This window comes from Populus trichocarpa, chromosome 7 (assembly GCF_000002775.5).
Source record: "Populus trichocarpa isolate Nisqually-1 chromosome 7, P.trichocarpa_v4.1, whole genome shotgun sequence".
Classification (NCBI taxonomy): domain Eukaryota; kingdom Viridiplantae; phylum Streptophyta; class Magnoliopsida; order Malpighiales; family Salicaceae; genus Populus; species Populus trichocarpa.
Genome location: NC_037291.2, coordinates 2782841 through 2890016, shown reverse-complemented (window position 1 = coordinate 2890016; position 107176 = coordinate 2782841). Strand labels below are relative to the sequence as shown.

The 107176-nt window shown below is 32.6% G+C and overlaps 12 protein-coding genes, 1 long non-coding RNA gene and 1 pseudogene across 19 annotated transcripts; 5 read left to right on the top strand and 9 right to left on the bottom strand.

Moving 5' to 3' along the window:
• Positions 1 to 206: 206 nt before the first annotated feature.
• LOC7477981 (methyl jasmonate esterase 1) lies at positions 207 to 3047 on the bottom strand. Its single transcript, XM_002310723.4, has 3 exons — positions 2391 to 3047; positions 785 to 916; positions 207 to 693 (listed from the first exon to the last, which is right to left on the bottom strand). Exons 1-3 carry the CDS (start codon positions 2982 to 2984, stop codon positions 418 to 420), a joined length of 1002 nt encoding a protein of 333 aa, XP_002310759.4. The 5' UTR covers positions 2985 to 3047; the 3' UTR covers positions 207 to 417.
• Positions 3048 to 6010: 2963 nt separating this feature from the next.
• Positions 6011 to 8267, bottom strand: LOC7477982 (methyl jasmonate esterase 1). Of its 2 annotated transcripts, XM_006380670.3 has the most exons (3): positions 7721 to 8267; positions 6620 to 6751; positions 6011 to 6476 (listed from the first exon to the last, which is right to left on the bottom strand). In XM_006380670.3, the coding sequence occupies exons 1-3, from the start codon at positions 8081 to 8083 to the stop codon at positions 6192 to 6194; spliced, it is 780 nt and encodes a 259-aa protein (XP_006380732.1). In that variant the 5' UTR covers positions 8084 to 8267; the 3' UTR covers positions 6011 to 6191. The 2 variants fall into 2 exon arrangements, with proteins under 2 accessions (XP_006380732.1, XP_024460930.1); XM_024605162.2 differs by lacking the exon at positions 6620 to 6751 and having other exon boundaries at positions 7721 to 8217.
• Positions 8268 to 12492: 4225 nt separating this feature from the next.
• Positions 12493 to 17021, bottom strand: LOC7477983 (nuclear pore complex protein NUP58). 4 transcript variants are annotated; one of them, XM_052454645.1, is made up of 6 exons: positions 16501 to 17021; positions 15767 to 15881; positions 14662 to 15150; positions 13630 to 14152; positions 13385 to 13425; positions 12493 to 13110 (listed from the first exon to the last, which is right to left on the bottom strand). In XM_052454645.1, the coding sequence occupies exons 1-6, from the start codon at positions 16842 to 16844 to the stop codon at positions 13072 to 13074; spliced, it is 1551 nt and encodes a 516-aa protein (XP_052310605.1). In that variant the 5' UTR covers positions 16845 to 17021; the 3' UTR covers positions 12493 to 13071. The 4 variants fall into 4 exon arrangements, with proteins under 4 accessions (XP_052310605.1, XP_024461499.1, XP_052310606.1 ...); XM_024605731.2 differs by having other exon boundaries at positions 13648 to 14152; positions 16501 to 17020; XM_052454646.1 differs by having other exon boundaries at positions 14662 to 15138; positions 16501 to 17020.
• Positions 17022 to 25574: 8553 nt separating this feature from the next.
• LOC7497732 (phenylcoumaran benzylic ether reductase POP1-like) lies at positions 25575 to 27723 on the top strand (annotated as a pseudogene).
• Positions 27724 to 34537: 6814 nt separating this feature from the next.
• LOC7483143 (dof zinc finger protein DOF3.4) lies at positions 34538 to 35828 on the bottom strand. The gene has a single exon (XM_002310726.4). The coding sequence runs from the start codon at positions 35426 to 35428 to the stop codon at positions 34682 to 34684; it is 747 nt and encodes a 248-aa protein (XP_002310762.1). The 5' UTR covers positions 35429 to 35828; the 3' UTR covers positions 34538 to 34681.
• Positions 35829 to 42867: 7039 nt separating this feature from the next.
• Positions 42868 to 44175, bottom strand: LOC112328205 (uncharacterized). 2 transcript variants are annotated; one of them, XR_002982888.2, is made up of 3 exons: positions 43363 to 43999; positions 43126 to 43225; positions 42868 to 43035 (listed from the first exon to the last, which is right to left on the bottom strand). It is a non-coding gene; the product is annotated as an uncharacterized LOC112328205 (long non-coding RNA). The 2 variants fall into 2 exon arrangements; XR_002982887.2 differs by having other exon boundaries at positions 42868 to 43225; positions 43363 to 44175.
• A 2305-nt stretch (positions 44176 to 46480) lies between these two features.
• On the bottom strand, positions 46481 to 48640 carry LOC7477985 (GDSL esterase/lipase At2g23540). The gene is made up of 5 exons (XM_002310727.4): positions 48305 to 48640; positions 48066 to 48196; positions 47707 to 47955; positions 47368 to 47623; positions 46481 to 46876 (listed from the first exon to the last, which is right to left on the bottom strand). Exons 1-5 carry the CDS (start codon positions 48558 to 48560, stop codon positions 46653 to 46655), a joined length of 1116 nt encoding a protein of 371 aa, XP_002310763.2. The 5' UTR covers positions 48561 to 48640; the 3' UTR covers positions 46481 to 46652.
• Positions 48641 to 52597: 3957 nt separating this feature from the next.
• LOC7483144 (uncharacterized) lies at positions 52598 to 57921 on the top strand. Its single transcript, XM_002310134.4, has 5 exons — positions 52598 to 53195; positions 53753 to 53989; positions 55830 to 55913; positions 56352 to 56481; positions 56572 to 57921. Exons 1-5 carry the CDS (start codon positions 52894 to 52896, stop codon positions 57604 to 57606), a joined length of 1788 nt encoding a protein of 595 aa, XP_002310170.2. The 5' UTR covers positions 52598 to 52893; the 3' UTR covers positions 57607 to 57921.
• A 12385-nt stretch (positions 57922 to 70306) lies between these two features.
• LOC7484108 (uncharacterized) lies at positions 70307 to 74121 on the top strand. Its single transcript, XM_024604895.2, has one exon. It carries the CDS (start codon positions 70932 to 70934, stop codon positions 73746 to 73748), a length of 2817 nt encoding a protein of 938 aa, XP_024460663.1. The 5' UTR covers positions 70307 to 70931; the 3' UTR covers positions 73749 to 74121.
• A 1137-nt stretch (positions 74122 to 75258) lies between these two features.
• Positions 75259 to 81345, bottom strand: LOC7473115 (uncharacterized). 2 transcript variants are annotated; one of them, XM_024604896.2, is made up of 11 exons: positions 80905 to 81345; positions 80554 to 80732; positions 80238 to 80460; positions 79978 to 80119; positions 79699 to 79899; positions 79279 to 79410; positions 79069 to 79197; positions 78176 to 78594; positions 77810 to 78026; positions 77290 to 77480; positions 75259 to 75920 (listed from the first exon to the last, which is right to left on the bottom strand). In XM_024604896.2, exons 1-11 carry the CDS (start codon positions 81276 to 81278, stop codon positions 75743 to 75745), a joined length of 2385 nt encoding a protein of 794 aa, XP_024460664.1. In that variant the 5' UTR covers positions 81279 to 81345; the 3' UTR covers positions 75259 to 75742. The 2 variants fall into 2 exon arrangements, with proteins under 2 accessions (XP_024460664.1, XP_024460665.1); XM_024604897.2 differs by having other exon boundaries at positions 80554 to 80752; positions 80905 to 81046.
• Positions 81346 to 90111: 8766 nt separating this feature from the next.
• Positions 90112 to 91567, bottom strand: LOC7477987 (exopolygalacturonase). Its single transcript, XM_002310729.1, has 4 exons — positions 91445 to 91567; positions 91053 to 91364; positions 90437 to 90952; positions 90112 to 90336 (listed from the first exon to the last, which is right to left on the bottom strand). Exons 1-4 carry the CDS (start codon positions 91565 to 91567, stop codon positions 90112 to 90114), a joined length of 1176 nt encoding a protein of 391 aa, XP_002310765.1.
• Positions 91568 to 94818: 3251 nt separating this feature from the next.
• Positions 94819 to 97966, top strand: LOC7477988 (B3 domain-containing protein At4g01580). Its single transcript, XM_024605671.1, has 4 exons — positions 94819 to 94923; positions 95076 to 95502; positions 95638 to 95702; positions 97913 to 97966. Exons 1-4 carry the CDS (start codon positions 94819 to 94821, stop codon positions 97964 to 97966), a joined length of 651 nt encoding a protein of 216 aa, XP_024461439.1.
• A 6-nt stretch (positions 97967 to 97972) lies between these two features.
• On the bottom strand, positions 97973 to 99969 carry LOC7473116 (60S ribosomal protein L10a-2). Its single transcript, XM_002310730.4, has 6 exons — positions 99813 to 99969; positions 99665 to 99709; positions 99013 to 99232; positions 98546 to 98711; positions 98261 to 98466; positions 97973 to 98169 (listed from the first exon to the last, which is right to left on the bottom strand). Exons 2-6 carry the CDS (start codon positions 99667 to 99669, stop codon positions 98116 to 98118), a joined length of 651 nt encoding a protein of 216 aa, XP_002310766.1. The 5' UTR covers positions 99670 to 99709; positions 99813 to 99969; the 3' UTR covers positions 97973 to 98115.
• Positions 99970 to 102713: 2744 nt separating this feature from the next.
• On the top strand, positions 102714 to 105457 carry LOC18101201 (putative B3 domain-containing protein At5g66980). Its single transcript, XM_024605264.2, has 4 exons — positions 102714 to 102890; positions 102983 to 103409; positions 103484 to 103626; positions 104952 to 105457. The coding sequence occupies exons 1-4, from the start codon at positions 102810 to 102812 to the stop codon at positions 105213 to 105215; spliced, it is 915 nt and encodes a 304-aa protein (XP_024461032.2). The 5' UTR covers positions 102714 to 102809; the 3' UTR covers positions 105216 to 105457.
• The last annotated feature ends 1719 nt before the right edge of the window (positions 105458 to 107176 follow it).

Below are 107176 nucleotides of genomic sequence, written 5' to 3'. Positions count from 1 at the left end.
TAAGGGATCTATTCTCTGATTAGACTTGCTAGCTCCTCAATCACAACCCTTTATTATGATTATCAAACAGAGTTGCTTCCTTGCATAATATGTCCGCTTCTGCCTATGGCAGTTCAGCAGAACTAGAACGGAATTTATTTCATCAGAACAAGTCTCGAAAACCCAAAAATAATGTCTCATGTTATATGTATGCTGATGACTGCTACTGATATAAACTAGAAGAAGTTGCATTGCACTTTAAGCAACATAGAAGAGATGAACACCAAGAAACATGGTCAATTTAATGCATCAAATGAATTAAGAAAATCGATGGTGTTTCCAAGTAATTCTAATTAAAACCCAAAGTATGTTGCTGCCTATTTCTTCTCTCCTCTGTTGTGCATTACTTCCAATCTGCAATGAGTTCACAGAAAATATTTACAAGTATTTATCGCCAATCTCCAGGAGACAAGAGCAGAGCTCTTGTGGTTTAGAAAACATGGCCATGTGATCAGAACCAGAGATGACCATCACTTCATCCACGGGATTGTTTTCAATCATCCATGTTTGCCTAGGATCTTTTTCTTGGTCACATACTATGTAAAGTCGACGAACAGATCCATATTTCTCCTTGGTGACAATTACAGCCTTTTCAGTTTCTAAACTACTGTAGATAGGGAAAGGTCTAACCAACAATGTAGCTAGCGTCAAATCCTGGATGAATATATAATGATTAGAAATGATAATCATCCTAATCAGATTTACGTGCACTATTTTTCCTGACAAGTGAAAAGGGAGGTCTTACCTCAGGTGGGGAAAGGTGGTAGAACCTGGAGGCCATGTAGTTGGGACCAAGGACTACGGCAGTTGGAGGGTTGCCAGGGCCATTACCAAACACATATTGTGTATCCATGTAGGACACTGATGTTTGAGAAGACTGCATGTTTTTGCAAAGTAGGTATCATTAGTTAGTTCATTCACTAGATACAAATGCTAATAACTCAATAGTGAAATACAAAGCAAAGAAAAAAAACACGGAAAGGTAAGAAACCTCTTCTCAAGTAAATCTCTATTCAGCATTCTATAATTGCCCTATAACCATAATCAACAGGTAACTTGACATTAGATCGTGCTCCTTAAACTCCTCTGTTCAGAAAGAAGCCTACTAAAGTTTTATTCAAGGCAATAGCAACTAAAATTGATAATAAACAGCATATTGGACTAATCACAAGCTTTTGAATCCACCTATAGAGCAGGTGCAGGAGACAATCCTGTTGTTAACCAGGAACAACAATATCAGCAATCTTCCTGCCTTAGACAAAATCTGACAAGTTAAAGTAAATGAAGTTAGGCAAACCCCTATTTAGTCTATTAGCAAATTTTGGCAAATGACAACACATTTATACTGCAGCCAGTAAAATGGCTAAATCCCACATCTTAGAAGACTGTTTCTTTTGGAATAGATGTTATCACTGCTATCGTGGAAGTAGCTTACATAGAGAAACGGATAGAATGGTTAATCTCCTCCACATGGATTGCAATACCATGTTGACCTCAACAATCCCAGATGCGAGAGTAGAGGCAGCCTCTTGATCTACATGGGTATGGTGGAGATTTATGGTTTGGGATAAAACTCTCTGAGTTTGCAGAACCTTACAGTAGAGCAGATGAGGGTGATGCTAATCACCATCGATTGAAGGGGCGAGCTTCTGCTAAGTGGGAGCAATAAAAGATGTCACGGAAAAGACAGGACATACACAAGATTAATGATTGAAAGAAAATAAAGAAAAAGATGAAGACGTACTTTTTATTTTCAAGTACACTGAGACTTTGTACTACCGACTCCATTTATTGAGACAAGATTGGAGGATTGTTAATCAATACACTGAAAATTTCTACTAAATGGTAGCTAATAATGATATGTCAGAAATAAGACTACAGTAGTCCATCTAGAGCATCATTCCCATTCTGAAATTGCATTGTAGAAATAGATTCTCCAGTCCCTTTTCCCAGTTCCCCTTACACTAGTTTAAGCAAAAAAAAAAAGACACTAAACTATAGCTCCATCTATTACTGTTATCTGGGAAATAATAAACAAACCACAAGCATAAACAAGCCACACTAGCAACTTTTTAAAAAGTTTTATACTTCAGCAAACATTATGATCCTAGAAAACCAAAATTTACCTATGTGGGAAATATTCATAATCAAGCCCAACTGCCTGCCCACGAAGCTTATCTACATTTATACCATCTGAATTACTAAACCAAATGATACAAGCGGTGCATTTGAAATCAACTGATGATTAAACCACCTAGTTAATGGTGTCTACAGAATTAGACTATCAGGCAAGAACATAATATTGACTTGCTATTTCTTTGAAGGGGAGGTGGGGGCAGAGCAAACAATACCTTCTCTGCTATTGCTTTGAAGCTTAAGTCAGGACCAGGCATAACAGCTGCAGCAAAAACAGCAGCTGAAATTTTCTCTGGAAACCTTTCCATAGCAACAGAAATGCATATCCCACTCATGCTGTGTCCCACTAGAACCACCCTCTCCTCTGGTGGCAAAGACTCCATGAATTCCATCAAGGGCTCAAAATAGTCCTCAAATGAATGGAGCTCATGAACTTGCTTTGGATGTACCCCTGATGCAGCCATGTCCAAAGCTGTAACATTATGACCTGCAGATTTTAGCTGAGCCGATACTTTATACCAACACCATGCTCCATGGCAGGCTCCATGGACTAACACAAAATGCCTCTGTGTTTTAAAATTACTAGGCAGTTTTGCGCAAGCTATAGGAGACACTCCTGTGGAAAGAAGTTTTTGTGATGGGGTAGCAGGTTTTGGGAACAAGAAAAGTCTATCTTGTCTGTTGCATATTTCCAGAGGATACAAGATTGGTTTCACTGAAGGAGACAGAGAATTGAAGAGCATTTCTATTCTTGATTTTGATCCTGACTTTGGTGAGAGAGAGAAACGGGGCAGGTTAATGCCAGCCATTTTAATCCTTTCAATAATTATCCCCTTCTTTTCGTTTCTTTTCTGTTTCTTTTAGATGGAAAGCATTTTTATGAAGTGCCATCAAAGTGATAGAATATGCGATCAGCCTCGCATGATTTTAACCTGTTTTATTTTTTTAATTGAAATAAAATATTTTAATTTTGAAGTGTTTCAACATGAATGATATATATATATATATATATATATATATATATATATATATATATATATATATATATATATATATATATATATATTCAACAAACATAATTCAAATTCAAAATAAACTTATTATAAATTATACATTACAAACATAATATCAAATAAATATAATTTTAAAATTTAAAATATTTCTAAATAGTCAAGATTAAATGGATCTTTAACTTAAAGTAATTCAACTTAAACAAAATATCAAAATATTATAAAAATAAAATGTTTTAACACAAATATTTTAAATATAAAACTAGGTCAATGTTATCAAGGCTAATGGGATCTAAAGCATCTCTTGTTTTGTTCAAATTCCTACAAAGTATAAACATGAAAAAAACAACATGAATATAAACCATATATATTAGTGATAAATCTAATTTTAAAAAAATTATATTATTGTTAATGAAAATAGTAATAATAATTTTCAATATTATTATTAATATCATTGTTATTGAAAATAGTAATGAAAAAGAGCTTTTTATACTTGGGTGGTTTAGTTAATTAAATTGAATCAGGTTCAATTTGATTCAAATGCTTTTCAAGACTGGAACGGAACATGTGAAATGAAACCGGAACATTCCGGCCGAAATTTAGCTGAAAATTCCGGAACGAACCAAGATTTGAAATGAGATGAAAATTGTTCCGTTTTGTTTTCTTTTTTGAATTGATATGAAATATTTCGGCCATTCCGAACGAAATGAAACGAAATTGATAACCTTGATTTTAACACTATTTTATTTGAATATATTTTAAAATAAGATATACAAACTCAATAAATTTTAAATTAAATTTCTTTTTATAAAAATTGAATTTCAGCTTTAGAGTACAAGGAAAAAGATGGAAAAATAAAGCTTAAATTTAAGGAGAATAAGTTAAAAATTAAGGTAAAGAAGAGTATAAAAATTCTAGAAAATATGTCAACTACCTGGAAACACTCTTCTTTCAGCGTTTTTGTTTTTAAGAGGTTCTGGAATCAAAACTAATATATAATTAATTTTAATAATTATTATAATAAATGCTTTCCATTACCAGCTTTCCCTGTAAAACATAATTTTTAACTTTTTTTGACTTTTTTTATGCTCATTAAATCTATTTAGATTGATGAGGAAAAAAAAATTAACTAACGGTTCTTTATTCATAGTTAAACCCATGCCCGGACTAGAACATGAGTTAAACAAGCGTGTCTGATAGGGTATTTAAAAGTGTAGTTGTGGTTGTGGTTGTTTTCAAAGTGTTTTTCACTTAAAATGCATTAAAAAAATATTTTTTTTATTTTTAAAAAATTATTTTTGACATCGATGCATCAAAATGATCTGAAAATACTAAAAAAATATTAATTTAAAGTAAATAAAAAAATAAAAAAAAATTAATTTTTTTCAAAAACACTTTTAAAACACAAAAACAAACCGAACAACTTTTATCTTTTCACTATAAGTTCAAAATTCACTTTGCTTATATTATCTTCCATCTAAGAGCTTCGTGTCTTTTAAATCTAATTTAACTTTTTATCTTTCCACTATATAAACAATAACAAAAATTAATTTATTTCCTATAAGGAATTAAAGTTTTGAGTTTTACAAAACATGTCAACCAAAAATTATTTTAAATAAATTTTATATTCATTCACAATTTGTTTTAGTCATGTTAGTATTCTATGTTAAAGAATTTTATTAAAATATAAATTTCAATAATTTTTTAACCATAAAAGTTAGTTAATTCTATTTTTAATTTGAATTCAAGTAAATCCATTTATCATGGTTTTATAAAATTTCGAATGATTATTTTTAAAGCGCTGAAGTTATTTATTTATTTTGATAAACAAAAATGCATATTAAAAAAAACTCCAGACAAAAACATGTTGGAGAGTAGCCGTGAAGATTGGCTAAAACCTAATAAAGATACAAAACCAAAACCCACAACATCCAGAAAAGAGACTTAAAGACACAAGCCCAAGGATGAACGAACACATAAATCAATGGGAAATTCGACAAAGCATGTCATGTCCTGTTTGAAACAAAAATTAGTTAATTTCATTTATCCTTTTTAATAAGATATAACATTCCACTAATGCATGTATTAATTCATAAAGTCTTTTATAAATCTTCTCAAATCTACATGTTATATAATAATTTAATTCATTATTTAATCTTTATATATAATGTTAAATAATTTTTTGAAGGTTAGAGTTTGAGAAACCGCTTTCAATCATGTTTTGAAAACTACATTTTCAATTAAATTATGTATTTTTTAAAACAATTCTTTCAAGGTTTATAAACAAATATGCGATTACTATTTAATAAATATAATTTAGTTTCATTTATCCTTTTATTAGAACATATCATTCCATAATGATATTAATTTCTTTAATATCATCTTATATAACTTTTCCACAAAATATATCGTCTCAACTAAAATACGATTTTTTTTAAACAATCCTTTTAAGATTTTCTTAATAAAAAAAATTAATTTTTAATCAATGGAAATTGGTTTCATTTTTTTTCATGAGACATATATATCATTTCATTAGTAATCTTAATTCATTGAATAAAATATTTTCTAACTTCTCTATAAACCTCTCTCTCTCTCTCTCTCTCTCTCTCTCTCTCTCTCTATATATATATATATATATATATATATATATATATATATATATATAATAATTTAATTCACTATTTTTTAACATACTTATATATACTATTAAATATTTTTTAAGGATTATATATATTTGATAAACCATCCATAACTCGTGGTTCGTTGACTAGTAATTATAATAAGAAGAAAGACTACACACACACACCAAAAAAAAAAAAACCCTCTTATATTCAACAATTTTATTTTATCTTTAATTGGCTCAAATTAATTATCTCTGGCATTATTAATATTTCTCATGACCTTTCTCTGATTATGCTGCGCATCAGCAGGCTGATACTTGGTCGACGACCTCTGATCGTCTGCACATAGTAGCAGGTTCCGACAAGCAAGTGGCAATTGACAATATCAGGAGTATTTCCCGGCAACCTCCAGGAGGCAAGAGCACATCTCTTGAGGTTTGGAAAACATGAGCATGTGATCAGAACCAGGGACAACTTTTACTTCATCCGGTGGATTTTTTTCAATCATCCATCTCTGTATAGCTTCCTTTATTATCTTGTCTTGGTCACACACGATATAAACTCGAGGAACCGATCCGTACTTCTCCTTCGTAACCCAGACTTCTTCTTGAGTCGCCTCGTCACTAAACAAAGGGTGAGGTCGCAGCAACAGCTTCGCTAGCGTAAGATCCTGCAGGTCAAGTTTTCAAAGAAAAAGAAAACGAGGCAAGCAAGATGAGCAGGAGAGAAGAAGATTCAATCAAGTTTAGAGAAATCACGGTGTGCTAAAACATATCTAATAAATCATGCATGAAGAAAAATACTCTTTACCACCTTGGCAGGGGAGAGCTGGTACAGCTGGATTGACAGGCAGTCGGGCCCAAGCAGTATGGACGTTGGAGGATTGTTGGGCCCATTATCAAACATATATTGTGAATCCATGAAGGAACCCGCTTGTCTGGCATTCTGATAATATATTTCCAAAGTAAATATCACCGTTTTACACAGAGAGAAAGCTTAAGAGAGTGATGCGATTCCCACTCCATAGCTATCCTTGAACTTCAATTTAAGAGAGCAATATGAGATGGAACACAAGAATTAAAGAAGATTAACATAATCACTTCATAAAGTTCTGAAGTTATTTACAATACGCAGGATCATTGCTGTAATGAGTATACCAAAATGCAACTGCAAGGAGAGGGACAGCAAGAACAGGCCATTGAGCTTACGGTTACGCGAGTTGGCTCATCTTAGGCAAAGGGATTTTAACAAATAGGTTGCTTTCAAGGAAAAGAAAGTCTTTCTCCGAGAAGAAAAATCTTCAGCGTCCATAATTGAATTTGGAAGAGGTTGAAATTTAGACCCATTAGACACTATATCATCGTTGACCCATCAAGCACATTTGGCATTAACCCACATGATCATGGATTGGAGTAGCCCTAGAGCCTGGCCATGTTCCATCGTTGATGTTTGGCCATTAATGGTGCCTATGCTAGACAATGTTGAAACGAAGCTCAGAGCAAGCTCAATTTTTTGTGGGATCTAAGTTCATCACTAGTCTAAACAAAGTAAGAGATTTAGGCAAACAGGATGAAATCTGTTCCCTCACAATCGCATTCTCAGCCTCTCAAAAAATCAGCTACAATCAAATACAAGTAAATCTAATTTGCTGGCTAGTAATTAAAGAAAAGCTACCATCTTATGGAGATCCATGTAGCCTGCATAATAGATCTGAAATAGCACAAGCCAGGGCAAGAAATAACAGCCTTATAGCTAATTAAGACGCCGAGAAATCATAGAGTATAAATATCATGCTACTTTCCTTCTCTTCTCCATAAAAAAAAAAATAGCTCCTTCTCTGGAAGCTTTTAATTTTTTCTGTGTATGTGTGTGAAGAGAGAAAAGGGAAAAAAAAAAAAAAAGAGCAAATGATACCTCTTCCTTTGCAGCTGTGAAGCTCAGATCAGGACCTGGCATGATACATGCTGCGAAGACTGCACAAGAAATTTTCTCAGGGAACCTTTCCATTGCAACAGAATTACTGAGCCCACCCATACTGTGACCCACTAGAATCACCCTTTCTTCTGGTGGCAAAGATGTCATGAATTCCATCAATGGCTCGAAATAGTCTGAGATCGCATGGAGCTCTTCTACCCGCTTTGGATGGACCCCTGAAGCAGCCATATCCAGAGCTGTAACTTTGTGACCAGCTGATGTAAGCAAAGTTGCCACCTTATACCAACACCATGCTCCATGACAGGCTCCATGGACTAGCACAAAATGCTTCTGCCTCTCCATCTCCTATCCCTTGTGTCTGTTTTCCCGTCCTGCTGGCTATATTATAATTTGATTGAAAAACAAGTTGGATGGCAGAGCTTAGTTCATCTTCTTGAGGAGCTGTTATTGTTAAAAAAGTATTCTCAACTTTCACGTCACATTGAAAATTCAACAATGGCATTTTAACTGGACCCACATTTGTAATTTTGCCGTCTCTTTTTTTAGTTTAACATGGTTGTAACCACCAGCTTGCACGTACCTATATAGGCTTTAAAGTTAACAATTATATAAGCGTTCAATATCCTCAAACCTCAAACTAAAAAAAAAACAGTTCATTTTGCCGTCTCTTGATAGCATCACAAGTTGTAATCTTCCTCAGATAAAACAGCAGCCGGCCACGTGTAGAAAGAGAGAGATAAGGGGGTTCTTTCGGTCCTTGCCGCAGAGACTAAACTTCAGTCTGCAATCAACTTTTGCATTAATTCAGCTTCGTAGCCAAAAAAAGATGAATTATACATGTTCAAGTGTTAAAATCAAGTGGATGAATTTTTTATTTTTATTTTTTATTAACATGGATGTTCAGACTAGCTTGTATATATCTTGACTAATCTTACAGGTCCTAAAATAAACGATCATATAAACATATAATGGTCATCATATTAACAACTATAGGGCTCGAACTTGAGATTATAAAAAGAACAAACCCCTTAATCTCAAACTCTTACCACTAGCCACTAGATGAAATCTTCACAAGGATGGTCACGGTGCAGGAGCAGAGCGAAGCCAATTTCAAATGTGCTGCGAAGCTTCATCTCTTCCCATTTTCCCTTTGGGTAGGATCATTTGGTATTGTGCTCTCCTTTACAACCAGACTCCTCTTTAGGTTAAAATTCAATTGCCGAGTGGTGAAGTCAGGTTGTTAACAAACTGGATAGATGTGAGAATAGCAAAGGGTTATATACTGGTATGGCACAATGGAAACAGCAAAATGCTGTGGTATTTGATGATGCTATAGTTGATATCCGGTAATAACAATTCATTGGCAATTAAAAAAGTGTCAGAAATCAAAAATATCAGAGTTGTTCCGCCTTGATCTACTGTTTCTTCATATTGGCAGGCTCCTCCTCGTGGCTTGCTGAAGATCAATGTTGATGAGGGCATGGTCTACAGAATGTAAAGAGGGTGAAATCAGCATCATTCTTCATGGTGATTCTGGCAGTTCATTGCTACAAAAGAGCTACCGCCTGAGCATGTTTCTGATGCCTGGTTTATCGAAGCTTGAAGAAGCGCATCCATTTGGGCTCCTCCTGTGTAATGGCAAAATTTTGAAATGGGAACTGATTGTATGGAATAATTAATGATCTTCACATCGGTGCTCCTGAACCTGTTGTTCAATGTTGCGATGTCGTGGTCACATAAATTAATTATTCTAACTAAAACAAACAAGATATTATAGAGCAAGGTAAAGGTTGATCCCACAAGAAATACCTAATTTAGATTTTTATGCTAAATGATTCAAAATTAGAGGGTTTTGAAGTTATCTAGGCTATGTTATAGTAAACAGAAGAAAACAATCAAGTTAAATTAAATAAATCCAAAACTTATCAAGAGAAAAGCCTTGGTATCAAGTAAACGTCTACCTATGAAAATCAAAATTGATTACTAAAACGATACGTCCATTTATATTATGAATATCTATCTTTCCTTAACAAGAGTCAGCTAACTAATCCGCGGTGTAACAAACCTTAACCATTAAACAACCACAGTGTCTGCACTAGTAATTTAATTCAATGGCAGCCTTAAGAACTAGATATGTTGATAAATCTAGACAACATAATTGTCTGCAGTCTATGTTTGATTTAATTGAATGTTTTTCCTAAGATTAACAACATAGATCCGTTATAATTATTAAACTTAGTGGCTTCACAGGTTCAAATATCACAACTTCAGTTTTGATAGCAAACTTAATAGTAGATTGATTTAGAATAATAATTTAGAGTCTGCTCTAACAATCAAACTAAACAATCATAGAAAATAAGTATAGAAAAACATTCATAAGCATCATATAAACTGAAAGAAAAGATAAAATAGATCTTATAGTTTTTGAAATCCAAAGGTTTTTGTATCCTTTCAACCAAGAAAGATAGCTTAGCCTTATATGTCTATTGAAAAAACTAATGATTAGAACAGATGAGAATATAATTTCGGGTATAGAAGAAAATGGTAGAGTTTTCTTCTTCTTTCTACCCGCCTCCTCCTTTTTCTCTCTCTCTTTATTTTTATTTTATATGAAACCCTAATCCTCACATCCCTCCAATCCGTTTGTATTCTCCTAAAAAATATAAAAACTGTCATTTTCAAAGTAAACAATTTACATTTAAGTAAGTTAGACTTATTTCTTCACAAAATATGTTTGCTGGCAGAATTTATAGGTTGTCTTAGAAAAATCATCTCTCTCATATGAGCTTTTTTTCTGCTGACTTTTGGTAGGGTGATAGGTCTTTGTATCAGGAATTCAAAACGATTGAGTTTGCATCAAATAGACTTCTCTAACTCAAGATATTCAAGTCGGAATGGCCGAAAGTCAAAATAGACAGAATGCAAGACTTGTCTTTGAAAGCTGCGATTTCCATCCTTTTTTTTTTTTGTTCTTATCATATATGTATAGAAAGGTATAGATATTAGATTTCTAATGTCACTAAAATCATTTTATTTTGACCTCTACAACTCAAGTTCTGCATAAAATATTCGACACGGGTTGGAATATGGTTTGAATTTTATCTCCAATTTACTTTTTTTCAAATCTCACATTCAAAAGTACTTTCAAAACATAAAACAAAGATTATCAATGCATTTTATATATAAAACATAAATAAAATACTAAATAAATATAAGTAAAATTATCAAATAACATGGTTTCATCATTAAAATAATTTTACACGGTATACTTGTAGTGTTTGATGGAGCAAGTGTTTTTATCATTCATCGTATTAGGAAACCTTGTAACAAGGCAGCGAATATTGTGTCTTCATGCGTTGTTGAACATATATGTAGCTTCATGATTTACATCTGTTGCTCGTTTGCTTAATGCCTGTGTTATCATGAGAGGGTAGCAGTACATGATGTGCGTGACCACCGTTGTACTCAAGGATGTTCTATTCGATTCGATTCATCGTAATGAAGATTTTCCTATTGTATTTTTTCATAAAACGCAAGCAGAACATGAATAAAAGAGTATCTCTTTCATTATTTTTAAAATCACGAGTTAACTCATGAAATTATATAATTTTACAAGTTAATATATATCTAACATGTAAAATCAAACTAAAAATTTAAAACCAGTAAAATCAGACTTAATTCATGCAAATCCATTAAAATTGGTAAACTCGGTTTGATTTTATGAATTTATTAAATTTATAATATGAACAAAGTCTGGTTTAATTTTGGCCTTACAATATCTGCTAATTAGTTTTACAAAATTAGACATATCTTTCACACCATACATTGGATAGAGATAAAATTTTATAGGGAAATATTAGACACATGAAAATATATTGTGGTAAATTTTCAAGTCAAATAAAGTTCGGGAACATAATATTTCAAAGGGTCAAAGTTAGTAGACGAATCTTGTCAAATATATCAAACTAAACCTTCGTGTACTGTTTGGGACATATCTGAAGCTACTGGTAGAATTTTGCTATGATTAAAGTTGGGCTAGAAACTAGACATTTGAAGCTTTCTAACCATATATCGTAAACCCAGTAATTCATTTAAACGAGAGAGAACGACATGTTTGAAATCAAGACTCAAATCCGCCAAGATATATGCAAAAATTGGAGATTCATATTACATGGAAGAATTTTAACATGAAGACTTTTTTATTATTTTATTTTATTTATTTAATTAATTTTAAATAATTATTTTTAATTTAAATTTTGTCTACCGCATTAAACATTGTTTAAGGGTTTATTATATTATTGAATTTATATTAGTTAATTACCAATTTAGACTCATTAACTTTTAACTTGAAAGGGATCCATTATGACTTATTGTAATGGAAACAACCAAGATATCACTAGGTCCATGTGTACTTCTTATCATTCAGTAATTTTTTTGTATTGAGAAGTTTTATTCTGAAACATTTTATCTCTCCATGTCACTAATTTATTGATACCTACTATCTATCTCTCCCTTATTTTATTTAGATCACTCATTAATTATAATATTATTGACATGTAATTTAATTTCATAGTTAAAATTATCAATATATAATTAGTTAAACAAATTCCTTTTAATTTTACTATCCAAATTTATATTGTATTTTTCGTGTCTTTCTAAAACAACATTTATGAGAACCTTGCTCTCTCCTATTCATAATCTGCCCTAAACTTTTGGTAAGAGGGAGACAAAATACACAGATGAACTGTTCGTACAAAAAAATGAAGAGATCATCTTTTCAGCCACACAAATAGTGTTTGGAGAAAACAGTGCTCCAAATAATAGAAATAAATACATGACTGTCCACCAATAAACAAATCAGGTGAATACTACCAGTAAATGCGCATCAAGCTTGTTGGCAAACAAAATCCAGCGTATTGTTTTGACAACGTAGATATGACAGCTACAAAAGGAGTTTATTTGACATGTTTGAATGATGCCTTGACATGTAACCGCCATTTTTTCACACTGATATATCCAAATACATCCTACCTAAAATTTATACAACGTTACAGGAAAATGGTGCAGCATCTTGTGTAGCATTAAGGACATACACGAATAGAACGGATAATGGATGCTGCCTCCCATGCACATATGAAAAGAAAAGAAATTTCTGACTCAATAAGTAGGTGATTTGGAACACTCCTGAGCAAAAGCCGGGAGAAAGACAACATCTAGCAGTGAAACATGTTCTTAAAATGAAATTTAAGGATCCTTGTTAAATTCAGGCAATCATCAGGGCAGCCAGCATACAAGTTGACATCAGATTTCATCATCCAATGCCATGGAGATTAGCGACGGACAGTTCGATATTTTGGTCTTGATGGTTTCTGTAAGACAGAAGCAAAGGAACGTGGAATTGAGATTTAGTAGATAGACAGTGGAAACATAGACATCAAGTGGGTGACATTAGACATTATGGCTTCAAAAATAACAATGACTGAGGGATTTTTAAATCCCATGTTTGTTGCTCTTGCAGCCATTCTAAAATAAGAACAATGTCTAAATGAGGATTGAGAACACATCATGGATATTGGTACCAAATTAACTGAATTTGTTCCATATTAATAATAATAAAGCTTCAGAAGGAAAATATATACTCACAGATGTAGGTCCGAAGCTAGCGCCAGATCCTGCCACCGTACCTAGCAGGAAAATTAAAGATTTTTTTCAGAAACAACTCTTTACTCACTGAAATTTAAGCTCTTTCGTTTATGTAGGCAATGATTTGCACATACTGTAGAAAAAATTTATGAAATAATAGAGGTTGCACAACTTTAAACTTCCTTCAAGTTATTAAGTTCATTGTACGACAATCCACCTATGGATGTTTCAAGAAAATAGTGAACCTCCAGCAGAAATAGTACCGAAAGCTGGAGTGGTACTGCCAAACAAAGAGGGAGTTGAAGCAGAGCCAAGAGCTGGTGCTGATGAAGAAGCGCCAAAAGCTTGAGTAGCACTGCCAAATAAAGAGGGAGTTGCAGCTGACCCAAACAAAGTGGATACTGGAGCAGAGGTTGTCGGTGTTGCGAACAAAGAAGATGACATGGAGGAAGATGGCACAGAAGGTGTGTTAAAAAGAGAGAAAGCATTTCCTGAAGATGCTGGTGCTGGTGCTGTTGCTGTAGATGCCTGGGGAGCAGTTGATGCTGAAGAAGTTGCCGAGCTTGCAAACAAACCAGCACCTTGTGTGGAAGGCTGTGAATTTGCAGGCAAATGCAAAGTTGGATGCGCCCTTTTAGCAGCAGCTTCTTTTCTTGCTCTTTCACGTCGATCAGCCTCAAGGAATGGATCATTCCCATCCCCTCGACGACGCTGGTCAACAAGATAGGCTGTTTTCATGGATTCGATGTATTGATGAATGCTCTCCACCTAAAGGACATTAAAAGAAACAATTGAAATATGTTCTAACCTTTAGCGCGCGCACATGCTTACACTTTTAAGGAAAGCCCACATGTATGTTGAATCAAATCTGAACCTTGACTATGTGAGAATTCTTACACAAGCAATACAAGCAGCCTGTATCATCAATAAACTAGCATGGTATAGTTTTTATGTGCATGTATCATGGATTGAAATACTATAATACTTCACTCAGGAAAAAATAATAAAAAGGGAGCATCCCAGATTTGTGAAAACTTTTAACTGAATTCGAATAAAAAAAATAAATCATAAACCCAACTGTTGGCTGTCAGATAAGAATATATTTTCATGGGTCCATCCTTGTTAACATGGAAAAGAGAGTTTTCTCAGATCACATGTCCATCCGCCTAGAAATATACTATATGTAGAAAAATATGGGCTGTCATAAGATATTCCAGCACAAGGCAATGACATATAACAAGATATTGAGGGTTGCAACCATATCTATCTTTATTTACCTTAGCAGCCACATGAACAAAAAAATCATGCACATTTGACATGACTTTTGGCAGAGACTGCAATAATGAGGATCCAGGGTGGGAAGAGTTCCTCTCAGAATCTAAGAGGAGCAGTTGCTCTAATTCTTCAATCCACTGGCTGCATTCACCCAAATACTTTTCAAATCTAGCAACTGTCTGCTGTAAAAAGGGAGATGGTTTCTTCGGAAGGCCACTGTAAAAATCAAACACTGGAACTATAGAGGAAGATGCTGGCTGACTAGTGGAACCAGGTATTCCTGTTGTTCCAGGAGGCTGGGATGGTGCTGTGGCATTTGAAGCACCACCTCCTGCATTAGAATGAAGGAATCTAGGATGTAACATCATGAAAGAACGAACAGCCATCTCTGTGTTCCGTAACATGTCTTTAACATTAGTCATAAGTTCTTGTAAAAGAGCTTTCTGTCTCTCCATGGAAGTACTGATTCCCCCAAGTTCCTGCAAATATGCCTTAAAGTATTCATTATCATCCCATGAGCAAAACTAAAGATAAAGGAAGTCGCAATATTAGCTACAAAAGGTGACTAACTAGCAAACATGACTGGATATAGGAAAATCTTTCATCCCTGAAGAAAAAAAAAATCTTGAAAATAAGGAGACTAAATCTTTATCTTGTGGTCACATATTATGCATTAGCAGCCTAAAACTTTATGTTCTCCCTGAATACTCCAACAATTAACATTTCCATAGATATTTCAACCCCAGACAGCACATTCAAGTTCATACAACACATCTGTTTAAAAAGATGCAACATACATGTCATAGAGAATCATCCGAGAGATGGACTGGACAAACCATTCTCTGCCACTAGCAGACTATAATTTCTAAATTACTAAAACTCATAAGTGGTTTGAGTTACATTAGGAAAATAACATGCTGTCAGGCATCAACCAGGTTTCTGCCCACGTAACTCTATAGGAATCTACAAATCCCCATCAATGTGCAATCCAAATAACATCAGTAAAGTAACTAAAAGAAAGATTTTTACACACACAAACAATGCCGTTCACTTATTTTGATGCACCAAACAACAATAATTGGCAACACAAAAACAGAAGTAAACAACCTGAATAATTTGGCTCGCATCAAGCTCAAATCCTTCATTGGAAACTGAAGAGTCGTAAAGGCGACTACACTGATCTAGCCTCTTACTCTCATCCCTATACTCCAATATCCGCTCCCTGCATAAAAAAATGCACTTGAGCACCTCAAAAACCACATAGTTGGTAACAAATATCACATAAAGTTTTACATTTCAACACAAACTCAACCATTTACCAAACAAGAAAAGAAATTCATTACCACTGGTTCAACCCAAAGAACCATCAAAATAATTCAACTGCATAATCCTCAATTTAACCCTTTGTGGGTCAGTATTGAAACGTGAATCTTTTTGAAGGCCCAAATTCTGATATTGTTCAGCAGCTAAACAAACCCCAACTCCCTTTATTGCTAATTATAGGATAACTAAACCAAACTGTCAAACCTTAAGCACTTCTTACCTCAACAAAACATTGAAATCAAAGAACTTCTACTTTCATCAAACCTAGCAAAGCATTTTATATATATATATATATATATATCTTATTTTCTGGCAACAGATTAAACATAATAAACAGAACACATACCTCAAAAGGCCCTACAATGTATGTATACTTTTTAGGCAATTATAAATCTTAGTAGCCAATAAAAATATATTTCAATGCTATTTCTTTCATCTTTTCTTTTCCTTTTGTTTTCACATTTTCTCAGCAACCAAAAACCAAAACATAAAACACAGAATTAACAAAGAAAACATACTCAATCTGAAGCAAAGTTTTCTGGGAATCTGGGTGAAGATCTTCCCATTTAGTACTATAACTTGCAGGAGCCTTGTCATTAGTAAAAAGATACAATTGCTGCTGTTGCTGCTGTTGCTGTTGCTGTTGCTGTTGCTGTTGCTGTTGCTGTTGCTGTTGCTGTTGCTGTTGCTGTTGCTGTTGCTGCTGTTGCTGAAACTGCTGCTGCTGTTGCTGAAACTGCTGCTGTGGCTGTTGTTGCTGCTGCTGCTGTGGAAAAAGAGGGCTGCTTTGTTGAAAAGGCTGAGGCTGAGGCTGAAACAGAGATGGGGTTTGCTGTGGTGGAGTTGAAAAAGAAAATGCCATCTGGGTTTTTGATTTTGATGTCAAAGTTTGTGTCTTTGATTGTGATTTTGTTGTATTCTTGGTATTAGAAAGGTTTTTGGTGAAAAACCCTAATTTGAAAACCCTGGAGAGGGAAATTGGGCGAAAGAAAATCGCGAGAAAGACCCGCCTCGGTGTCTGTTGATTGTTTGGGAAATTTATTTAAAAGGAGTGGTACAGTACCAGTGGGTATTCAGGGTATTTTTTAGAAAATATTTTCAGTAGTTTTCCGATCAGATTTTTGTTAATAAATATTTGGGATTTAAAGTGAGTCTACGTGGTGGTGGAGTTGAACTGTATTTTATTTTAGTTATAATTTTAAAAATATTTAATTAATTAATATGTATTATAATTTTATATGGGTTTTATTGAAAATTCTCAATTAAAATTTTAATTAAAAAAATATAATTTGTAGTTATTATGTTAAGAAAAAATTGTAATTTATAAAAAACGTATAAGAAAAAATTATCATAAATTAAACTTATATTTATTATGTATTTGATATTGTGGTATAGAATATTTTTAATTAAAATAATATTTTTTTATTTTTAATATTAGTACATCAAAATTATTTAATAATACCTAAAAATATCTTAATGTAATATTTTTTAAGTGAAAATACTAAATTGTAATATAAAAAAGATTAAGGCTATTTTGGGCGTGTGCCTTAATATCTTGGGTTGTTGCAACATATAGGATATTTTTAGTTTTTTCTTTTACACAAAACTAATTAATTGGCTTGATTTGAATAACAAATTGTAGACTACTGGCTGCATTTTGGCTAGATTTAAAAATATGTATAATGATGAAGTTTAATAAATTTTAAAACAAAATTTAAATTAAAGTAAATGGTGGATCTAATGTTTTAAAGAAAAGAGAGCGAAAATGAATGAGAAATTAAAAATAAGAGATAAAAAGAGAGCATAAATCCCAAAATTGTCCCTTACAATTTATTACTCTACCCTTTCACGGTTAACATTTAATTTCAATCCTCTATATTTTGAAACTTCGCAATCAAACTCTCAATTGGTCTTAATTCTTGAAAATCCTCTTAATTATGACCTTACACTTTGATGTTTGGTTTTGCAATTCCTTAATTTTGTACTTAATTGACACTCCAAACTTTAATTCTTGCAATTTCACCCCTAATTAAATCAATTAGACCCTTGTAATTTTGGCACCCTTTCATCTTGGTCCCTAGGCTTTTAATTCTTGCAATTTTGGTTCTAATTAACTTCTAAACTTTGATTTTCTTTAATTAAATCCCTAATTGCATTAATTAAGTCATACCAAAGTTAATTGGTTCTCGAACTCCAATTTTGGTAAAATTGAATTCCAAACTTGATTTTTATTCCAATTAAATCTTTGATTAAGCTAATTAGACATATCAAAAGTTCAATTAAATCCCTAAACTTCCAAGTTTTATAGATTCATTCCGATCTTCAATATTTTTCTACAACTAAGCCCCAATCTTCAATGTTTTTCTTTAGTTAGGCCTTTTATTGGTACAACTGAATTCTCAAACTTCTCCATTTTATCCACTTTGGTCGTACAACTTTTAATTTGTGTAACCAAATCTAATTCAGTCTATTTTCTTTAGTATGACCCCAAATTATTTGTTCACCAGGTGTTTTGACTAGGTGTGACTCAAAAGCCTATATATGTGTGTGTGTGTGTGTGTGTGTGAATTTTTGTAGGATTTTTAAATATTTCTTGAAAAAAAAATATTTTATATATAAAAAAATAAGAAATTTTTCGGGAGCCAAAATTGAGTTGTGATAATTTTAACAATATTGTAACAGAAAACCTAAAAAAGCAAAGCGAGAAAAAAGATTGCTTTCAATGGCAAATGCATGAAGAAAATAATTAAACAAGGGTAACTCGAAAGAAGTAAACAAAGCCTGCATCCCTCCTCATTCAAACAAATCGCAAGTAATAATCCAAATGTAATAGAGAACTCAAACAAACTTGAGTCAAAACGAAAATTGTTTAAGTTGGTTGTCGCACGTGTGCAGCGTCGCGACAATCATCTTCTTGGATCAGGAATGGTTAGGAATGGTATGGGTGGAAAGGAAAAGGGATTCTTGTCCTTTATCAGTAGAAAAAAGGAATGAGAGTCGCCACCTAGTATTTTGATCACTAGGAACCCTAACTAGTTCTAGAGTTTGAGAAAGGGAACTAATTGTGTAAAGGAAAGATATTAGCATCTCTAATACGTCTTACCTGAGGTAAGTTGTATTGTTTATATGTCTAATATAAACTAAGGTATTGTTATGTTTTCTAATCGTTGATCTGTCTAAAGTTTAAGAAAAGTTCTCATAAGTAAGGATATCTTTATCTTATCAGGTTAAGAACTTAATTGTTGTAATGTCAAAGAAAAGTTCTCATAAGTAAGGATATCTTTATCTTATCAGGTTAAGAACTTAACTGTTGTAATGTCAAAACAAAAATAAAAGAAACTATCTTTTTATTTAATATCAAGAATATATCTTACGTATAAGTTCATAATCCTGGATACTAATAGAAAACAAAATAATTTTTTTGGAATTTTTTAAATATAATTCCAGTTCTCATGACTTTAATAAACTGGTTATTAAATCCAAAAATGCATGCAAATACATATTATTATTTTTTAAATTTTGTATGGAAATACGATATAATTTTTTATATTTTTGAGAGACTTTATTGTATGCACACCTATAAAAACATATTTTTTGTATTTTTTTTTTTTGAAATGAGAATTTTTAGAGAATGTTTTTTGAATTTCTTGAAATTTCAGCGAAAAACGAGTACTTTGATATTGGATCAGTTTCTTACAGTATAAGTCCATAACCCCAATATGAAGTGAAAAAATTAAGGAAAACATGCAAAGGGCTCACAAATAAATTCAAAAAGGACCATGAATTTTTTTGGAATTTTCTGAGGGTTTTTAAGGGCCTGTTTGGCTGGATCTTAAGGTAAAGGCAAGTTTAAAACTAAAGGAAAGATATAAGGGTATGTTTGTCAAACACACCCTTAACCTAGGGGTTGGGTTGATTGGGCCTAAAGCCCAAACTTGGCCCAGTTGGTTGGGTCGGCTGAAGGCCCATCAAAATGTTTTTTTATGAAAAGGTAAGGTTGGACCCAGCCTAGCTGTATGGGATAAGCTGAAGGTCCCGCCCGAAACCACCAACCTGATTACTGGGTTGAACCTAGTAACCAAGTTAGTTATTTGGCTTGCTGCTGAACATGAATTAATTCACGTTCTGCATGCAAGTGAGGCGAAGAAGAAGACGTATAGAAAAGAGAAGAAGGTTACCTGGAATGAAGAGTTGTTGGTCATTGATGCTAGTGGTGGCTCATGGTGGTGTTGCCTATAATGGCAATTAGGAGAAAAAGTCGTTGTTATCAGTGAAAGTAAACTGGTATTGGTGGTCGTTGAGGGGTCTTTGATGTAGCCAAAATAATAAGGGAGAGAGGTTGGTTTTATAGCTGGAGGGAGGGCACTCTTCTTCTCTAGGCAGAGCCAAAGCGTTCTCTTTGCTTTTTTCTTCTTTTTTTTCTCTCATTTTTTTTTCTCTTTGCCTTTTTCTTCTTTTTTTTCTCTCATTTTTTTTTCTCTTTGCCTTTTTCTTTTTTCTTTTTGTTTTTTGATCCTCTTTTCCACATCTTGGTGAAGTGGTATTTATAGGGGCAAAGAGGAGCTGGACCACCCTATTCTTGTCTAAACGCATGCCAAAGAATAGGCTGGCTTGGCAGCCACTTTGCAACTACTCTAGAGGCGCCCAAAGGACTTGTTTCTCTACTCATTTCGGGCATAATGGCAGGCCATGAAATGGACGTGTGTTGTGTCGTGGTGTAGGGGGACGTGGAGGGGAGAAAGAAAAACCAAAAATATGGTGTAAATGAGGGGGGAAACCCTCTTTTGATGTAATTTATGCTAATGTGTGTTAATTTAATTTCATACAATGTTAGGGTTTTGAACTAGAGATTATGTTAATTAAATATAATTTGAGTTGATAATTAGGTTATTTTGTAAAATAATCTATGGTTTTTGGGTTGTTGTTGATTGTGAATTAATAAAATAATAATAATAGCATATATGAATTTTATCACTAATTTTGTTATGTTAATGAAATTTGATGAAAGTAGGTGTTCACAGATTAATTTCATGAATTTAGGTTTTAGCCGATTATATTACCATTATGGTTTTGTTGATAAATTATGCACTTTTATTAACCCTAAAATATTAATAAATTAGAATTGTGTTTTGTTGTATTGTTTGATAAAATGTCTGGTAATTTTGGAATATTATGTTTTCATAGTGGTATCACTGTTAATACCGACATTTATATCACTTATAATGGAGGGAGCCATAAATTCCTAACTGCTACGTTAAACATATCCCTTAACAAGTTATCTAGAATGTTATGTGATCAACTTGGCTAGAATATGTTTGAAATAGAAGTTGAAATTACTTGGAGGATGTTGCAAACCAGGGTCAGTCAAACTTGTTATATCGGTGTACCAATACATGACGAAAATGTGAATTCAATGTTTGAGTTTATGAGGATTAATGAGATTAATATGCAAGAGATCTATTTGCATGGTAGACCTAGATAAAGAAACTCTTCTAGTATGGAATTGACTCGCGTTCTAAATAACTCTTAGAGAACCACACAAGCATCGCGAGTAGCTGGTCCATCTAGGTTAGGTGGTAATGCAAGAAAACAAATATTGGTGCATGAAATTGTTAATATAGAACCTTACTTGGGAATGACATCTACTTCATATTATTATGGATAATCTGAACTAAGTGATGATGAAGATAACTATCACATTGATAGAGTGAGGTTGAGGAGGAAGATGAGGAAGATGGAGATGTTGAGTTAATTGAGCTTGTTATTTAATACATGACTCCTTCTACTCCTGAGTTTGAGGTTGTGAATGCATATGACCAATACAGATACAATGATTGGGCTAATAGTCGTAGGCATTCGGGCTTATCAGTTGATGAATTGGAGGTTAGAAAAAAAATTATGAGACAAGTTTGAACGTATCAATGAAGTAAAACGGTGTCATATAAAGAATTCATTTTTGTATAAGGTTTATCATTCAACTAAAACTTATATTAAGTTTCAATATGTTCAGGAACTAGTTTTTAGATGGTACTTGAATGAGGGATATCACTATAGATATAATCTATGGGAAATTTCAAAATTGAAAAATTGAAAGGGTCACGCACATGTCATAACCCTTTTATTTTGCAACGCCATCGTCAAATTGACTTAGATCTAATTGCTTAGGTGATGTTGACAATTGTGAAGATGGATTTAAGTACGAGTGTTACAATGATTTAAGGTACTGTGAAGAGGGATTATGAGCATGAAGTCTCTTATTAGAAGACATGGATGGCTAAAAAAAAATATTGGAATTGTTATTTGATACAAACGAAGAGTCATTTCAAAACCTACCTAGAATACTACTGGCCATTAGAGATTTAAATTTAATATCAATTGTTATTTGGGATCATAAAATGGTTGATGACAATAAAGTAACATTCGAGAGAGCTTTTTTTGCATTTGATGCTTCAATTGATGGGTTTCAATATTGTCATCCTCTAATTAGTATTAACGATACTCACCTTTATGGTAAATACAAGGCAAAGTTGTTGGTTGTTGCTGCTTATAATATGCATAATAGAGTTTATCCATTGCGTTTTGATATTATCAAAGAAGAGACAAACAATAATTGGAGTTGGTTTTTAGATTTGCTACATCAATATGTGATTGGAGATTATACTAGATTGTGTATAATATCTGGTAGAAATGTGGCAATTACAGCTTTTATAGCACATATTTTTCCCGAGCGTATTGGATATCATCAATATTGTTCATGATATTTTATGGGTAACTTCAACACTAAGTTGAAAAATGTTATCTTGAAAAATATATTGCGTAGGATGTGTACAAATCCTTCTAAATAAGAGTTTGACATTTTATATAATGATTGGTAGAGACCGATGATGCGATCAGAGTATGGTTAACAGTTGAACTTAAATAAAAATAGGCATTATCATATGATTCTGGCAGTTATCGTAATGACAATATGACCATGAATTTTTGAGAGGTTTTTAATAATGTTTTAAAAATTATATGTGGCTTGTCTGTATGTATCGACTATAATGCATATAATTTTTTTAATGTGTAATAAATATTTTGAAGATTTTTTTAGTCATGATGTATTGTAGCCTCCAAAGGTCCTAGCTGAAATACTTGCTAATACGGTAACTTGTAGATCACACTTGATATTTCTATTTGATCTTAGAGGCAAGATATTTCAGTCTAAGACACCTCTAACAACTGGTGTTCCAAGAGAAATGCGGGAAACAATTAGCATCAATGAAGCAATTTGTGCTTATGGCAAATGACAACTATATCATCAACCTTGTTCACACCTAATTGCGTGCTGCACTTTATGAAATATAGACTATGTGTAATTTGTTGATAATTTCTACTCCAACTTGTCGTACAAAATGCATACAATCCTTGTTTTTAACCCTTGCCCAATACACCATTATGGCCTGCATATACCGTTCTAGATGTGTATGGATATCCAACTAGATGGTGAATAGATAAAGGTCGAAGGAAATCCACTCGTCTACATAATGAGATGGATGCTAAAGAGAGGCACTCACTGAATAGATGTGGCATATGCGGTCAAAGGAATCATAACAGAAAAACTTGTGAAACTAGACAATATATGTTATTTCTTTTTGTTTATATATTTGTTTTAAATTATTTAAACTTCAAGTATTTTTTTTAATCCAAATATATGGATGTTCAATTGTATTGCAAAGACTAACAATTTATTGATATAAGACCTCGAGGGAGACATGATTCAGACTAGAGGAGGTTTTATTGCTTCTAGGAGTGCTGATAGGCAAGACCACCTGGTTGTTGAGGCAGGTCCTGATGTTAGAGGTTGTTAAGGCAGGTCCTAATGTTAGATCGGTTATATATATATAAGATCAACATCATTCTAATGATATTTGGAGTAAAGAGGTCAAATCTTTAGATTAGTAGCATTTTTAAATAACTATTTAAATTAAGCATGGTAAATTATTAAAATTTTAACGATTTTATATATAAGATCAATATCGTTCCGATGATATTTGGAGTGGAGAGGTCATATCTTTAGATTAATGGCATTTTTAAATAACTATTTAAATTAAGCATTATAAATTATTAAAATTTGAATGATTTTAATTGTTTAAATAACTAAATTGCTTGATTTTTAGGGTAGTGATCCTATAACACCTTGACTACATACCTTGATGAAGTTGCATAAACGTGTCTGCCTATTTGTTATCAACGCTAATTTTTATTAGATCAGCCAGCTGTATGACATACATCCTGATTACATATTGATTGCAACTTTGGTTTAGCGATGAAGGCGCAGGACACACTTTTTATTTACGCGTAGGTGAGATGATACCCACAATCCAAGATATTGTCATGTTGATCGGTCTTCCGATAGATAGAACCCCTGTGATAAGACATGAAGGATCGATTAATTGAGATGCTTTACGTGATCATTTATTAGGACTGGTGCCTCCCGTCAGTGTTTATAGGAGCAATTGCATCAAATTAACATGGTTAGATATAAATTTTAAAACTCCCTCAACATATGCGATATAGGACCAGTTAATTATGTATGCTGACGCATATACATGCAATCTTGTTTTTCCTTTTTTTTTTTTTTTTTATCTCTTCTATCTCTTGTTTATTTAATATTTTTTATGGATATCACTATTTTGACTATTTTCAACAGCAACAAGCTATAAATATTCTGTTTCTGAATCATGATACCGATTCTTCTTTCAACGCTGTCATTTAACCAATATTTAAAAAGAAATGGTAATAAGCAAAAATAGCTGATTACGACTTGCAGAATTTGAAGCCGATCGCACACGGCTGAACTCTAATAACAGGCAATTCCATAGGGTGAACAAAGGTTGAGGACAAAAACCCAATCTGCAGAAGCAAGCCACATTCAGAATTAACCACTAGAATCGTCGATCAAAATTAGCAACTCAAAACTCACGCGAGAGCAAAGACATTAACAACCCAAGGGCTATAGGATCAGGAGATCATAACCAACAAAGGAATAGACGTCAAATAAAATTTCTCAGCTGCAAACGTTACAGTGCAGCCATCACCTTCCTAAAGCAAGTGTGAAACAGCCAACCACAAATTCCGAAGAACCAGCCACCAATCCAACGCTGCTCAGCCAAACCAGAGCAAGAAGTAACCAACAGAGACTTTTAATCCATAGTGCAATTCTCTCTGCGTGAACAGCAGATGCAACATCATGACACTTAGGCCCTTATGTTTAAATTACCATTACGATTACCATATAATCACCAATGGATTTTTCCTGTTCTGACCGTCGACATACTGTTGCTATGTGGGGGCTTTTGCCAGCCAAAGCAAACAGGAAAGTCATCAAAATAAAAAGCTCATCATCAAAACAAAAGAATAGAAAGAATAGCTTTTGCTTTGAAAATTGACTTTATTATAATATATATATATATATATATATATATATATATATATATATATATATATAGACTACCATGATGTAACATTCCAGTTCACCTCGCCAGGTTTTACCCTCAGAATCATCATCACATGCGTCACAATATCCCTCTATAAATAAGCGACTCAATCTCTTTTACTCCTTTAAGCGTCAATTGTTCTCTTTAGCCACAAAGTTTAAGCAATGGCAGATAAAAGCAAGATTCTACTCATTGGAGGCACAGGATACATAGGAAAATTCATTGTAGAAGCAAGTATCAAGGAAGGCCACCCAACTTTTGTTCTTGTCAGAGAGTCCACTCTCTCTCTCTCTAGCCCTGCAAAATCCATTGTCATTAACAACTTCAATAATCTTGGTGTCAATTTCCTAATTGTAAGTGTTCCGTTACAAACTAAAATCATATGAAGATTCTGTACGAACTGATGTAGCAAATGTTAAGTGGTGAAACGTTAGTTACTGTCACATTGGTGTGTAAGAATATTTTGTATGATTTGTTTATTCGTGTGGTATTTATTTATGTTTGTTTTTTGTTTTGTAGGGAGACTTGTTGGATCATGAGAGTTTGGTGAAGGCAATAAAGCAAGTGGATGTTGTGATATCTTCCATTGCTCATGATCAGGTAGATAATCAAGTCAACATCATTGCTGCCATTAAAGAATCTGGAAATATCAAGGTAGGTAGTTAAATTTGTTTGAGTGGAAGAATTGGCATGTTTTCACTCTGGCCTCATACCGGACCCAGGTTTTATGTCCTTGTAATTCCAAAAGAAATGAAAAGAAAACTGCTTGGTATATTCAAATTTATTTATTCTTGAATGAATCAGGGTAGCTAATGAGAATTGTTTTTATTGCAGAGATTTATCCCATCAGAGTTTACAAATGATGTGGATAGAGCGCATATTGTTGAACCAGCAACAGGATTGGCTGCTTCAAAGGCTAAAATTCGACGAGCTATTGGGGCTGAAGGAATTCCTTACACACATGTGTGGCATCTAATTCTTTCGCTGGTTTCTTTCTTCCAGCTTTGAACCAACGTAGTTCTGGGGGTTTGGGGTCGTTTCTCCAATCACATGTTCAGGCTTCAAGCATTAGGAGCACTGCCGTAACAACAACTTCGAACCAACCTGGAGCTACTGCTTCCCATGGAGATAGACTTGTCATTTTAGGTGATGGAAATGTAAAAGGTAATAGCATCTTTTAGTATTCAATTACAGTGTTTTACTAAAGGATTCTTCTTGCTTGAGTGTCGTCCGTATGGAATTAATTAAACCCTTGGAGACTAACCTACCGACTCTGGGTTGTTTCCTGCACTGTGGTTTAGTTGATAGTCTAAACATTTAGCAACTTTTTCAAAGTATATGGTGGATTGCAACATGCAGGTCCATGCTTAACAAAATCTTACAGTTTCATCTGTTGATCTACAGTGGTTTTCAACAAGGAAGAGGACATTGCCACATACACTATCAAAGCAGTGGATGATCCAAGAACAGTGAACAAAATCCTCTACATTAAACCCCCAGCCAACATTATCTCATCCAATGAACTTGTTTCTTTGTGGGAGAAGAAGATAGGGAAAACAATTGAAAGGGTCTATGTTCCAGAGGAGCAAATTTTGAAGAATATTCAAGGTATGAATATCATCTCATTGACTTGGAATGTAAAATGTCATACCCTGGCAGAGGAAAATCTATTCATTTCAATAGCATCCTTCAGCGCTCTGTCAGCTTGAGTTGGATAATTTTTAGAAATACTGTTGTTCTTAGTTTCAGTTGTTCAAAGTTAACATGGTGAAGACAGCTTGACATTGCTTCTCCTCTCTTCGCAGAAACTTCAGACTTTCTACGCAAACTGACTTTAGCAATTTGCCACTCTTGGTTTGTGAATGGAGATCAGACAAACTTTGAGATTGAGCCATCATTTGGTGTAGAGGCTTCTGAGCTATACCCTGATGTCAAATACACTACTGTGGATGAATACCTTAACCAGTTTGTTTGAGTATCGGCATTAATTAAGCAGCATTACCTCAATCAATAGTGGGCCTCATAGTGTAGGGGGGTAAAGGTGGCTGCAATGCTTGCGTTTGTATTATTCATCATGGTGCTTGTGTTATACATATCTTATGGACCCGTTGAGATCTCTTTGATTTATCATGTTAAATTTCAGGATGGCATCTGCTTGACTCCAAGCATTACATTGTTGCTTCACCTCTGATAATTAGATTATGGTTGTAGCTATTGCACATTTTGCCTAATATGATGAAACTCGTGGAATTTTTGCAGCAAGTACCCTTGTTTCTTTGTCTGATACATTGAAAGTATCCATGCTAACTTGTGGAGAGCTAAAAGAAACATAAAGGGATATGAAATTGGGTAAAAGCCAGAAAAGCACAACCAATTTGCAATGCTTAAGTACTTTATATGTATAAAGACAAGATGAGTGTATTCGAAAGAAGTTGATCCTAGATCCTCCATAGCAGGCTCTATACATGTTTCAAGCAGAAAAGGAACATGTGTGAATATTACTTAGGAACAATAAAAAACTGATTCCACAATTTCTATATATCTATGAGGGTCTGGATCAGAAATCAAGGGGGTAAAGACCATAACATTCCTTCCCACTTCTGAAATCTTGAACAAATAAGGAAAACATGCAACTCTCTGACCTCTTTGGTGTCCCAACATTATTTTTCAAACGCTTTGTCAGGTTGTTATTATAAGTTTATGCATTAGCAACAGTCGCGATTTCCGTTCCCTCGCCGGACGGCCCTCTTGTTTCTGTCACTTTAATAATCTCAACTTCCTTTGCGCCAGCATTTTCTAGAGCAGAATAAGCCACATCCACTAGGGCATCAAGAATGTTTGTATATCCAAGCGCTCCATCTTGCACGATAACCTGATCAGTGTTAAGCAAAGCAAAGTGTAGTGGAGTACAAGCACAGTTCACGTTAGAAATAACTGTACACAGCGCATAGCAGAGGATATCTGTTGGTTTGTAGGAACTGGACAATATGTAGGATCAATGCAAGTGCATAAGATACCTCGAGTGAGTAAATGAAATTAAAATAAATCAACATTAATTGTGGAAATATTTTAATTATATATTAATATCATTTTTTTATACTATCAAATAAAATATAGTAATCAATAATTGAAAGGTGAGAACTGAAAAGGAAAGGGAGCTTGAGAAATCTATTTTGATTGAGTAGTTAATTAATTTTAACCATTGATTAAAAAAGTCATAAAATATGTTAAATTATTAACAATTAAATCCTTGTTATTTAGATTCTTGCTTCTTCTATATGTTAATTCTAGTTAGTGATGATATTTGATTCTAAAGAATAAAACCAATTTTATATTCAATGTTATCGTCATCAAATATTTTAAAACTAATTAACAAACCTCAATTATTGTAAAAATAAATTGGCAATTAATAAAAATTGAAAAAAGAGAACAACCTTTATTATATCATATTAATTAGATTATTAACTATCAATTATAAAACTTATATTATTATTAAAAAATCTCAATTAATCATTAATTAATCTTTTATAAGTTTAATGAAGAATAATTATTTTTACCACGATGATCATTTTTTACACTAATTTTTTTAAAAAAAATGTCAAAATCATAGGAATCAATCATTAATTATTGGGATATCGTATGAAAAATAAGAAAAACTAATCATTAAAAATTTGGTGAAAATTATATTGAAAACAAAATTGAAAAATAAAAGTAAAGGAAAGAAAACAAAAGGAAAAACGAAAAACAACAAAGAAGAAAAATGGGTCGGGGGATCACTAGGCCTACACCATGGGCTTGGTGGCAACTAGGCCCCAGCTATTGGGTTGAATGCACCGGAGGATTGCCGTGTTACCGCCCTCATCTTCTATAAACCATTTTCTCACCGGAAAAAATAGGGTTTAGTTTTAAGCCCCCATCCCACTCCATCTAATTTTTATCCTATTTTCATTTAAAAACACAATATAATCATCCTAAAGACATGCACGTAAGAATCTATTTTAAATTACACGTATGTTTAAAAATGTGATAAAAGTTACTTTTTAGAGTATTTTTTACTTGAAAATATATCAAAATAATATATTTTATATTTTTTAAATTTATTTTTAATATCAATCCATTAAAACAATTAAAAAAAAATACTAAAAACATTAATTTAAAAAAAAACAAAAAAACAACTATAAAAACACAGTTCAATCATGATGCTAAACAAAACGTTCAAAAACCACACCTAGGAAAAAAAAAATTGAACGTCGTCTCTCTTTCCTCCCTTCTCTCTTCTCCCTCCATGTTCAAAGACGTTGAAACATGAATGATTATATATAAAAGCATGAACTTTGTGTCACTACACATGCACCCTGACCTAAGTCCAAAGGTTAAAAGACAAACCATCTAGGTGGTGACCCAGTGGTAAAATCTTGGGACCAAGAGGTTTGCTCCCTCTGTGGTCTTAGGTTCGAGCCCTGTGGTTGCTCATATGATGGCCACTGGAGGCTTACATGGTCGTTAACTTCAGGGCCCGTGGGATTAGTCGAGGTGCGCGCAAGCTGGTCTGGACACCCACGTTAAACTAAAAAAAAAAAGGTGAAAAGACACAAGTTATTTTAAAAAAATCACTTAAAAATTGGATAAAATATATTTTATTTTGTTATGTTGTAAATAAAATTGATATTTGTATTAGGAGTGAGAAAAAAACCGATTAAATCGAGAAAACCGGAAAAAAAATAACCGAAAAAACCAAACCGAAAAAAAAATCGATTAAACCGATTAGAGTATTTAAAAAAATATCTGGTTCGGTTCGGTTTCCGGTTTTGTAATGCTTAAACCGAACAACCCGAACTGAAACAAACCGGTTCGGTTTAGAAATAAAAAAACGTTTTCTACCCATTAACCCTAGCAGATTACAGTTCACATAGCCGCCCCCTCCCTCTAAAACAAGTATAAATAACATATTTTCTTCTAACCCTAAATTTCAACATTCCTAGCCGCCTCTCTCCCTGCTCTCTGTCTCTCACTCTCAAATCTGTCTTCTTCTCCTTAGATAGCAAAAATCTCTCTTTCAAAAACCTATTATCATGTACATCTTTGCAATCAGCCAATCTCCCTAGCTTCAAATCAATTAGTGATGAATCCTGACTATTAGATTCCATGAGAGAATTCGAATGATTGGACCTAGATTCCAGTGACGAATTGGAGGCAATCATACAATAAAGAGAGCCTACTACTAGTTTACTTGAATCAATACCAACACAGCTACCACCATACATCCCCGCACCAGTTTTGCTTACCATGAAAGGGTTTTCTTTGGATTTCAGAGAAACCAAGATCTAAAAACTCTGCATTCTCAACAGTTTCTGTATCAATGCTATCGATGCTTTTCTTGTCTCTCATCTCTCAAATCTGTATTCTTCTTCTCCATGCTTTTTGATGATTTTACATTTCAATAACTTTTGATTTTCTCTTTGTTTTTTTGCAGTCAAATCCTTTTGTTTTGTGTATTTTTTTTGTTGGGTTTAACTTCTGGACAAGGAGAACAAAACAAAAATTGGAGTTGATTTTTTGGAAAATGGAAGCAAGTATAAAAATTTCGGTTTAAACCGTTTTGAAAGGGGAAAAAACCGAACCGAACCGAACTAAAATTAATTGGTTTGAACCAGTTTTCGGTTCGGTTCGGTTCGGTTCCAAAAATAAAAATAAAATAAAATCGGTTTGGTTGTTTATTTTGGTCCAAAACCGGACCGGACCGAAAATGCTCAGCCCTAATTTGTATCAAAGGAAATCAATACAATTATGAAGCAAAAATATATTTTTTTTATATGAGTTTTCCTTTTCTTATTAATGTCTATTTTTATTTTAACAAAAATAAATTTTGATACAAATTTGATTCATCGGTAGTTTACATATTGTGTAAACAATAAACCATAATATATTATTATTGTTATTGTTAACAAAACAGGTTATTTAAGAATTGACCTTTATAATTTATTTTAATTTGTTTTTTATGGAATTGCTACAATCTTATAACTTGAGTCGAAAATTTAACATATTAACCTGAGTCAATCTAATACGTTGCAATCTTAATATTTTTTTTAAAAAAATAACATTCAATATATCATCATATTAATATTTTAAAAAATATTTGATACACTATATATATTATATTTTGAGTTTATAATTACAAAAGTTGATAGAAAACACATTATCAATGGTTGGAGGAAAAACAAAAACGCTACAAAAGATTGATATGACCTGCAACACATCCTAGGCCAATGATCTAGTACAAAGCACTAAAACGCATGGGGAAAATGGTGTTTTACATGCCCTGTAGCACCTCTTATAATTCACTAACTTCCACAGTCAATTTTTTTGTCCCAAAATAAATTTTTTACTTCGCTCTTATAGGGTCAAATTGAAGGCTGAGTGAGATTAAATGACAAGGAATCAAAGTAAAAAAAGTGGAGAGAATGGGTAGCATTATCAAAGTTTGAGTGTAATGTTCATTATAGTCCCCAAACTTTCCAATTTTTTAAAAAGTGGAGAGAATGGGCTCTTCAAATTTTGAGATTTAAGAACAAAGTCAATTTTAAACCAAAACTTTTTTTTTTCATTATTTTTATATCCCTGGTTTGAGAAATGAGAGAGAGAATTGCTAGATTTCAAGGGTAAATAGAGAAAATCATCATTGACATTGATTCCCGCCACCAAAATAATCAATCCTGGTATCAATGAGTTCCACTCAGTGAGGAGAGTTCTATTTGAGTGTTTTTTCACCTTAAAATAACCAAAAACAATTGATCTTGGCTCTGGAAGATTTTTTATTTTGATGGATTTCAATTCCTTATTTTGTTATGTAAATATGGAATACTCATGCATAAAAGTCTATCAAGCAATAAGTATTAATAAAAAATCTAAACTTGCCTAAAATATATAGAAATATATAATCTAAATATTCCTAAAATATTTATCTATAATAATCAGATAAACATAATATTCTCTCACCAAACTAAAATAAAAAAATATCAAATGAACAGAAAATAATAAATCTCAATATATGTGTGTGTTTAATATGATCAATATAGTATTATCTTACAAAACAATATAAGAAAGATCCTATAAAAAAAACTAATAAATACTAAATTCTGATATAGATACATAAAATTATAATTTTTCAAAATATATACTTTTTATTCGTTGACTTTAAATTAATTATTTTACATTTTTTTTTTGTGTTTTTCCCTATGATAGATTTATGATTATTAGAATTTATTTTGATTTGACATAAAAAAACAAAAAAAAAACATAAAATAATTAATTTAAAGTCTACGAATAAAAAAAACATATTAATTGTAGAAAAAAGCATGCAAAAAAAATATCAAAATAAATAGTACATTTATAAACTGTCATGACACACAGAAAAAACATAAAACATCAAATTTTGATTGAATAAATTCATAAATTAATTGAAAAAAAAAACGTTATGCTCACTGATGAGGTACCAAAAAAATTGAGATACCAAAAAAATTGAAGTAATTTAGGAGCAAAGCTTAAGTGTTGGATGAGTTGTTAATCTAGCAATTTGATTCATTCTTTCTAATTAATATGGCTAGTGTCTTGTAAGTCAAGATGACTAGAACTTTCAAAAGGTTTCCTTTGATAGATTTGTGGACTCTTATATGCTCAAATAAGTATATTTTTAGAGAAAAAAAGAACAATAATATTTTAGAGAAATAGACCATAAAAATATGTAGGTTAAAAATATTAAAAAAGAAGAAATGTGAACCTTTTACCTAGGTATTTCAAGGGATATTTATAATTCATAAACCTTATTCTTTTGCTAGAGTGGAGGGGTTAGAAAGTTATTTCACCTTTATAAATTAATTTTGTATCATAAACTGTGTTCCACTTTTATCCAGCTAAGAGATAGAGACATGGTAGGCCATGGAAGACTTTAATGGACCTAATTGTGTTAGTGGAGATTAGATTTGTTTAATTAAGTCTATTTGTTGATAAATAATCGCTTTAAAATTTATGTAAAAATTTATAAAGGTGTGACATTAGATTTGAGCATTATCTTTGAATCCATGAATGTAGTGGATCTGGCCACGCGTTAGGCCTAGACGAACATGGAGTGTCCAACCATGCCTAGGTGCGATGGTAAAAAATCATCGAGCTTAACACCCTTGAGAGACACACGTCAAGCCTACCTTATCGACTTGGCAACCTGTCAGGCCAAGCTTCTGGACTTGGCAGCACCTACCATGAAATATTATATAATCATAAAAGAGATTGTCAATTAAGAATGATAATTTCACTTAAATTCAAATAATATAATTGTTTTAGATAATTATTTTCCTTAACAAATAAAAAGTAAAGTATAGATATTGTCCAACCTACTCAAATTTAATACACACACACATATATTACATAAAACACAATAAATAAAATATAAATATATAATTTTTTTTGTTCATTGAATAATGCCTAGGTGTGGATGGATAATTCATGAGCGGGATATAGGCCTGGAAATAGCTTAACTCTCGTAATCTTATTGAAACTATAATGCCTAGGTGTGGATAGCATAACTTTTAGTGGGCCTTCGAAGTAATAAATAATAAAATTAAAAAAAAAGAGTGGGGGCTTTGACTCTGAAACTCCAAATTCATTAGTTTAACAATTAATTTGAACAACATCATAATACTTTTTTTTTTTTTTCTTGACTTTGCCTTTAATACTCCCAAAAGTCTAAAATATGAGGGAAAAGCAGGTGAAAATCCCAATACTCCCATTAAGACTTTTTTTATTAGTATTTTTGAATTGTATGATATATTAATATAAAAAAAAAAAAAAATCAAAATCACTCATGATACTCATCAGGAATCATTGAACTTGGAAGAGGCGGGCAAATCAGTGTCGTCAAAGGAACTGAAGAAGGCCATGTAATGCAATCATCGTAAGTACATGTAAAACAAATAAGGACCATGTTAAACTACCAAAAGGAGAGGGCACATAAAGTAACCAAATCACATCTCATAGAGTCAAACTCCAAAAAAAAAAAAAAAACAAAAAAAAAAAGTCACAGTAATTTTAATTTTCTTTCTAATTTCAACCCTAATTTGCTCTCTCAACACTTGAATACTACATAGTAACTAAACCCTGCAATCCTTAATTAGGACCAAAATCCAAAAGAAAAAAACAAGAAACACCGAATTAACATACTGCTACATCATTTAAGACCATTCCCAGGAGTTGAAATAGCAAGATCAGGCCAAGAAAAGCAATCCCCGCCGACAAACCCATTTTCCTGACCATTCTCAAACTGCCATGTGTTGCCCAGTCCAGCTGTGACGGCAGCCCCACCATTACCACCTACGGAAGCGCCAACATCTCCCATTCCCGGAAAAGGCCACAGCCCTCTTCCAAGAGCGAAGTTCACATCTTCAATCCCAGGCCCAATTCCAAGACCAAACCCATTAAGAGCCAAGAACCCAGCTGGGCCTTGAGTATTCAACAAAGAAGTAAAACTCCCACCCAGACCACCACCGTTACCCTTCCCATCACCACCACCAAAGTGGACGGACAAACCCTGATTGGCTGTGAGTGGGAGCAGCACTGGGGTAGCAGGCAGTGGTAAGCCATCAATATTAGTGCCTGTCATAGGACCCATGAAGGAGGCAGGAGAAGTAGCTGACGTACGTGACCTTTTAGCATTTTTCCGAGTGCCACCACCAACAGGAATGTCCCGGAGGGTGCCACCGTGAGTCCAGTAACGGCGGCAAGACTTACAGAAGTGACGAGGCTGAGAGAAGTTGTAGTTGTTGTAGTAACAAAACTTAGTATTCGTTGAGTCACAACGTGGACATGGCAAGTGCTCTTGTTCTTGAGGTGGTGCTCCTCCTGGCTTAGTTAAAGTTGCAGCTGTCGATTGTTGTGCTCTCCTTGCTGCTTCGCTGCTTGATAATTCTGCCGGCATTTTGGCTTTTGGGGGCAAAGAGAGTGTTGGAGGAGTGAGTATTGGTTATGTTTTGTCGTGTTTGAAGATAGAAAGAAGAGTGATTTTCTGTGAATGCGCGTGTAGCTTGTGAGGATGTGAAATGTGGGTGGCAAGGGGGTAAAAGAGGGGAATTTATGTAGAGATAGATGGGAGAGGGAGAATCTGAAAAATTCTGAGGGTATGAGGAGAGGGTGCGGTGCAAGGCAGGGAAGAGAGAGAGAGAGAGAGCAGCAGCAGCAGCAGCAGCTTCAGCAGCTTTTACAGTGTTCTGTTATAGGGGTAGCCAGGCACGACATATTCAGTCGGCTCCAGAAACGGGTTTCTTACTGGGGTCAGCTAGTCAGCTCTAGCAGCTTAGGTATGCGGCTTCTATGCTTAGCTCTCTCTCTCTCTCTCTCTCTGCGCTTGAAACAAGACAATATTCCTACTACTGCTACTGTTTTTGTTAGTTGTAAAACTCGTTAGTCTTGAAATACTACACAATTAGGATTACTACTGTCTGCCTAATCTTTTCTTGGTTTACGGGGTGACTAACGGATTTCATCTCCAGTTTTCGGATATACTACAAGAGTACAGAATTTACAAGCTTTTGGTTAAGTGATAAAAATTGTTTTTTTTTAAAATATGATTTTACTTGTAAATATATTTTTTAAAAATTTATTTTTTATATCAGTAAATTAAAATAATTTAAAAATATAAAAAAATAACTTAAAATTAAAAAGATTTAAAAGTTTTTAGAAACTTAATCCAACTTCAATCTCAAACACCCTCTTTGTGTGTTGCTAAGTGCTTTATATTAAAATTATGTTTATTTATGTTTTTTATGGTTTATATGCACATTAAAAAATATTTAAAAAAATAAATTAAACTATGTTAGTACTTGTACACATTAATGGAGTCTCGTAAATGAAGATTGTGTGCTATTAAATTATATATACAGAGAGAGATAATTGTGCTAATTAATTGAATTGGTACACTAAGGTACCGATTCTTTTGTTTAATCTACAATGATGTTGTTTCTTTGGTGGTGGGGAAGGGATGTGATGAGTTAGGTAGAAGCATTGGCATTATTAATCTAGTAGGGCCCTTTAATTCTTGATTGATTTAAATTTGCTAGCAGAAAAAAGGCTGAGATTAGAAAATTAGAAGAAAAAACAAAAAGAAAATAGATTGTGTCAACAAACAGAAGCCTAGATCTTGACGAGGATAGAAGAATTGGATTCAAACCAAGGTAGCTAGCTACCCTCCAAATTCCAATAATTCAAGCATTTCTTGCTCTTAAGGATCAATAATACAAGCATTATTAGAGAAACATAGCTTCTTTTTTCTCCTCATTAGGTTGTCCTTACACCTTAATGCAATTATAAGTAATATAATTATATTTATATATATATATATAGGACTATATAGGTACCTAACAAATTATTTCAAGTAAAAAGGCAATTCCGTTGCCCTTAAGATTGCATGCAATAATTATCATCATGTATTGTCGATTTCAATACTATATAATAAATCACAGGCAACCTTTTTTTTTGTTTTTTTAGTGCGGTGATTGTTGTTTTTCAAAGTATTTTTTGCTCGGAAATACATTAAAATAATATTTTTATTTATTTTTTCAAAAATTATTCTTAACATCAGTAAATCAAAATAACCCAAAAATATAAAAAACTTAAATTTTAAATAAAAACAAAATTAAATTTTTTCACGAATATCATCTAAAACGCAATCCCAAACTACCCTTGAACATGCAAGGAAATCCCGACTATATATGCTTACAAATACATCATACAATATACACATAGAACAAATGCAATCATTTGAAATAGATTTCACAAGTAAGATCTTTGTCAACTTCTGATAAAAAAAAAAAATTAAACAAACCAATATCTTTGTCAACTTTTTTCTTCCATGGTCAGAGCTAGAATGTTTCGAACCCAATTTTTAAGCAAAGAAAACCAAACCCAACAACAACATAGTAATACTACAAGTTCATGCAACACATTTCCCACCCAAACGCACAGATTTTGTGGTGGGCTACACACGATTCCAAACATGATCCCCACTCTAAATCTATGATTAGTAAAAAGTTGGATAGAAAAATATCATAGGATGGCTCCTTGGCTAATGGTGGCTCCTTGGCTAATGGACAGACGACTCAGGCTAGAGAGAGAGCCAAGAAAATTCAAGAAGCTATAAGCGTGAGAATAGAGGACAGGAGTTTTGAGAGATTGAGAGGGACTTTTGATGAGATAGAAGTAGAAGGAGGAGGGTGGTGGTGGTGGTGGTGGTGGGACAGAACCGACAGAATCATAGATGTCGGGCAGCGTGGGATACAATAATTGGGTCTTCCCTCTGATTTCGGACGCGTCATGTCCGCATCAGATTCCCTTCCTCCGTACCACTAAAACTAGCCTATGCCTAGCTCTCCTGCCCTCCTCTCTCTCTCTCTCTTATTACTGCTAACATCAATCTCTCACCGGATTTCACGCTCACTGTTCTCGTTACCAAACAACACTGTTTCCTTCTTTGGACACACATTATCCCTTACCACGCATCATCACCCTTTGATTGTCATCAGCTCATGGGGTGTGTGATGACTCCAAATCTGATGTGTGGTGTTAATCAATGTCAAATTAAGCCACATTTTGTTGTCAAAGATTGAGATGCTGCTGTTGTTTCTGCGGTGGAATTTTTTAGTTTTGATTTATATTGAAAAAAATTAGTTTTTTTATATGTTGATTTAAAAAATAAAAAAATAATTTTTGATTAAAAATAACTTTAAAAAACAATCACTGCCACAATATCAAACAGGCTCTGAATATAATAAGATATGTTTTTTTTCAAAGTTGCATGATAAAAAAAATTCAAAATAATACAGTTGAGAACTTATTTTAAAAATAGATTAGTTTAAAGGTCATAGTTTAAATACTTGCAATTTTAAAGTTGTATGTAAATTTAAATATATATGGATAAAAAATTTATTATAATTTATAAAATAAGAATTTGACAAAACATGAATAATTCAGTTTAATATCTTATATATTAAATCAAATTCTTAACCCATCTAACTTAAATATTCTACAATAATAATCTAAAAATTCAAAATTTAATTTAATTCAAGTGTTATGTGACAAAATAAAAAAAAAGTAAGAAATTGAATATATTGCCACACAACACTATATGTATAATAAAAAAACTTTCAACTTTTGGATTATTGATTTAGAATATTTAACTTACATTGGTTAAGAATTTGATTTAATCTAATCTTATTTTATTAACTAAGTTTGTTGAATATGAGTTGTTGAGTTGATTATTTTAGTAAAAGTTGATGACTCAGATGGAGATTTGTTACAAGTCAAGACTCTTAAAGATCAAGGATATCAATCATAATCATGAGAAAAACACCTAAAATATTTAATTTTTAATCATTAAATTCTTCACTTTTCAAAAAGCTATTATAACACTTTATTGGAAGAAGCTAAAAAACCCTAATGATGTTAAATAGGAAAAATAAACTAAGAAAAATATTTTTTTAAAATAGAAAAAAAATTAAAAGGTGTAGTAATATTGAATAGAATAACAACAAAATCAACTTTTATAAAAATTTATTTATTTTTCTAAAAAAAGATCATGCATAACTTGAGTGGCTAAAAAAATTAGCTCAAATAACTAAAGTTATAGATCAGACATGTAATTTTATAGTCATATATATCAACTATGACTCTTCAAAATGTATTATTTTTAAAAATATATATACATCATGTTGCTTTGAAAAACAAAAAAAACTCTAAGATACTGTTATTTCATGCATGTTAACTACCAACAAATTGATATATTAACATAATCCAACATGCATTTCAATGGATTGGGATTTGAATTGATGAAGGTATATTATAAATCCTGCCATGTTCTTGCTAATTCCCACTAATGTGAACATCGTCAAGGGCAAGAAACTCTCTTGTCTTTGACAATATAGACTTTTATTTCCTGATGTCTTGTTTTTTTTTCACTTCTAGAAATTACCAGTTCGAGTCTCGTAAACTTTAAAGTCATTAGAAATTTACATAGTTATTAATTTTAAAGCCTGTAAAATTAGTTAAGGTATACGCAAGTTGGCCCGGACATTCACGTTAATAAAAAAATCAAACAATACTTTTTTTTTATTAATGTGGGTATCCAGGCCAGCTTGCGCTCATCTCAACTAATCCCACGAGCCCTGAAATTAATGATTATGTAAACCTTCACTGTTATCATATTAATAACCATAAGACTCGAACTTGAGATCACAGAGTAGCAAGCCTCTTATCCTAAGCTCTAGACCATCTACTATATTAATATCCCAACAATACTTGTTGGACGACGAGGCCATATATGGATCACATTAAACAATTTCCATAATTCACTGTCTTTCTTTCAATTTCACCTCCAAACAAAAGATGTTCACAAATCTTAATCTGTCAACTAACACCTTTATGTAGTCTTCAGGTCATGGGATAGGGTCTTTGTAGTGTTTTCACTCTGAGTCTGTGTAAAGTGAAAACGTTGTAGCCATTGTCATATTGGCTACCCTATTCCTACCTCCTAGCTAGACCTTTTATTTTCTTTAATAAAATGGAATTAAAAAAATGACATGTATTTCACTCACCCATGATGTAAGCCCTTCACATGGGATAAATATCTACAGGGATAATTTAATGCCATTATTTTTATTTATTTTTTATTTATGGTCAAGCATGGTCATTTACGTTAGGGTTTGATAATTCAAAATGTCATCTCAGTCGATTACAAAGTATTGATGAGGAAAACTTGGTAACGAAACAGAAAGAAGATCAGTCTTTTGGGTCCCTATAAGATGAACAAAAGAGTTAGAAGAAGCATGGTTACAAATTTGACCACACATCAAAGAAAGACCAGCATGGATTATATATATATAAAAGACCAAAAGAAGGAATTCACTTGAATTTCCACCACAAGGATATCTTAGCACTTTTATAGCTCCTTCATTGAACAGGAAACAGAGGCCATGGCTCGCCAATTCCGGTTTCAAAACTTGTGAGACGCGCCACGAACCAAGGATAGGGCTGGCTGGCTGGCTGGCTGAGCTAAGCTTTTCATAGTCATGCTAGTTTGTGGTCAAAAAGCAAGTCCCTAGAGAAGGGTAAGATCGATGATGTGGGGGGGGGGGGGGGGGGGGGGTGGGGTCCCAAACTATGAACAGAGACACCTGTCAGCAAAGGACTTGAGGTGTCGGTAGATGGAGGTGGGTCATGGCCATCGGAGTGGTGGTTTTGATTATCTCTCTCTCTTAACCCAGAGGCACGCGAGGGCTGAGAAGCCATCTAAATGTCTCCTTGGCACGATCATATGTCGCTTTCAGTAAAACATTGTTGAGTTGATCAGCCTCAGACTCGGCCTCCCTTCGTAGCTAGCACCATGTAGTGTAGAAGTTCAGTACTGTGTTATTCGGTCGCCCATAATAACTGACAATCTGTCCTTTCCTCCTCCATCATCCTCCCTGTTCTTTTCTTCAGATTGAAACTCTGTTCCCTCCTTTTCTTTTTGGCATTTTCTTGGTGCATTATGATTCCATCACATGGATTTTAGTTGGGATGGATTTCTTAGTCCCAGGCTTTTCATCTTCCATCAAACGTGAATGTCATTATTGAATTGGTTAATATCGATTCCTTCGTGTATAAGACAGTGTTTTCGGTGGTGGGTACAGCGTTATTCTCGCTCCTAATATCAATCAATATCTCATTTCATTTCATGCGTCCCTTGTTTTAAAACTGGCTATAGACTATAGACTATAGAATGGTCCCTGAAAAAAAATTAAAAAAAATTTAATTTTGATAAAAAAAAATCAAATTGATTACATCAATCCAGACTCAACTAAAACTTAATCATTAATATATTGATTTTTTTATCAAAACAATATCATTTTAATTTTTTATGTTTTAAATAGATCGATTTCTAACCTAATCAACATTGATTCACCCCTCAACTTATGATCCAAACTTTGCTCCAAGTCCACCAAGCCTTAAAACCATGCATGCATGGCATTAGTATATGCAAGCAAAAGAAGAAAACAACCCATGCCTTTTAAATTCTAATGCCTACAAGCAAATGCCTTCTTCAAATAATAACCTAAAAGAAATGATAGAGAGGAACTTTTTTTCTTTTATATAAATTATAGTGAGGAACTCAAGTATGGCAATGGAGGGATTAGTTGTTAGGAATATTGGTGAGCCTAAAGAGTGCAAAGATGACCCAAAGAACAAAAGAAGTAGGAATCGCTTATGATTGAGTTGGAATTGTTTTTGAGGCCTAATGAATTGGTAATGGAACAAGAAAAACTAATATTTGTTATATTTAAACTTTAATTAATAAAATCAAGAAAAACTTCCACTCTTCCAGGCATATTCGTAAAAGCGTAATTTGAAAAGGAGGAAGGGGGTGATGGCTATTAAGGTGGATCTAGAAAAAGCCTATGATAGGCTTTGATGGGATTTCATTAGAAACACTCTCATATTAGCAAGAATTTCAAGAAGCATAGTGGGTATCATTATGAAGTGCATTGAAACTACCTATTTAAGTGTCTTGTGGAATAAGATACTGTTCGTCATTGTGTTTGTAACTACGTTTCATCAAATTTTGAATTATTTTTTTTTTTGCTAAAATTGAGTGCGATTTGTATTTTTTGGATCGTTTTGATGTGCTGATGTCAAAAATGATTTTTAAAAAATAAAAAAACATTATTGGCATGTATTTCGACACGAAAAACTATTTGAAAAGCAACCGCTACCACACTGCCAAACACACACTAAGAGTCCTTTAGAAAAATTCCTTCTTGCTATAGAATCCGTCAAAGGGGACCCCTTGTCTCTTTATATCCTTGTGCTATGTTTGGAACACTTGTCACAACTGATTCATAGAGAAGTTAGCCTGGGTAATTGGAAACCATTCCAGGTTGGTAAAGAAGGTAAACAAATTTCCCATTTATGCTTTGCAGATGATATGTTATTGTTTGCGGAAGCAAATGAGGGGCAATCGCAAGGTTATCAAAAACGTATTTTTGACACGGCACGGAAAATATAAAATAAACTCGGATCGTAAAAACGAATCGTAAAGTCGTAAGGAATTTTTTTCAAAGTATAGTGATGATTGCTCTTCAAAGTGGATGAAGAAAAGTCAAGAGAATTCGGTTATTAGTAAAATTTTACAAAATATTTGATTTGCATTACTCTCTTTACAACAAACTCTACCTTCCTATAATTCTTATCAATATGCATGGATTTTATTATTATTTTTTTGCCTAAACATGAACAGCATTTACTAGTATACATAAATGTTTTTCCCAATTACACCTAATTGTAAGCCAAAAAATATAATAAGAATAAAAAAAACAAGAATCTTACTTCTGCAACAAAAGGCTATAATTTGCCCAATTGCTTGTTTAGCCATTTCACTTGCAAGATGCAACCAGAGTACGAATTAGCAGTGAACCACATCCTAACCATGCAACGATGCAGAAGGTGATTTTTTTTCTTGATACATGATACGTTGTCCTTTAGCTTTACAAAAATATACTACAAGTTCCAAAATGACAGCACAACATGAAATTAGAATTCAAACTCAATTTAAAATACAGGAGTACCTAATTAGACAAGATTACAGACCTGTTCAAAAGCAGGAAAAGATATCCAATCAGGAAAATTATCACCACATATTTTCTTCAAATCATCTCTGTTGAGTTCTGAGAAGTTTTATATCAACTGCCTACAGACATAAATTCGAGATCGCATTTAACTTTCCAAATTCAATGCACCTCACAGTATTTTCAAGCAACTTCTACGGAACAAATAATAAAGAGAGAGAAAGGAAAATGGCTGGTATCTCAATCAAAATTAACGAACCTTAGCAACTCTTTTGGTGCTTTGGTACTGCATTATGTGTTTCCATCCAGGCATCCAGCCATCAACCCGATTCCAAAGATGATCCCCAAAAATATCCCTGAAATCAGCCCCATTTCCCCCCGATTCCAAGTACAACTAAACCTAATCCACCAAAAAGAAAAAGAAAACATAATGACAAACAAATTAGAAAGAAAATAAAAATCAAATAGCGATGCATTACGTTTATGAATTGCTATTGTTATTGTATGGAGAGGTTGAGGAGAGGAATTTGCAGTTGATAAAATAGGTATCAGAGAAATGGAGGTAGAATCAGTTATGATTGCTTTACGCTAAGATAGTAATACTGATACTGCGATGCCCCTGAGAGTTTGTTTGTTTTCTCTCTTTTAAAAGTAACGATTCCTTTCTTTCTTGAGTGGGAGATGCAAGCATTTAAATATTACTCCACGAGAAAAAGAAAAACTAATGGAAGAGCAGAGGGAGGGTCAGGTATGGCGGAGGAAGGAGAGCGAGATCGCTGTTGCCTGCCACTGTTGATGAGAGGAAGCAATGACTCGTCGATCTCAGAGATTTTCTCTTCAGAGATAAAGAATTTAGGGTAAAACATGGATGAGTGACAACTGGCATGTCGTTATTGGTTTGAAGAAAACATATATTGCACTATTGCAGTGCAGTGTATGTTTTTTGTTGAAATCATTAAAACGGTCCTGAAATCATGTTTTTACGCAATTTCATCTGATTTTAACGATTTGTACTTCAATTTATGCTAGGCTGGGTTATGGGTTGTGATTACAGGGCTAGAGTTGGCTTGGTCATTTGGCTTGCGCAAAATTATTTTAGAATCTGATTACGTGGTAGTGGTGGGTCTGATCAAGAAACAGTTTTGTGAAAGTTGATGCTAACTTCGCCTTAATTAGCAAAGCTCGAGAAGCTCTAAGTAGAGATTGGAAAGTTCAAGTGCAACATACTTACAGGGAGGCGAATGCTGCTGCTGATTGGCTCGCTTACTTTGGTCTTTCCAGACATTCATTGTTTAGGGATTATTCGACTATTAATGACCCTCCAGAGGGTTTGTATTGGTTTTTATATTATGACTTGATTGGAACTGTGTTTCCTAGTTCACTTTAGTTTTGGGCTTTGGCCCCGATTTCTACCACAAAAAAAGATTTAAGATTAAGAGAGAAATAATATTTTTATGTATTTTATGTTTGAGTTTAAATATATTTATGCATATGCTTGATTTTAGTCCATAAAAAATAAAATCAAACATGTAATTAATTATTTATTACACCAAACAAAATCTAAATAGAAGAGTATATAATTGAAAGAATAAAAAATTAAATTGAAAGGGTGCTCACGCAACCTATATTAGTCAAACTTTCCTACTCTTTTTATGTGCATTAATGTGATTTTAGACATTAAGTTTCATTTATTCAAATTTAATTAAAAATTTATACATGAAAATTATAAAATTAAGTGATGAATTATTTGATGTGTTTATGTTAGTTCAAAATAATATTGAATCAAACTTATAAGGTATGTTGAAGAATTATGATCAACTTTGAAATTGAGATATATTTAGTCAACAATTAATTACTTTCTATACTAAAATATTTGGAGTTTTTGCTTCACTACTCGTATGAACAATGAAGCTTTTGACTTTGTTTTTTTGTTTTAAATTTTTTTCTTTAATTTAATCTATTTATAGCAAAATTAGATGGAATCAATTTTGAAATTATGGTCAAATTATCAAATTAAAAAAAGAGATAACTAAAATTTAAAACTCAAAGAAAAATATATGCCTAATTCTAAATTCTTGATAATTTTAATTTAGATTCAAAAATTTATTTTTCAATCCCTGACTTTGAGAGAAAAGAAAGAAAGCTGCCTGAAAACAATAAAGAGAGAAAAAGAAATCGGTTTGACCATTTTTTGATAATAAAACTTATTGTTTTTTGTGTTAACATATTTCTTTTAATGAGAAGAGTTCGATGATGGTGAGGTTTTCCTATAAATATGTCTGTAAAAGGAGATTAGGTTCTATTTTGATTTTTTTTTATTCAGATCATTTTTCTTTTCTTTAGTTGATTTTAAGGTTGGTAAGTGATTTAGAGATATTTTTATGGTATGGGTTCAAAAATGGATTTTTAGCCTATAAAACCTCATCTTGGATCTTCCGGCCACCTTTCTAGCAACAACAAGTGATGTGTTGGCTATATTGTTTTTAAAAAAGCAAGGGCGGATGACATGTCATCCACTAAAAAAAACATTCATGCGTGTTTGGCCACCTAAGCTCGTGCACCTAAGTTTTTTTTTTTCAATTTCATTCATCAATTTTGGATTTTTATTGATTTTCTTTCTTTTTTTATTTAATTTTATCCTTCAATATTTGGTTGATTTTTAATTGTTTTTCATAATTTGTTTTAGTTTTTTTTTTATGAGATTGTTGTGGTCTCAAATAAACATCACCGTATTTGGTTAGTGTTCTATTTTGCAAGTGTTTGTTTTTAAAATTATATAATTAAGTATAGAATAATATACAAAAATATTAAGCCTAATAGAGATAATGACTTGGATCGTGGATTTAGCGGTTTAAGTTGTGAAGTCTTGGTCTACCTAGTATAAGTTATCAACTACTTTAGTTTTTGGTTAAGAAAAATTGAGGAAATTGTTAGGTTATATTGATTAACCAACGGAGAAGACTTATTTTTGGGACATCATCACCATCTTATGTTTGTTTTACCACGTTAAAATCACATGTTGTGTTGCTAGAAATAGTTATCATCCAGGATGAAATTAGCATCCGCAAGGAAGTAATGCGCTGTTTCCCTGTCAGCATCTGGTGGATACAACATATATAATTCTGAGCCATATATGTTCTGAAAAGCCGCATGTCTTAAATGTCAAAAACGATGATTATGAAGGTTAGGAAAAAGCACTACTGATTCAGTTTTTGTTCAGGTTCTAATTGTCCTGGTTGAATATTTTTGGTGGTGCACAAGGGATTTCAAGTGACGAGAACCTTAGACTTTTGGTTTTACAGGAAAACATCTAAGCACCTGAGTGAGGCAGAATATGTTTCGAGAAACAAGAATAAGTGTAAGAGAATGCAGCAAAATTCTGAAGTGAAAGATGATGAAAACTTTAATTATACTTGTAAAAGTTTACAAAATATATATCTATAGAGCGAAACCTTGTTGAAATACAGAACAAGATCGAATTGAATCGGTTCATATGTTGCTCCAAGAAGTAATCACACACAATTCAAGAAACATTATTAATTACAACATTCAAAGATCTCGAAGTTGCCTGAGATTCACGGGAGATATGTATTTTGTATCTCCATCCAACAGTTTCTTGGCAATTATAACGTTGGCAGCCTCACTTGGATGATAAGGATCCCAGAACACATGCTTGGATCGATCTTCGCACAAGGTTGACGTTGGTCCACATGGAATTATCCCTGCAAATTGCCCTCCATTTCCACAACAAGCTCTACTTGATGTTGTAAATCCTGCACACAACTCTCACAGATGATATTCCTTCATAACTTTGTACATTCTAGTTTTCCAAACAAACAAAAAAATACAGTAGGGCAAGATTTAATTAATGTTATGAAATGCACAATCTTTAAAATAACATCTAAATCTGATAAATGAGAAAGAAAAAGAAAAGATTATCACATAAAAATCTGGATTTTTGGTAAGTACTTCATCCCAAATATAATCATTTATATCATAAAAACAATTGAAATTTTGATTTTTAGATAATTTAGAGAGTACATAACCTTCACCTATCTATATATCCACCACCCAACAGTCAACTAGTCAGCCAAGCAAACTTTAATAGTCAAGAAAAACCAGAAACTAAAAATCTAGCCTAACATACCAAGTGCCAACAACTATTTAGCTTTGTCAAACCAAGAGTACTTAATTAATAGAATTAGGGTCTAAAGTCACCAAGGAAAGCATATATAATATTTTTCCCACAAGTATGATCACTTACCATATTTTTCATAATTTGTGATGAGTTCCATCACCATATCATACACATTAGCAAGAACAAATGTAGCTCCTGGAAGGTTTTCATTTAGTTCAGCAAGTAAATCTTTCAATCGTCCATTATACTGAACTGCTAGCTTATTTGCCAATCCCACGCATTCATTTTCGCTTAATTGATTTATTGTCTTTTGATATGGAATGCAACCTATCGGGCCAACGTTCCCGATTACAAATTTTCGAGCATCCATTTTGTATAGTCTCTGCAACCAAAAAGAAAAATTACACACTGATATATATTTTTCAAGTAATCAGAGGTTACTGATAAGAGTGATGATTTTCATACCGTAAGTTGGCCTTTAAAGTGACTGAGCATGTCATCAATGAATGCATCAGGACTTTCAGAAATCCTTGCTCCAATAGAGAGAACTGGAAGTAGATAATTGTTGAGGAAATCATTTGCTCCAACTGTAATAGAGAAGATGGATTTCTTCATGATATAATCTCTTGCCTGGGATGCACCCAGCAATTTATCGAACTGCTTTCTAGTAATTGCGAAGTAGTCAATTTGTACATCCATTCCTAGCCTATTAACCTGCACAATACAATACATAAATCATGCACATGTGAATATATATATATATGTATATATATATATATGTATGTATGTTGTAGTTTCTATAGCTAAGGTTGTCAAGTGCTAACAAATATTCTTCCAGTTCCATTCATAATCCCTCCTCCTCCGGATGCATAATTCACGCCATATAATATAGCTTTTCCAGTGGTGTTTGGAGACAAAAACGGGTGAGCATAGTTTGGTTGTCCTAGTTCTTCCCCTGGAAACATGAAGTTAATTAGCACTCACAAATATGAAGCAATGAAATATAGAGAAGATTGAAACAGGAAGAACAAAAAGGGAAACATGTCACAAGCAGCTGGCTTACCTACAATGTCACCAATGGTTCTCCCATTGGTATACCGGCCGGTAGGGTTTCCGCCGGATGCTTTAAAATCAATGCCATTAGGCTTGATATTGGCCTTGGACAAAGTTGGTAGATAATTGTTGTTTCCAGCATCAACTAGGGAATCACCAAATATAAAAGAAGCTCCTAAAGCAGAATTATCACAAGCTACCTTTCCAAAATAGCTCAAATCCACGACAAAAAGCACCAAGGCCAAGGTGTAGATTATCGTGGCCATGGCTAGCTAGCTTTTCTACAATTCACAAGTTAATGAGATTGATACTACAAATGTTATATCAAGATAGAGCCCTAGTGGTGAGTATTTATGCAGCTTTTTGTCACAAGAAGAAGCAAAGAATCCATAGGTGAAACTTGTAAGCTATGTTGTAATAAGGTATTTGGTAAGACCCACTATTGTAGAGGGAAGGACTAGTGCGCGTATGGACGACAAAGTTCCCAGAGGTAGTTCATCAACATTGTTGCAAATTTCTCAACGTGTTGCGAACTTTTGGAGCTTGCTTTTGCAATACGTAATTAGCTCCCATGAAGGTCAAAGATATGCATTAATTCAATCAAGGTTATTAGTGGCCTAAATTAGAAAATGTTCTAGCCAAGGGGACTTGGGTGGTGTTTGGTTTAGGCGTTGAACTCCATAGCACCCAAATTTATTATTTAAGTACATGCCATTTGCCCACAAGTATACTCGGAAATAAAAGGTCCATGATGGAAGGCGAGCCTAGAGCTCGAGGGAGAAGAACCATCCAATCAAAAACCCGAGTCTTGATTAGCTCATAGAGATAGATACTTGATAGAGCTTTTATTTCTATATTCATGCATTGTTTTTATTTTCTTAAATTACTAAAAATCATATTAAATTTAAGGAGATTCACAGTTAATATAAATAGGTTAAGTTAAATAGATGAAGGAGCGGTGATATTCTTACAGTACTGGAGTTATTAATTTCCGCAATAGATTAACCATTTTTTTTCTGTTAGTTTTTGTTCTTGAGATTTGATTTTCAATTTCTTACGTATTTTTATGCATGTGATTTTTTTTATATAAACTTGATGAATTCAAAAATATTTAATAAACTCTTACGAATATTTATTTTAAAATTCGAATTTAGAAAATTAATATATATTATTAAAGTAATTTGATGAGATAAAAATATGTCTCAAGATGTTGTTTATAGGTCTTGGCATCATCCAAAACTCAAGGATATGAACTCAATAGATATACTATAGAAAACTTAAACGAGATCAAGATAACATTGCATGTGGATTGAAATAGTGTTTTTGTTTTTTTTTTGGGTCCTTGAATTATTTTTTATTTTTTTCAATTTTATCTTTTCATATTTTTTTTATTGGAATTTAAATTTCATATTTTGTTTTGATTAATTTTATATGGGGTTCTCGCATTATAAAAAAAACAACCTAATATTAAGTTAATGCTCAATTTGACTAAATGAAATTCAATTTGATTGATTAAACAAATAAAACTTTAAGGATCAAATTTGATACTGAAATAAAAAAATCAATCTTTTTTCCTTTTAGGTGTTTTCTATCCTTTATATTGGTGGAAAAAAATAGATTTAGGTCTAAAAATGTTTTCTTATTCAAGATAAATTTTGATTTTTTGACTGATTAAAGGTTGTTTTGATATTAGATATTGATTTATCAAGGTTTGTGGGATGTTTGTTAGGTATTTTCAAGTGAAAATTGGTTTTTTCGATTAAATTAATAATTTTGAATCTGAGTTTTTGTGATACGGTTCAGCCTTGTGATATGATCCAAGTTAGGCTCTGATACCAACTGATATGAACCTCGTGATCACGTGGTCACGCAACCCACAATCAAGATTGAGATCTGATCTTGGAAAGCCAAAATAAATCTGATAGGAGTGTGACACAATGGAAACTTGTCCCAAGGCACCAACACTATTGGAATGAAGTAGAATGACGCCACGAAACCAGTTAATCTTCTATAAGTCAAATTCAGTTTGTTCAAGAACTGAATAATGCAAGAATCAATCTCAAACATTAAAACTGAAAAAAATCAAAAATAATATTCATCAATGGCTCCGAAATTTAGGTTACATGTGTTTAAATAGTTCTTAAAAATTAACCCTAATGGATTTACCATTATGGGCTGAACTGATCCCAAAAACCCTAAATTAAAAAATCCATAACCTGATCCAAACAAGTCTTAGATCTTAGCTCAAAACAAAGTTTTAATTAAGCCCAAACATGAAAGAAAATAATAAAAATAACTAATCTATCATCAAATAGTATCAGCCCTTTTTTCCTTGTGTAGCAAGAATGAATAAGAAATCTTTATAAGAAAAGTATTCTGGACCATTAATAAATCATTGTAACTCTTGAAAATTATGTTTCAGCTCATTAAAGATCCTTGTGGAACTAGGAAATTCCTAAAACAAGCTGTCACATCTTTTTAGAAAAAAAAATCCTTGTCAAATAGGAAGTCCACGGGTCAAAAGGAAATAAATAACAAAATTCATACAGCTTATTTTGACTTATATCGCAAGTTTTTTTTGAACTCTGATTCACCTAATAATTTACCCCAACATAGATAAATACCTCTGGAATCTTCATATAAAGTTTCAGCTCGATTTAACAATTGAATTTGGAGTTACCGATGGGTAATGCATCATCTAATTTTTTTAAAAAAAAATGGATGAACAATCATTTTAAACAATAAAAAAACTCATGCACAAAGGCTGCTTGGTAGGGCCATGCACGCCTACCTTGTTTTGTTATTGGCCAACCATGCTTAGTCACCTAGACCTAAGTGTTTGGCCTTTGTTTGTGGAGTTTTTTTTGTTTTTTTTATTCTTTTTTATTTTAATTAAATTTCATTAAAAATAATTATTTTTTTATTAAATATGGTTTAATTTATACTTAGTTTTCGAATAAAATCATTGTATTTTTTTTTATATAATTAACCAACACTCTTTTTGTACAAATATTTATTATTTTTAAAAATAAAAATATTTGTTGGTTTTCGTGCATATATTTATTTTTATTATCGTGTGATATTTATGATTCTAATAAGCTTTTGTTTGAAAACAAATAAACATTCTAGTAAAAAAAAACCAACAAAAAGGTATCTAGGTTTTAATTAAATAGATGTATTTTTTTTTATTTTTAGTTTGGATTGTCTAAGATATTTGAATATTTATTCTAATTTCCATCTCAAATACCTAAAAAAACTATTTTTTCTAGATAAAAATTAATTAAAAAAATGAAGAATTATAGAAAATTATTTTGATTCACTTGAATCTAAGTTATTAGTTTTCTTATAAGAATTTATTGACATATAAATAAATAAAGTAATTTGAATAGCTCTTTGCTATACGTAAAAATAACTGCAGTGTATACTGGGCAGCTCATGGTGGAGAAGAAGAACGGAGCTGGCGTTGGGCAGTGAGATGTTAGGTGCTGGCAAAATGAGATAAAGTTGGTGTTTTTGTGCAAAATGAGGGTGGAGTTTTGTGCAGGTGGCCTTTCCCTTTCTATTCTAATTTGTTTTTAAATAATTATTTACAGGCAATATAATAATTTTGTCTCATGTCTGGTTCCTAACAACTTGATTTTATTTTGTTGACTTTATTTTCTTGTTTGACGTTTTAGTTATGTGTGTGTGTTTTGATTTAAAAAAAAAAAACAACATTAATATTAATTTAATGAAAAAAATAATTAATAATTTTAAAATGAACGTTTTGATATTAAAAATAAATTTTTAAATTTTTAATTAAAAAAAACATTATATATATATATATATATATTATTTTTCTTACTTTTTATATTTTAGTTTTTTAAAAAAACATTAACGTTGATTTGATGAAAAACATTAATTAATAATTTTAAAATTAGCGAAGCTTAATGCATTAAAAGTAATCTTTAAATCTTTAATTTTATAAAAAAACATTAACGTTGATTTGATGAAAAACATTAATTAATAATTTTAAAATTAGCGAAGCTTAATGCATTAAAAGTAATCTTTAAATCTTTAATTTTATAAAAAAACATTAAAAATAAAGAAAATGATGAGAATGTGTTAAGAATATATTTTTTTGAAATTTTTTAAAAATATATTTTTAAAATAAAATAAAAAATTGGGTTATAAAAATTACGTTTTCTAACCATGATGAGAAGGATGTAAAACACCACCAACAAGAAATGATGGTAGTTTTCATGACTGGTATTCTGAAAATTGAACTACTAACTGAGAGGGTTTTCTTGCCGGAATACAAATCTGAGAATGACAGTGCGACCATGCACAAGCAAATTCAGGTTCCTCCTCCCTCCCTTCAAGAATGCTATCATCCTAATATATTATGTCAGAAGAACCCTTGAAAACAGAGTGCAAACAGGGGAGATTTTGTGACTTGTAAAGGGTATTGGTGTCATTTAAAAATCCCAAATTCCAACTTTCCTTACTCCATCCTCCATTTCAAAATCCAAAACAAAAAACATTACCGTTGAGAAACCACACACACACACAGAGACCAAAATCACAGAGAGAGAGAGAGTGAACCGAGAAAGCTCAAAAATGTCAACTTTGAGAAAGAGAAGGCCACGAGATCACCAAGAGCCCAACAAAAACACAAAGCCAAATGAAGAAATCAACAACAATGAGCACCACGAAACCCCAAAGATTTCTGTCTACGAACAAACGAGAGAAGAAAGAATCAAAGAAAACCTCGAAAGAATGCAAAAACTTGGTCTCATGGACCTTTCTCTCAAGCTCAAGGCTTGCACTGCTCCTCCTAAAAGAACTCCAAGGACAAGCCCTTCCTCGACAAAACACCCCACTCCCTTTCTGCCACGTGGGCCTCTTCGCCGTTCCTCTAGGTGCCTGTAGCATGACCCCCCCCCCCCCCTTTTTTCTTCTTCACCCCATTTTGTGGTTAATGCATGTTTTAAATTCTGGGATTTCTATTACGCTTTGAATGTCATGGCTTTGAAAGAATATTTTATCAACTGGGTTTGATTAAAGTTCATATTTTGAGGCCTTTTTTTAATATCTTAACATTTAATATGCTCTTTTGAGTTTATTAAAGTTTTTATCTTTCTGTGTTACTAGCTAGAAACATGAAAATAAGTAAAAAGGACATGTAATATAGAATTTTTTATGTGTTTTTATGTTAAATAAAAATTTATACAAGGATTTTCAAGTAGGTGATGAAATTTTGTATCTTTCAAGTGTTTTGATAAAACTTCCTTAATTAGTTTTGTAAATATTGAATATTGGAATTATGATAGGTGTAGTGGTATAACATTTATTTTCAAATCCTACATGGGTCTTTTGTATTTTTGGCTAGGAATAAGGTTTCAAGACTAATTTTGTTTTCATGTGAATTATTGTCTCACTTTAATGTTTTTCTTTTCTGTTTTTGGGGCAAGCTTAGGTTGCAAAATTCAACTCCAGTTAGTTACTCAGAAGTGGCATTGACTAAGAAAGATGGATTGTTAGAGGATGAGAATATAATGCAAGAGGTGGGATCAAAGCCTGAGATATACACGGAAGAGCATGAGAAGCTGTTAGGAAACACCGAGAGGAGCTGGACGCTTTTTGTGGATGGGTGTGGGAAGGATGGAAAGAGAATTTATGATCCGATAAATGGAAAGACTTGCCACCAATGCAGGTCAGCATGCTTTTTGAACTCCATTTGTATGTCATCGTGTGCTAAACTTATCTTTTGAGGGTAGTAAGGTATGCCTTTGCGATAGTAATCCTGTTATTAACAAGAAAACGTGACATTTTGTCACATGCTTTCCAACAAATTTAGCTATGTTTGATATGCAATTGTTCTTAAAGACATGGAGGTGTCCATTTGGTAGTGCACAGATTAGTGAAGTATTGTGATTAGAAGTGCTGTTCTTTGAGAAGGTTGCTGAAATGAGTTTTAGGGCGTATAGTAACCATAATTGTAAAATTACTTCTCGTAAAACTTAAATTGGTGGACTTTTTGTGCTTCTAAAACTTAAGTTGGTATGTCTATCCATAGAGTAATCTTCACTCTAATTATAACCTTTTTCACATCCCCTTTCTGAAAGAAGTACCTTAAATGCTGCTTCATGGAAAGAGCGCTGACTTTCTTTACCATTTGACCTCTTAGTACTGTCAAAGATGATCAAACACTCAGTAAAGCATTTCTAGGTTACTGCAAGTGAATGGTTGGGGTTTCTTACAGCTTTAAGATAGTTTTTGAAGAGGAGCCAGTGATAAAAACATGTTAGCAATACTAACAACAATAAACAAATGGCATGGCCATATTTGCTTGTGTGGTTGTGTGTGAGGATCATGAATTGATTTGAATGCTTAGTTTGTATCGTGTGCTAGTACAGCTAATGACAACAGTATCAAAATTCACATTGAATATATCATAAGAAACAAAAAGATTATAGTGCGTAGAAGTTGACTTTAATTTTAGTTTAAATGATCTCTGTAAATTTTGTTATGGCACAAGTTTTGAAGGAAAGCTTAATGCCAACTTCTTTCCATTATTAACTGAACTGGCTATCTGAAAATATGCAGTAGAATACCTAAGTTTTTGTGTGTGGTGTTGTTGTAAGGGATGCACTGCTAGTGGTAACAAAAGAAGTTGTAACTGAAGGTCTGGGAATGGAAAGTGGGGGGCTGTGGTAGTGTTAAAATGTAGTGGTTTTGGAACAGGGAACTTGTGCCTGGTTGACAAAGCAATGATAGTATATCAATGATGCAATCTTATAGTTGATGCAGTGGTGCTGGTGAGACTAGTAATGACAAGGTTGGGAGTTGCCAAAATGCTAGGAAAGGGAGGACCTGGTTTGGTGTCTGAAGTGGTTAGAGTGTTTGGGACTTGCGGAGAAGTTTGCTGAGAGTTTTGTTGCAGTAAATGGAGCTTGGTGGAAGAGGGGGGAGATGAAAACAATTGAACTTGTTATACCAATTAATGTATCAGTTTCTTTTTTAGAAGGTTTTGTTAAGGATATGATGCTATAATGAGGTTTGATATATTTTTCTTTTGACAAAATTGAACTCGCTTTCATTGTTGAGAAGTAGAGCTGAATATTGATAGCAAAGGGCCAATTTGCATTATTCATGACAATACCCTGCATGTTAAATTGGTTTGTCAGATCATTGATTCTCAAGTTGTTTATTATTTGATTAATTGATCAGTGGAAAAAGCTTCAAATTTTAAAATTTAATATTTTTTTCCGCACATGGTTCAAAAACAAATAAACTTTTGAAAAGTGGAAGTTCAATAGAAAATGCTTTCCCACAATCACTTGTTTTCCTTTAAAATTAGCAGCTAGAAAGAAATTATCAAAATAGCTTTGGACGGCTTTAATGTGAATATCTATCCAACAATTAAATTTTCCCTTTCTTGTTTTGTGTTTCCTATTATCTGATATTTATGTTTGCACTTAGGTTCTTAAATCATTTCTTTACAAAATCTATATGACTTCAATCATTCACAAATTGAAAATGGTACTTGACAGGCAGAAAACTCTTGGTTATCGTACTCACTGCTGCGAATGCAAGATGGTCCAGGGACAGTTCTGTGGAGATTGTTTGTACATGAGGTAAATATTTTTAGAATATTCTTGACTTGTATTTGCTCTGAGTTTCCAAGATTTTCTAGGCTTATAATTCTAAGTTTCAATGCACACTAACTACGGAAACAATCCATAGATAATCAATTCAATTTTTTTTGTTGCCCTGCCAAACTTGTAAAGCCTCTGCTGGTCTGTCTTTGTTGGACCTCATATTTTCTCATTTAATTTAATTCTCCTAGGTTTGCCCATCTGACCTCTCACTTGTTTTTCCTTTTATAATATCAGAAGGCTACTTGCCTGGTTTCCAAAAGTGCAACTATGCGAACCCTGCCATTTGACTATTTATTTTATTTTTATTTAATTTGTATCATAAAAGGCCCATTTCACAACCTAAAAGACTGAAACAACTGATCAGTTTAATTTGGAAAGTCTATTTTTCTCAGTTCTTCCTTTCTTGGTATGCAGATATGGGGAGCATGTACTTGAAGCCTTGGAAAATCCGAATTGGTTATGCCCTGTATGTCGTGGAATTTGCAACTGCAGTTTGTGCCGACAAGCAAAAGGGTGGCCTCCCACTGGCACTCTTTATAGGAAGGTAGCTTTCTCAGCTTAACAAAATATGAAAATCCAACTCCTTATTGCAGAAAACTAACTGAGCAAGCCTTTTGTATACCTATCCTTCCAGATATCAAGTTTGGGCTACAAGTCCGTTGCACACTATCTCATCCAAACCAAGCGCCTACAAAACACTGCCAATGAAGTTTCTGCAAAAAGGTCACTGCCCTTTTCCAACATGGAAGTGGTGTCCAAAGAATCTCCACAGTTCATTTATAAAACAGCTGAGCAATTAGAGCATCAATCTGAAGACAAAATACTTGATGAGTTAAAGAGCAAGACAGAGAACAAAATATCAAGCAGCAGAAATCTGGCTAATGATGGTCAGACAAAAAGGGCATTGACTTTTTCAAGCAGTGAAGTGAAGTCTGAGAATGTGGAATATGCAAAGGTCAACCATGAGGTTCATGACAACCTTGGTTTATCGAAGCCTCAATGTGAGGAAATGAATAACGAGAAGCACGTGCAAAGCAATGGAAATCGTGCTACAGCTTGTCAGACAGACAAGTCATTGACATTTTCTGGAAGTGAAGCAAGGTCCAAGAAAGTTGAATCTGCTGGCACCCATGAGATTCTTGACGATCTTGCATTATCAATGCCTAAATTTGAAGACATGTATGAAAATGAATTTAGAAGTGAGGAAGAGAAGAAAGAAACACGCATCTGCCATGTGATTCATGATGATCTTGCATTATCAATGCCAAAATTTGAAGGCAATATTCCATCTGAAAGTTGCCTGAAACATAAAAGGAAACACGCATCTGCCATCAACCCAAGTCCAGATAGTATTGCTGCAAGATTAAGGCAGAGACGTTGGAAAAGTAATGGCAAAGATGATGCAGAGTTCATGGGGGTGGATGAGAAAGCCTCTAATGTTAAACCAGCTGTAAATGTCATGTCATCAAGCCAAAACATGGAGGAAGAAAATGAAATGCATGTTGAGGATGATAAACGTGTTGTATTGGAGAGCAGTCAGCTCAAGAAGCGTACTCATGCTGAACCAAACCCAGATAGTATTGGCGCAAGATTGAGACAGAGGCATAGAATGGGCAAAGGCCATGAAAACAACGAGTTGCCGGGGACAAGATTGAGAAGTAGATGTTAGAATGAAACTTACCGAATATTAAAAACCCTAGGAAAGACATTGCCTGAAGATGTTGAGGCCCTGGAAATCAACAGCATGAAGATCAGGGGCTTTTTCCATTTTTCTCAGCAGCATCAGGAATGGAGCTTAGGATTTTTTGATAATGCAGCAGTCTTAAAGCTGCTAGAAACTATGGTTTGCTGGATTTAGTGCAGTTTGTAACATCATATTGGCTTTTGCCAAGATCCTGGTCCTTTTGGATTGGATAAACTTATCTGTTGAAATGTGGGATTCAAAGTTTATTGGAGCAATCTAACCGTTTAAGTTTGATGCTAATGCAAATAGCATCCCCTTGGGCCAAGTAATATCCATTTAGTCTCTATTTCCAGTTAAATCATAGGATAACAACCTTCCAGTACGGCATGCTTATGAAATAATCATCAATTAAACCATGTTACTTGGTGAGCATCTAACTTCAATGGACTATATATGTTCATCACCAAAAACTATTTATTAATATATCAAAATGATCATGTTTTCCCTATATCATGATGATTCTGGTTGGTAGATTCTTATATATACATTATTTTAATATATTTTTAATTAAAAAATACTTCTAAAAAATATCACAACAATATCAATCGAAATGCCGAAAGTTTAGCTTCCAATTCCATTTTATAATGCATTCTCATCTAACACTTTGTCGGTAAAACTTGGAAAGAATTCAACATCACAGAGGAAAAAACGAAAAAGGAGAAGATGAATCAAGAAAGCCTAATAAAGAAAAGGGTATAATTACAAAAAGGAGATCATCCCCGACTCCCTGCCCTAAATTCAAAATGGAGTTTCGACAAAGCTAGCTATTGTCTTTCTGCTATAAAAGGACGTTACATTGCTTTACATTTGACGTGGTCACACCCATGCTTCAAGTGAGGGACCGTCGGCCATCCCTTTCTTCTTTGTCCTCTCGTTAAAGAAGCATGCAAACCCTTGAAGCCTAGTGATTTGAGCAAAGAATAACTTCGCTCTCCCCGATGATATTGTTTTTGACTGATAAATGATTTGTTCCTTGCTGCTTTTGATGCAATCCATTCCTTGTGCTTGACCATCGATAATTTGGCCTCTTCCCATTATATTATTGACTGGTAAGCAATAATGAATCATGAACATGGATGGAATGTAGCTTTATTATTACCTGTTTGGCCCCGGCGAATATTTCTTTTGCTATAAAAAAAAAATTATATAAATGGGTTTTATCAACCTGACTTTGTAGATAAAAAACTTCTAAGTAATAATAAAAAATTTAATGCATATAAGTAATTAAATAAATCAATAATTATATAGCTTAATAAATAAATAAAAAATCATAAACGATAACTAAAAATAAAACTTGAAAAATCAAGAGATGAATCAAGATATTTAATCTCGCTAGACATGACATTTACCCGATTGTGTTTATTAAATTTATTTATTAAAATAATTTTGTATTCAATCAAACGATAATGGAAATAGACACACACATTAAATTAATTGAAAAAAATAAAAGAAAAAATATTTATGCAAAGTTGCACATATTAGAAATATCATCTAAAAATAAATTTTATCCATACAAAAGATAAAAGAAATTATAGATGAATCAGAAAAATCTCTTCAAAAATTAAAAACATACAAAATAACTAAAAAATAATCTTTATTTAAAAAAGGTTGTATAAAAAAATAAAAGAGAGAAGAGGTATTAATTTAAATATAAATAAAAATGCATTAATTTAAAAAAAAACATAAAAAAGCATTAATTTTTTTTAAAAAAAAAAAAAACAAGCGCTACTAGGCAAAGCCAGCCCACTTGGCTCATTTTGTTAGGGCTCGCGCGCTTAGGCTCTTATTTATTTTTATTGAAACTGGAGCGAATAATATGTCGCCAGTCTCATTTTTTTTTACGCATCATCTGATTTTGTTCAGATTTCACCCACCATAATGGCTAAAAAATCAGGGATTGAGGTTTTTTTTACTTAAAAACTAATTTTTGACCCAAAAACACATAAAAAATATCATAGGAATCTTGATAAACCTATCCATGGTTTTAAAAAAACTCAAAAACTGTTCCAAAACCAAAAATCTTCTTGAACTCAGATATGTTTTTTAGGTACATTCAAGGTTAAAAACATCTAATATGAACTCCACTTATCGAATGGAGACATTTGACACAAAGATTAGTTGTTTTGGTGGCTGAAATCGGCGCCAATGATATTTTTCTCTCTCTACTGCTACAATCCAACGACCTCTCTCTCATCTTTCAAATCAGAGATTAAAAAATAACAAAAATAAACTTTTATACCAAAAAAAAATTAATAAAATATTGAGGAACCAAATATGTATAACTTTTAAAGTGTGAAGACTGAATTAAAATTTTTATGTGAACTTTGAAACCATCACCTATTTATAGCGTCTTTTCTACTTTGATCATTTTTCTTTTAATTATGTTTATAATCAACAAATTTGATTTTAATTTCCCTTGAATTTGTTAAAAAAAAATACAATTATGTAAAAAAAAGCGTTCGAGGATAAAGTCGAAAAGAAGCAAAATTTTGAATAGTAGATTCATAGTCAAATGTGAGAGGATGAATAGTAATATATATACACAGTGAAAAACCCACACTTTTTAGTTTATTATTATTATTAAATTTCATGTTAATGATATATTTGGATTAATTCGCAGACATTAACTGAAATTATGTTAATTTTTAAAATGATTTTAAAATATATTCTTCACATTAATTCAATTGCATTCCCCTGAATATTGATTATGAGATTCAGACGTAAGACTAACAAATCTAACACTTGAGTTTTATATCTAACTTATTCTTCTATGCCAATTAAATGCATTCCCATGCTGCGTATAATTGGAAATATTGTTCGATTAAATTAGATAATTAAAACCGATAAAATTAAGTTGTGTTAGGAGGATAAGGAAGCATCTAGGATAAGGAAGCACTGTTTCTAACCATATTCTCTTAAAATTTTTAATTTTTATATTTTTAATTAATTTTTTTATATTTTTAAATCTTTTTTATATGCTAATATTAAAAATAATTTTTAAAAAATAAAAAAATATTATTTTAATATATTTCTAAAAAAAAAACACGAAGTGTTATCACATTCTTAAACACCCTTAATTTAATTTAATATTGGATCACTTAACTGCATTCCCGGGATGCATATAACTGGCAATAATTTAATTAAATCGAATAAAAACCTATAAATTTTAGTCTTATTCTAAATTGAATAGCCCTTTAAGTTCTAACCTTAATGGGTTATAGGCCATGAACATGTTTTATTTATATATAAAAAAAACTTCCTCGTTGATACTAATATTTTACTGTATCAACAGTTCCATTGCTTATAAAATATAATTAGAAAAAAAAATAGAAAACTTTTCATGATAGGATTTTTGACCAACACGTAATTCAACTTACTATTTGAGGTAGTGATGTTTAGAGTGTGGTTATGGTTGTTTTTTATACCGAAATGCATTAAAATAATGTTTTTTTATTTTTTAAAAATTATTTTTGAGATCGATGTATCAAAACGATCCAAAACATACTAAAAAAATTAATTTTTAATAAAAAATTAAAATTTTAAAAAAAATATAATTTATATCACGTTTCCAAATACTCATGTAGCTGGGGTAGCACTCTCGTGTCTTGCACATGCTATCCCAAGTCAATCATTTGCAAGTGCTGCCGTCGAAACAAGTTCAACTTTAATTTTGCTTTCTAACTATTATACAGTAAAATTGAATAAAGAGTTAGGAAGTCTACACTAGAAAAATAATATTAAAATTGAATAAATTTGATAAAATCCAAACTTGAAATTAGGTCACGAAAGGAAATTTACATGGTGCAACAATAAATGTAATAGGACGAGTAGGTAATCGTTACTTTAAAAGGAATAGAGTGAGTGGACTTCCCTATTTTAAAAATAATGCTAGACAAAAGATCAACAACTACAACTCATATTTAAAAAATAATGAATAGAGTGAGTGGACTTTCTTATTTAAAAAAATGATGTTAGACTACAGCTCAACAACAACAATTTTTATTTTTTTTTTTGGATTCGAGGAAACCCCACCTTCTAGAAAGCGTATTTTATGAGCCCAGATGAGCGAGTAAAACTCCGGCTGTCCCAGCTCAACAACAACAATTGCTATGTAATTAAACTAGGTTTTCAGAATCTTCAAAACATGTTTATGGGTAGGCTTATAATCTTGTAAATAATAACTAGCACGCATATAATTTATAAAAAAATAGCTTGTAGGTTGATAATTTATATGCGATAATCAGTAGGCTTGTAGTTTTTATTGTGATGCAGTGGACTTGCGGTTTTCATTACTAAAAACCCTGAAAAAACCAAAGAATATATTAGTTCATGTTTTTCTATCAAGGAATTTTCATGTATGTTTGTAATCAATTAAAGAATCATTCAATAAATGTGAATTTTTTTATCACGAATTGTTAAGTTATTTTTTTGCATTCAAAACATTCAAGTTATTTTATTACTCTACAAGTTTAAAATATTTTTTTTATATATAAAAAAAATCATAACATTTCTATACAGATATCGTTAACATCAAATTTAACTTTCAATGTTAAAGTCTAAAATCTTCTTAATTAAGACAAGCATGAAAAAATCAAACAATAACTAAGACATAAAAATTGACATAAGAATTGATTGAATTCAAAGATAATTACAAACTCAACATGGTTTTTGACTTGAGTTCTTTTGAGGTCAAATGTTGACCATTAACATAAATTTGACCTGATTAATTACTATTTCATTCAGCAATTTTTACTAGTCAATAAGGTGACTTTTAGGACATGAAATAATGTCACCTTAATTGGCATCTATTTTTTTTTTTTAAGAAATGTGTAATAATTTTTATTATATAGTTTGAAAATTGCAATCAATGTCTCATTGTTTGGCAACTGATAGGTCTGAATCATGATCTGGAATTAGAGAGGAGTAATTGCATGATTGATGATGGTTTCTTAGATCCTCCTTCATGGCCATGTCTATGCCCTAGAAGAGGATTTTAACATGATATTTTTCTTTTTTACATTATTGTCATTGTGAGATGTGTAATTATTAAGAGCATAGTTTTAAAATCTCGCTCAGTATTGGTCTAGTTTAAGGTTCGGATTCTGAGTTTTGATCGGGTCACCGGGTTTTGATCGAGTCACCAGGTCGTTCAGGTCAATTCCTATTTTAAAAAAATCAAAACGACGTCGTTTTAGTAAAAAAAAAAACAAAAAACAAAAATCAACGGGTTGCAATCGGGTTTTTAACCGGGTTTTGTCGGGTCACTGGATCAGACGGGTCATACCGGATCATGACTTTTTTTATTTTTTCTTCAACTTGATTCAGTTCTAATTCCGAGTCAACTAAGTTTTAAATCGACTCATCAAATCAGATGAGGTTTCAAAACAATGATAATATAAATCATAATATTGGGTGTTAGTCTCATTAATTGAATACTGGAGCTCTATTTATTTTTTCATAATTGCCCACCTATTTTCTGTAATTGCCTACTCATACATCGCTATCAAAATTGACGCGTGGCAACGTCACGTCATTTAAGAGACACCCAAGAACTCAACTCCCATTTCCAGACCAATTTTTTCTTTCTTTTTTTTTTTAAAAAAAAAACACAGTTTAATTTTCAGTTTTTTCTATTGTTTTTTATTCAATAATAAAAGGTATTTTTTGAATTAACTTATACATTAACTGAAATTAGTTTTTTAAAAATATTTTAATAAAAAATTATCATCATCGTCATCTATTTATTTTCTTATTAAGTGTAAAATAAACTAAACTATAGTATGATTTAGGATATAAACATAAATATTTTAAAAATATATAATTTATTTTCTTGTTGAGTGTAAAATAGACTAAATTATAAAATGATTTAGCATGTAAATTGTTATACACGCGCCGCCGAAGTTTAAAATATAAATGGAAACAACTAAATTATAAAACAATTAAGGTAACTTTTTTATATTTTAAATAAACTACTTTAAATATTAAGTCAAAGATTCAATCTGAAGAAAGAAGTTAAAATTGATATTATCTCCAAGAGGTGGACCACTTTTCGGACAATTACTTTTATAACCTCGACATATGAAGCTGCTGTTAGAGCCAACTTTTTTGGCTTCGGTCAATTTCTCAGGATAACAAAGTAAACTGTGATCTAGCTAGCTAGTGGCCTTTTTGGCCTTTTGGGCAGCCGCAGCAGGAGGTGGGGCAATGTGCACAAGCCCTGCTGCTGAGAAAATGGGGATCCAATGCGGAGTGTGCTCTTTTGCTGGTAGCAAGTGATGACCTGTTTATGGCTGCTTGGGAGTTGACCTAACATTTTTGTACCCATTCACGAACATAAATATGTAGTTTTTCAAATGCATCTATCTTAATTTTTTGATTTTTTAAATTTATTTAAAGTGATAATATTAAAAATAAATTTTTATAAAATAAAAAAAATATTTTAATGTATTTTTAAGAAAAAAATACTTTAAAAAATAACCGCAACTACACTCTCAAATATTCCCTGAGAGTGTAAATAATAATAAAATATATAATATTTTATATTTAAAAAAAAACACTCACTAAAAGAGTATTTGAGAATGCAGTAACGGTTGTTTTTTAAAGTGTTTTTTACTTAGAAATGCATTGAAATAATTTTTTTTTATTTTTAAAAAGTTATTTTTGACATTACCACTTTAAACAAATTTAAAAAATTAAAAAAATTAAAAACATTGAAATGTAAGTATAAATAGGGTGGGTGTAAGAGTATGTAAATGAAAGAATATAATGTTTCATGAAAGAAGAAAGATTTTTTTTTCCCCCAAAGAAAACGAAAACATTTTCCCATTTTAGATGGGTGGTTTGTACTTAAATCCTCTGACAAGCTGAATTAGTAAGGTTGTAGGAGTGTGTAAATGAGTTTTTGGACTATTTTGAGGACAGGTGTCCCCACAACACCTACCACCTTTAATAGGGCATGTCATGGCCACAAACATTAATACTTCTTCATCAACATGGAATGCATGACATAAATTGACCGGCATTAATAACTTTTTTTTTAATTATTATTATTAACATAAATGTCTCGCCAGCTTACGCGTACCTCGACTAATCTTACGGGCTCTAAAATTAATAACCATATAAGCCTCTAAAGCATAGTTATTAAACCCGGCCCGGGGGTTGACCCGGCCAAGGGGCCGGGTCCCGGGTTTCATGGGTCAACCCGGGTCAACCCGGATTAACCCGGAAAAATTAAAAAAAATTAAAGTTTTAATATTTCATATGAAAAAATCTATGTAAATATAGATTATACATATTATGAAGTTTAATTATCTATGTAAATAATATTTTAAAAAGTTTTTTATCCCACATTGAAAAAACATAACTTTTTTCTTAGAAACATAGAGTATATATACTAATGAGTTTCAAATCCCACATTGAAAAGATAATATATTATCCTTTTAAGTTGAAGTATTTAAACCAAAAGGTTTTTTATCCCACATTGAAAAAACATGATTTTTTTCTTGGGAACATAGAGTATATATATTAATGGGTTTCAAATCCCACATTGAAAAAACATGGTTTTTTTTCATGGGAACATAGTGTATATATATGAAAGGGTTTCAAATCCCACATTGAAAAGATATCATGTTATCCTTTTAAGTTGAAGTATTTAAACCAAAAGGTTTTTTATCCCACATTGAAAAAACATGGTTTTTTTCATGGGAACATAGTGTATATATATGAAAGGGTTTCAAATCCCACATTGGAAAGATATCATGTTATCCTTTTAAGTTGAAGTATTTAAACCAAAAGGTTTTTTATCCCACATTGAAAAAACATGGTTTTTTTCATGGGAACATAGTGTATATATATGAAAGGGTTTCAAATCCCACATTGAAAAGATACTATGTTATCCTTTTAAGTTGAAATATTTAAACCAAAAGATTTTTATCCCACATTGAAAAAACATGGTTTTTTTCATGGAAACATAGAGTATATATACTAATGGGTTTCAAATCCCACATTTGAAAAAAAAAAAAAAAACCCGGGTCTCGTCCGGGTCACCCGGGTTCCGGGTTGACCCGCCGGGTCACCCGGGTTTGGCCGGGCTGTTGCCACAGCCGGTCTTTTATTAAACCCGAACCGGTCCAGCCACCGGGTCGACCGGGTCCCGGGTCGACCCGCCGGGCCGGGCCGGGTTTAATAACTATGCTCTAAAGACCCTAAAGTTTGTGGGACTCGAACCGATAACCCCTAGAAAGTAAACCTTAAGTTGTTATTAATAACTTTTACTGCTAAATGTGAAAGAGTTGGTTGTGACATTTATAATTTGAAGTTGTGGTAACGATTATATTTTTAAGTTTTTTATTTAAAAATATATTAAAATAATGTTTTTTATTTTTTAAAAATTATTTTTAATATTAGCATATCAAAATGATCCGAAAATATCAAAAAATTATTAATTTAAATTAAAAAATAAAATAAATAAAATTTAAATTTGTTTGAAAATGTTTTTAAAATATAAAAACAAACAAGTTTTTAAGTAGAATCTAATATGAGAATCCAAGGAAAATAGAAGGAAGAAGAAGATGTATTTTTAGATGTATTTTTAAGATATGATGGTGTGTGTGTTGTATACATGAAAGTATAGTATAAGATGACGGCATTACATTAAACTAAATTCTATTTCCTAATTAAATTAAAAGAAGTGGTCGTGGACTATTGAATTCAATATCCCTAATAAAATTAAATTAAATCCTCTTCTAAGAGTTGACCAAAGAGGGCTAGAAACTAAAATGATTTAATTATTTTAAAGAACAACGACACCTTCTTTGCTTTATCTTGTCTTGTCTCTATAAAAATACTCATGGAATAATCCTAGTCTTGCGCTCGATCACCTACTTCTAGCCACAAGAAAAAGACCCAAATACGACGAGAAACAACCTTAAATCGCAAGAAACTTTTGGGATTTTTCTTCAATGAAAAATAGACACCAACTATTTTTTTTTTTAAAAAAGAAAAAAACCAAAATCACAACTGAGAACTCCAACGACATTTTGTTGCAGCAAGACACTATATATTTTTTTTATTTTTTAAAATTTATTTTTGATATTAATATATTAAAATAAGTTTAAAACATAAAAAATAATTTAAAAAAAAATAACATTTAAATTTTAAAAAAAACTTTTACATCAAAAACATACAATATCTTTAAGCGGAACCAGATAAACGAACTACTGAGATGATGTAGGAAGCGTTTGGGAACGCGGTTCAACCCGCGTTCCCAAAAAATTTGAAATTTTTTTTTTCTAAAATTTAATATGATTTGTACGTTTTGGATCGTTTTGATGTGCTGATGTCAAAAATAATTTTTAAAAAATGAAAAAACATCATTGACATGCATTTTGGCACAAAAAGTTATTTGAAAAGCACCCGCAACCACACTGTCAACCACGCTCGTAGTCACAACTCCAACAACATTTTGTTGTAGCAAGAACAAAAGATGTTATTTTTTTATTTATAAATATTTTAAAATAATATATTTTTTATTATTTTTAGTTCTTCTTAGCGTCAGTATATTAAAACAATTTAAAAACATAAAAAAATAATTTAAAACAAAAAACATTTAAATTTTTTCAAAAATAAATTTACACCATAAAGACATACAATATCTTAAAGTGGAACCCAGATAAACGAACTGATCATGGATTGATTCAGCAAACAAACTAACTTGTTTCTCAACATGTGACGATTTAATAAAACACATCAATTAGGTCAATGCCCCTTTAACACTATGGTCCAAGGTATTGCAGTACAGTTTCAAGTACGGGTGAGCAAAATAACAGAAAAAACCGAAATATTAAACTAAATTGAAACATCAAAATTAACAAGAAAAACTAAATTGAGATATTAAATTGAACAAATTAATTAAAAAAAAAAAAATCTCAAGTTCATTACCTTAAAATCTAAAAAAAATTCTCAACTAAAAGATGCATGGATTGATTCAACAATATTAAATAAAAAATTAAATTGAATTGAACAATTTAATTTGAACCGGTTTTTTGAATGGATTCAATTTAAATTTTTTTTAAAAAAATACAGTCTGATCAAGTTTTTGTCCAAACCGAACCCAACCAACCAATAATCACCCCCCTACTTCAAGCATCATGCATACATGCAGTAGATAAAAAAAGAAAAAAAGAAAAAGGGACACTTGAAATTATGTTTTATTTTAATATATAATACTATGACCAACATATCTTCATAAGATTTCACTTGTAAAAGAAAGAAATATCTGTAGAAAAATCATACAGCTAATCCACCAGCATTTTCAATTATGCACCGTTTCCTAAATTTGAGATTTTTTTTTAAAAAAAATCATTAAAATATTCAGCAAAATCTTGTCGACGTGAAAACACTATATACATAGCTACATTTTTTTCCATTCAAAATAGAAAAATAAACATTAGTTTATTTGACTTGGAAGGGAGGCTTGGACTCAGCAGCTGCCTGATTGGACAGAAAACAGCTTTTAGCTTACAAGCCACCAGCTGATTATTTGACTTTCTAGCACTGAGACCCTATGAAGAAAAATGACTGAGTAGGTCCCACCACGGAGCATAAATCATTTAAAAATGAGAGAAAAACAATTAATTGGCCAATTAGTTACTAATAATAATAATAATAATAAGATTATTAAAGACAGTAAGAGCACCAGTTACATTTGCTCGAGCAAAGTCAATGTCCTTTCTGTCACTGTTTTGCCAAGGAGAGATAGTCAATTGAGAGAGAGAGAGAGAGCAAAGTGGGGTTAGCACTTATCATTGTCAAAACAAAACTGCCTATGTTTTATTCTAGAGAAAACTAGATACGTGTCACTGTCTTACATCGTCGATCCGAATCATTTTTTTTTAACATAAAAAATATTTAGGAAATAACACACCAAGTTAATACGGCTTAATTTAAATAACATATGAACTAACATATGAGATTAAAAAAATTATGTAAAAAAAAAACCTCAATGACTTATAATATCAAAGTATAGAATTAAAAAAAAAAAAAACAATGCAGGAAAAAACACGCCCTTATCAACATAGGTTAACTTGATTAACTTGTCACCCACGACATGAGATTGAGATAAAAAAAAATTAGATTTAAAAAAAAAACCTAGTAAAAAAGACTGGAGCTAAATAAAAAAAATACAACTTAATCCGAATTAACTTAACTAACCTGAACTACTCAGGATGATCGCATGAAAAAAAAAAAAAGAAAAATCACTAAGGTCAAGGGTTAATAATATAACGTCAAATTATGAAATTTAAAAAAATCAATTTTATAATAAAATATCGAGAAAAAACTTGATTCAACTCGAGTTAACTCGACTAACTCGCTATCTAAGATATAAAATTGAGATAAACTAAAAAAAAAAAAAGCAAAACAAATAACGAAGCTCATGTCTTAGTAACCCAATGTTGAATGATGAAATTGAAAAAAGCTAAAAAATAGACCTAACTTAAACCAAGATAATATTCAAAACTAGTGACATGGGTTATCAGATCGGGATTACTGTATCGAAATCATTTCCAATCATAGAAAAAATCTAAAAACAAAACAAGTAGCAATAAAAACAACGAGGACCAAATATGATATAAAAACCAAATGAAAGAAGATAATTAGGGATTAGATTGAAAAACAAAATAAATTAAAAAAATAGCAATGAAAAAAATGAGAACAACAATTGAATAAAAAACTAAAAAACTAAAATGATGAAGGATAAAATTGAAAAGGGTAAAACATAAACAAAATAGCAATAAAAAAAATGAAAGTTAAATTAGATAAAAAAAAACTAAATGAAATAAAATAATTGGGGATGAATTTGAAAATAATTTAAACTTCAAAAAACTTTAAAAGCAAAACATATAGTAATAAAAAAAATAAGGACCAAAATTAATACAAATAAACACTAGAGAACACAAATAATTTTTGGAATGACTGACATGAATTTCTAGACCAGAAAAAAGAAAAGAGAGAGGAAAAGAAAAAAAATCACTAAAACCCAACCACTCCTATGCCGTGAATATGCAACCCACCATTATAAAGAGGACAAAGTATTGCTTCAAATGTCTGGATGACTGATTTTGATAGTCGAACGACCTTGCATGCACCATTTAAATTACATGGGATCGTCAAACGTCAATAATTTTTTAATAATATTAATTTTTTTTTATAATTACCAAATAACTCCCATCTCAAACAATGCTTCTATTTTTTTTTTAATTTAAAGATAATTGCATAACTTAATTGTTCATAAAAAATAAAGAGACAAAAAGTCCTCCAATGAGAGTTTAATTTCTCTTTGCTTTTAAGATATCATCATAATTTTTTGCTTTTATTGAAGTTTTGATTTGAAAAAAAATTGAGACTATATATAATATATATATAAACGAAAATTATATGGGGTTATTTTCATTATTTTATGTAATTTGAAAATTTTTTATTGACCAAATGGTATTTTTTGTAATTTTTACAATAATTAAGATAAAGTTTAAAATAAAGTAAAGTGTAGAATACTTATATAATTTTCCTTTTATTTTAATTAGATTTACATAGCGGTAGTAATAGTAAATGAGCATTCTTTGTTTGTTCCTTTTATTTATGTGGTGCAGTGAGGGAGAGAGAGAGGGACTGAAAAAAGAAAGAGAGGTTCTTCTTTTGAGCTCTCTTGAGTGTATTAATGGAGTCTTGATGATACAAGTGTGTTTAAAAAAAGGTTCTTTAAACTGTGTATCCATTTAACGTGAAACCCTTTTTCTGTTTCTTTCTTTTGACAGTCTTGCTTGTTGTGTAGGACTGTTTTTTTTTTTTGCAAGATTTAGGGATCTGGGTTTCGGGGTTCTAGGGTTTGACTCTCTCTTTCTTGCTTTCCTGGGTTTCTTCTAAATTTGTTTCTTTCTTGTACTCTTTACTGAAATGGGGTTTCTGACTTTAGTGAAACGAGTCATTTCAATTATGAGCTCTGGTTTTTGACCTGCAATTTGTTGAAGCCTGCATCTTTGTATAGATTCTGTTTATAGTTTTGGGTTCTTTATAAAAAAGTTGGATTCTTTGAAACAAATCTTGATCTGGTTAGGGTTTTGAAGCTGACCCTTCTTTTTTTGTGAATTCTGAGTTTTTCTTAGATGAGCTGAACCCAAACTGTTTTTGTTGAATCTCGAGCTAGATTTGCTTTCTTGGCTTTGTCTCAGTTGATTGTGAAGTTACAAGATTTGATGCATCTTTCACTGTGGAAACCTATATCTCACTGTGCTGCTCTGCTGTTAGACAAGAAGAGCAGAAGGAAAGATGGGTCTGAATCCAGTCTTGAAATCAAGAGGAACTCATCAATTCTTCGAAAACTTCAAGAACACAAGCTCAGGGAGGCACTTGAAGAAGCATCTGAAGATGGGTCACTCGTCAAATCTCAAGATATGGAGTCTGACACTCTTGCAAACCAAGATGAGAGTCTTGGGAGGTCAAGATCACTAGCAAGGCTCCATGCGCAGCGAGAATTCTTGCGTGCCACAGCGCTAGCTGCTGAACGAATATTTGAGAATGAAGATTCTATACCTGACCTTCTTGAGGCATTTTCCAAGTTCCTCACGATGTATCCAAAGTATCAGTCGTCAGAGAAGGTTGATCAGTTAAGGTTAGATGAATATGCACATTTGTCTCCAAAGGTATGCCTTGATTACTGTGGATTTGGGCTTTTTTCATATCTTCAGTCTTTGCATTATTGGGAGTCTTCAACATTTAGCTTATCGGAGATAACTGCCAATTTGAGTAACCATGCTCTGTATGGTGGTGCTGAGAAGGGCACTGTGGAACATGATATAAAGACTAGAATAATGGATTATTTGAATATCCCTGAGCATGAGTATGGTCTTGTTTTCACTGTGAGTAGAGGCTCGGCCTTTAAATTACTTGCTGAATCGTACCCTTTTCATACCAATAAGAAGCTGTTGACCATGTTTGATTACGAGAGCCAGTCTGTGAATTGGATGGCTCAAAGTGCCAAAGAGAAGGGCGCAAAAGTCTATAGTGCATGGTTTAAATGGCCAACTCTTAAACTTTGTTCCACTGATTTGAGAAAGCAAATTTTGAACAAGAAGAGGAGGAAGAAGGATTCTGCAGTTGGTTTGTTTGTATTTCCAGTGCAGTCAAGAGTTACTGGGGCAAAGTATTCGTACCAGTGGATGGCGCTGGCTCAACAGAACCGTTGGCACGTATTGCTTGATGCTGGTTCATTGGGTCCTAAAGATATGGATTCACTTGGTTTGTCCTTGTTCCGTCCTGACTTCATTATCACATCATTTTACAAAGTATTCGGACATGACCCCACTGGTTTTGGATGTCTTCTTATCAAGAAATCAGTGATGGGAAGCCTCCAAAATCAGTCTGGGAGTACAGGGTCTGGAATGGTAAAGATTACACCTGAGTATCCTATGTATTTGAGTGATTCTGTGGATGGGCTGGATGGGTTGGTTGGTGTTGAAGATGACGAGGTTGCTGGGAATGCTGAAAAAACCACAGAAATTCGCCCAGGATCACAGTTGCCTGCCTTTTCTGGTGCTTTCACATCTGCTCAGGTGAGGGATGTATTCGAGACTGAGATGGATCATGAGAACAGTTCTGACAGAGATGGAACAAGCACTATATTTGAAGAAACTGAAAGTATTTCAGTGGGGGAAGTGATGAAAAGCCCTGTCTTTAGTGAAGATGAATCGTCAGACAACTCATTCTGGATTGATTTGGGTCAGAGTCCCTTGGGATCAGACAGTGCTGGCCAATTGAACAAGCAGAAACTGGCCTCTCCGTTACCACCTTTCTGGTTTTCTGGCAAGAAGAACAACAAGCGACTCTCTCCAAAACCAACATCTAAGATATATGGCAGCCCAATGTATGATGACAAAGGGGTAAACTTGGGGTCACATGATGACCACCATATGTTGTCATTTGATGCTGCTGTTCTATCAGTTTCACAGGAACTGGACCGTGTTAAGGAGGTTCCTGAAGAAGAACAATTTTCAGAAACAGACCTCTCTTCAAGAAATAATAAGGGCTCAGATCATTTGCATGTTCATGAGATTGAGGAAGAACCGGGAATCAGCTCCTTTTCAAACTCCGCCATAAACAGATCCCATAACAATAATTCAACCTCTGGATCGCATCATAACCTAACAAATGGCTCAACTGCTGCAATTTGCTCGGAGATGAAAGAAAGTGCTATAAGACGAGAAACAGAAGGTGAATTCAGGTTGTTGGGGAGAAGGGAAGGGAGTAGATATGCTGGTAGTAGATTCTTCGGGTTGGAAGAGAATGAACATCCAAGCAGGGAAAGAAGGGTATCATTTAGCATGGAGGACAACCGCAAAGAGCGTCCAAGCCATACTCTGGAGCCAGGAGAGATATCTGCTACCAGCCTCGACGATGAAGATTACAGCACTGATGGAGAATATGTTGATGGTCAAGATTGGGATCGAAGGGAACCTGAGATAACTTGCCGACATTTGGATCATGTGAATATGTTGGGTCTGAACAAAACTACTCTCCGGCTGAGATTTTTGATCAACTGGCTAGTAACTTCTTTACTTCAACTCAGGTTACCCAGTTCAGATGGAGATGGAAGGGTAAATCTTGTACACATTTATGGCCCAAAAATAAAATATGAAAGGGGTGCAGCTGTAGCTTTCAATGTCAGAGATAGAAACCGGGGGCTAATAAATCCAGAAGTTGTTCAGAAGCTGGCTGAAAGAGAAGGTATCTCTCTTGGCATTGGTTTCCTTAGTCACATAAGGATTCTAGATAGCCCAAGACAGCAACGTGGTTCTGTGAACCTTGAAGATACGACTCTGTGCAGACCAATGGAAAACGGGCATAATAACGGAAAAGGTGGGTTCATAAGGGTTGAGGTTGTCACAGCATCTCTCGGATTTCTGACCAACTTTGAGGATGTCTACAAGTTGTGGGCTTTTGTTTCCAAGTTTCTTAATCCAACCTTTATCAGCGAGGGTGGCCTTCCAACTGTTGAAGAGGGCACGGAGGTTTGATTTCCAGGACATCTATCAATTGGGGTGCAAAATCTGAGAGTCAGAGCCGAAGATTGGGAGGTGTTAAATCTGTGTGGCCAGATCCTTTTGCTCTTCCTCGTGACTCTTTGATGCAACGGGTGAATTTGTTAATTCTTGTTTGTTTGATTTTTCCCTTTTGGGTTTTTTGTAGAGGTGGCTTTAGAATCTGTATCAACTCGGGGAGTTATGTTGACCTCAAAGCAGAATTATATGGATATAACTTTCAGCACCAAAAACTTTCTGCTTTTGCTCTATACAAAATCAAATTTCTTGCATCTGTAAAATACAAAACTCACCTTATTTTGCCTGTGTAGTCTATAATACAATTCAGTGGTCTATTCATTACTTTGAATCCCAAGTTCTGTCAGCATGGTGGTAATTTTGATTCTTGAAATTGGACCAGGAATTTTCGTTTCTTAATCTGGTTGGGATTGCATGGTTTTTCTACTAGCAAGCTTTGTTAATCAATGAGGAGAATGTCGCTTTGTTTACCAGTCCTTGGAAATTCATAGCTTAATGTATCTGATCTGTTAGGAGATGATGCAGGGTCTTGACTGGAATTTCGATGAAAAGAGTTGACTGAATAGCCTTGCTGATCATGACCATAGTCCTGCCTAAGTAGCCTTAGCTGAGGAAGCAAGTTGTTTGGTCTTTAAACTGCCTGTATTGTCCCTACATGTTCTTGTCTTGAGCAGTAATGTTTGTTATATCTTCTCACCCAAAGTAGTCGTCTTTTTCTTGACATTGAAATAAACATTTTTCTGTTAGTGTCAAATTTCAATTCAACAAAGACTTAATCTGCTTTTAGTATGGAAAAGAAATGGCCAAAACCATTAGTATGGCCAAAACCATGCACCGAGGAGCAGTGACTTGATGTTAACAGGAAACGGATATCTCCTTGCATAATGCAAAGCTCGCCATCAAGTTCCCATTTAGTAATTATCATCATTGGGCCATACCCATTTAAGTTTGTTTCCCACGGAAATAATGGGGGGCGCATGTATGATTCTGCTTCCTTTTCTTTTGGTGCCTGTGGATTCTCACTTCTCAGTGTTCTAGGAGAGCCTGAGCGGGTCTTTTTCATAAAGTTGGTGTGGACATGGCACTGCAAGTTTCATTTTGAAACCATATCATGATGATCATCACCACATGCTTTTCTTAGAAATAAACAAAAAAAAGAAACCTCAACCGGTCACCACCAGATACTCTTACCATTTCAAATAGGAAACCTTCTGTACAATCCAAAAGATTGCATAATAAAGTATAACAAGAATGGTGCCATGTTTGACAAAGCTTCTTTGAGTGCTCCTATGGGGAAGTTGCTTCTAAAAGGAACTTTGGCGCGGTGGTTGGTGACAGTGAATCGTTGACAAACTTCAGCTGATTAAGCTAGTTGGCTACTAAACTAAAAGATTTGAAAGATATTGCATGTCATAGTCATAATCAAGAAATTGTTTGCATAACAAAGATATGTAGAAGTTCATCCTAATGCTTCCTGAATTATTGTGTTATATTATAAAGAGAAAAGGTAAGAGTACCTTCCAAACCAAAATAAAATTTTGGTCTACAAAATTTCTTAGGAATAACATTGATATGGACACTTAACAAACTTGCAATCTCAGTAAGAGAAAGCTAACATCTCACCAGAAATTGAAGATCTGGTCTCTGCACTATATAAAGTTCTCCGTTCCAACTGTATTGGCCACTACGCAATTAAAAATTTAAAACCACTTCAACTTCAGCAGGCCAGATCAACCATTCCCTATGCTCCGAAATATTAAACCAAGTGTGACTTAAATATTAACAAACAAACGAAAGTAAAGAAAAGAATTCCTTCAGCTCGTGAGTGGTTCCTGGTTGGCAACTTAAGTTAGATCCAAATCTTAGATCTTCACAAAGATGATATCCCACTTCACCAGCTTATGGAAAAGATCAACAGATTCAGAGATGAGGTGGCACTAGTGAACACCTACTTATGATTCCATCATCTTTATAAGAAATGCAGTTTCTAATGCTGATTCCTTGCATTGCAGGTATCTGTTTTCCTCCACTATATCCGTAGTTAAGTTAAGTAGTATCGGGCGTTTGGGATCATAAATAGTATGTTCACGAACTCGTGCAGCCCATTTTGCTGCTTCCCAAACCCCAAATCTGAAACATATCAAGGATAAATAACATGATCATCCCACTCAAGACAAAAGCAAAAGAAGAGCAATCATTGTTTCTAAAAATTGAAAAAGCAGAACCACTTTGACATAATAAACATATAATAACAATTTCGAAGGACAATAATTAAAAAAAAAAAGTCTTGAACCAGTCATTGCTTTAGGAATCAAAGCCATTAAGTTTTATGCAGAAGCAAGTAGATAAATTATTTCAAACAAGAAACATGAACCACTCTAATAAACATCATGTATGCATAATAATATGTCTGTGTGTACAATCGTGAGATATCTCTGATTTGACAAAATGCATACACTTTATTTAATACCAGAATGGTGGCGTCCCTCTATTCCTCATTAATGAACTTCACTAAATAAGCTCAAAGTGTGCAAGAGTACGAATACATACACCATTCCATTTATTATGTGCCTTTTGACATCTATGATATATGCTTGAAGTTAGAGCAATTTATCCACCTAACATTTTGAGAGCACATTATTTGCAGCAAACATCAGCTCAAGTTTGTAGCTCTCAATATGAATTAGATGTATTTTGAAAAAAATTGGCTACCATTCAAAATTGAAAAATTTATCTGAATTCAATTCCAAATATTGTTAGTTACAGTCGATGAGCACCACCATTCAGAGAGATAGGCTCAAATTTTTGACACAACAGTAGTGACTTAACTTCAAATTCAAAGGAATAACATGACTTGAAATGAACATGCAGTTCAGCAATGAGTATAACTTTTGAGATGAACTTCATTTATATCTATCACTATCTAAACGAATTTGGGAGTTTGACAATTCAATTATTATTCATAGAACATAAAACCATTTTGTTTTATATAGAAAAAGAGACTACTCAATAAATTTAAGCCAATAACCTGAGTAGCAGAGAGCAATTTCATCTAAAATCATGTAAGACAAATGAGAATCAACTGAAGAGAATTACCTATCAAGCATCAAATGGGAAACAAGGGACAAGAGTAAATTAAAAGCAAAAACTTAAGGGCCAATAATCATCAAACCAAGAGCATATCAAGTCACACGAAGAAAAGAAAGTCACAAAGGACAACTAAAGAGTTTCCAACATGAAGAAAATTCTCAAACAGCCAGTTCAGGGTCCTAATGTTTGAAATTCATAAATGCATTTCAAGATAAATTCTCTGAGGTAAAAAAAATGGATGACAGAGTTCCTGTCATAATTTGCTCACTCCCAGTGGTTTTGGTCTTGCCACTATCAGATAAGTTCACCAACTTTACATGTGTCAAGAAAAAAATTTGCATTTGTGTTTTGAGTATCTGTCTGATCACAGCCTATACAAAGAAAACCTGACAACATGTTAGCAAATTACCGTGTATTAAAGGACGAGGTTATCAACACGGCAGGATAAAGGACATCTTTCTGAATATTGGCATAAGGACAATATTTCATTATGGCATGAAAATCATCAATGTCCCCTGGACACCCAAACTCTTCATAGTCAGCTGCTGTGAGTGGTAAAATGGGATGGAGAAGAGTGCTGGTTGCATCTAAAAAGGGAACCTGAACAAAAGGAATATATAATTATTGGAATACAAGAATGAAGAACTGATAAAAGATATTGACAAACAGCCATATAATTGCAAATGCTAAATAAATCTACAGAACTTTTTAATTACAGTGTCCCGACCACCAAAAAGAATTGCAGAAAATCGTCTAGCACAAGCAATACCTTCATATGATCAAGGGAGAACAATGACAATGATATTTTTTTATTGTATAAGGTAACCATGAAGTTCATTGCTCAAGTCATTTTACTTGATAACAATGACAGCTTTGTATATTATAATACATGGTTTTGCAATGAGTGAAACATGTATATTCATGTATACCTTCAAAATGGCAGCACGAAATAAATCTGGGCAACTATTAATGGCAGCAGCCACCAAAAGTCCTCCAGCACTATATCCCCAACCAGCAAGCTTGTTTTCTTGCACAAACTCATTTTCAACGAGGAACTTGGCACAGGAGACAAAATCTTTGATTGAATTAAGTTTCTTCTGTTGTCTACCATTATGATGCCATGCCTTACCATGACCACCTCCACCTCTGCAAACACAATGTGCTGTAGATAATTAAACTTTAAACAAGCCCAAACAAACGGTAACCATTTCAAACAAGGATTTAACTGTATTCACACTAGAAATAAGCTGAGCCAAAAAACTTCTGACTAGTTGCGGTACAGGTGAAAAACATACCTAACATCAGCATATGCAATAACCCAACCACGATCAAGAAGGCTTTTCAAATCATTGCGCCACCGCTTGTCAAGTAACTCACCATAAGCTCCATGCCCATGAAGCAAACCAGGATTTTGATTATTATTTTTGTTTTTGCGTGAGTACAGAATTGTTAAAGGAACCATAACTCCATCATATGAGGAGACATCATATTGTTCGCAAGCATAAAACTCTGAGAGGCAATTCCACAAGTTATCATCTTCAGATTTGATTTCATTTAGAAAATCAGAGTTCAAATTATTCGAGGATCCATTGGCAATGCCTCCTGAGGAGGTTGTCCCATACAAAATTCTTGTTCTTTCATAGAGCAAATTTTGCTGTTGGACAATATTCCAATTGCCACTTGACAGCTCATAATCAACTACGGCGTCAGGCATCTGCAAAAATTTGGAGATGTTCAAGTGGAGATGCACACTTTTGCAAAATATATAAGAGGAAGATAACATTCACATGGAGAAAAGAAGTTGGAAGAAATCTTCATTGTTATTAAAATCAGAAAGGATGTGCGAGCAAAGGATATAAAAAGGGGTATCATGAAAGAGCAAAGCATGCATTGTATGCTAACTGGATATAAACTCTAACCCTCAGACACTAAAATCTCATAAAACCATACGACAAAAAAGAAAACCCTCAGAATTCCCAATTGATCAAACAACAAAATCACTCTAACTGGTTGAATGTCTGGTCTTACAGAACTAGTTTTCATTCATATCTTCCCATTATCTCTGAATCAGAATCCAAGTATAATATAATTTAAATGCCTATTATATATTAAATTTGGTATGAACATACGCAGCTAGAAAAGCATGAGGAAACCATCTGCTAACATTAATGACTTTTACGGGTCATACCACAGGTGATGATATGGTAAAGCGCATGGTTGATGAGTAGTAGTCATAATTTGGTCCAGGCCAAATTTGAGAAACATGATTTGGAAGAGGAAGGAAAGTAGGGTTAAGTTCTTTCAGTCTAACTGCATCCTGCCAGATCAAGAGAAGAAAAGATGAGAATAGCAGAACAGTAATACCATTAATGCATTCTTAGTGAAACCACTATGTTACCTTCCTAGCAGGCATAGGTAGAGGAACTGAACAAAGTCTAAAGCTGCATTTTTCCCGTATGATTAGTGTCAAGTGTGTATTACAGAAATCAACATCTTCAATAACCATATCTCGGTCATCATCAAATACTCTCTGCAATAAATGCAGTGATTGAGAAAAGAATTTATGAAGTAAATGTGTTCGCCAAAACAGAAAAGATTTATGAAAATATAGGTGAGTTTTAACCACGAGGAAAAATTACTAAGAAAAATGCTGAAAGAAAAAGGTATAAAGTAGTGAAAATAAGAACAGAAAAGAGATGCAGCAAAATTATATCAAGCTGTCAAACACCATACTATCCAACCAATGGTATCAACTGGGTCACCAGACAACAATCAGGGAATAATAGACAAAGTGATTGCACATAGTTAACCCACCAACCTCCCAGATCCTTGGACCAGAAGAAGCATTAACTGGACATCGAAGAAGATAGTGATGATCAACCAATTGGCCCCTTCTGGCAGCATCAGTAAACAAGTAAAGGTATCCTTGATGATGTTCAACTATGCAGTGGGCTTGAGCTTCACATTCCCAAACTAAAGTAATGCCAGATAATGGATCGGCTGCATTTATGAGAAAGACCTAAAACATGGTCATGATTATTATTCCGTTTCAAATGTCAGGATCTCGAGTTGAGAAAAAGCATTTTGAAAGTGATACCTTTGAGAATGTTGTAGAGAAAGTATTTACAGTCACAAAGCGGAAATCCTTCGTGTGTCGTATGTTAACATAAACATTTTCTGCTGGCTCATCTAGAAGCAAAACATCTTCCTCGGTTGATCCGATCATGCTACAATATATTCTGATGACAAAAGAACAAAAATTCAACTTCATGCTGTTGAATTCAACAAGGAAGAAAAAAAGCACACAATGATGAGATAAATCACACTAAAATGTTATAAAGTCCATGTAATACCAACCGACTAGGCCTCTTATGTTGATCAGTAACAACATACAACAATGCTTGTCCATCCTTGGCCCAAGCCAAATTCGAAACTCGATCTGCTTGGGGCTTACTACACAATGCACCAGAATTCAAATTCCGTACAGACAATCTAAAGGAGTCATTGTCCTTATCATACATAGTATATGCAAGAAACTTATGATCAGGTGACACTTCTGATAATTCTTCATAAGCATAACCTATAAACACAAATAAACAAACAAACATTGTCCCAAATAGCTTTAAAACAACAAAACTTCATTCTTCAGTAAAAAATGTTACTTTATCAGCACCTCCAAATCTCTCAGCTTCTAGATTGTAATCAACCATCTTCTGCTCAATTTTTCTCCCAGAAACAAAATCAAACCCGCCCGAAGGATCTTTATTCGAAATGAATTGTTCATTTAAGCTTGCCAATCTCCTACAAAGCACAGGATACTGCTTTCCCGCTTCAACTCTTTTATAATACAACCTACAGTGAGTAACATCCACCTTGAAACAGTAGCAAAAAGAAAAAGAAAACGATCCATTTTGAGATTCTCAAACAAAATTAACAACTTTGAACAAATTATCCAATACCCTTTTGAAAAACTAACAAAATTACAAGCAGCAGGGACAACTTGAGAGAGTAGGCAATCACATACCATGGACCCCAGCGAATGGGAGAGGTAGAGAGGTCAAAATGCAGTCTTGAAGCCATTTCAGACTGGAGTTTACTTTGAAGTTTCTCGGTATCAGACATGACAGCTTCTGTGTACTTCTCTTCTTGTTCCATGTAAATATCCATGTGTCTCATAGCTACTTTGTCATTTAAGTGCGACATCCAGCTATATGGGTCTTCCCAGGTAGCATCATGGAATGTGAAAGATTGAGGTTTTTGCGGTGGTTTTGGATGTTTTGGAGGGGCTGGTGGGGCTGGTGGTTTGGGTGGTCTATAGTGGCGGATGAGTAGGTGGTGAAGAATGGTGGGCAGACGGTGGTTGTGGCGGTGGAAAGTCGTGGTTAAGAGGTGACGCATGGTTGGTGGGGGTTTAGGGAGAAAATGAGGAATTCTTGGGGTTTAAGAGTTTTGATTTTTGAAGAGATGCCCATTTGTTTATTTTTAGACATTTTTGGTATTGTCACGGTGCTTTTAATTTTTTTTTTTATTATTTTAATATTTTTAAATTATTTTGATATATAATTTCAAAAATAATTTTTAATAAATAAAAAAATATTATTTTAATATATTTCAAAATAAAAAATAATTATTAATATAATATCAAACATTACTTTAGTATTATAACATGGTCCGATTCTCTTAATTTTTAACTTATAATCAATAATTTTTTTAAAAATAAATAAATAAATATAACAACAAAAACTACATTTTTCTGTTCGGGTCAACTTGACGATCAATAAACCTAATTGTATATATGAAGATTTTTTTTTTTATCAAACTATATTATTTTGCTTTTTTCTTAAAAAAAATAAAAACAGTGCTAAATTTAAAAAATAAAATAAAATTAGGGGCAATCGGTTCTCATTGCCTATCAGCTAGCAGGCTAGGCATTGGGCTCCGTTTCTCCTGCTAGTGAGATTGTTTTTTAATGCTGGGAAGAAAAGTTAATCCCAATATGTAAAATTATATTATTATAGAAAACACTAAAGGAAGCAATCTCGAGTGAAAACCCTATTTTGCTTTTATTTACATAAAATAAAACGTAAGGGATGCAGGTATTATCTTTTTTTTTTAGAGAGTATAATTACCAAAGTAATCTTATAGGGGAAAAAAAAATTATGTTCAAGGGTTTTATGGTAATTTTATTTTTTTATAGCACAAAGAAAATGATGAAAATACTCTCGAATTAAAAAAAAAAAACTATCTTGCAAGGGTAATTCAATCTTCCTATTATGTTTTTTTTAAGAGCAATGAAGGGTATTTTTATATTTTAATAATATAAAATATAAAAAAAATGTTGGTCTTTACTACGAACGTTCTAGCATGTGGACTTCATTCATGCTTTTTAGACGACACGTGTGATTATGTCTATCATTAAAATACTACTTTCTATAGTGGTGTTAGAAATATCTTTGCGTTTATTTTTAGTGTGTACAATGCATGTAGGCAACTTATAATCATACCATCACCTATGACTACACACACACACACACAAATCACACTTGATTTTCTTTGTTTTTGATATTAAAATTTTAATTGTTATTCTTTTGATTTTTTTTCTCTTAACCTTTTATGGATTTTTTTTCCTTTCAATTTAGTTCTTTAATCACAATTTTCAATATAGTATTTCTTTTAATTTGACCCTTATTTTTTTGGTTTTTAATTTTCTCCTTAACCCTTTTGTTTACATTTCATTGACTTTCAATTTCATTATTCAATCAAAGTTTATGGTGTATTTTTTTTTAATTTGGTTCTTTTTCTTGTTTTATTTTTATTTTGTTAAAGTTATTTTTCTTTTCAATTTAACTCTCCAATAGAAAAAAATTTGGTTGCTCTCTAATTTATTTTTTTTATTTTGATTTTTACCCTTATTTTTTAATTGCAATTTTTTCATTTTAGATATTTTTTATGTAATTAATTTTTTCTTGATTTAATCCTTCAGTGTTAATATCTTTTTTTTTACTCATTTTCTTTTATGATTACATCGTTGGACACTATTTTTTAAAAAGGATTGGGCCTATAACCCAAGTCATTTATTATTTATTTATTTTTGCTTTTGGTATTTTTTATTGATGTCTTTTTTTTAATATGTCTTTTTTTTTCAAAATAATTGTTTAATTTATATTTCAATTAATTTCCATTCTCTATTATTTTTTTTTGTTATTTAACCTCTTTTCAATAGAGGTCTTTTTCTTAGTTATTTTGTACGTGTTTGACTTTTTAAAATATCATTGTGATTCATCTATAAATATTATTTTGATATGTTTTTTTTCTATAAATTTATTTTTAAAAATAAAAAATATTTATTTTTAGATGATATTTATAAGGTGAGCAGTTTTGCATAATATTTTTTTTCCTTTTGTTTTATTAAATCAATTTCATGTTTTTGTCTTTTTCTATTATCGTTTGATTGAATAAAGATTTTATTTTGATAAACAAATTTGGTAAAAACAACCGAGTAAATATCCAATGTTGCGAGATCAAATATCTTAATCTACATTTGTCTCTTAATTTTTGCAATTTTATTTTTAATTATCTTTAATGATTTATTTATTTATTTACATAGATAATTCTTGATTTATTTAATCAAATGCTTGGATGAGTTTTTGATTTACATTTCTAGTTTTTTTATATAAAAAAATATGTCAGTAAAGCCTGTATATCCATTTTTTTTAATTGAAAACAAAATATACAACTAGTGACATAGCACGAGTTGAGAGACTAGTGGTGACTAGTATGTGTTGATGATTCTTATACAATACAAACTTGGGTAGTTTTTTTTTCGTAATATAATGGCCAGGAACCATTATGAGGCAATATTTTTATTCTCTTATTTATAATTTTATAATGTTTGTTACAACAAAATAAATCAATTTATTTGAAAAAAAATTAGTGCTTCATATATACATATAGGTTTTTAGGATTTTCCTAAAAATTTATTATAGATTTTTTATTTTTTATAATTTGGTTAATAAATTAAAAATTATCATTTCCGCACAAATATTATATTGTTTCAATTTATAATGTATTGTATTTAAAAATATATTTATTATATTAATGGGGAATTAATGCATAAAAAAAAGTTGCATATCAATGGCAATAAAACTTCATTTTTATTTAATTTTCTTAAAACGATAAAAATATGATATTATGAGAATTCACACATCTATAGTTTATTTATTAAATAAAAAATTTGTTTGTATGTTTTTCAATAGATAAGTTTTTAAGATTTCATTATTACATGTTTCTTCACACTACCAGAATATTGCATAATATTGACAAATACTTCATCAGTATTCAAACACTCATTCTATCAGAAAAAAATATACCGACAGAATCATGGACAGTAATTAGTCATAAGAAAATATATTGTCAGTGATTTATATTATATTAGTTATTTTTTCGATAATATATTCACCGATGGATTTACATATGAAAAAAGAACACCAAATAAAAAAAATTACCAACATAATTATGTCGATAAATCCATCAGAGATTATGATATATTAACGACAAAATATAACATTGGTAATTCCATCTGTAGTATAATGCATAATTTTGACAGAGATTTACATATTGTCAGTGGTAAGTCATGTAATTTTTTTTTCAAAATCTCTGGAACTTTCCAAGGGCCTTAGTCCATCAATAATTCTGTTTGTAAATGACAATGACAAAGTCTTATAAACTTTCCAAGGGCCTTAGTACATTCACTTTATCCCTCAGGTCGAACATCTCACACCTAAGTTGGGCCATCTCATCACTAAGTCAGGTTGTCTAAGCTTTAATTTGTTCTCGTACAAATTGCCTGGACAACTGGAGATTATTGGCTCAAACTTGATTGTGAGGAACCAACGGTCGATACACTTTGGTCTGTCCGCGTATCCTTGGTTGTAGTGTTTGAGATATTGTAAACCTAATTTCTATCGGGTCCATCAGATGATTTAGCCTCCAACGATAAATCCGGATTGAATTTTAGATGGGTCGAAGGATTCTCCTAATATCTCTCATGCAATTAGGTGTTGTATGTTTCTTGAAAAAAAACAAGTCAGCAAAATTTAAAAAATAATAACTTAAGAAAACAATGGTTGTAATCCAACTTACCATGAACTTCTAAACTCAACTATCTACGAGTTGTTGCACCCTTTTCTGACGATTCTCATTTCACATATGAGTTTCAACAAAAGCTCTAAAGGTCTTGGATCACATCCAAGAACCGTAACCTGTAAAAAAAAGCTACTGTTAGTTAAATATTTTCATGTAATACAACAAGTTATATATATATATATATATATATATATATATATATATATATATATATATATCTTATCATCTATTTTGCATGTTAACGAATAGAATAGATCCACCAGTGTACATAGTAATCGTACCATGAATCTCTTTGTTCCGGTTCTCTACACCAAACTATGGCCATCGCATGAAACGCTTAAACTTCATATGCTGGATATAAGTGTCTTAGATAACCTTCAAGATGTGCGGAGGTTTCAAATCCCACCGTACAAAAACATCTTCCCAGCCTGAAAGACCTTTTTCTTTTGCATATTTCTTTATTTTTTTATGCCTCGTACAAGAAATCATACAACTTGGTACGTAGAAATAAATTATTTGTTAAGAAGATAAAAAATAAAATTTGAACATTCAAAAAAATATTATATTTTGAATTCAATCTTATCTAATGGCGTTGTGATTCTCCCACACCCTCATGATAATAATATTGTTAGTCTCCTCCCAGTAAAATTTCTCATTGCAAGTTCATTTTATAAAATAATTAGTTTATTAAAATTAAAAAACTGATTAAATTAAATAATAATAAATATTTATGTATATATTAACCTTGAACTTTGCGAACCAAGCATCAATTACAAGCCTCCATTCAAGATTTTTGGAAACCTAACTCCACTAAAACAAGGGCACTTCCATCGATTATTTCATTGTTAATGTTATGGTGCGAGCAACCTTCATAGTTGTAAACCTTAAATTTCATTCGTTCATTGAAATTAATTATTCAAAAATTATTCATAATTTTTTTTTAATCGTGTAGGAAAAGAAAACAAACTTATATGCCGTGATTGGGCTTCCATCGAGAAATGTACTTCTCAGTGTACACATCTTGCTAAAAAAAGGACACCCTTTCTGTGAGGCGGCCTCGCACTCGATGAGCATGTGTTGAGAGATGGTGCCTGTGCCTCGGGTGCCTAGTCATGGTCTGCACCTAGCGACTCATGGTCATTAGAAGCACTGCCAGAAGAATCAACAATGCTCCTATTAGAATATGCTAATTTTTCTTATGTGCTCCAACTAAAAACCATTTTATATATAAGAAAATGATTGATAGTCCACACTAAAGTTGCTTTCATCTGAAAATTTTGTTTGCTCGAGACATCATACATTAAAGTCCCGGATGACCATAATTGATTCAACTTATCAATCAACGATCAAAGGCAAACATCTATATTCCTACCTAGACTATTAGGACCGGGTATGACATAGGTAAGAACATGAACTCAAGACTCATACACATCCCTGATGACAAGTTGTAAACCATGAGTTTTATTGACCAACAAGAATAAGATGTAACAGATAACTCGAATGGATTGAATATGTTTGTACATAACCTAACACAATATTTTGTGGTTCCATTGAAAACTAAGGATGCACCCTACTAAACTGTGATGTAGGTAGAAGCTAAAGAAAACAACAAACAAAGAAAAAACACATGAATTTTAATGAGTGAAAGGGGTTGCCGATGTGAACCCCAAGTTCGCAGGTTTTATTTTCTTAAGATTAATAATCCTCAAGGAGGTTTACAAAGTCTTAAATAGGTTAGAAACCCTACCTCAACTAGGAAACAAAATAAAAACCCAAAATTTCCAAGGAAAGAAGCATGAAATCCAAAAATAACAAGGAAAGTCACAAAAACTGCCAAAACCAGGGTCCTAGAGCGAGATTTTTAAAATTAAAAGATCTTACGATTATAATAGCAATTTTATCACTAATTTTAGAAAAATAGCCTTTGGAAACTCTTGTAAACATTTTAGCACGATCCAACAGTTAAATTAAAAGTTATGGCTCTTTTAAACCATTATTCTGGTTTATCACGACCAAATCTTCTCTTGGGCTTAAACATATCTCACTAGTCCATAAATATATTCGTTAGGCCATTCATGTAATCTGTCTAGGGCATATTCTCATCTAGTTATGACAGACTCACACCTGGTTGTCCAAAATCACCTGTTATTGCAAGCCCAACTACATCAAACTACTTCTAGGCTTCACCATCGGGAGGATGCACCATGAGTCCATCCAATACATCATGTGATTGATGTCATGTCATATGTTCAACATTCTTTAAAGACATGAATAACTTTTGCAATCTAAGAGTGATTGAGAAGTATCTCAATTTTCTATATGAAACAAAAGTCCTTCCCCTACCGGTTTTGGGTTTATACCAAGCATGCCTATATGTTCTACACTCGATTAAATCTTTTTAAGGTAGTACAACATGTAAAATTTTAAAAACATGTCAATTTTTTGGTATCCTAGGCTAGGGTGTTTCATCATGCATATAGCAACATAGAAGTTCTCTTTCAACTTATTTTTTTTAAAGTAAAATGCTTCTCGCCCATTCAATGATTTTGCATAAATGGCCTTACTCAGCCCATAATCTGATTTGATGGTGAACACTTGTGCAACAACCGATGATTTATTGTGATTTGTGCACCCATCCCATAATTGTTCATCAGAATCTTTCAAAAGATCAAAAAACCTGACTGCATCCTTATTTAGTTCTTAATCTATGATTGAACATTCCCCTGCATAATCCTGACTCATTCACATTGCATCTATAATCATTCTCCGTGTGCAAACCAATACAAGTATTTTTTCATAAACCTTTTTTTATATAGAAGATGCATTGTAACAACATCTAGATTGAGAAACTTTTTATTTTTACACCTTTTACATGGACATTTAATACCTCATTCACTAATGTTTTTTGGATTAGATAGTGTGTAATTAATAAAACTTGTAATACCATTATAATAATCCATCATGCGTAAACTTTCAGGAGAAACTCGATATATCCACGAAAAATTATCTATTACTTATATAAAACCTATATAGAATATTGATGACAACATGTATTAATTAATAATATGAACTAAACAAATTATTGATATCCAACTAATTAGTTATCATTATTTTAAATCAAACTTATTCCTTCTATTTTGATAATACCCTTAAATCATTATCAATTTTCTTTAAAAATTCAAATTCCTTCAAATTTACTGAAATTTTCAACTTAACAATAAAATTGATTAAATGTGAAACTTGCCCATTAATAAGTCATTACTTATTCCATTATAAAACACCCAAGTTACAAAATCAAACTCAATTTCATCAAATGACAAACAAATATAACTTTTCAAAACCTCAAACAAACCCTAACATGTACAAATAATACATTCTTACAACAAGTTTCTATAGGAAATGGTTATAAAACAAGTAAACACATAATCAAACTACATACATTACATAAAAATGCCAAAAAAATAACATTTGTAAAATGGGTTACAACAAAAAAAAGAGGTAGTTTTGCTTACTTGATGTGGCGAATCTTAAAAAAAAATTGAACCAAAACAGAAATACTGACAGACTGAGTGTTGGGATGGCCGAATTTGTGATAATGAGAGCTTGGTTTGTGACAAAATGAGAGGAGCAAGGGTGCTATGTGTTGTTTCTATAGGATAAAAAGGAAGGAGAAGAATAAATGGGGAGGGGGAGATGGGGGATTAACTGTTAGGTTATAACTTAAATTTTACAAACGGATTCACCGATGAGTATTGGCAACGGGCATATTTGATTTGTAATTCCATCTGAAATAATAACACGTCATTTTTATATTTTTTTTAGTTTTTCATTTCTTAATTTTCAACTGTAATTCCATTGGGGTATTCACTTACGGAAGATTTTTTTCGGTGAATACCGAGAGAAATAGCAACGTTATGTTCCATCAGTAATTATCACTATAATTTACCAATGATATTATTTCCATTGATATTTTTGTTAGTATTTAACAATTTTCTAGTAGTGTTACATATGGATTTTAAAAGGCTATGATTATTTGGAGTGGAGATAATGGAGTTTAATTAAAATGGCTCATGAAACAGTAATGAAAAAGTTCAAAAGTATATTGTTTTAAAGAAAAGAAAAACGATGCCCTAAAAATAAAGTTTCAGTAATAAGAATAAATGAAAAAATAATAAGATTATAAACTAAATATCCAAGATAAGTTTAATTTGGAAAAAAATTGTTTATATTACAAAGAAAAATAAAAACCCATCTCCTCATTTTATGTGATTGTGTCATATATTGATATTTTCTTTTTATTTAACTCTAATATCTTAACTTTATGCTTTACCAATTGAAAATATCGTATGTATATATCAACACAAGCAAAATTGATAACAATATTTTTCATGCAAAAATTGTATACTTTAAATATGAAATATTGCTCATTGTTGATCCTAGAACCATTTCATAATATATAAATCATATAATTTTTGTTTTCTTGAAAAATAAATTTCTTATGGAACCATTGGAATTTAATGATATATATATATATATATATATATATATATATATATATATATATATATATATATATATATTAACAGATACATCTACATGAAAAGAATCAAGGTATTGAAAAAAGAAAATATATATAAAATGTATTTTTTTTGACACGACTGTCTATATTCATCAAGAGTGACAGTCGTGTCAAAAAAATACATTTTATATATATTTTCTTTTTTTAATATCTTCATTCTTTTCATGTAGATGTATCTGTTAATATATATATATATATATATATGTATGTGTGTGTGTGTGTGTGTGTGTGTGTGTGTGTAATTAATTACTCATAACATGTCCATTAAATATACGAGTGCCATCTTTACTGTGAGATCCTTTTAGTTTTATGGGATATTGTGTTTTAAGGCTATTAAGAAACCCTAAAAATCCTAAATCAGAAAAAATAAAAAAGAAGAAGAAAGTAATATCCCATAAGAAGAGATATACTACTTTCCATTATTGCTCATGAGTCAATCTTGATACAAATTCCCTAAGTTTTTCTTTCATCTTTAAACCCATTTAATTGCTCACAATATTCTGCGCATCAACATTTTGATGGGTTTATTTTCCCATGAAATTTAGGTTGAACATTAGAGCATTGGAATTTAGCTGGACCCTCACTTCCGGTGTATTTGAGGTCAATATCAGCAACCTCCACTTCGTCGCATGGGATGTCCTTGCTACAGGAAAGCTGAACAGCCACGGGAGTCCTAGATGTGCCTCTTATATTCTTGAAGCTCACATTCTTGATGCTTACTTTTGATGCAGACTGTAAGTAAGAAATGAAAAACCATATATGATAAGATTCTATTAGTATCCTTAGTTTTGAGAGATTTCTTTCTTTCTGTAATTAACAAATTAATCAGTACCTTTCTATTGCATTCATTCCATGGACAGTATACTTGATCTATGACAATAGGATTGCTGACGTTCTTCATGATAATATCTTCGAAATGTATATCAGACGCTGAGCCACCAAATAACGCAGGCCAAGATTTAATTCTCACACCATTTTGGGTATTGGAGATGGTGCAGTTCTTAACAAAGATTCCAGACACAGATTCTTCATTCTGGGATTTCCCTAAACTTCCAATGCTGATGCCGTGACCTGGTGCGCATGTTACTCCTTCGATTGTAATTTGTCTACTGCCATGGCCGAGGGAAATACAATCATCTCCCGTTCCAATGTCTGAATCGATAATCTTGATGTCTTTTGATCGTCCAATATGGATTCCATCTGTGTTCAGGCTCTCATCATGTGCAGTGATTGTAAAATGTTGGAAAGTGAGGTTTTTGCACCCCAAGAGATGAGCATGAAAGTACTTGCTGTCCGTGGATGTTATATCGTGGACTATTCCGTTGGTGATGAAATTGAACTTCAAACTCTGGTCGATCAAGCAAACAAAAACAACACAAAATTAAGAAATTTAATTTTTCATTTCGATCATTTACTAATCACCATAACATAAAAGAAATTAAACTTACGACGGGGGGTAGCTTGCAATGTTTATCCTTTCCACAGTTGTTTTGATTCGATGCCGATTTTCCTTGGCCATCAAAAGTTCCACCACCAGTCAAAGTAAACTGATCAACATAATTGAGAGTAATCCAGCTGCTAAACCCTTCGAATTCTCTCATGTCTACCGGCGCCTGTAATTTGCCTTTAACTTGAAGCTCAATTGCAGCCTTGCAAGGCCCTGATATAATCACTGGGCCTAACAAGTATGTCCCTCTCGGAATCAAGACTTTACTCGGACTTGTTGATGCACAAGCATCTTCCCATGCACTTTTGAAGGCCTGAAGAGGGTAAAAGAAAATGCAAAATATCTCAACCAAGACAATCTGGTAAATTAAACATTGTATTGCTAAATACTTACCTTGCTAATATCTTCCTCGTCACCATATTTTGTCACATCGAAGACAACATTTTCGGCTTTAACATCAGTAGATGTCAAGAATAGCAACAAAAAGATTGCCGAGACATTAACTTTCAAGCCCATTTTTCCTTGGGACGTCAATTTCTTCCACCTCCTTCTGTATTCTGCAAATTTGTTTGGATCGAAAATGAAATGATTATAATATTCTATGGAGCTTTTTATAGAGCATTGAGGAAAACAAACACCAATCATATTTTTTCCGGCAACGAATTCATATGGTTTCTATTATTAGATTTCTCTCAACTGCAAAACTCACACAGCTTGGCAAACTAACTCGTACGAACATTCCCTTTTATTTTTAGATTAGGGCAGGAAAATCCTATCTGGGAATATAAAACTAAGACTAATTACAGGGAAACAAAGTGACAGTAGAGTTTTCTAAGAAAAACTTGTAACCAATTGTTGTTGCATCATGTTCTCTGCCATTAAATTCATTAATTACATCGAAGCTCTCCCTCTTCAATACTTTATAGCCAGACCTGGATATTTAGTACGTATATAGAGATTGGTTGCACCTGGGTTGTCTGTGCATGGTTGGTAACATGGAGTATGAAAACAGAAACTGTGGCTGTTATGAAAATAACAAAATGTTAGAATGAGCTGTGAAAGATCATGAGGATAGAAATACCATACTTAGAAGATGCGAATCAATTTTACACCTTAATTCTAGCGTAGAGATCATCGTGCATTAAGAACCTAGATACTACAACACTGTACTGTGAAATCAATCCTATGTATCAATTAAAAGCAAGGCTTTATACATGTGTTTAACACAAATGTTTGTTAGGTTTAGTTTTTGTTACTCCATCAAGCTATTTTTGGAAATTAGATAATGTGAAATTGATATAGCATAAATATGAAGGCAATGACACCAAAAGTTTAAGCAAAAGTTAAACTGCATACAGCCCAACAGCCTATGCAATCTGTGGTCTTTTCTATCTTTAGGGGAAAGAAATTTGTGAGAGACTTTCAATCTTAACAGCACTAGTTTTTGTTTGTTTCATGAGGAAGTTCTTCGAATTTGGATCCTTCACTGCAACTCAGGCTTAGCTCTCTTCTTTTCTTATTTCTTCTCCTTTATAATACGAGTGAAATCCCGCATCACATCTCACTGATCATCATGTTAAGGGATTTTTTTAAAATAAACTGGACAGCAATGCTGGCATATATGTCTTTTGGGAATGGCACAAATTTTCTTACTTTTTGTTGCATATAACAACATTCGCATTTGGAGAATTTTTTTTTATTAATTATTATTATAAAGAAGAAGTTCGAAGCTGAGATCTTTAGAGGAAAACATGGGTGTTCATTGAGGTATAAATCTATTAATTATTATGATAATAACACGTTGCATGTTTGAAGGTTGCATATACAGATAGACACCCTTACTTTTTCCCTTGAATCTATATATTAACATTGAAACCACGTAATTCATCATTATTTGTTTTTGCTAGTTTGCTGGCCTACGCTACTCTATATGTCATAAATAATTTTTTTCTAACCTAAAAACATTTATTCAAGTCAATGAAAAACTATTTAATATTATTATTAAATACAATTTAGCAAGTTAATATTAAATTCTCTTAACCTGACTTCTTAGTTTAAAAAGAATTGGATGGTTCAGAGTGGTTAAGTTAGGAGGATTGCCTCCCTTTTACTGCACGGCTATGCAATTTTTGTTCTTCCTCCTTTAATTTGAACAAAATTATCTTCCCTTTATTGGCCATTTACGTTCTTTCTTTTCTTCATGGCATAATATAATAGTCATGGTTTCTAAGAGATATTTTAAGGAGAAGCATGTTCAGATAGAAGAACTTCCATTCTAGTTGGACGACATTTGTACGGCTCATAATTTGAAAGTAGATGATTTATCTCTGTCTTTGAGTTGATTAAGGTAATTGAACTTATGTTGAAATTTGTTGTTATCCTAGCCGAAGATTATTTTACTTCTCTATTCAGAATAAGACTCCAGATATTGATTTTTATGTTGTTTATGTTCTTGACATTCATACTGACTGTTTGCTTTTGCCAATGAGCATCCAATTTTTAGTAGTAGCACCATGCTTAAAAAGTACTAGCTAGGAAAAGGGTTTCCACTGATGTGTTGATCGATCAGTTTATGTTTGTTACACTAATGATGATATTCAAAATTCTATTTTGTTCAGTGTATAGAAAAAATCTCCTTTTATTTTATTAGATTTTTAAGGATTGCTGTCGTTGATATTCACTAGCTAATGAAAGGGCTTCCATTGTTATGATCAGTTTTGTATTGTTGTCATCATCATTATTGTTCAGTACAGTGGAAGTTTTCGATGGTATTTAAATTCTCGTTGTGCAGTTTGGCAAAAGATTTCATAACTGAACATCTAAACGAAATAGAATGTGGCCTGTGGAGGTACTGAGCTGTTGATATTCGCAAAGATATGTCCTGGATTTGATGGTCTCTTGATGTTGGAGCTGATTGTTTGTTCGTGATGATTACATGGGACCCCTTAAGCTGCTAATGCTCCATTTTCAGACAACAATTTGTTTGTCCATTCACATTAATATAATTTATTGTCTTTTGGGGATCACTTTTGCAGAACTATTTGGACAGTTACGTTAGATTGCCAGATGCTGAAAACTCATCTTCCTTTTCTCTGCCTCGATGGTATATAAGAATTTAGAGGTAAGCTCTTTTTGACTGAAAACGAGCTCACTTTTTTGGGGCAACATTAATTACCTGGCCATGTTTCATTTTGACAGTCAAAAAAGTCTGAAAGGTTGTGGCTTGGCTGCATTTGTGCCTGAGACAGTGCAATTTTGCTTGGGATTTTACACGCACCCTTAAATCTACTGCATTTGAACATTTGGATCTTCGACGGGATTGCATTTAGATCAGATCCAGCAACATACATGCAAGAAAAGCCCATCCACTACCATAGAACCATGCATTAAACTGGTGGGAACCAATGTATGCTGTGCTTAATTACGTGAAGAGGCATACAAAGATCACAAATTCTGAGGGATGGACCTTTCTTGATCACAAAATGTCTTAGAAGATAGATTCACCACTCTATTGAAGATACTCTTATATCTTTCCCTTCTTGTACATACCTGTTATTCTCCCTTGTTCTTCTCCCCTTTCCTTCCCAGTATATAAAGTATGTGTTAGACAACATCTCCTAAATAAGGCCTAACGAAAACTATTCGGAGAATAATGAAATACAATTGACAGAGCTCTCAAAACACTCCCACACATACAAAAACTCAGTTTTAGCACTATACACGAGCCTTTCTGTTCCTTTTCTCTAATTTGTTGCATCTGAGGAAACATGGCTTCTTGTAGCAAGAGAGACAACAATGGATCATTGTTCACACCAAAAAAAACACATTTTATCCGTATCATTCTTAGTGATATTATGAAGAATCAGAAGATCGTAAGCATTCTTTTCCTTCCAATCTATAAACTTTCCTTCTTCTGTTTCTTGTTGTTCTTCAACTTGTTTTTTTGTTGAAGTACTAATCAGTGCGCAAGTGAAGCTAACTTCAAAACACCCTCCTCCTTTCTTTTTTGTTTTGTTATTGACAGGCGATTCCTCGAAGATTTTTGAGAAAGCATGGAGAAAGTTTATCAAAATCAGCAGTAATTAAAGTTCCAAGTGCTGCAACATGGAAGGTAGAGTTCTTAAAACATAAAGATGAAGTTTCATTTGCAAAGGGTTGGGAAATGTTCATAGCTTATTACTCTATTGACTACGGAGATTTCCTAGTTTTTGAGCACGAGTGGAACTCCCTGTTCACTGTATTCATAATCGATAAGAGTTTTACGGAAGTAGGCTATCCATGGAATAACACTGATGCTGCAGAGAGTAATCAAGAAGATAAGCTTGAGGATCATGAAGATGATGATGATGATGATGCCTCTGTTGAATTCATTGACATTTCGTCTGGCTCACAAGAAACAGGAAAGGGGACCAAAGGGAAGGAAAAACTAGGTTGTTCAAGAAATTCTGAAGGTTAAATAAATCACATTGCATTGTTTTCCTCTTTCTAGTTTTCTTGCTTAAAAACAAGTAGCTTCTGTCACATTCTTAATCTGCTTGCTTTCTCATGTATCTGTTTAAGTTTTGACTTGACATTTTATCGAACAGAATATGAAGGTGATCATGGAGGAAGGCCTGCTGAAAACAAATGTCATCCAAGTGGGACACCATTGGTAATTTCCTGTTATTTTACCTAGCTCTCTTTAACATGTGACTTCTTGCCTCTCAAACTTTGAAATTAGTAAGGTTGTTTGTTGTTGGCCCCCCAAAAAAAGCCCATTTTTTCATCGTAATTTCAAAGCAATAAGAACTCGCCTAAAATTAAGGAAGATTAGATATCTTTTCCAAATGAAAACGAGTGGCAAATACTGTATCTTTGATCCAAAGCAATAGAATATTATCTGCTGTATCATGACAAAGCGAAACCTCTAGTACAGAGTGCAGCCAGAGACAGCCCTGGTTTCTACTTTACATGGACTGCGAAGTGTACCACAAAATCTGCCATTAAAAGAAAGGAAGAGTAAAACTACATCAAGCAAGCTTTCTAGTATTGTTTGACCTGTTCTGTGTGGAACCGTGTTGCTAATCAGTTTTTCTTTTGACTGTTACAGGAAAAAAAAAACGAATAAACAAACATAAACCCTAGATAATATCCAGATAATGCTTGTAATTTCTTTTTCTGTGCCTGGCTCCTAAAGCTTGTCAACAAGACTTTCTGAGAAAGTTGCAAAAGAAGAAGATTGTACTTGCAAGCATCTTATTTTGGCTTTACTGCAACCCTATTACTTTACCTTTGTTTCCCCTTAAGTTTGGATAGGCATGCATTAGAAATGAAGAGGCATGATTTTTTGTATCATGGTAACATGTACCACACCTGCAACACTAAGAAGCTATAAACACGCTTTCATGCAGATCTTCTGCAGTATTCAAAAAGCCGTTGTCTTTATCTGTCAAAATCTGCAGCAAATCTAGAAACAGAAATTTTTCTTTTTATCGAAAGTGAATTATCTCCACACAGGCTTGCAGATTCGATTCCTTTCCTTGTCTGTTGCGCAAACTTAAGTCTCGTGATCAATCTGCAATGCTACTTTATGCGTAGATAAACCAGGCAATGACCTCATTAAGTCTGTTAACTCCATACTTAGCAAGAGAATAGAATCAGCTATGGTGTTGGCTTTTTATAGGACTAGGGATATGGACAAAACAAAGACTAGCCGAGTACTCTTTGTTTCATTGAGAGACAAATTTATTTCGTTTGATTTTTCAGAGAATAGAATATTATCTGCTAATTCAATCTAAGCAGAATGAGATTTGGACTTGTCAAAAATCCTTATGGTTGGTCTGTTAAATCTTGGTGTTGCGTACATTAACAGTCTAGTACTGTTTTGTTACTTGTGCTCGGCTTTGCAAGCTAATTCTTTACTTGACAATCGATCTCACATTTCCAATGACTATAAAAGAGCTAGGTTCGAAGAAAATATGGAATGTGAGCTCGATCGAATGCCTTCAAATCAATAATCTTCTCCAGGATGAGAAGAATAATGAGCACAGATTCTCCTAATTGTGCAGCTTGCGGAAAGGTTTATAGGAAGAAATTGTTGTTTAAGGTTGATGCAACAATGCTGTTGAAAAGCTCTTTTTTTTACACAATTTACAATTGACATTGCTTTAATGATCTTTAGAGGATTTATGTTAATGTAGCTGGATTCAAATCTCAGTAATTATTGACCATCTTCACATATTACAGTATGGCAAATATTGTACAGGAGGTTATTGTTGCCTGTGTTCAATATTTAAGGCTGCCATGAATGCAGCAGAAAGTCTATTTATTCCTTCTCACAGCTATCAAAAAGTTATGAATAACGTCTTAAGATCAAATACATGATCCGCCTCGAAAACCATGTTGTTATCTCCGATTAAAGAATGCGATCTAATAGCTGAAAATAGGATGGGAGCTCGGAGGTCTTGCTCAGATGTCGTAGAAGAGATTCTGGCTTATGACCACCCGAATCTGATAATTATGATGCTTGTGCTTCAATAGATAAGAAGCAAGATTCTCTGAAGACCTTTTTTATGAATATTCTTTGGTTTGAGAGTAAACTCTGGCGCAGGATTGGAAACAACACTTTTTTGTAAGAAATCAGGTCGTTTTTTGATAAAATCTTGATCTTTTTGACATGAGAATCACCGCTGGGTTCTTGCAGGAGATACGACGCTATCTGACTAGAGACAACTTATTTCGGCTGATTTTTAAGACATACGACGCTTGACCCAAAAACCACCGTTGAAATTAAGAAACAAGTTACCTATTTTACCATCTATATATAAAGCAAAGGCAGATTCATCTCAGGCAAGTTTGACACTTGCGTTTTTCTTTCTGCAGTTGGCTTTCCCACAGGCATTAAACATTTCAAGGGAAGCAATGCTATCAACATAACAGGTCTGATTTAAGGGTTAAGCATTAAAAAAAAAATTAAGAACAAATCCATGAACATAATTTCATCTCTCAAAAAACAATAAAGTTATTTAAGGAAAGGGGTGATATTTCTAAGCATTCCAAAAACATAGCGGTAGTTTAGAACTAGCTTAATAGAGGCGGACTGGGGTACCCATGGTACTCTTTAGGTGCAGCGACTTCACCTGATTCACAGCAAAAGACATAAAATAGGTTCAGAAAACAGTCAACGGTGCTAGAAAGAAGTTGCAACAAGTTTAAAAAGAACAAACTCACATTTTGCCAGTTTTTCTTCAACAAGGAGACCAGGAAGTTCACAGACATTTGAACATTCTGGAAGATCTGCTTATCCTCCATGTCGCAGTTACCAACAGCAACACCCATGCAAAGGACTTTCTTTAATTGAAACTTCACCGTTGCCTTGATCTCATTAACTTTAGACTCCAGTGACTCTTGGTGAGTCACGAGGGTAGGAAACTTTCCTGCACTCACATACAAATCGGCAGAAACCATGAGAAACTACCATATCCAAAAGACGGTGAATACTCTTAATAAACTTGCCTGCCTTGTTGAGACCAGGGCCTAAAAGTCGAGGAATCTGCTTGATGACAGACTCTGATGCCAAAAAGGCATGGTACTGCTTGGAAAGCTTCTTAACCAATTTCTTGTTCTTGTTCAGCTTCTTCAATGCTTCAACATCCATCCATTGCAAACCTATAGAAGTTGCCTGCAAATATAAATTAAACAGTTAATCCTATTAAAAATTCCATTACAAGTGAAAAAAATTCAGACTCAAAGTTTGTAGAAAGCATTTAATGGCCCCAGTAATAAATCTCGCAGGCACAAGACATAACTACAATCATCTGATTATCGTAGTATAGGAACATGATTTGAAAACGAACAAGTCAAATATGCTATTTTGGCAGCAAAAACAGAGAACATTAAATAGAAACCAAAACTGAAACCTCATCAATGATTAAAGAACTTCTTGTAATCCATGTATAATTATGAATGGAATGAACAATTACCTCCTCCACATGCTGAGCATCTCCAAGCATGCAGACCTTCATTTTGGGACGCGGTATGTGCGGCAACTTAACAGAGCCGCTGAACCTCTTGTCCTTCTGGGGGTCATAGTTTTTCAATCCAATCTGTAGTTCGATGGTCTGGACGAACTTGCGGGGCTTCTCATTCACACCATTTTTTATAGTTGTAACAGCTTCGCGAATTGTATCCCCTGCAAGCTTACTGCAGTAGCAAAATATACAACATTCATATCATGAAATGTAACACCAATCACTCCCTGGCTCAACCAATGATGTTTCAAGTGATTTTTTTTAAAATCTAGTTTACGCTTCATAACCGAGAAATCAGTCAAGTAAAAGCAATCGGGAACAAGTTCAGGCAGAAAATTATCAAAACTTCAGTTTATTATATAAAAACAAAGCAATTATATAAAACTAACCAAACAAATTTCCCATTTTAATATATAGATGAACAAAAGAACCTTTCAAATTATACTAAAATTCTTCAAAAACCAAGAACCCATAACCCCACATCATATTTCCTTGCAATCCATGAAAACAAAACAGTGATAATGAAATTACTTCCAAAACATGAAAAAATCAAGAAACCTTCAAAATGACATGAAAAGAAAACAACTAAGATTTTGAGGCATACCTCATGATTGAAACCTCTTAAAGCAACCCTCTTCAGAGTTTTGTCCTGCAAATTCAACAGGAAAAAAAAAACATTAAAGCTAAAAAAGAAGAAGAAAGAACCCATGCTTGAACTCAAATCTAAGCTGTTGAATCGAAAGAAAACCCACCAAAGAACAAAAATGGAGGAACTTGGAGAAGAGAAGGTAACGGCTAGAGAGTGTGCAAAATGTCTTGGAGAGATCTTTGGAGCTAATAAAACCCTAGCTAGCCACTTTTAATGGACTGGAACTGTCTGTATAGGAAAACAAAATATAGACCAGGCCCATACTCTTAGGTCATTTATAAAATACTTGATTTGTTGCTATCGTTCCGTCGCGAGCAAGGTAAAAAATAATTTCAATATTAAAAACATTATTCAAATAAAAAAAATTCAAATCTCGAATTACTAATTCAATTAATAATTTAAAGAATGTAAAAAAAATACATTAAAAAATTAAACTAAAAAAAATATATATAAAAAAAACTAAATCTCAATTTGTTCTTATTATCAAATAACTCAATTTTATAAGGTGAATTTAAAAAAAAATAGATATTAAATCGGGTGAATTCAAAAACCTCACTATCATGAATGTAACATTGAAATAATCTCATAGAAAAAATAAATTTGAAGAATAAAATTGAAATAAATTAATTTTAAAACAGAAAAAAAAGTGAATCCATGTAAACCTTTGAAATCAATGATCCTGATCGTGAACATAAAGTTAACCTAATAGAAGGCAAACACAAAAAATAATAAATCAAAACTAAAAAAAAAAACATTAGCAATAAAGGGAAAAAAACCAAGCAAACTCGAGCGAACCTTTTAGACCTGATCTAATATCTAAAACACGCAATTTGTGAAATTTTAGATCCGGGTTTAATTAAAAAGTTTGATTCTCAATTAATTTAATTTTGAATCATGAAATCGTGAAAAAAAATATTAATAAAAAGACTTGCAAAAGCAACAAAAATAGCAACAAAAAGAATGAGGATAAATTTTAATAGGAAAAAACCACAGGATGATGAAATTTGAAAAATAAAATAAAAATTATCCTAAACATAATAATAATAATTAAAAGAATAAAGATCAAATTTGAAAGATTATAAATTCATAGGATGATAAAATTGAAAAACATTTGTAATTTAATAGACTATTTATAGATTAAAAAATGATAGAGATAAAATTGAAAAACAAAATGTAAGGGGCTAACCTAAAATAAGGCAAACCATAAAAAATAATAAAACAAAATAAAATAAAATGATAAAAAATAAGGCGAAACTTTTTTTTTTGAAAAAACAATTTAAAAACAATTCATATTAAATCGGATGAACTTGAAAACCTCATGACCATAGGTATAAGATTGAGATAATTTCATAGAAAAAAAATAGAAAAAAAAGTTTGAAGAATGAAATTGAAATAAATCAATTTTAAAACAGAAAAAAAGTGAACCTGCGTAAACCTTAAAAATTAGTGATCTTGATCGTTAACCCGGAGCTAACCCAATAGAAGGAAAACACAAAAAATAATAAAGCAAAACTAAAAATAAGATTAAAAAATAAGAAAACATCAGCTTAAAAAAAAAAACCAAGCAAACCCAAGTAAACTTTTTAGACCTAATCTAATCTCTAAAACTTGCAACTTGTGAAATCTTAGACTCAAGTTCAATAAAAAAGTCTAATTCTTAACCAATTTAATTTTGAATGATGAAATTATGAAAAAAATATTAATAAAAAATCTTGCAAAATAAAAAAATAGCAACAAAAAAAATGATGATAAACTTTGATAAAAAGAAACCCGAGAATGAAATTTGAAAAAAAGAGTATCCTAAACAAAATAATAGTAATTAAAAAAATAAGAACCAAATTTGAAAGATTATAAATTTATAGAGGGTGAAATTGAAAAACATTTATAATTCAGGCTAAAACCTGATTATTCTAAAGTCCACATTTTAATTTTGCATTTATTTTTATTTTGTATCTTTAATACATGATGATATACTTTACAATATAATTTTATACCCCTAAATGTTAAAGTCAACAATTAATTTCTAACATTTTATTTTTGTTAATTTATTTAATTTAATATTAAAAATATACATTACATTGTAAAATTCATACTACAAATATTAATTAAACAAATTACTCTTTTTGATATTTTTGAAATTTTTGATGAAATTGTAATAGATAACCATAAATTGATTATGATACCTATTAATTGATTTTCTAATATATTTTTTCAAATATTATAAAAATAAGATTTTTACCTTCGACTTTCTCTTATGGTGTGTGTGGATCCAATACTTATGAGATATGGTTTTTTTTTTTTAAATAGCTTTTTACTTCAAAGTATATTAAAATGAATATTTTTAGATTATTTTTAAAATTTTTTATATCAGCATATCAAAAGTTTAAAATTATCAAAATATATTAAAAAAGTATTAATTTAATATTTTTTCAAACTAAAAACACTAAGAATCAGAAACACTTTTAAACATATCCTTACTGTAACTTTTATGTAAATTCACATGGATAAATTTAGTCATATTAAGTAATTATTTTTTTAAAAAATTATGTATATCAATTAAAATTATTATTATTATTTATTTAAATAATAAATTCAGCATGAAAGTGTATTCTCCATGTAGCTGGACAAATCCAGATATGAAATATTATTTTCTCATGGAAATCTATGAACAATGAAATTGCAGTAAAAAAGAAGAAGCTTAATTGTATTGGTATCACAATTACCATTATTTTTTTACTGTTTAAATGACTTTTTAATTGACAACAATTTTCATCAGAATAATAAATAAAAATAGCTTAGCCCTTGGATTGGTTTAATTAATTGTTTTTTCACTACAATATCCTTCCTTTCTAGTAATATTTTATAATTTTACCATCTACAAACAGAATGGAAAGAGTAATTTAAAAGGGCAATTTAGAGATTAAAAAAAATACAATCAACTCTATTGAGGAAATAGAAAACAAATTAATTAAATATATACTTTTCTCCTTAATTTTAGAAGAAACTCTAGCGAGGATGGTGATGCTGTAGATATGAATTACTGCCGAGGGGTTTTTTTTATTTCAACTAGGGAAAAAAGAAGAAGAAGAAGAAGGAAACAATGGTGAAACCTAAAAGAAACGTATCTTTTTCCAACGAATTCTTCAAAGTCTACCTTTCAGATTTCAGTTCCCGCCAACTGGTACTTTCCCTCTTTCTCTATGCTTCTCAACTGGGTTTTTTGTTTTCTCAATTGGGTATTGATCAAAATTGAATCTTTCTCAATATTTGCAGAGTTTACCACCTGCGTTTGGTATACAATTTAATGGAAAGAATGAAGCTTTACCGAAGAATGCTACACTTAAAGATGGGAATGCAAAGATTTGGCAAGTAGGGTTGGTGAAAAGAGAAGGGGACTGGGTTATTAAAGATGGGTGGAAAGAGTTTGCTTGTTATCATTCTTTAGTTGATGGAGATTTCTTAATTTTTAAGTATGATGGGAGTTCTGAATTCGAAGTTGAATTGTATGGTAATAATGGATTGAAGAATAATGGATTGAAGAATAATGGATTGAAGAAAGAAGGTAGAGGTTTAGAGAATAAGCTTAGCATTCATGTGAAGGAGGAGCAAGAAACAGAAGAAGATTTTATTGGTAGTAGGCCTAGTACTGGTTGCAAGCAGAAAGATTCAAACATTGAGCCTCGCATAACTCGATCGCAGGGTTAGTTTTTGATAAATTATTTTTTGTAGACATGATTTTGCCTCTTTATTAATGTAAGTTTTTTGTGTTAATAGGTTTGTTTGGAAAAAGTGGACCTAAATCAAGTGAAACTAAGATAGCAAAACTTGGAGAATGCAAGGGGGCTAAAGCACCATCATCTGTTCCTCGTGAAGTTCCACGCTTTGTTATGAATATTACTAAAATTACTCGATTTGCAGTGAGTTTTCTTATCTTGTATCTTGCAAGATTGGTAAAGAAAGTAAAAAAAAAATCTCAGGAATTCATTTTAATCCAATTGTTTTCTGTGAATGACTGTTAGATGCACAGCTGTGGTTATTTTGCCTATATCTAATTACTTTGAGGTTCTAAAATAGAAATTGAAGGAATAGTAAGTTGAAAATTCTATCACAAGTACCCTGTTGTCTGTTGTGGTTCACTTGCGTGTATTGGTCCCAAGAAACAACATATGACTAGGAAGTTTGTATGGCTTGGTCTTAATTATAAAAACAAAACAAAGAGAAAACGTGTACTATTGTTTAGCTTTAGCCTTCAGTATTCTTTTTTTTTAACAAAGCAGGGGCAAGGAAATATGTGTAGCCCTATTGCAATTGTAAGTTCCAAGCATAACTATGACACATTGTTTATTTAGAATTTGTCTGATTTAATGTCTGAATTTTATGGGTTTTTAATATAGTTATGAGTCAATTAGATGCCTGCCTTTCAATGTTAAATGAAACATAAATTAGTCATTGCAGTTTCTTAGTCAAATTTGGCCTAGTGCCTGATTTGATATAATATGATAGCTCAAATTGTTCATCTATATTGAATTAGAAAGTACTTTGTCTGTGTCAAATAAGGTTTGTCTTTTAGAAAGACAAGAGAGTTTTAAAATCTTTACATAGGTGATGAGTTGTTCTAGGAGTTCATTGATGCAACTGCCAGGACCGAACCCTCAACTCTACTGGTTTTAATTATCCAACTAGCATTTGGTTAACTTGTATGTGGTTGCTCTTTACTTGGGTTTCAACATGAGTTGTTTGCTCATTTTAAGATCCGTGGAGCAATTGCACAGCAGCAATTGTTGCTGGGGATTTCAAAATTCAACCAATTGGATTTCCTGCCTTTTACACTTAATTTAAGGACTAGGGAAAAAGGAGTCCATAAAAACAGAAAACGAAACACTAGTTTGATATCCGGCAAAGGTAAAAACTGGATGCATCTTGAAGACAAAAAACTGTCTCTGCCAAAATCCAAGAAATCTGAATAGATATTGCTCTCTTAGCTGGCAGAGGATCCGAAATCTTCTGAAAAATGGTCACTGCTTGTTCCAGAGAAATTTCTCCTTCTCTCTTTTTTTTTCCCCCAAAACTTTGTCTCAGCTGTTAGTAAGATTGTCTTCGCTGACTTATATGGCACATTCTTCTCTAATACCTTTATTTTTGACCTAGTTATTGTCTTGCCATTTAAAATTTAATCTTGTTTGGTGACCTTTTTTTTATTACCGCTGCATGAGATGTCTTATTGTGTTCTTGCTTTCTGCAGCGTATTCCTAAGAAATTCCTGCGAGAAAATAATATTGAATTGCCTAAAGAGATAAAACTTCGCGATGAGAGTGGGAAGTTATGGCCTGTGCAAACCAGTCTCTGGGACAGCGGCTATACAGTGCTTACTAGTGGATTCTCTGAGTTCTGCAGGATGAATAAGTTGGTACCAAGAGACCAGTGCGTTTTTACATTTATATGCTCAAAAGGCAATTTATGCAATGTAATACAGGTGCAAGTTGTTCGCCGGGGTCCCAGAACTTAAAACATGGCTGGAAGTTGAAAGCATGACAGCTTGCCCGACCTTTATCATAATAGGTTAGGCAAGCTATGCACCAGTACTGCTTTCCTGGTTAAAGGAAAACATGGTTTAGTTGAGGAATGTTTTTCTTATAAAGTTGTTGAGCATTTGGTAAGATGGTTTGTTTTTACTTAATCAAATAGTGAGCACAATCCATTGTTCTGAATGCAGTTTTGGTTGCTGATACCTAAACTAGATTTTTGTAACTGTCTGTTCCACTTACCTTGACCTTGGGCTGTCTATTGGAAAAAAAGTGGATGCTAGGGCATGTATTACATATGAATCCAGTGTCCTACCTTGGACTGTTCTGGTTAGACATAGCAGCTTCGTTCTTCAGCAGGATCGACCACTGCTAAAAAGTGATAATTCCATGCTAGACAGTTCATCATTTGCTACAAGATGATGAACCGAAGCAGTTTAAGTTTGATCGTGTTTTGTTGCCATAAGCGATGCCAAGATACTGTAGTCGAGGGCAGAAAAATGGAAGGACAGTCTTGAAATGTTGACAGTCCTAACTGATCAAGCTATGCAAACCATTTACGCAACCGTTTGATCAGTCTTGAAAAGCTGCAGTTGATAGTTGTGGTCACCTTTCCAGCTAATACAGTCATGAACAGACAATGGAAAGAGGACAAGCTTCTAAATTTGATGCTGCTAACGTGAATTTATAACAAGTTACTTGCCATCAAGTCTGTGTGGACCTAGAAGTCTAGAGCAACTCGTCTGAAAACGTAACTACTGCCTTTTGCACAACTTCTGAAGATTGAACACTAGCTTGGACTAAAATGATGCCACTAATAATAATAAATAGGCCCAACAGGATTCCATGAGCCAGGCAGTAGACCAAATCTTTGTCTGAACCAGACCATTTGGTAGGCATGAATAGTTTTTTTTTTATATAAATAATTCTACACGGTTTGACCGTAACTTGATCTCTCTTTTGAAGGGATCCTGAAGTTAGTGAGTTGATCAAGAAACCTAGAGATGATTTGGTGAGCTAAACAATTGAAAAACAGACTGATGATCAGGCTTGACTCTTGCACAGCACATATTCGTTTTCTTAATTTGTTTATATTTTATATTTTATAGGATCACATAGCACAAAGTCTATCGTCCTTCCAGCTTGTCTTTTCCACAGTAGATGATTCAGATTTTTGTTCTATAGTATTGGACTTTACTAATCAAGTTAGATAGAGTAAGGTATTTTACTTCTGCTTTAGCTATTATGCTTCTTTTTGGCTGATAAGAAAATATAGGATAGAATGGCCTCGTTGACCAGAATTAATTGCTATGCTAAGTGATAAATCCAGATTTAATTAGTTTAAAAAACTAGCTAGGCTAACCATCAATGGTCAGCCTATAAAAAAAATCCAGCAGGTTTATGTACCTTTTAAACCCTACTTTTTTTATATTTATTAGGTATATAAAAAATTTATAAATGACTTACTATATTTATATATATTTATATCGTATTAAGGTTTGTGTAAATGATATTTATTCATCATTAATACTATCAGGGTAAAATTATATTACAACCCCTCCTCTTCACAAAAAAACAAAACTCATAGGCTATAAATACCCCATGAATCCTTCAAACTTTAGGTTCATAATATCTTTATTTTTAACATATTTGGCCTATATATTTCCAAAGTTTATCTCTCTAAAATATCATTAAATGTTCTCTCTATAAAAAAAATACTTACTTAAAAATTTGACAGTCTCTACATCTACTAAAGAGAACCTTTTACATGTATCAGACACCTTGGTTTTCTAGACACTAGGTTTCAGCTATCAGTCACCTTGGCTAGAAGAATACATCAAGTTGCTAGAACCAAGATTAGCTTATTATCCAACATAAGCTTTGTTTCTAAGTTACTTAGACTTTTTGGATCATCATCATTGGCACTGTCAGTAAGAACTGAGCA

What these genes read in the sequence shown, in the direction of transcription:
- LOC7477985 (XM_002310727.4), bottom strand. Translation starts at nt 48,560, where the DNA reads ATGGCCACGATAATCTACACCTTGGCCTTGGTGCTTTTTGTCGTGGAT. An exon ending in AACCATTGGTGACATTGTAG is followed by an intron (nt 48,197 to 48,304) that starts GTAAGCCAGCTG and finishes TCATGTTTCCAG; the next exon opens with GGGAAGAACTAGGACAACCA. An exon ending in ATGGAACTGGAAGAATATTT is followed by an intron (nt 47,956 to 48,065) that starts GTTAGCACTTGA and finishes TGTATTGTGCAG; the next exon opens with GTTAATAGGCTAGGAATGGA.
- LOC7483144 (XM_002310134.4), top strand. Translation starts at nt 52,894, where the DNA reads ATGTCAACTTTGAGAAAGAGAAGGCCACGAGATCACCAAGAGCCCAAC. An exon ending in AAGACTTGCCACCAATGCAG is followed by an intron (nt 53,990 to 55,829) that starts GTCAGCATGCTT and finishes GGTACTTGACAG; the next exon opens with GCAGAAAACTCTTGGTTATC. An exon ending in CTGGCACTCTTTATAGGAAG is followed by an intron (nt 56,482 to 56,571) that starts GTAGCTTTCTCA and finishes CTATCCTTCCAG; the next exon opens with ATATCAAGTTTGGGCTACAA.
- LOC7473116 (XM_002310730.4), bottom strand. An exon ending in ATGCTCAGCATGTGGAGGAG is followed by an intron (nt 98,712 to 99,012) that starts GTAATTGTTCAT and finishes TTATATTTGCAG; the next exon opens with GCAACTTCTATAGGTTTGCA. An exon ending in CCCTGGTCTCAACAAGGCAG is followed by an intron (nt 98,467 to 98,545) that starts GCAAGTTTATTA and finishes ATGTGAGTGCAG; the next exon opens with GAAAGTTTCCTACCCTCGTG.
- LOC7484108 (XM_024604895.2), top strand. Translation starts at nt 70,932, where the DNA reads ATGCATCTTTCACTGTGGAAACCTATATCTCACTGTGCTGCTCTGCTG.
- LOC7477982 (XM_006380670.3), bottom strand. Translation starts at nt 8,083, where the DNA reads ATGGAGAGGCAGAAGCATTTTGTGCTAGTCCATGGAGCCTGTCATGGA. An exon ending in TCACAGCTGCAAAGGAAGAG is followed by an intron (nt 6,752 to 7,720) that starts GTATCATTTGCT and finishes ATATATTATCAG; the next exon opens with AATGCCAGACAAGCGGGTTC. An exon ending in ACCAGCTCTCCCCTGCCAAG is followed by an intron (nt 6,477 to 6,619) that starts GTGGTAAAGAGT and finishes CTTGACCTGCAG; the next exon opens with GATCTTACGCTAGCGAAGCT.
- LOC7483143 (XM_002310726.4), bottom strand. Translation starts at nt 35,428, where the DNA reads ATGCCGGCAGAATTATCAAGCAGCGAAGCAGCAAGGAGAGCACAACAA.
- LOC7477981 (XM_002310723.4), bottom strand. Translation starts at nt 2,984, where the DNA reads ATGGCTGGCATTAACCTGCCCCGTTTCTCTCTCTCACCAAAGTCAGGA. An exon ending in TCAAAGCAATAGCAGAGAAG is followed by an intron (nt 917 to 2,390) that starts GTATTGTTTGCT and finishes AAAAACATGCAG; the next exon opens with TCTTCTCAAACATCAGTGTC. An exon ending in ACCACCTTTCCCCACCTGAG is followed by an intron (nt 694 to 784) that starts GTAAGACCTCCC and finishes ATATTCATCCAG; the next exon opens with GATTTGACGCTAGCTACATT.
- LOC7477987 (XM_002310729.1), bottom strand. Translation starts at nt 91,567, where the DNA reads ATGGGCTTGAAAGTTAATGTCTCGGCAATCTTTTTGTTGCTATTCTTG. An exon ending in ACGAGGAAGATATTAGCAAG is followed by an intron (nt 91,365 to 91,444) that starts GTAAGTATTTAG and finishes TACCCTCTTCAG; the next exon opens with GCCTTCAAAAGTGCATGGGA. An exon ending in GGAATGAATGCAATAGAAAG is followed by an intron (nt 90,337 to 90,436) that starts GTACTGATTAAT and finishes TCTTACTTACAG; the next exon opens with TCTGCATCAAAAGTAAGCAT.
- LOC7477983 (XM_052454645.1), bottom strand. Translation starts at nt 16,844, where the DNA reads ATGGCATTTTCTTTTTCAACTCCACCACAGCAAACCCCATCTCTGTTT. An exon ending in ATGCGAGCCAAATTATTCAG is followed by an intron (nt 15,151 to 15,766) that starts GTTGTTTACTTC and finishes GAATACTTTAAG; the next exon opens with GCATATTTGCAGGAACTTGG. An exon ending in TTGTTCATGTGGCTGCTAAG is followed by an intron (nt 14,153 to 14,661) that starts GTAAATAAAGAT and finishes AATGTCCTTTAG; the next exon opens with GTGGAGAGCATTCATCAATA.
- LOC7477988 (XM_024605671.1), top strand. Translation starts at nt 94,819, where the DNA reads ATGGCTTCTTGTAGCAAGAGAGACAACAATGGATCATTGTTCACACCA. An exon ending in TTATGAAGAATCAGAAGATC is followed by an intron (nt 94,924 to 95,075) that starts GTAAGCATTCTT and finishes TGTTATTGACAG; the next exon opens with GCGATTCCTCGAAGATTTTT. An exon ending in ATCCAAGTGGGACACCATTG is followed by an intron (nt 95,703 to 97,912) that starts GTAATTTCCTGT and finishes TTCTTTCTGCAG; the next exon opens with TTGGCTTTCCCACAGGCATT.
- LOC7473115 (XM_024604896.2), bottom strand. Translation starts at nt 81,278, where the DNA reads ATGCGTCACCTCTTAACCACGACTTTCCACCGCCACAACCACCGTCTG. An exon ending in CTGGTCCAAGGATCTGGGAG is followed by an intron (nt 79,411 to 79,698) that starts GTTGGTGGGTTA and finishes CATTTATTGCAG; the next exon opens with AGAGTATTTGATGATGACCG. An exon ending in ATTGCATATGCTGATGTTAG is followed by an intron (nt 78,027 to 78,175) that starts GTATGTTTTTCA and finishes TTGTGTTTGCAG; the next exon opens with AGGTGGAGGTGGTCATGGTA.
- LOC18101201 (XM_024605264.2), top strand. Translation starts at nt 102,810, where the DNA reads ATGGTGAAACCTAAAAGAAACGTATCTTTTTCCAACGAATTCTTCAAA. An exon ending in ATTTCAGTTCCCGCCAACTG is followed by an intron (nt 102,891 to 102,982) that starts GTACTTTCCCTC and finishes CAATATTTGCAG; the next exon opens with AGTTTACCACCTGCGTTTGG. An exon ending in TCGCATAACTCGATCGCAGG is followed by an intron (nt 103,410 to 103,483) that starts GTTAGTTTTTGA and finishes TTGTGTTAATAG; the next exon opens with GTTTGTTTGGAAAAAGTGGA.